The sequence below is a fragment of the Carcharhinus amblyrhynchos genome, chromosome 14 (assembly GCF_965287045.1).
Source record: "Carcharhinus amblyrhynchos chromosome 14, sCarAmb.v2.hapA, whole genome shotgun sequence".
Classification (NCBI taxonomy): domain Eukaryota; kingdom Metazoa; phylum Chordata; class Chondrichthyes; order Carcharhiniformes; family Carcharhinidae; genus Carcharhinus; species Carcharhinus amblyrhynchos.
In genome coordinates, this window is record NC_137337.1 from 22621296 (window position 1) to 22765474 (window position 144179).

The following is a 144179-nucleotide window of genomic DNA, read 5'->3' on the forward strand; positions in this document are numbered from 1 at the left end:
AATTAATCAATTGGAAGAATTTAGATTTGTTAAAGGCAGATCATATTTGACAGACTTGCGTTTGTCAATGAAGGAGGAGGTTTGACTAAATTCATGCCATTATATGGATTTTCAGAAGACAGGCTTTTTTTTACTGAAATTGAAGTCCGGGCAATCAGTGAGAATATGGATTCAAAATTGACAAAGAACAACGCAGGAACAATTGTTTATCAAAGTGTAGATAAGTATAAAGAGGTGATCCCCAGGGATTAGTAGTTAGATTACTGCTCAGATAATGACTTGAATTTAAGTACTGTATGCAAAATTTCAAAACTTTCAGGCGCAACAGCTTGGAAGTGTAATAAACTGAAGATATAGCAGACTGGTGAAATGCACAAATGGCAGGTAAAATTTAATGCAGAAAAGTGGAAAGTAATGAATTTGGAAGAATAAAAACAGGTAGTAAGTATAAATGACATGTAATTTTACTTAACTGAAACCCTCTAACCCTTCTGGGGACCGTATCCCTCTATTCTAAAAGTCACTATCATATCTGCTTCCACTACCTCCCCTGGCAGCAGGGGCACTCACCACAGTCTATGTAAAAACCTGCCTCGTACATCTCCTTTAAATTTTGTCCCTCGCACCTTAACCTATGCCCCCTAGTAATTGACTCTTTCATCCTGGGAAAAAGCTTCTGACTATCTACTCTGTCCATGTCTCTCAATCTTGTAGACTTCTACCAGGTCGCCCTTAAACCTCCGTTGTTTCAGTATGAACAAACCAAGTTTCAATGCCCTCCATATCAAAGTAGAGAGAATTTGCCAGAATCTGTAGGCCAGAGCAAAGGGCTATCAGAAATCAGGGGCAATTTTGAGTTGGAGCCATTAATCAACAGTGCAGTGAGGTTCATGCTTAAGCTGGACTGTCCAGAATCACAAGCTCCTTAAGGAGTGTTGCAAGGTCGCTGGTCGAGTGTTGCATTCTGATAGGACTGCAAGAAATCTCATACCTTGGAGAATACCTCGGAACACTGAGGAGAATCAAAGTGAATTACTAAAAGCTCTGACATACCTGGGTTTTGTCCCAGGAGGTGAAATAGAAGTAGATTGGGGAGAGTCCTGTTGACATTTTCAGGCTTAAAGAGCAAATGTTTACAAAATTGGTTTTAAGTTAATAGTACCTGCTTTGTTTAACTCTTGTACAGTTTTTTTTTTAAACGTAATATCTTGTGTAGCTTTTGTTAATAACTGGGATTTCAAATTTCTTCTACAAGTTACTGGTCTCCCTCAAGATCATAAGTGGTCACAGACTATGTGCAAAATGGTTCTTTGTGTGTTCTACAACCAAAGATCCACCATGTGTATCAAGAAAGGGGCAAATGGAGGGGAACAAATAAAATTGGAAGTTGTTGGGGATACTGGCAGAAGGAACTTTCATTCCACCAACAACAAACAGCAAGTCACTGAATACTGATAAAACTCCGATTCCCTTCATAAACAGTAATACAATAACTCCCATCACCCTAATGTCCTATCTTTAATGATCATCACATTACTCTCTATTCACATTCAAATAACTGGCAAAAGCCCCCTGCACAAGGTATGGTCATGCTTCCCTGATAAGCAATGACTAGATTCAGGAACATCAACACTAATTCCTTTCAATGATTTGATATATTGACATTTACCAAGGCACAGCAATTTTTTTTCAAAAAGAAACAAAAATAGTGGAATCAAAAGCAAAATGCCACAGATGCTGAAAATCAGAAATAAAAACAAAAATGCTGGAAATACTCAGTAGGTTTGGAAATTAACTTAATGTCTCTCCATAGAAAATAATGGGTTGTGTAACTGTATGGTCAATAAGCATTTGGGTAGCTCAACCTTGAACACAATGAAGAAAGTGACAGTCATTTGAACACATTTATATTTGCCAATTTAAGACAGGAAATTCTGTGTCCAGGATAATTTCTCCACAGTATTCATCTTCAAAAGTGAATTTCAAACAAGTCACAGGAAAAAAATGAATAAAAATGACAATCTAATGAGTGAACCTGGTCCACATATAATGTTTATTTATGTAATAAAACAATACAGTTAGTGTTAGATCCAATCACAGACAGTAAAAGATGACTGAACATACGGTACAATTGCACAAGCAAATAAAAAAAAAGTGAGACCATTAGACTGTTTCAGTCAAGAATTGGTTTGGGCCTGGGAATGGAAAGGGGGGGGGGGGGAGGCAGTGGGGTGCAGAGAAGAAAAACAACATATAAATCCCAATTAAGATATCTGGTAGATAACTGACAAAGGGCTTCAGTTTCAAGACAGAGACTGGGTAACCAAACAAACTAGGAGCTTTTCTAATACAATGCTGTTTCAGTTACATTTACACCGGATATTACTACCTACACAATGCAGAATAAGCAGCAACATTTATACTTATAAGTATTGCTATGATATTATAGTATGAACTTGCACAACTACAAGTAGGATCTCCTGCGCTGGCAAACAAGTGACTAATTATCAATAAAATGTTACACTGCACGATAAAAGATATTGTCCATATTCAAGCTTCCAACATTCACCGCTTCCAACAATCAGCTACATGAGAGGAAGTTAATTCCTCATAGGTGACCAACACAAGTTGTTCTCGATTTAAAAGACAGAAATTAAAGTGATTATTTGTGTATGCATTCCATGCTTAACATGATTTTTACTAAATAACTAAAAAAATCAGTTGTAGCTTTTATCCTCTTAAAAACTAGATTTATAACTGCAAAACATATTGCATTAAAGGATTGCTGGTACTTCTTAAGAAAATATATTTTGTGCAATTGTGGCTACAATTAACAGCTGGCAAAGCAACAATGCTTGTCAGGCAAGAATCCTGAAATAAGTGAATCTTATAGACATCATTGACAATCTTTCCCATCTAGTTAAAGAATGGTCACGGCCTGACTAGCTAGAAAAAGGTGCTGTATTCCCTTTATTAAGATTTGCTCAACAGCTTCGATTAAAACCATTATAAATTCAAGAATTAGACACTCGTGTAAAATGTCGTCAATACTCTTTAAAATAGATCACTAAAACTCATTTACATATACGGTGTGTCACTGTCATACAACTGATCCTCCAAATACCACCCTAGGCTTTGTCCATGTGCCTAAAAGCGTCAAGTATCAGATATTTTAAATTGTGAGTTACAGACCTAGACCAACACTGCAAATAAAGAGCAGGTCACGGGTGGGGTCAGTGGAGGAGCACTGCTAACAGAAAAAAAACTGTAGTACTGTAGCCAGGCTTCTATAACAATGAAATTTAGAAAATATAAATAGACTGCTTTGGGTGATGGGGCTTCACCATTGTCCGTTATTTTGTTCAGCACCGTGAACTTAGTTGACTTGATCCAACGCTCTGAGAACTTCTTCACCCTGAAGCAAGGTCCTGTTGCCTTGGATTGGTGCATTCACTTCACAGTCATAATTGGTGAGCGTGGGCAAGCTACTGCCCTCTGCTGAGTGAGTAAGAAGCCTTGTCACTAAATCTGAAAGTGAAATAAAATTAGACAACTGTGAGAACACCAGAGATAAGTAACAGTGATTCAAAAATATTTTTAAAATGCAATTTTAATTTAGCTGTTTTCACAACTTTTCAGAGCACAGATGCTTTATTCAGCTTAACATATATTCAGAGTTTTTAAAACATCCCTTAAAAAAAATTGTAAATAATCCTGACATTTAAGTCCTTTTTAATGTTGTAAAGAAATCACACTGCTCAAACAGAATGTAGTGATCAGATCCAACAATTTAATTTTGTTGGCTTATACAAGATCTTTTGATTCAATCTGCAATTGGCCACGCCTCATTTAGGAGCTTATTCCAGCCACAGCCTATAGGTAATTCCTTAGTGTTATTTGTAGCTCAGTCTCCATAATGAAGAAAGGTGGATACACAGCTTTTTTTTCAAATTAAGGATTAGAAACTGGTTTACCTAATGTATTGATGACCACTGTAACATGCCCTACAAATCTTTAGAATGAACATCTTTGGAAAAGAGACATAGTTCCCGAGCATACAGCCGGCATCACAATAGATTAAATTTTACATTAGATTTGGGAGAGAGAAGGAAGAAGAGTCACAAATAATGGTATTAAATTTCAGTAATGCAAGCTTTGAAGACGGACAACATCTCACAACTACGGGGAACTTGAAATAGCATTTAGAAAGCAGTCAGTTGGTAGCCTTTGAAGTCTATTCAACAAGGACAGGTGGGATGGAGGAAAGAAGGGTGGGGGAGGGGGAAAAGGTATTTCAAAACAAAAGCACCATAAACTTGCCTGTAGGTAACAACACAAGTGTCTTCTGTTCACTGCTGTTGGCATCAAATTCTCTTGCACGTTTCCAAGTTTGTGATGTACTCACTGGAGGATCACTATCACTTTGGAACAATAACCCCTGTGTAAAAGAAGAAATGATCAAATGTGAATCTCATTCTCACTGGAAACTGATAAACAATAAAATGCATATTTTTGATGCTGTGCAAGCTGCAGCAATTTACATCTTTTCAGTGGCTAAAGCCCATTTAGTAAAACACATGATCCTAATTTGTCACTGAAATTTAAAACAAAATTACTTCAAGAAAATGAGTCTTCATTGGTATTTTATTAAAGCAAATGAGACAGGAAACATTTATGTTACGCTGATGGTTAAATACGTTCAATCTTGATTTCACTCAGGATCAAAAAAATCCAACAAGAGAACTTGGTGCTTAATGATATTCCACACTCCACCAAACACCGGTGCTGGAAGTGTTCAATTAAATTCCCAAGAGCAAAAATTCATTGGAGGGGGAGGCGGGGATGGAGGAGAGAAAGAAGAGCAGGGGAACGTATTACAGATGATTAAGAGAACAGTTTTAGTGGGAACAAGGAGGAAACTTACAATCCTTACTGATTATAAAATACTACACAAGGTACTTAATTTCTATTTTTAGCAGCTCCATCATGCAGCTATTAGACAAGTCTAATTGTCTTTTTAATTGCAATGTTTATTTTTGCTGAAATCATAACTGATTTACATGTACAAAATATTTATTCTCGCTACCATACTGTAGTTGCTGTCATGCACTTTTAAAAATATAGAATGTGAAACATTAAATACAACGTATTCCTTTGGTTACTTCTGTCTTAGCTCAGAGGTTGTCTAGTGCTTCACAGCTCCTTGAAAGTTTTCTACGAACTTGAGATGTTGGTGCCAATCTTCCATATGGATTTCTGATTACCCCATCCACAATATATCCAACAGTTTTGTACATGAAAACCCTTTGGTTAGTGATTCTAAGTGGTATCTACTTTACAAAGTGTTCTTCACAACCTCCTTTCTAGAAATGTTAATTTTATGCTAATCGTTGAGCTGACATCCGTTTGTTAGAGTAAAACTATGTCTTTTCAGTTTAGGGAGTTTGTAATAGTGTGCAGACAAAATTTGCCACAAGGGGGCATTTAAGTTGTAGCCACAAGAATACAACTCAAACTGAATTAATGGATACCCAGCCATTATATTTCAGCTTTCAGTAATTCACGATGCGTATTTAAGCTCAATATTTCAGTGCACATCAAAAATACCTACTGCACACTCTCAGCATTTGAAGGGAAAGTCCTTGCTTTGAGCTGCCCCATTTTGAGTCATGTTGATTTAATTTTGCATTTTTAATGGAGGCAAGATTGGTGTTCAGTGCTGTGGATTTGCATCAAAATTGTTGCATGTTGGGTATCCCACAGGGTCACATGACCTAACTGTTGCCATTTTGGAACAGCTGCTCCCCAATCTTCCTGATCACTACCTCTCTGTTTTGCGGCAGACCTTGCCAAATTGAAGCAGCTCTCACTCTGCAGATTCACGCCTGCTCCTCATCTCCTGAGTCCTTGTTGGTAGCAAGGGTTCAGGAGGGAAAGTGGCAAGTGGAAAGCATTGGCAGCAAGCAGTGGATTGGGGAGTGGGAGAGATGGCAAACAGAGCTAGCATATTTTTCTTTAAAATGTAATTTGTTTACAAAATGTAGTAATTGAGCAATATATAATATTTCAACCTGTAAGGTACAATGTTTTAATTTCTCTCTGTTGTAAGAGGTCCTACAGACGGGGTGGCACGGTGGTGCTGTGGTTAGCATTGCTACCTCAAATCCAGAGACCCGGGTTCAATTCTGGCCTTGGATGACTGTGTGGATTTCCTCCAGATGCTCTGATTTCCTCCCACACTTCAAAGATGTGCAGGTTAGATGGATTAGCCATGGGAAATGTGTGTGGAGTTGCGAGGATTTGGCGGGGAGAGGACTTGGGTAAGGTGGTCTGTCAAAGAGTTGGACAGACTCAATGGGCTGAATGGTCTCTGCTGCACTGTAGGGATTCAAGATCCTGACCATAGCATTTGTATTGGTTGTAATGGGAAAATCTGGATTGCTTAACCTCTTTCAGGAATGCAGCCACTATGTCAAAGGAGGAATTACTGAATTGTACTCTCCGTTCCCCAGCAAACCTTTCTACACATCTGGTGGTATCAATTCAAAACACTGTCTTGCCTACATTGTGTGGTTATGGAATCATGTTGCATTTTCACAATTGGCATTATTTATTATATCCCAAGAGCTACTTACTACACATACTGTGCTGAGACAAATATCAAACTTTAGATAGAATATCAAGGCAAAACAGAAAACAAACACCTACAATTCCAACTGCTTCAAACAGCGAGGCTGCATTTTCCAGCTTGCGCTTCCTTGGCGAGTTGTGCAAAAGCAGCAACGTCGGGCTCAGGTCTTCATTTGGAGCTGCTTTTGTTGCAGGTCTTCAAGAAATCAAAACATGGTTATACTGCAACTGTATTATCACAAAGCTCTGCAACACTTACACTTTGCTAAATTATGCACTAGAGAAAACTACTTGTTTTGACTATACAGTGCTAGCATCTCGTACAGCCGGGCAAATGTAAGGCATAGCACGAATGCCTAGTCTTATTATCAAAGCAGCCACCTTTCCTATTCTCCATTCAAGTAGTTCTATTCAAAAGCCCAGTCCCACTGAATTGCCCAAGCTTACTCAATGTCCTCACAGAAAATATGCATCCTGTTAAATCCTGCTAGGTGGTGAAAACACTGGAGTACCAGGGTAACTAACAAAAGGCTTAAAATGAATTCAGGTAGAGGAGACTGGGAGAGTAATGTATCTTAAACTTACAAATAAAAAATGTATAGAATAGGGCACATTAGAAAGCATAAGTAATTAATTAAAAGACACTGGAAGAGAGAAAAATGCAAGCAAAGTATTTAAAATTGCCCTTAATATTAAGAGGAAAGAGAACAAAAGTTAGCGTTGGAAATGGTGGGGATGGGGAAGAGTGAATGTTGGGGCAGTCACATTTTAAAGAACACAAGAAATATGAGCAGAAGTAGGCCATCTAGCCCCTCGAGCCTGCCCCGCCATTCAACAAGATCATGGCTGATCTGAAGTGGATCAGTTCCAATTTCCTGCTTTCTCCCCATAACCCTTAATTCCTTTGTCTATCAGAAACCTATCTACCCGTGACTTAAATATATTCAGCGAGGTAGCCTTCACCACTTCAATGGGCAGAGAATTCCACAGACTCACCACCCTTTGAGTGAAGAAGTTCCTCTTCAACTCCGATCTAAACCCTCTTATTTTGAGGCTGTGCCCTCTAGTTCTGCTATCCTTTCTAAGCGGGAAGAATCTCTCTACCTCTACCCTATCTAGCCCATTATCATATATGTCTCTATAAGATCCCCCCTCAGCCTTCTAAGCTCCAATGAGTACAGGCCCAGTCTATTCAATCTTTCCTCACAGACTAACCCCCTCATCTCCGGTATCAGCCTAGTGAACCTTCTCTGCACTCCAAGGCCAATATATCCTTCCGCAAACGCGACGACCAAAACTGCACACAGTACTCCAGCTGCAGCCCCACCAGTGCCCTGTACAGTTGCAGCAAGACCTCCCTGCTTTTATATGCTATCCCCCTCGTGATAAATGCCAACAAAACAAAAAACAGTAATGGAGAGTTCTTGTTCCAGAGTTAAAACCAAAATATAGGATAAACATTTATAATTAGATGTCTAAAGAAATCAAACCATAAAAGGGACAGGCTGCACAGTTTATTAATTTCCCACAAAATTTTTGAAGAAAGCAGCAGGATTGAACAAATTGGAATTTACTCAGTCTTATTCTATATGTTCGTTTGCTAGCTACAAAATAAGCTCAACAATTCAGACCTACCCACAACTATTGTTACAATCATTCATGTCTATGCTAATGTACAATTAGTTATTGGTTGGCACAAGCACATTTATAAATGGAAATGGTGGGCTGCTTGAGGAGTTACGAGCACCATGACAATATTTAAGGCAGACCTAAAACTTATAACATTACCTTTCACTGTAAGTAAGCAACGACTCCACTGGAGACATGGTACTTTGTGGATGTGAAGTATCAGTCTGCTGAGTTATTAATTCTTTTCCTCCGGTTCGAACAGGTGAAGCTGTTTTGCTGCTTTTCTCATTTTGTGGTGAGCCTGGAGTACTAACTATTTGATTTGTGTGCAGGGAAGACAATGATTTTGTTGCAACTGGAGGCTCAATATTTTCCACTGTTTTTTTTAACGTTGGCATGTATTTGTCTGGAGTGTTATTATCAGATGTTCCAGTGTCTGAGAAGACACCAACCATGGTGTTCAGGCTCGGTGTTTTGGTAGACGTGGTTTGAGAATCAGCAAGTGGTGAAGTCTGGTCCAGTGATCGAAGCTGAAAGTCATCATCCATTGGGATATAAGGGGCCAACATCTCTAAATCCAAGTCATTAATGTCCTAGTGAAATTAATCATTACATTATCATCAAGTAGTCAGAACATAATTAAGTTTTAGATAGAATTAAGTAGATTTGATCAAAAGAATTGCACTTGCAAACTGAATTCAATTATTCTCACATCAATGGATGCTTATTTACAGTAGAGGCTTACATATGCCAGATCTCTGCCTAAATTATCTCTATAAAATATAATCTGCTTCAACACTCAGTGAATGGTTAACTGAATGTAACATGGATATTCTATCTTAGTCATATAATTCATATAAGTGTACTGTTACGTACTGAGACATGGGTGAGGTAGGAGCATGTCTAAGCCCCAAAAATCGGTTGGGTTCGAATTAAAAGGCTGAAACAGGAACCCAACATGGACCTGGCCACTTCCAGTTTTAAGAGACTGGAGGAACAGTGGACAACCAATCTGCTCCAAGGCAGGATGGTCACTCAAATATTTTATGAAGGTTGCATGTCCTCATTTTAACAATGTTTGTTTCTACTTTTATTCTATACTGGCTAGGTTTTGCAACAGATAAAGAGAGATCAAGGACTGGGTCCACAAAACAATTGCTTTTAAAGAATGCTCGTGCGTTGGGAGAAGCACAAGTATTTCCTTCAGGTCCAACAAGCTGTCCCCTTACCATACCACAATTTACATTTCCCATCCCTCTTACCAAACCGCTATCGCTATCTTACTATGCTTCTCTGCCTGCTTTGAATTGGGTTCTTGTGTCAAAACTTGGGGAACTAAATTCAAACTGCAAGTAGTTAAAACACATACTTTAGGTTTCCTATCCACAAGTCCTCTCTTTGTCTCCTCCCATTCACTAACCACAAATATACAGCTCCATAAATAACAGTAGTGCAGGATTTTTTGTTCTGACTGTCTTTACTTTGCAGTTTAGTTTCTAATACAGTGCTATAGTATACTACTATAAAGTAGAAACATAGAAAATAGGAGCCGGAGCAGGCCACAAATCCCTGCGAGCCTGCTCCACTATTCATTATGATGATGGCCGATCATCCAACTCAGTAACTTGTGTCTGCTTTCCCCTCATATTCTGTGATCCTTTTAGCCTCAAGAGCTATATCCAACTACTTTTTGAAGACATACAATGTTTTGGGATAACTGCTTTCTGTGACAGAAAATTCCACAGGCTCACTATCTGAAGAAATTTCTCTTCATTTCGATCCTAAATGGTTTGCCCTACTTCCTTAAACTGTGACTTCTCATTCTGGACTTCCTGTCATCAGGAAATCCTTCCTACATCTACCCTGTTTAATCCTGTTAGAACTTTATCCGTGTCTACGACGTCTCCCCTAATTTTTTTTGAAATGCCAGCTCCAGCGAATATAATTCTGCATGACTCAATTTCTCCTCATACATCAGTCCCATCATCCCATAAATCAGTCTGGTAAATATTCACTGCACTGCCTCTATAGCAAAAACATCCCTCCTTAGATGAGACCGAAACTGCATGGCTTTACCATGGTCCTGCATAATTGCAGCAAGACGTCCCTGCACTGTGCTTGACTCCTCTCACTATGAAGATCAACATACCATTTGCCTTCTTTACTGCTTGCTGCACCTGCATGCTTACTTTCAGCGACTGGTGTACAAGGACACCCAGGTCTCATTACTGATTTCCCTCTCTCAATCTATAACATTCAGATAACAATCTCTCTTCCTGCTTTTAGTACCCAAGTGGATTACCCCTCATTTATCCACATTACACTGCATCTGCCATGCATTTGCCCACTCATTCAACTTGTCCAAATCACACTTGGACATCTCTGCATCTTCCTGACAATATACATTGTGAATAGCTGGGGCTCTAGCACTGACCCTGTGGCACCTCACTAGTCACTGCCTGATACTTGGAAAAAAGCCCATTTATTCCTACTCCTTGTTTCCTGTCTGCCAAATAGCTTTCTATCAACCCATTGCCCCCAATCACAAGGACTTCCATTTTACATGCACCTTACGTGGCACCTTGTCAAAAACCTTCTGAAAACTCAAATGAACTATATCCACTGCCTTCCCCCTCATCAACTCTATTAGTTTCCAATAGATTTCCCTTTCATAAATCAATGCTGACTCTGTCCGATCCTGCCACTGTTTTCCAAGTACTCTATTAAATCTTTTATAATGAACCGCATTACTGACATCAGGCTGACCTGTCTATAATTCCGTTTTCTTTCTATCACCCATTTTAAATAGTGGGTCACATTAGCTATCCTTCAATCCGTAGGAAATGTTGCAGAGTCTAAAACATCTTGGAAGATGACCAACAATGCATCCACTTTAGTTGAATTGCTTTTTATTAATAATACATAAAACTTATTCTGAGGAGTTATGTCATACCTGAACAGAGAATGGGTGTTTGGCCTCCGGATCAATTGCAAACAGCTTTTCCACTATATCCAGTTTGAACTCATTGGAAATGTCTGTATCCACATTAAAGCAGTAATCTGAAGGGCTGCTTGGCTGTGAACATAAATAGTGTGATGCACTTCAATTGTTTCAGTAAAACAAAAACAAAACAAAAAAAATCAGGAAGTATAGAGCCTCAACTTGGACATCTTCTGTTAGAGGAAAGGAATCTAATGTTTGGGCTTTCTGCTGTTTCTCTAATGCTGCCATCAAACACTTCATAATAGGCAAGTTAACAGCAGCACTGGAATGTGTTTCAATGCACACATGAAGGTATGGTCATATGAAGGACAGTAAACTTTTACATTTGATACACAATTCAAGTAATAAATAAGCACATTGGTTATATTTAATGACTTCTTTACAAGCACTTGGTAAAAAACTTACTTGTGGTGAATTCTGACTGGTGCAGGGACAGGAAGAGCTGCTCGGCTGCTCATTCATTTGTGGAATGGTAAATGAAAATTCCAGCGACTCTTGGTTTGTTTCAAGCTTGATGATGGATTCTAAATTCAAGGCTGGATCTGTGCTATTGCACAGTGGCTTTTTTGAGTCAGTGGGAGGCAAGGGTGACAGTGCCATGTCTACCGTCTTCTGGTTCGTGGAGGAGGGCAACATGACATCATTGTAGAGAGGCACCTCTTTAAACGGCTGCATTTCTGAGTTTAAAAACAAAAAGTTTTTTTTACAAGTTTATCAACTTTGCCTCAATATATAAAGATTTATTCACCCCAAACTGCTAAGTTTACAAACCTGACCAAACCAAATCCTGTCTAATAAACTTGCATCATTCAAAATGCTTTTACAATTATGTTTAAGTGTGGAGTTTGCACATTCTCCCCATGTTTGCTTGGGTTTACTCTGGGTGCTCCAGTTTCCTCCCACAGTCTAAAGATGTGCGGGTTAGGTTGATTGCCCTCACTAAATTGCCCGTTGGCGTCAGGGCACTAGCAGGGTAAATATGTGGGGTGATGGGGGTAGGCCTGGATAGAATTGTTGATGGTGCAGGCTTGATGGGCCGAATTGCCTTCTTCTGCACTATAGGGTTTCTATGATAATTATGAGAAGGCAAATTGGAACACTCAACTCCCAATGTTCAACAGTAGAAGTTTGAATATTAACCCCTTTCTCTATTTCCTGGTTAATATTAACTATCACCTACTAAAACCAATAATCAGGTCATTATCACATTGATGTCTGTAGGACTTGCTTGACTATCAATTTTCCTAATTCACAACCGTGGCTTCATTGAAAGAATCGTCTGTAAAATACCTTGGCACCTTGTGAAAGGTGCAATACAAGTACAAATTCTTTCTTCCCTTCAATTTCATCTTTAATATTTAATTGAAAGATATTTATGTTTTAAAGTGAAAAATTTAATCAATCTCCATTCATTTTGCACATGTGTATTATTTATCAAGTTCTAGTCGAGCAGGTATGTTCCACTAACTTGGAATTTTGAACTCAAATACTTTGGGAACACCTTGTAATTTATGTGATGAAGCTGTTGAGAAGTTCAAGTGCACACACTAATCTGAGATTTCCAGGCAGCCTACAATAGAATTTACTGAGGATGGGAGCAGATTCAGAGACAATGAAGGAGGATGCAGAAAGAAAAGAAAATCCAATGCAAACTGGCAAGATAGATACAACTGAATACACAAAAGAACCAAGTATTAAAATGTACAAAACAAAACATGACTAAAATCTCTCCCACCCCATCCCCACAATACTACATAGCGCTCTGCGTGACAGCTTGGACAATAACTATTAACAGGACATTTCTCCACATCAATCAATTCCAATCCTCTTCCAGAATTTTCCAAACGTGCATTTTAAGCAATGTTTATCAACAAAGCTGAATTTTCCTTCTTCGAATCATGGAAATCCATTGATGTCAGCTAACTCACCAGAGACTTAGAAAAAAGTCCAGGATTCCAGTCATTTCTAGCAGAAACATTGGGCAGGACTTTCAGGCTGCATTTGCACCAAGACCAGAAAATCCAGTCCAAGGTCAACGGACCTTTGCATGGTCCCTGTTCCATTTACTACAATTCCCATGGTGGGTGGGATGGCAAAACTCTGTCCATTATCTTCCAGAATATCTCATACAATGGTTTACCCCTCAATGGACACACGCTCAAATGTTCCATCCTTAACCCTGTCATCAATCAGCATCAGACGAAGTTCCATACATATTCCTTTTCTCTGTTATTTACTACACTGAACATGACAACTGTCTTCAAGCTGCCTGTTTGGACATCAAGTCTTGAATGGGCTGGAATATTGCTCAGTTTAATGATGCCAATCCTGTACATCTTTCACTCAATGTTATACTTCTGCTAAGTTCCATCTTCTTCCCACCTGCTCATTGAGGCTGAATTCAACAGTAAGCAGCATTATGATATGCCCTCACCTTTAATGTTGCTCAGATTCTCACCTGCAATTTCCACCCTCAATGTCACTGACCGAGATCCACTTATACAAGCTCTTAGTCCAATTCACTCCAACATTACTACTACATTCTACTTGCCTTCAACTGTCCTTAATGACAGTTCAATTGTCCTTAATAACTGACTTGCCCTCGGAGTGTTTGATGGAACAGAATGAACACATCCACAGAGACAGTCAGAGTCCCATTCAGTGCTTACCACTGCTGCCTCACAGTGCCAGGAACCCTGGTTCGATTCCCGGCTTGGGTCACTATCTGTGTGGGATTTGCACGTTATTCCTGCGTCTGCGTAGATTTCCTCTGGGTGCTCTGGTTTCCTCCCACAGTCTGAAAAACATGCTGGTTAGGTGCTCTGGACATGCTAAATTCCCCCTCATGTTTACCTGAACAGGCGCTGGGATGTGGTGACTAGGAGATTTTCATAATAACTTCATTGGAGTGGTAATGTGAGCCTACTTGTGACACCAATAAGTAAACACTAATGGTCCCCATCACATTTCTGTTCTTCAACACATTTAAATTAAATCTTTTCTTCTGATGGGCTTTTTTCCACCATGCTCCTGGCATTTGCATTAGCCCTTCAGCGTTCAACTCCAATCTGCCAATTAGTTTCTTTCTCCATCACACCATTTCCATGAGATATCAATGCAACAACCTTTAGTCCATCACACACCAGCACTCTGAAATTTTTTTTTCCTTATATACTTGCAGCTCCTTACATCTTTCTCTACCTTCAGAAACCTACAAAAATCCTACTTCAAATCATTCTTCTTAATTCCTCTAATTGTTAATGCTCAGTTCGTGATCCCTCCTGCCCAAGATATTTTGCTACATTTGAAGGTGCTATGCTAGTGCAAGCTGTCAACAAGTGCTTGAAACCTTTCTCTTCTTGGGTCAGCAGAGATAGAGGGGTAAAGCATCATCCCTGGGTATTATGATGCTTTTGAATTTCTCTAGTCCCTGAGGGCATGCCAGTTACAAAACCCTATGTTCCCTGTGTAATTTATAATAGACACAAAAATACACACAAATATGACACACAGCAAGAGGTTCCAACCTGAGGGGCTGAAGTCCAGTGAGACAACTGTATCGCCAGCAGCTGGTGCAAGCTGAGTCAAAGCTTCTGGCTCCTCTTTCAGTTTGTCAAAAAGATTGTCCGCCTTTTTGTTTGTGGACGAAACAGGGCTCTTACTAGGTTCCTCAGGCTTCTCATCAGATACAGGTGCACGCTCCGTTTGATCCAGTGAAAGAACCACTTCTTTCTCAACAAGACCACTAGGGGAAGGAAAAAACCAATACAACTCATGCTATAATAGACAAATGAGCTATGTGGCTCCTTGCTCCTTCCAAGCATCCACCCCCTTGAGATATGCAACTTTGCACATCTGTACAGCATTTGAACTGTACAGGTCAGCATTCTGAAACTACAAGTTTTATGCAAGTCACTTTAGCTGAATGCTCATGGCATTTGAAAGAAGGTAAATGAGTTGACGGCACAAATCATTGCGAACAGGTATGATTTGGTGGCCATTACAGAGACATGGTTGCAGGATGGTCACGACTGTGAGTTAAATATCCAGGGTTATCAGACTGTTTGGAGGGACCAACAGGAAGGTGATGTAGCTGTGATATTTAAGGATGACATCAGGGCAATAGTGAGATAATATAGATTCTATGGAAAAAAAAAGTTGAATCCATTTGGGTGGAAATTAGAAATAGTAAGGAGAAAAAGTCACTGATAGGCGTAATTTATAGGCCACCAAATAATGACATCACGGTGGGGCGAAAAATAAACAAAGGAATAACGGTTGCATGTAAAAATGGTACAGAAATTATTATGGGGGATTTTAATTACGTATCAATGCTCAAAACAGGTCAGTCAAGGCAGCCTTGAGGAGGAGTTCATTGAATGTATCCTCGAAAGCTTTCTGGAACAGTATGTAATGGAACCTACGAGGGAGCAAGCTATCCTAGATCTGGTCCTGTGTAAAGAGACAGGAATAATGAATGATCTTGCAGTTAGGGATTCTCTCGGAAGAAGCGATCACAATATGATTGACTTTAAAATACAGATGGAGAGCGAGAAGGTAAAATCCAGTACCAATACTGTGTCTTGTGCTTAAACAAAAGGATGAGGGAGGCATTGGCTAAGGTGTACTGGGAGCAAAAACTTCATGGTGAGACAATTGAGGAACAGTGGAGGACTTTTAAAATGAACTTTCATAGTGCTCAGCAAAAGTACATACCAGTGACAAGGAAGGACTGTAAAAAAAAAGAGATAATCAGTCATGGATATCTAAGGAAATAAATGAGGGTATCAAATTGAAAGAAAATGCATACAAAGTGACAAAGATTAGTGGAAATCTAGAGGATTGGGAAATCTTTAAAGGTCAATAGAAACCCACTAAAAAAACTATAAAGAAAAGTAAGATGGATTATGAAAGTAAACTAGCTCAGATTTTAAAGCAGATAGCAAAAGTTTCTACAAATATATAAAATGAAAAAGAGTAGCTAAAGTAAACATTGGTCCTTTAGAAAATGAGAAGGGGGATGTAATAATTGGAAATGAGAAAATGGCGGAGACATTGAACAGGTATTTTGTATCAGTCTTCACAATGGGAGTCACATATAACATGCCAAAAATTGATGATAGGAAGGCTATGGCAGGCGAGGACCTATAAACTATTATCACGAAAGAGGTTGTGATGGGCAGGTTAATGGGGCTAAAGGTAGACAAGTCTCCTGGTCCTGATGGAATCCGAGGGTACTAAAAGGGATGGGGGGGGGGGGGGGGGGCAGAAATAGCAAATGCACTAGTGGTATCTTACCAAAGTTCACTGGACTCTGGAAAACAGCAAATGTGACATCACTGTTTAAAAAAGGAGGTAACTAAAGGCCAGTTAGCTTAACTTCTGTAGTCAGGAAAATGCTTGAATCTATCAAGGAAGAAATAGCGAGACATCTGGACACAAATTGTCCTACTGGTAAGATGCAGTATAGGTTCATGAAGGGAAGGTCATGTTTGACTAATTTGGTGTAATTCTTTGAGAACATTACATGTGCAATGGACAAGGGGAACCTGTGGATGTGATGTATCTGATTTCCAAAAGGCATTTGACAAGGTGCCACACCAAAGACTGCTACAGAAGATAAGGATGCACGATGTTATGGGTAATGTATTAGCATGGATAGAGGATTGGTTAATTAATAGAAAGCAAAGAGTGGGGGTAAATAGATGTTTTTCTGGTTAGTGTTATTGAGGTTTACAGCATAGAAACAGGCCCTTCGGCCCCACTTGTCCATGTCGCCCCTTTTTTTAAAACCCCTAAGCTAGTCTCAATTGCCCGCATCCCTCTATACCCATCATATCCATATAACTATCTAAATGATTTTTAAAAGACAAAATTGTATCCGCCTCTACTAGTATCTCTGGCAGCTTGTTGACACTCACTACACTGAAAAAATTGCCCCTCTGGACACTTTTGTATCTCTCCCCTCTTACCTTAAACCTATGCCCTCTAGTTTTAGACTCCCCTACCTTCGAGTAAAGATATTGATTATCTAGCTAATTTGTGCCCCTCATTATTTTCTAGACCTCTAAGGTCACCCCTCAGTCTCTATGCTCCAGACAAAAAGGTCCCAGCCTATCCAGCCCCTCCTTATAACTCAATCCATCAAGTCCTGGTAGCATCCTGGTAAATCTTTTCTGCACTCTTTCTAGTTTAATAATACCCTTTCAATAATAGGGTAACCAGAATTGCACACATTATTCCAAGTGCGGCCTTACCAATGTCTTGTGCAACTTCAATAAGATGTTCTAACTCCTGTATTCAATGTTCTGACTGATGAAACCAAGCAAACCGAATGCCCTCCTCACCACTCTGTCCACCTGTGACTCCACTTTCAAGAAGCTATGAACATGTACCCCTAGAACTTTTTGTTCTGTAACTCTCCCCAACGCCCTACCATTAACTAAGTCCTGCCCTCGTTAAATCTACCAAAATGCATCACCTCGCATTTGTCTAAATTAAACTCCATCTGCCATTCGTCAGTCCACTGGTCCAACTGATCAAGGTCCTGTTGCAATTGGAGATGGTTGGCGATCAATGACTAGTGGTGTGCAAAGATTTACATAGATGATTTGGAGTTGGGGGCCAAGTGTAGTGTGTCAAAATTCGCAGATGACACTAAGATGAGTGGCAGAGCAAACTGTGCAGAGGATGCTGAGAGTCTGCAAAGAGATATAGATAGTCTAAGTGAGTAGGTGCGGGTCTGGCAAATGGAGTACAATGTTGGTAAACGTGAGGTCATCCATTCTGGTTGGAATAACAGCAAAATGGACTATTATTTAAATGGTAAAAAAATTGCAGCATGCTGCTGTGTAGAGGACCTGGGTGTCCTTGTGCAACAATCACAAGGAGTTGCTTTGCAGGTGCAGCAAGTAATTAAGAAGACAAATGGAATTTTGTCCTTCATTGCTAGAGGGATGGAGTTTAAAAACAGCGAAGTTATGTTGCAGCTGTATAAGGTGCTGGTGAAGCTACACTTGGGAGTACTGTGTACAGTTTTGGTTTCCTTACTTGAGAAAGGATATAATGGTATTGGAGAGGGTGCAGAGGAGATTCATTAGGTTGATTCTGGAGCTGAGAGCGTTGGCTTATGAGAACAGACACAGTAGACTGGGGCTATACTCATCGGAATTCAGAAGAATGAGGGAAGATCTTATAGAAACGTATAAGATTGTAAAAGGAATAGATAAGATAGAAGCAGGGAAGTTGTTTCCACTGGCGGGTGAAACTAGAACTAGGGGGAATGGCCTCAAAATAAGGGGAAGCAGATTTAGGACCGAGTTGAGGAGGAACTTCTTCATACAAAGGGTTGTGAATCTTTGGAATTCCCTGCCCAGTGAAGCAGTTGAGAGTACCTCATTGAATGTTTTTAAGGCAAGGATAGATAAATTTTTGAACAGTAAAGGAATTAAGGGTTATGGTGAATGAGTGAGTAAGTGGAGATGAGTCCATGAAAAGGTCAGCCATGATCTTATTGAATGGCGGAGCAGGCTTGAGGGGCCTACTCCTAGTTCTTATGTTCAAACAACTTAGAAAAAATCTTCCTGCTCCTTTATGTCCCCTGCTTTCAAGATTGCATCATGCATTTCTGGTGAAAATATTAAATTAGGTCAAACTTCTTCACAATACCAGAATCACTGCTTACTCTGCAAGAGGAGCTACGCTTTCTGGATTCTCTTCCCATTTTGCTATTAACAGGTAATTAACAGGGAATGTATGCCAAAAGAGAACAGTTCAGTCAAATTTATTCCAAACAATTTTTGCAGCGCTACACTTGTTTCTTAAATAATTGGATAATGGCGCGTCCTACTGCTGTTTTCATGGAGAAATACATTAATGAAGCAATGGATACATTCTTTCACTCACTGTAGCTAATTAAAATGAAAATTACAAATTAGAAGCTGATTTGCACAATGCGCTTTCTAGGTAACCATTTACAGGTCCTTACCTTAAAACATAGTTCACACAGACGATACACTGAGGTTGGGAGTTTTTGCTGTTGTAGATCACAGTAGCCTGAGTCTCCACCCAAACATAGCCACCTTCCTTGCCCAGCATCCTATACTGGCCTGTGGTGGCCTGGCCTTTAGTAAATACTAAAGGAAACAAAATTAAAAAAATGTCACATAGCACAGGAAGTTTTTTTTTCAGCATTTCTCAATATTAAGTTTGTGCTAGTAACATGGCTAAAGGTGCAGTACTCATTAACAAGGTCCGGAGGTGGGGGCGGGGGACGCGGAAGAGCAGGGATGTACTTGAATACTAAGCATGGAATGCTATTGGAAGTTTTAAGTGGCTAACATCACACTCAGCTGGGATGAGCACAATTCACCACAATCGCAGCTCAGTGAAATTTGAGTCCAACACAATTCAGGAGAGGCGAGATAAGTAGTAAGAAAGTTAATTGAAAAATGACTTACAGTCATGATGAGTTTTAGTCAGATGGTCTGAATCCATTGCATGATAAAATTCATAGACAGAACGACCCAGCAATTCTTCTGGCTGGTAACCCATTAATTCAGTTATTCTGCATAGCAAATTAAGAGAGATATACACACATGAAAAAGTATCTGTGTAGATGTTCAGTATAAAACTGTCATGCTGCAAAAAACAAATGCCATGTCTCTTTTAATCCCACATTAAACTAGATATACTGATTAGAACTTTATTTGGAAGATTATATTCAATAATCATATTCAAGACACTCTTTTGGGAGAGCATATACAAACACATTTTTAGTCAGCATGCAAATTTCAGAATTTATATATTTTTTATAAGAATGAGGAACATGTTACAAATTATAAAAGGGGTTTGATTTAGCAGGGACCAGTTATTTTCATCACTTAGCATCAGCTTGGAGGGGGTGGCGGGGAGATTGGGGGGGAGTCAGTGAGGGATTTCCACAATTTTTTCTAAATTGTCCTGGTTTCATTTATATACTTAAAGAGAAGATCTTATGGTGGCGCTGATGGTTTATAGGGCTGTACCAAAGGTCTTTTTTGAATTTTTTTTAAACAGTATTTTTGAAAGTAATATGAGGTTAACAGGTGGTTTAATAGAATCACATTGCATAACACAAAAGCAAAATACTGCAGATGTTGACAATCTAAAGTAAAAACAAAAATTCCTGAAACACTCAGCAGGTCAGGCAGTGTCCGTGGTGGGAAATAAGATTTAACTTTTCAGGTTGAAATGGCTTTTCATCAGAACTAAAGATACATCTTGAAATCCTGAAATGTTAACTCTTATTTCTCTCCAGAGGTTGCCTGACTTGTTGAGTATTTCCGGCATTTTTTGTTTTTATTTCACATTGTGCAACTTTACTCATGAGTTACAGAAGGGCTTTACTACTGTTACTTAGACCAACTAAAAATGGGTAATAATCCCATGGCATGGTTTCAGAGAACAGCAGTGCAGTTATCCCAGGTGCCCTGATCAATATTAATCTCTCAATCAACATCACAAAAAAGATTATCTGATTATTATTCCTCTGCTGTTTGAGAGAGTTTGCTGTGTGCAATTTGGCTGCATGTTTCTTACAATAACTTTCACTTCAAAAAAATACTTAATTGCTTGCAAAGAAATTTGGGGCATCCTGATTCTGTGAAAGGTGTTGCATAAATGCACATGTTTCTTTACTTGTCTTTAGGATATGAATAGATTTATCAATAACAACTCAAAAAACAAAATCAAAGTAGACGCTAATGTGATGAAAAGATCTTTTATTCCATGATGATATGCAATATGCATGAAGCTAATTAGTCCAATGCATAACTAATTCAGGGTCAAGAAAGATTAATGTACCAAGTGTAGATTTTAAAGCTTTCAATATTTACATGAGCTTTAGAGGTTGTATTATCATACCCCAGTTATTTTGTCTAACGTAATTAAACAGGCAAGCTAAATACCCTCTGACGAACTCTAAAATACAGATCATGTTAATGACAAGCGAACAATCCAATTGCTCCATTAATATTTCATTTATGTGGACAGTTATTATTATAGTACAGACATACAACTGGTTCTGTCTAATTATATTTAAGATAAGAACATTGATTTGATTTATTATTGTCACATGTATTAAGATGGTGAAAAGTATTGTTTCTTGCACGCTATACAAAGCATACAGTTCATAGAGAAGGAAACAAGAGAGTGCAGAATGTAGTATTACAGTCATAGCTAGGCTGTAGAGAAAGAGCAACTTAATGCAAGGTAAGTCAATTCAAAAGTCTGACAGCAGCAGGGAAGAAGCTGTTCTTGACTCAGTTGGTACGTGACCTCAGACTTTTGTATCTTTTTCCTGAAGGAAGAGGGTGGAAGAGAGAATGTCCAGGGTGTAAGGGGTCCTTAGTTATGCAGACTGCTTTGCTGAGGCAGTGGGAAGTGTCGACAGAGTCAATGGATGTTATACTACAGGTTCAAACAAAATGGTAAAACATGGACAAGATATTGCATTTTCTTCATTTCTGTATGGCAAACCACAGATCCAGAATACTGGGTTTAATAGAACTCATCTTTAGGGAAACAGGATATAAATCGTTTAATTTTCCCCATTAAAATTACTTTATTTGATATATTCATTCAACTTCTAAAATAATTATTTGCATTGAGAAATTATTTTTCTTGCTATTTCTATAATCTACAGGAATAAGGTTATCTGAAGAGAATTTGAGATGATTCAAACATGTTAACGCCTTGATAAATTCAACCTGAATGATTTATCATTTCAAACAGATTAAAAAAAAGAGTATTTATCCCGATGTTACATAACTCACCTCTCATCACAATAGGAGAACTTCATGTCCAGGCTGTGACGACTGAGAAATGTCTTGCTATCCAGTGGTACCTCTATGTTGGATGGATGTGGAATGGGCTCACAGATCAAAACCAGGCAGGTCATTGGTGGCTCCTTGTAACCACAATGGGTCTGCTCATTATTGGATTTGTATACTCGAATATGTCCTGTGCAATGAAGGACCTATAGAAGATCATCAAAGTCAGCATTTGGTAGGTCCCAGGATCTTAAGCGCTGCATCTACTTTAAGCAATTCAGCAGTATTCATAGATCAGATTTGTGAAGCAGATTTTAATTCAATCTTGATCTGAATGCTACTTGATGGAACAGAATTACTACTAAGATACTAGTATTAAATACCAAGATGGCATAGAACAGTTTGGATTAGGTTATGATGTTCTCAAACCATTTTAGGGAGGCAGCAACTAAACTCTTCAGCTGTGACAAAATGCAAACTTACCCCTACATCTGTCAGAGAAAAACTGCATTTCCTCCACCAGCTCATCAAGGAGAAGTAAGAGGGTAGGAAAATCTCCAGAAAATACCTTTGACACTTTCCAATTTCAAAATCAAGAATTGGATTGTACTTTTAAAATAATTTCATTTTGACAGCTGATCAGCTCCTATCCTACCCTCACTTGGGCTCTGTTCAATAAGAACCACTAAATAATAATAAGTGGCAATTTTGACTAATTCTCACTCACTGATCCCCCAGCGACATTGTAAACGATGGAACAGCTCTACCACCTGAGACTGCGTAACTCAATTCAGATTAGAGTTTAAACCTGGAACATTTGCATTCTACTTTGACTAACAGCAGCACAATGTTCTATAGAATTAGAGTTGTTAATCTACTATTTTAACTTGTAAACAATAGCTGGACCTACAACTAGCCAGTGCAAAATTAAGTTTATACTCATTTTGTATATAAATGCAAATAGTTAAAGATGCTCAAGTACAAATCAAGTTAAATCATATAGCATTAATTTCTGTAAATGAACTTTAAACAATAAACAGTTTACATCTTTTAAAAAAATAGGAAATGAAGGAGGTTACTCAGCCTCACACCCCATTTGCCATTCAATTAGATTATGGCTGATTAACACATACCTACTAACGCCATAAATCTACTCATTTTGTGGTGTTCCTGGCCAAATTAACATCTTGTTTACACATGAGATAAAAATCCAGAGGAGGGTATGCGTTTATACGGTCCTATTAACATTGAAAAAGATTGGAACCATTCTGAAATGCCTTGGTAAGTGAACACATTAGGAAGAACAACCATAACTTTGGTCAAGAGTTGGGTTTTAAAGGAAGAGGGAGATTAAGAGGTCAAAGGAGTTGGGGAACCATTTCCAGTGATCACATATCAGACTCCTCTTTTTCCAGTCTGTAAAAACCCAACTTTCACCAGACTGTTCTCTTTACTCACATGTTTGATATTGGAGATTGAACTTGTGCTTCTGATTGATACAGCCTCCAATACTTAGATATAGAACATAGAACATAGAACACTACAGCACAAACAGGCCCTTCGGCCCACGAGTTGCGTCGATCACATCAACACCTATCTATAACGCCCAATCCCATAAAACCCCATATACTCATCCAGAAGTCTTTTAAAAGACCCCAGCGAGTTCGCCTCCACCACCACTGACGGCAGCCGATATCTTGTTAGGCTACCAGAATTGGACTGAGAAGCAGTTTGTTCATTATATCTACATGGATATGTAGAAGTATATTTCAAAATCCAATTTGTTAACTGCTTCTCTGTGCTCTGGATGAATACATTTAGCAGCCAGTCTAATAAGATTTCAGGATTAATCCTGGAGATATTGCAACAGTCTTCCCAAATGTACACGTATTAGCACCTTTTTTCCATGGGTAACACTTCACAATTGCCTGCATCGAATTTCATTTGTGATTTTTCTCCCCACTTATATATCTCATCCAAATCATTATCATTTCAGTGTTACTTTTCCAACGCCACAGATTTCCTCCTTCAATCTTTTTCAACCCCACAGATTTCCTCCTTCAATCAATCTTTTCCAACCCCACAGAGTTCCTCTTTCAATCAGTTTCTTATACGATCATAGCAGTGATCTTTAATCCCAACAGCTTTGAGTTTAATTATAGCTTTCCACCTAGAAATTGTCAGAAGTCTTTTGGATGTCATGATCTGCCATGTTGGGGAGCTTACCACAGCCTACATGGAATATCCTCAAAGAAGTCATGGTCTTAAAACGATCCAAGGTATTCTCATTCAGCAAAGGTAACTTGAAGGACAAGGACTGCAGATGCACGGGAACACAAAATAAAAGCAAAATACTGCACAAGCTGCAAATCTTGAAAAACAAAAAATACTGGATAAACTCAGCAGGTCTGGCAACGTCTGTGGAAAGAGAAAGACAGCTAACAATGGGTCCATACGACTCTTCCTCAGATCTAAAAGGGAACGCATTCTAACTTGGGACTATATCACAGTTCCTTCAGTGTCAGTGGGAAAAATCATGGAACTCCCCTTCAAACAGCACTGTGGGAGTGCCTACACCTCATGGACAACAGAAATTCAAGAAGGCAGTTCACCATCACCTTAAGGACAATTAGGGATGATTAGCAAATATTGACTGTGCTACCAACACTCAGACTCCATGAACAATTTTTTTAAAAAAAAATCTGTATTTTTAAAAATTGCTCTGGAAATGAATGACTATTCAATTATCAAATTTCTTGCCTTCCATGTTGCAGACTTGATATTGACAGTGCGGCCCCGACTCGTTAATGTACACTTCATCCGTAGGAAGAAGTTGCGTTCAGTAATCTGATCCTTCCCCTTCTTCAGAGTTCCTAAATTTCAAACACCACAAACAGAGTTATCACATTGTCCAAGTAAAAACACAACAGCATTATTTTGATTAAGAACAGGAACCTCTCGGATCGAAGTAAGTAGAATTTTCTTGCTCTACTTTTCCTTTGAACTAAGTCACTCAAAAAAAAACTTGTTATAAGTTCTCAATGTTAAATGAACAAGAGCAAAGTTGAGATATATTGCAAAAAGTTGTTCACAGGTTAGCAAGTCCATAAAAAACAAATCAAGCACTGGGTTTTACTTCTAGAGGGGTAGAAATATGAAGCAGGGAGGTTATGCTAAAGCTCAACTAAACCTTGGGTAGATCACATGCAGTTCTGATCACCATTTTGTTAACGGGGTAATGGAGGAAGTGCTGAAACAGGCCATTCAACCTAACTAGTCCATGGTGGTTTTTCAGCTCTACTCGAGTCTGTGATCTTTCCTGATCAGAACCTATCATCATAACCTTCTCCCTCATATGTTCGCTTAGTTTCCTCTTAACTGCACGTGTACCATTCACTTCAATTAGTTCTACACATTTTAGATTAAGATGTTTCTTCTGAATTCCTGGTAAGTATCTTACACTGATGGACTTTACCCACAGTAACAAATATTACCTCAGTATTCATGCCATCAAAATCTTTCATAATTTTACTGAATTTCATCAGTTCAGCCCTAAATCTGATAAAACATACCCATATTTCTGGTGTCATTCTTATTAATCTTCTCTGCACCCTCTCTTGCACCTATACATTGTTTTTCCAATGTAGTGACCAGAAATGCACAGAGTATTCTTTAGTGCCGAAAAGTGAGGCAAGCTATTAGGTTAGCCGATCATTGCAAAATTCATGTCTAGAATGCGGAATATCTTCATGAACAGGATGTTAGGCAGGGTGCAATGATGAAACTGAAAACATGTATAATTAATTGGAAATGCTGATACAGGTATCCATTATTTACATACAAGCAAATAACATTTACACAAATATCCAAAGGCTACAAACAAGCACAGTTATTCCTAATTCAAGTTAACCAGTCAATCAGTTAGATATAGTCTCATCTTCAGCACTGCCTACATTATGAAACTGTGCTGCTTGTGCACAAGTCAACTATATATCAAATTATAGCATCAAGAAACTTGATATGTCATTTACTATGTCATAAAACATGAATTTGGATTACTTAACTTGGGTTGCAATGTTAACCTTTGCTTTGACCTGACATGGCCCTATCATCATAAATTTGTGTGGCTACAGTTCTTACAACAATTGAAGTTCTCACTTTTAGAGAATGTGAGGCTAGATTTGTTGTGTAACAAAAGATGCAATCACCACCTCCTTCTATATGTAATGAGCTCCAGTAATCTCACTGATGTCACTATTAAGCTGTTAACTTTAACTTCACATGGCGGGGGCATCTGTTTGTTGGTCTCTCAATGCTTTTTGTTTTGCCTGTCCACCTTACCAGCAGTCGAGAAAAATTGTTAAAACAAATTTTGTCTTATAAGCTATGCTGATCAAGAATGCAAAGGACAGCTTTTTAGAAATTAGGTACTCAGCTACTTTGCAAGTTTAAACTGAAATCCCAATAAAGTGCATAAAAGGTTGAGAAAGAAAAAACTCCTAACCAGTGAATGCACGTGGAAATACAAAACAAAACCGATCCATAAATCCACATACAATAAGTTTAAAAAACACTATTTGCGTAATTAAAGAACATTCATAGTAATGATGCAACTTGCTGTTCTGAGGCCGAGGTTCGAGTGTTAGGGCACATGGCATTGCTTTCCTGAATGGAAAGCAGATTGACCATTGGGCTTTGGGTGAATTTCCCAGAACTAGTAGGATGTCAAAACCCCTGGAGGTCTACCTACCTTTAGTCTAGAATGAAAGCCATCTCTTCTGCCAGATTTTGCATTCTTCCCTCCCGCTCTGCTAACCTTTATTCAGATCTGAGAATTTTGCATTAAAGCAGTTTATCCAGAGACGTGAAAAACTGCACTTTCCAGCAGTTGGTCAGAAAGCAACATTAATTGAATGTACAGTCAAGAAAATGTTTATTTCCTAATGGCAGGGTATGAATGGTGCAAAACAGCAGTGAAAGCCTTTATAAGAAAATGTCCAAAAATAGAGTGCATTCACTCATTTACAGCCAAAATGCGCAATGCTGTATAATATTGATATATAGCAGATCTTGCCTCTCTATCTAGGTGTGAAGCTATGGTAGAGCAATGAGACAGTGAACCTATGGTAGAGCAATGAGACAACACATCAAATTCTCCGAAACAAAAAAGTACTAACTTTTAAATTGTAGTACTCTGAAAGATAACGTGGCACAAATTGCTGGATGCCAAAGGCATGGATTACTGCAATGAAATGACTGGGTTATCAACTATAGGTATTCAGGACAGGTATTAATAATGTCAAAATGTTTCCTTACCTTGTCTGTGCGAGAGCATTTCCCGCATCTCTTCATGATCACAGGGGTGGGTGAAATCAAAAACGCTGTGACCAATCAGTTCAAACTGTTAACAGAAAAGGGAAAAAAGGCCATGGATTGTCATTGGTACTCAAGCTAGAAAAGCAACAGGTCAAAACAAGCCTTTTTTAAGTTTATTTATTAATGTCACAAGTAGGCTAACATTAACTCTGCAATGAAATTACTGTGAAAATCCTCTAGTTGCCACACTCCGGCGTCTGTTCAGGTACACTGAAGGAGAATTTAGCATGGCCAATGCACCTTTCAGACTGTGGGAAGAAACCGCAGCACCCAAAGGAAACCCACGCAGACATGAGGAAAACGTACAGACTCCACACTGACAGTGAGTGACGCAGCTGGGAACTGAACCTGGGTCCTGCTGCTTTGAGGGAGCATTGCTAACCACTGCGATATTGTGCTGCCCTGCATTTTCTTCTGTGGTTCTCAAAACTTTTGTTTCAAGAATTAGAATGGATGTGCAAAATGTTAAACACGATCTCCACACAACCGATATAAATACTTTTAAATGTGCCAAATTTTCAAGCCTTTCCATTTCCTCATCCTTCTTTCAAACAGGTCTTATATCACACTGGCATTTTTCTGTGTAGAATAGACAAATATCATCCATACCTGGGTGAGTCCCACACACTTGTTGACATTCTCAGACATGTAGATCATGTCTCCATCCTGTGTTAACACCATGACAAATCCTTCCAATGCCTTCAAATAAAAGCTGTTGAGATGTTTCTCCACGTCAGCTTCAATCTCAGCATCTCCTACACAAGTCAGATAAATTCCTTTTTAATCAATCACTTAATTTATTTCAAGTTTGAAAAAAACTGACTGCAATTTGCCAGAAAAAGCTCCCAGTTGTATAACATCTTGTAGCTCAGACTTCAAACACCTACACAGAAACAATTTTAAGTGCTGTGACTTATTAAGAAATCACTTTGTACACAACAAAATGTCGGCATTTAAAATCAATCCTATTTTAGGCAACTTTAAATATCATCAGCCAAAACACCAAGGGAACATAAAAAGAATCCCACAGTTCACGGGATTCAACGTCCACTTGAACAAACACTCAAAAAGTATCATCTGAAAACAGCGCTCATCAGTATTTCATATAACGTTCAGGTGTGAACAATGAGAAAGTTACAACACTTAAACCCATAATCTCCTGATGAAAAGATGCAAGTATTTCCAGAGGAAATTTGGCATATAATGATCAAAGAAGAAAGAAAAGTACAGCACAGAAATAGGCGTGTGTCGATCATGATACCCTAACTAAACTAAAAAAAAACTTCTGCCCTTACTCTATTCCGTCCCTATTCATGTACCCATCCAGATGCCTCTTGAATGTTGTTAATGTGCCTGCTTCCACCACCACCTCTGGCATCATGCTCCAGGCACCTACCACACTCTGCAAGAAAAACTTACCCCGACATTTCCCTTAAACTTTCTTTCCCTCGCCTTGAACCTGTGCCCTTTTGTAACTGACACTTCCACCCTGAGAAAAAGCCGCTGACTATCCACCCTGTTTGCGCCTCTTATAATTTTGGAGACCTCTATCAGTTCTCTCCTTAGCCTCCGTCTTTCTAGTGAAAACAATCCTAGTTTATTCAACCTTGCCTCATAGTTAATACTCTCAAGACTAGCCAACATCCTGGTGAACCTTCTTTGCACTCTCTCCAAAGCTTTCATGTCCTTCTGGTGGTGAGGTGACCAGAACTGCACTCAGTACTCCAAACGTGGAATTCAGACTTTAAATTACTGACGTCAAAAACAGGACTTCTAGTTCTTGAAGAGACCACTTCATAACAAATTGTATTCATGATGTATTTTAAATCCAGCATCCTCAGTACCATTCAGGTCAGACACTTTGGGTTGTGGGCAGTTTGTGTCAGGCTGGGTTGGTTGGGTTCATGGGTCATCAAGTCAGAGTCATTGAGATATACAGCAAGAAAACAGGCCATTCAGCCTAATACGTCCATGCCAAACTGAATTAATCCTATCTGCCTCTGTTTGGCCCGTATCCCTCTAAACCTTTCCCATCCATGTACCTATTCAAACATCTTTTAAATGTTGTAATTTTGCCCACTTCTACCAGTTCCTCTGGCAGCTCATTCCATATACACACCCACCCTCTGTGAAAAAGTTGCCCCTCAGGTCCCTTCTAAATCTTTCCCCCCACGCCTTAAATCTTTGTCTTCTAGCTCTGGACGTCTTTACCCTGGGTCAAAGACCACTATTCACCACTTTTATGCCTCTCATGATTTTATTGCAGTGCGGCCAGTGAGCAAAGCAGGGAACCTCAATAACTAGTCTGGAGTCTCACTGCGCCAATGCTGTGTCTAACTGAGTTGTCCAGTAAGTTTTCTTTAAAATTGTACTTAGAATTATAAAAGCACAAATTGGCTGCTGCATTTTTATATAACAATCAAAAGTTATTTCATTTGTTGTAAGACGCTTTGAGATATTCAGTACTTGTGAAAATCATTACATAAACACAAGTTTTTTTGAAGGACTCAAAATTAAGACAGGTTTCAAAAGGATCTTAACGCAAGAGCATAGCAATATAGGCTACTTGTCCTCTTGAGCCTACTCAATCATTCATTAGGGTTGTGGCTGAATTTTTATTCCTCCTCTATTTCCATATCCCTTGATTCTTTTAGCACCCAAAAACCTATCACTGTCTTGAATGAACTTAAAACTGAGATCCACTGTATTATGGATTCAAAAGATTCTCATTCCTATGTGAAGGCATTTCTTCTCCTTAGTCCTAAATGGCTAACTCCTTATTTTGAGACTGTGCCCTCTAACTCTAAACACACTAGTCAGGGGAAAACACACTACCAGAGAGCTCAGGAGCCAAGGAGGAAAGCTGGGCAGTCAGTCTATTGGAAAATCCACAACTTAATACTGCTTCAACATTGCACCTTCAACTGTCGAGGCCTCAATTTATTCACTTTGGACAAATTACCTACACACTTCTTGTGGGCTTGAAAGAGGGGAGTTTTAGCAATTGAGTAGCTAATTTGTTGCATTACCTCTACCGGAAATTCTGTGAGCGACAGGGAGATTCTTCAACAAGTTGCTGAACCAGAACTCAACTGCAAAAAGTCATTTATATCATTGCATAGGCAGCAAAATAAAGTTTGGACATGCAGATAGGATTAAGGGAGAGACATAAATACAGAAACTAGAAAAAGGCTTTTTTAATTGCATCATTTATTTCCTTAGAGGGAAAGAGATTCTACTCTTGTAATTTTCAGGGTCAGAGATGTTGTTCAGTAGCAATTATCATATTATGTGCTTAAACTCACTCCTAAATTGCACAAGAACTTTCATATCCATCTTTAGTCAAGAGTAGTGGGAAGTTACCTTAGGTTCATGCTGTTAGTAATTTCTGTGTAGACTCCATTGACAATTACTGCAACAGTGCAGCCTGTGGAGAAGCAGCATTTCACCAGCAGCAAATTTTGGTCTCTTCATTTAATTGGGCAAATGCGGATACCAGAAGTAGTTGTTATTGTATGGTAAAAAGGACGTCAAGTTTGGATTCTTCCTGCAGTTATCAGGAATGTAAAGTGTGGCGCTGGCAGGACAGTGAAAAATAGAAAGGAGGAGGCCAGGCTTATTGGGCAAAAAAAATGCTTTTCCATTCTTCAACAGTTAAGAGCAAGAACCTGGCTTTCCTTCTATTGCAAAGTTTAATTGAAAAATTTTGTTGCGTTGTATCTAACCATGTTGATGTGCAACATCAGAGTGGCATTGTGGTGCTACATCGTGATGCTTTTACTATTAATGCTTTATCTGGTTGATTTGTTGGAATGATCTTCCATTCAATGTCATCATGAATATTTATTGGGTTGTGTACCCAGTTGTACCCAAAATTTCAATGTTGTTGCTATTTATATTTCAGAGATTTGACAATGGATAACTGTGTATGTCCAAGACTGATGTGCGTTTAGCTTTGCCGTGATCATAAACGTGGCCTACAATCTACAGACTTGTTGGCTTCTATCTAGGTCTCTTAGTAAATTACTGAACAACTCTTTTGGCATATATGCTGTGCACAATGTCCAAACACAGTTCATGTCACATCATTTATTTGTGTTTGCTATTTCAAGAAACAAACATGACTCATAAAATTGGCACTTAGATAAATGTCTAAATACTGTTAGATCTCAAATAATGTATTCCAAAATTCACACCCACATAACATTATACTATAATTGCAACTTAAGGGAACGTAAATGAAAGTTTCAAGACGACAGCAATACTGAAGTCCAAAGTCATAATGAAACAGGGGCAGAAAAGTTCCAGATCACCATAACTAGTCAGATTTGACTTGTTTCGAGCAGAAACATGCATTTTTCTGACTCAAACTGGCATTCATTACTCTCCGCACCTCACCAGGTGTTGCCGCACCCTCAACTCCAAGATCCATGGAATTCTCTTCCTAAACCTAATCTTATTAATGCCCACCTTAAAAGCCTGCCATTAATTCAAGTTTTAGTCACCCAAATAAAAGCACCCTGGATGATTTTGTGCATCAGTGGTTTGGTAATAATTAATCAGGACAACTTGCATTTAAAGTATACAGAAAGAGAACATTCTTCTAAAATTGCTTTACTTATGATTAGGACTTAGCAATAAATATGCTCAAGAGTGAAAGCTCTCGTTAACTCAAATGATTTCCATTGATTGTATTTGAGGTGGTGTGTGGGGTGAGAATAACAGTACCTCAATTGCACATTCTCTGGATCTCCAGGTTATTCTCATCATGTGTGGACTCCCAAAGTTCCTGCCAGTTTCAGTGGAGTAATGACAGTGAATACTGATCATTTTTTCAGCTAAATCTGGACCATAACCTTGCAAACTGTGTGGAGCAATTCTCCATTAAAAATAAAATCAGGTCGAACCTGAAACTAATTGTCAGCACAGAAGTTGAGTTTCACCGAGATGAGACCCAAGGAAGCAAAAACAAAGGAATAAAATGACATTCAAATTTTTCTACACACTGAGCACAAGATCAATATGTGGTATATTGCAGGGAAAGCTGTATAAGTAACTTCTTAAAAATAGAGCTGGGTGCAAAGAATGAACATTGTGCGTATACATCTGATTTTAAAACCACCTGCATTAATGAAAATGAACAGTTTACACCATGAATGACTCACCAGCATCGAGTAGTTTTCTCATTCGCAGGTAACTGATAGTCAGCCTCATGATAGAGGCTTTATCCAGATGAGAAGTGATACTGTGAGGAAGAGGCAGTTCATGAGCCAGCTCATAGAAGACCTCTGACTCTTTGCTCCTTCGACATCTGGCAGCATCACGAGACTTCTCCTTTCTTCGCTCTGAACTACCACTGCTGGGATTAAAAGAAGAATGATCAGAGACCTAGTCAGTTAACAAGTGTGTGACAAACAGCTTAGCATTTTACATGAATTCCATTCTGAATGTATGGTAAGTACTGCCTATTGTTACAAAACAGAACAAAACAGTCCCCTAATTCAATCAAGGAGAGAGCAGGAAATATGCAAAAATTCAATTTGAGCAGAGAACCAGTTATTACACTGAGTAAGCAAACTTCATTGAGGAAAACAAAGTTTAAAGTAGTCATGTGGTAATACAGAACTTGAACATCCACCTTTTGGAGTATATATTTAAAAATAAGATTGTGAAAGATAGAATGAATGGAAGGTGGGGAGAAAACAACAACTTGAATAACTAGAGATTATTTAGTGGTATACAGTACAAAAGCTACTCCTGACAACTAGCATTGTGTTGTATTGGTATCTATAGCAAGATCTCAGTCACTGAGCTTAAAGATTGCTCCAGGAGTTTGGATTCCTAATTGTTCACTGAACTACTAGAATGCATTTTATCCCATTTTGTACAGCACACTTTTAAGCACTCCCTCTTACTGGGTGCTTTTTTTTGTGGTTTTTGGTTCTCCAGTGGCAGTGTACAAAACCGTCAATTGGTAAAGATATACAGTTAATCCTACCACAGCCTATCAACATCTTTATTTAGCCTATTGGTGGCTCAATTCTCAGCCAGCCTCTTTAAAGTCTGCTGCAAGGACACAGCCTACTGATTTAAATTGTATGAATGTGAAAGACTTGCATCAGAGCTGGTAAATCTCAGTCCTGAAGATGGGCTCAACCCATCATCAGTTTGCCAAAATATATCTCTCTCCTATAAAACACGTACATCCCAAAGCTCATTCAAGAGAGAGCATGCTTTAATGATCTCTGATAATTTTCGTGATTAGCTGATTTCTCCCATCCGAAGTTCAGGATAAATTAAATCAATTAAGTAACAATAGATCAAGCCGATGGCTTTCCAGCCTACACACCAATTGAGTGCGTTAATTACAATATTTTTAATGTTTGCTGTTGCATTTGACCAATTTAGTTAAAAAAATGTTTGTTTCATTTAAAAACGACTGCAGGTGATAAAAGGGTACATGATGTCAAAGACAATCTTAATAAAGATCTGAAGTTCAATTTCCAGCATTCCCAAAACTAATGGACAAAAACATGCCAAAATTCATGACAAGTCTGGCACTATTCTGGAACATTTTACTTCCTTAATATTCACCTCCACCACTAGGTGACACTATAACAAAGCCAATACTGACACTAACAGAAGTCATGATGTGGACATGCCGGCATTGGACTGGGGTAAATTTTTATTACTCTTAGGCTTTGAAGAACTTTTACACCAGACTAACAGAAGTGGCCGGGAACAACAACAAACTGCTTTCAGACATGTTTTCAACAGTTGATGCAAGACTCAAATGATATGAAAAAAATACTGGCATAGTGGTTAGCACTGCTGCCTCACAGTACCAGAGACCTGGGTTCAATTCCCGGCTTAGGTCAGTGTGTGGAGTTTGCACATTCTGCCCACGTCAGCATGGGTTTCCGCTGCGCGCTCTGGTTTCCTCGCACAGTCCAAAGTTGTGCAGGTTAGGTGCATTGGCAGTGTTAAATTCTCCCTGTGTACCCGAACAGGTGCCAGAATATGGTGACCACAGGATTTTCACAGTAACTTCATTATTATGTGAATGTAAACCTACTTATGACCAAGAAATAAACTTTTACTTTTTCAAATACTGCAATGATGTTCTGTTTTTGAATGTCAATGTTTTATGAAGCACAACAATGCCAACTATGCAAGTAACACAGAGGCAGGATATCAATGCTACACCAAAACTCATTATTTGAACAGCTTGGATTCCTTCTGAAGGATCTGACTAGCATTTCAATTGGAAAAAATGGTTGGATTGAACTGTGCCAAATACTGTAATAATTTTGCAGCCTTAAACAGAAAAGGAATCAAAGAAAAGGTGGAACAATCTGCAAAACAAAAGTCAAAGGAGTAAGAATAAAAAACTTCTAATGCAAGTCACAGACCTGAAATGTTAACATTTATCTCTCTCTACTCAGCTGCTGCCCAGACCAGAGTGCTTCCAGCATTTTGTCTTCACTTCAGACTAAAAACTTCCTTGGCTCAAAATGTGTTCATTTAGGAAATAACCCATAGAATGACAAAGACCAGTAACTTTCAGTGGGAAAACAATATCAGTAAGTTTTATTACACAATAATCTAGAACAGCTGCACATTCTTACAAATGTAGGAGCAGGAATAGGCCAGTTAGCTCTTCAAGTTGATTCCTACATTAAATTATACCATGGATGAATTTAACTAACTAACCATGTCTCCTATATTCTCATCCAAATCATTTATATCATAAATGACAAATAACAGTGAACCCAGCACTGATCCCCGAGGCACACCACTGGTCACAGCCCTCCAGTTTGAAACACAATTCTCTACAACCACCCTCTGGCTTCTGTCAAGAAGCCAATTTTGTCTATCTCCATAAAATTGCTGTTGGCCTTCTCCTTTAATATCTTTGACTAACAGTGAGGTGGAGATGCTGGCGTTGGACTGGGGTGGGCACAGCAGGAAGTCTCACAACACCAGGTTAAAGTTCAACAGGTTTATTTGGAATCACATGCTGCTCCTTCATCAAGTGAGTGGAGATTAGTTTACAAACACGGCATATATAGGCAAAGACACAATTGCAAGATAATTATAGACTGGAATGTGAAGAAAGGTTGGAATGCAAGTCTTTTTTGGGCTCCAACCCCCCACTCTTTAAAGAGCAGAAATAGTTTCTCCCAAGCTACCATATTTATTCCCCTTATATTTGCAAACTTTGATCAAGTCACACTTTATATACCAGGGAATGCAAAGCTTACTTGTTTCTCTCATTTTAGTTTTATTATTGTAGCTCAGGTATCATTCCAGTAAATCTATACCGCACGCCTTTCCAAAGCCATTATCATTCCCATGGAGCGGTGCGAGAACTGCTCATAATTCTAAAGGTGTGGTGTAACAATGCCTTGCTTTTGGGTACTGAAAGCAGTTCATCACCATGTTGTTCATTACATTATAAAGCATGGACAATGGAATAATATTGAAGTCAATATGCATTGGGTGTGGGGGAGGGTGGTGGATAGAGGGGGGAGGGAGGATGGGCTGGAAATCTGCACACTACCTGGAATGGTAACTACGCAAAGGAAGATGATTGTAGTTGCCAGAGACCAAGCATCACAGCCCCAGGATATCACTGTAGGAGTTGCTCAGATTAGTACCCTCAGCCCAACCATTTTTGGCTACTCAAATTACCTTTCTTTCATCGTAAAGTTAGAAGTGGGGACATATTCAATATTATTCACAACTTCCCAGTAAATGAAGCAGTCTGTGCCAGCATGCAGCAAGTCTTAAGTGGCATATACCATTCACTCCACAAATTTAATTATTGTCCATTAATTCAACAGCATTACCATTTCTGAATACCCCACCAACATCCTGGGGATTACCATTGGCTGTCTGAAATTTCTGGTCAGTTAAATAATGTGACTACAAGAGCAGGTTGGAGGGTTGAAACATTGTTGAAACATTCACCAAACCTTTTCCTATCCTCCATTGCCTGACAATGATTTCCCCCCTCCAAAAGCTCATATAGCTCTTTTTCAAAAGCCATAATTGAAACAGCTTTAGTACCCATTCAGACAGTGCATTCCAAACTATAAGCACTCGATGCATCAAAGTTTTTCCTCATGTTGCCTTTGGTTCTTTTGCCATTCACTTTTTATTTGTATCCTGTAGTATTTTAACCTTTCACCAATGGGAACAGTTTCTCTTCATCTATATATAAAACTGTCATAACTGAATGCCTCTAATAAATCCTCTCTTGAGTCTCTCTCCTTGAAGAACAACCACAACCTCTCCAATTTATCCTGGAGTCAGCTGTGTGACCTGGCTCACTTGTCTGGATAAAAGTAGCTCCAACAAATGAGCATCTCCACAACACAATGTTAGTTCAACATTATTACTGTAAAAACTTCCATCTCACTGAACAGGTCTCAGTCCAACCCAGATCCAACAACTTGCTCTGAAAACGCTGTTCACATTTTGGCAGCTGTGACAATCCACAACATTCTAAAACAATCAACAATATTCTAAATAAAATAACCCACAACATTCAATCTGCCTCATCTCCCAGTGGTAACAAATCCTTTAAAAATTCAGGATCCAGATCCTGGTGTGAGAGAGAGAGAGAGAGAGAGAGAGGGCAGGGAGGGGGGGGGGGGGAGGATGGGCTGGAAATCTCCCCACTAGTTGGAATGGTAATTACTACAAAGGAAGATGATTACAGCTGCTGGAGGCCAAACATCACAGCCCCAGGATATCACATAAGCAATCACTTAACCAAAAGCCAATATACGAGTACAAGTTTTATTGAAATCTGTCTATTTGTAAATAACATACCTCAAAAACTAATAGGGAATGAAAGCATTACCTGAATGGCAGATTAAAGACTTAAAAAGTTTAATATCACCCAGGGCAAAGCAGCTGGTTTGACTGGCACCCCATCAACCACCTGAAAAATTCACTCCCTCCACACAGGCAACCGTTCCCCTGCAAGCCAAACACCATTCTGACTTGAAACATATAGCCATTCTTCCACTGTCACCGGGCAAGATCCTGGAGCTCCCTGCCTATCAACACTGCAGATGAATCGACCAGAGACGACATGAGGAAACATTCATTTTTACACAATCAACTGCCGTGGTAGCCAAATCAAAAGTAACAAAGAATAGTTATTAAAATTTCTTCGGCTATGAAAACAAAAGGGGTTATGATAAATTATATAGCCATACCAAAGAGCCAACAGAGGGAGAATAGGGACAATGGGTTGAATGGTCACCTTTTGTGCTGTTACTCCACAATTTTTAAAATTTGTTTATGGGACGTGAGCATCACTGACAAGGTCAGCATTTATTGCCAGTTTCCAATTATAATCAAGGACTGAATTGTCTTCCTTGAGCTGTTGCAATATATGTAATGTAGGCATAGCCTGAGTGCTGTTGGGGGAGGCTTTAATGTATTAGCCCAATTATTTTTGCCCACTATTACTGCCTCAAAATGTTTCCCCATCATTTAACCAGCCTGTAGTTGTTGCATTTATTCCTGTCCCTTTCTTGCAACAAGCAAGAATTAAGTTTCCGTAGAAGCTGAATATCAGACAAAGGGTTAAAAACCCCATGGAGACCAGGATATTTGTGTCTGTAAAAAGATGATATGGGTTGTGGTTGTTATATGTGAATCAGGCTTTAATACAAATATTGAGACAAGAAAACATGTTTAAGACATGAAACTGTACAAGGCATGCATGATTTACCATAGAAACAGAGCACAGGATGAGGCTGATGATGTGGCAAACTTCTACTGAGCAACATGGATACTAGAGATGAATGAAGAGGAATGCAAGATAATGGACATCTATACACAAAGTGCGTAATTTTGGAAATCAATGACTGATGAAATAACATGATAGTGTAAGAGTAATAGTGCAGTTATGACAAATAGGAGAAACAATGAACTGTAGAATTTATACATCCTTTCTTCCCCCAGACCACCCATTTCTTTGGCTCTTGTGTTGGTAAATGCCAAGAGATAATTCAGATTTCAGGCAAATGATAAATCCAGTATTTTAAATCACAGCTGATGCTGTGCCTGTAGCCAAGAATACAATACAGAAATTTGCAGTATTCACTTTCGCAGAAAGTCACTTTCAACAACAATGGTATTAATTATTGAACTGCCATCATTCGTGTTCCTGTGGGAAGGACCCAGCTCCCCAAATCCTGCTGACACTGCAACAAACTGATCTTTGCCCTTTGCCATGCTTCCAATTAGATGAAGCATGCAGCAAAATCAATGACCATTATTTAAGATACCAAGCAAAGGACATCATGAGTATTTGTAGTACAGATATACCATTTCAGGACTTCCTCAGGGTTCTGAGGCACATTAGTGAAGCAGGTGGAGTTAGAAAATAAACTACCAGCAACACAAAGGAATCCAAAATAACTCAAGGCAATGGAGTGCAAATAACAAAATGATTAACAGAGAAAATGGGACTTATTAAACACATATTTCTAGTACCTAATAGTTTTTGCCAATCATCTTACGTTGAGGTCATCTGGCTCTTGGCCACTCTGCAAATACAGTTTCTCTCTTGCTGTTGCATCCAAACTCCTCATTATTTTGAACTGTGCTAACAAATCTACCTTCAAACTTCTCAAGGGAATAGCCCCAGCTTCTCCAATCTATCCAACTGAAGTCCTGTATTCCTGGAACCATTTTTGAACCCTTTTTTAATTGTGTTCTTTTGAAACAAGAGGTGATATCATTTGAAATTCTCCAACTCTGATAGCACCCTAGCATGAATCTAAGCGAGTGCTCCCACAATATCCATCCTTACTTCCCTCAACATCCTCAGATGCATTTAAATCGGATCTTAGTGACTTGAAAACAGACAGCCTTTTTACAACCTATCAATTTTGAATCACATCCAGTATCTCTAACTCTTCTTTCACTATGATTTTGGCAGTATCTTTTCACTGGTAAAGACAGATACAAAGTGTTCATTAATACCTCAGCCATGCCATGTACCTCCATTTGTAAATTTCCTTTGGTCTCTAACTGGCCCCACAGCTTCTATTACTACTGTTTTATTGTCATATGCACGTAGAAGACAGACTCCTTTTTGTGAAAACTGCTACACTTTCCTAGACTTGCTAATGTTCTCTGTCACCTCCCCTCTGAACTTTCTATATTTAAATCAAACTGCTGCACATGAATATGCCGGGTGACCTGTACAGTAAAACACTGCTTAACAAAGATTACTTTGTATTAAGGGATCAAATGGATCAAAATGCTGTAAAGCTTAGACCTGACGCGAGTGGAAAGGAAATCTGGTTAATGCACAGAATATGGTAACTGCCACTGGGATAAATCAACTTCATTGTGAAGAGAAATCACAGAGGCAATCAGGATTATCATACATACTGCTTAAGACATTTTAACAAGATTTTATATTGAACTGAATAGATAGCACTTGGATACTGATGAGAAATGGTTTGCAAAGAAAAAGACGCTTCAAATTGGACATAAAGTCCAAAAATTTAATTTCAGCATCAGACATAAGCTCTCTACTCCACGTTGATTTAAGTCAATGCATAGGAGATATTGGGGGAAAAAGCTAACAAGAGAGGAAGAAAATAGTGGAGGTGATGATTACAGCATAATGACTTGTAAGTCTGAGTTAAATAATTAGAACCTCTTCCAAAAGACCAGATGAAATAGTATCAAATTGCTTATTTAATGTTGACCACCACCCAAAGTCAGGCCACATATTGATATTAATGAAATTTAGTGAAACGAAAAGAAAAAATTACCAAAAAGATATCAAGGATGTACCAGTTCAACGTACTGATGACAAGACAGAAACACAGAAGTTTATCTGGAAAGCATAGGGTACTTCAAAAGCCCTGTGCAAACAGTTGGTAGCACTCAAGCCGTAATGTCAGAAAGGTTATGGATTCACGGTCTAACACACAATCTAAGTTGGCATTTCACCGAATGAAGACATTTACACACACAATGAACCAAAATGGCAAACGGACAGTCGCAACCGTGCATAACAATGCAATTTGTGGGGCCTTGTGTGCAAAATGCTTGCCAATTTCATCTAGTACACTGGAACATGGAAGTGCCTTTTAACTAAGATTTTTTTTGGAGCAAGCAAGGAGGCAAATTAAGGGCTTGCCTTGTTCTGTCTGTGCACTGACTTGGGATGTGAAAGGGTCCTACTTTATTTTGGTAAGTTTTGACCGCATGCAGGATGTCAGACTCAAGATCCGTAAGGTTGCAAAGGAGGTGCTCTACAATTTATGTACCGTAGTGCATTTAATTTGTCACTAAACATTTCGCCGAACACCGACAACTAACATGGGTAACATTCTGTCACTAGATCAACAATCTGTTCACCTCCCAACCCCATGCTTCCACTCTTACAAAAGACCACTACCATGGGCATCCTTGCATTCCAAGAGCTTTCCCTTAATGTTTACACCCTGTCACCTTTTCCCCTCACCTTAAAACCCATCTTTTCATGACAAACATTTTGTTTAGCCTTCCCAATACCTTGTCCTTTGACTCAGTAACTATTTTCCATTTAGCCTCTATAAATCACAATGTGATTCTTTTCTCTCTACATTAAAAGCATTATTTGAATGGAAGTTCTACTTCTCAAGAAAATTTGAAGAGATTACTATTGGAACCTAATTAAGTCAAAGATACCAAAGCACAGGTCCCTCAATGATGTGACTGCGTTAAAGAGACCACCCTCCAAGCCAGTGACATTCAACACCAGTGAATACATAAGACTGTTGAAAAGTGGAACATGGCCACCCCAACCTGCTGATACCAGATTGAATGTGCTTTTAAAAAACTACATTTCAAAGATATAATCTCACGAAAAATTTAATCTCCACTATTTGCAAAGAACGTTACATATTTATTGCTTTAGCCCAAGCTTGCTAATGCTCAAATGTTATAACACAGACTTTGACAACAATGGGTGTGCATAGAAAAATCACGTTCTGCCAAATTAAGAAAACACATTGCATGCACACAGGAATGAGGGAGAACAGAAACAGCTGAAGCAAAGGTAATCAAGCACTTGGGACAATTCACATCAATATCCCATACAATGCACCCAAAATAGCCTGGCCTGTCATCTCAACTGATGAGCTAAGCTAAATGAAGGCGTCAACTTTGTCTGGTGTAGATATGATACGGGACATCGGCCTGATAAATGCATGAAGTCTGGAACAGGCAGTCGATGACTAGGTAATGTGGTTTTGTTGGTATCAGTTGAAGAGCTTAAAAATGTACTTTCCTTGCCCCAAAGGACTGTGAAAAAAAGGCCTAGCTCAAGTAATGGAAAATAAATATGTGTGCTTAAAGAGCTTTTGATTAATTGGGGAAAAAAAAACAAGTGGTTGTGCAAGCCCCACATTTATAAAAAGCACACATTCCCCAAGAGCTAAACAAGATTGGACACTTTTTACAGTGATGGAAGGATGTCAGCGAAAATGCTTTTCAAATTCAGTAAATTAAAAATAAGACAGCCCAACAGAGAGGAAGATACTCGAACATAATAATTTTCCAATGTACTACTGTATAATAATTCCTCATGTACTAACCTCAAACCAACATTCTCTTTCCATTACCACAAGTCAAGGCAATGCTCAGATCACAAGTTACACAACCACGTCAGTTTCACCTCAACTAACTTTTGAATGAACTCTTATTCAATCTAAATATTGAGCAATTAAAAAAAGGAACAAATGAGACACACTGAAATACAGAATAATGCTTCTCAAAATCTCTTCTGAAATATCCATCAATGATGTCAATTGACTTTATACAAATGGTAACTGAAGGCATGACTGGAAACATTATACAAACCAGCTTTACATTACAACACTGCCAAGGTCAGGGCCAAAGTAATAATTATCTACAGCATAAAGGTTCAGGAAAAAATGGAAAACCACATCTAAAAATGGCTGGTTGCCCGGAAGGAGCATTGCTGCTGGTTTCCTCTATTCTTCCCGAGCCTTCGTGCAAATGTAACCGCTTCTTTGAAGATTCCACAACATCAGAAGCATCTACACATTACAAAAAATACTTCTGTGAAGGTGTTGAGAGTCACTAACGCTTCAATAGTACTGATGCTAAAATCTAGAAGTGCCTACAAAATACAACGCTTACTAAGTACCGAGCTGTACCTAAGCAGCAGAACATAATACTACTCAGCCTCAATATTTTCAGTAGGCTCACTTCAATGCAAAGTATACACATAAATATGCAACTATAATTAACAAATTTCCCCATCACTGAATTCTCTCTTGTAAAGGTCCAGACTCACTAAATTAATATAAGTAACACCCCTAAACATCTCACCCCAATTTTCATTTTTTTCAACAAGAAAAGCAACTGCACAACATAGAACATTACAGCGCAGAACAGGCCCTTCGGCCCACGATGTTGGGCCGACCAGTTACAAAACAATGACCCACTAACCTAAACCAATCCCTTTTCGTCCATAAACCTATCCACGGATCTCTTAAACGCCCCCAAACTAGGCGCATTTACAACTGCAGCAGGCAGGGCATTCCAATCCCTCACCACCCTCTGGGTAAAGAACCTACCCCTGACATCCGTCCTATAACTACCACCCCTTAATTTAAAGCCATGCCCCCTCGTGCTAGATTTCTCCATCAGAGGAAAAAGGCTATTACTATCCACCCTATCTAAACCTCTAATCATCTTATATGTTTCAATAAGATCCCCTCTTAGCCGCCTTCTTTCCAGCGAAAACAACCCCAAATCCCTCAGCCTCTCCTCATAGGACCTCCCCTCCATACCAGGCAACATCCTGGTAAACCTCCTCTGCACCCTCTCCAAAGCCTCCACATCCTTCCTGTAATGTGGGGACCAGAACTGCACACAGTACTCCAAGTGCGGCCGCACCAGAGTTGTGTACAGTTGCAACATGACGCTGCGACTCCTAAATTCAATCCCCCTACCAATAAACGCCAAGACACCGTATGCCTTCTTAACAACCTTATCTACTTGACTCCCAACTTTCAGGGATCTATGTACACATACACCTAGATCCCTCTGCTCATCCACACTATTCAAAGTCCTCCCGTTAGCCCTATACTCGACACATCTGTTATTCCTACCAAAGTGAATTACCTCACACTTCTCCGCAACAGAAAAGGGTTGTTACAAAAAGCATACGACTGAAACGATAAAAGCAAAATACTGCGGACGTTGGAATCTGAAACAAGAACAGAAAAGCTCAGCCCTTCAACCTAGCCACCAAACACATTTTAAACAGTTAATCAACTTCTGCAAAACACAAACTTCAATGAACCTGAAAGCCTTAATTTAAATCCAATTCCGTTTGGGCACCTTAGAATCGCCACGCTGCAGAAAGGTGTCCAGCCCATCAAGTCAGCATCGACAGAACATCCCAGACAGGCCAGAAGGAGAAGGCCTATCTCCACGCATTTACCATGATTAATCCACCTAACCTATACATCTTTGGACTATGGGAGGAAAACAGAGCACCCAGAGGAAACTCACACAGACACAGGGAAAACAAGCAAACTCCATGCAGACACAGTCATTGAAGGCTGGAATCAAACCCAAGTCCCTGGTGCAGGGAAGCAGCAGTGCTAACCACTGTGCTGCCTATATGGGTTCACTTTATTTGGTCTACGTAAGCTTCTGCGACACTACATTTCATCATGAGCTAGTCAATGCTGAATGCTTTTTCCTCATTATGTCACTACCTTATTGCAACACTGATCATCAGTAAGCAAACATTACAAATAAATTAAAAAATTCAAGACTTCAGTGAGAGCGTAATATACATCAGTATCTGCAATTCACAAGCAAAAAACAAGAGTCACTGCACAGAATAATGCTGTGACTGAAGTAGCTTCTTTAACACAGATCACACGAAGCTGGCAGCAAAACTTGAAGTAAATATTATCAATGTTCTAAAGGCCATTGTTAGGGAGGATTCAGCAGGAATTCCAAGTCCCGATAGCAATCTTTTAACCCTCGTAAGAAAGCACAAAGATCCAGGGCATGAATACACCACAAAGATAAAGGTAAATATGTCAACACTTACTTTTGAGTTCTATAAGGGCAGATAGAGATAAAATCGATGAGAAATAGGAGGGGCCTAGGAGAGATGATTTGACTTATTGTCACATGTATTAGCATACAGTGAAAAATATTGCTTCTTGCGCACTACACAAAGCATACCATTCATAGAGAAGGAAATGAGAGAATGCAGAATGGAGTGTTAGTTATAGCAAAGGTATAGAGAAAGATCAACTTAATGCAGGGTGAGCCCATTCAAAGGTCTGTTGGCAGCTGGGAAGAAGATGCTCATGTGTCGGCTGCTATGTGACCTCAGACTTTTGTATCCTTTCCCCAACGGAAGGTGGTGGAAGAGAGAACGTCCAGGGTACATGGGGTTCTTAATTTTGCTAGCCGCTTTGCCGAGGCAGCAGGAAGTGTAGACAGAGTTAATGGATGGGAGGCTGGTCTGCATGATGGATTGGGCTACATTCACGACCTTTTGTAGTTTCTTGTGGTCTTGGGAAGAGCAGGGGTCATTCCAAGCTGTGATACAACCAGAAAGAATGCTTTCTATGGTGCATCTGTAAGAATTGGTGAGAGTCATAGCTAACATGCCAAATTTTCTTAGTCTTCTGAGAAAGTAAAGGCGTCGGTGGGCTTTTTTAACTATAGTGTTGCCATCGGGGAGACCAAATCAGGTTATTGGTGATTTGGAAAAAACATGAAGCTCCTAACCCTTTCTACTTCATCCTTATTGATGTAGACAGGGGTAAGTTTCCCTCCAAGAAGTCGACGACAACCTTCTTCGTTTTGTTGACATTGAGGGAGAGATTACTTTTGCCACACCTGTTCACCAGATTCTCTACCTCATTCCTGTACTCTGTCCAGTCAGATCTTGAGAGACATCAGAGATAATGGCGTGGGAAGAGAAGTCACTGCAGATGATTCTCAACTACGACTGAATAGATAAGAATGAAACGGGATGAATGAAGTCCAGCCCAGCTGAATATTGGTGGACAGATACTGCAGCAAGTTGGTGCCGTCAACCCTGTCACAGACAGGTCGAGAAGGGAAAGTTCATCACTGTCTGCCACACATGTTGCCATTTATGACTTTAACAGACTGAATTCCTGCGTGCTTGAATTCTAAGTTCTGGACAAGATGGATTTGGGAAGCATCAACAGGCTCAAGGACAGGAATTGGAAATTGGGGATGGGGTTGTAATTAGTAATGACACAGGGGTCGAACGTTGCTTTTATTTGAAGGCGGCGGTGATGGCAGAGAAGATGGAGACAGTATACAAGGAGAGGAAATTGACAACAATATCATCTAAGATGAGAACCAAGAAGGAAGCCATTTAGTGGGAATAGGCCAGTGAAGAGAGAGTGCATAGTAAATTGAGGTGAAAGTCACCGAGGAAGAGATATCACTCTTTTAGGGGCATGGAACAAAATGCCCCCCAGCAGAATTTCAGCCAAGTTGACACAACCACCCAAAATAAACTTGTGACAAAGGCTTTGTTTACAAATGAACCAATATCCTGGAGAGAGATGTGAACAGAAATGATAGCTGAATGACCAGGAGAGTGTATGAAGTCACCTTGGGAGGGCTGAGTTAAATGAAAGGAGACTTTCAATTATTAGCAGCAGGTATTGGACAGAAAGATCAACAAGACAGTAGGATGGGCAGTTCAGGTTACTGATAAGGAGTGTAAGTGCGTCACGAGCTTTTCACAAGATGCTGAGAAATACCGAAGGGAAGTTGTGGGCTACTTTAAAGAAACAGTGAAGCCAGGGGTCGTGACAGAATGCCTCAGGAGTTGGAGGGAGCTAAAGAGAGAAATAAGGGAGACAAAAAAGTGAAAATAGAAGGGATGAGCTCAGATTCAGAGCAGCAGCCAAACACATGGCTGGAACAGACACACTCAAGCTGTATGGATCTGGTTACATATCAATATGATACTGGCAGCAAATAAGAAGAGGGGAGGCAACAGGATGGAGTCCAGGGTTAAAGCTATTATAACTGAGATGGAACAAGGTTGACACAGAAAGGTTGAGTGAATATGGGAAACCAATGAGCTATTGTCCAAGTTCAGCACCAGGTGTGTCAGGCAAGCACAGTCCAGAAGTTTTTCAAATTGTAGAATTTTGAAGGAATTATTTCCTCATACAATACAGATTCAAGTAATTTGCAGAAATTATTGCAGGACAATAAAATGCTGACATATTTGGAGGTCACCACAACATTCAGAAGCAGCAGAAAAAATGCTCAAGTCCAGTTAAGTGAAATCCTGGTCAAGAAGTTGAGTGTGTTTGAAAAAACTCAACTGAACCAAGAAGCCAGTCGCACACTCAATTGAAAACAGTAGAAGGAAGAGCAATAAGCTAATCAAAAACCACTTTTAAACTAAACAATTGAACCACAAATTGTATCAATGCAGAAACAGCCTTGACATTCAGAATATTCAAAATTACCACACCTAGCTTTCAAAACAAATGTAATCAAACAAGGAAAACAGCCATGCCAGGCCCTCAAAGGTTTGGAAAATAGTCTGTAAATAATCATTCCAGCAGGGTAGATGGACTGCTAAAGAACAAATTTCAGCTGGAAAAGTACATACCAAACTAGCACTTGTAACTCTCCTAGTCACATTATGATTGCAGAATCTGTTAAAAGGTGCCTGCGAAGCACTAGCCTTTAGAACGTCCAATGTTTTAAGAATAATAAAAGCTCATTTAACTTGTACCCCAAACATTGATGCTGATAAACCAATCCGGTTTAGACTGGATCAGTACAACAATCTTCAAGGCTACTGATTCATGGATTCCACAGGAACAACAACAGAATGCAAATGTCAACCAAAAACACAAGGATACCATTTAGTTAAAACAGAACATGGTCAGTACCAGAAGATGACGGTGGTGTAGCGGTAATGTCACCAGACTAGTAATTCACAAGCATAAAAACTTTCTCGGGGTACATGGCTTCGAGATCCCACCATGACAGCTGGTAGAATTTAAATTCAGAATAAATAAAAATTGAAAGCTAGTATCAGTTATGTTAACCATGAAACTTTCAATCGTTGTAAGAATCCGACTGGTCTGTACACGACTCCAGATCCATGGCAATTTGGTTGACCCTCAACTGCTCTCTGAAATGGCCTAGCATGCCACTCCGTTCAAGGGTGATGATTGTTAGGCAGCAAGTGCTGGCCTTTCCACGTATATGAAAGAATTAAAAAACTGTTCAAAAACTTCTGCCTTCCGGATCTGCCTATGCTTGGTGAAGAAGTTACCGAAGAGAATCCATCAGATAATAAGTGTGTTCCATATGTGAAAGGCAAGAAATGGACTTTGGTCACCACGCTTCTGATCCTAGTAGCTGTAAAAATATCAATAGCACAGCCTTTACTCTGTTATATAATTTGAAACTATGCAAGCATGTTAAACGTTCCAATTATATTTGTATCAAAGATATATCCATAAATCTCATTTGGCATTGCTTACATTGCGCTAAGAAGGAAAATTAAGTGATCCAAGAATAGACAACAGGTTATAGAGAAAGTGCTTGCTCAGAATGTTCTCAGAAAACTAATATTCTTTTGAGTTGCAAGAAAGCAAAGTTTTCTTTTTCTTTCATTAGAGAGAGTCAAATATACATCGATGCCAAAAAGATAATGATTATTATTCAGTAATAGTTACCTAGATTTGCTTCTCACTGTTAACAGATAACAGTGCTTTGGATGAGCACTTGAAATGTCATAAGATTTGGAGATATGAAACAAATGCTGGATAATGGGATTTGCATGTCTTTAGTGGCAGGTATGGTTTCTGCAGACTGGAAGGGCCAAACAGCTTTTTCTGCACTGTATGACTGACTCTAAAAATCATTTTTGTCTCTATAAACTATAAAGATTCCATGCACAATGTCCTTCATTCCTCATTCTTTATGCTGAATTAGTCAATGTCAACTGGGGCACTTGAATGGGTCTTAGGATATGGCAGGCAATTTTTTTTTGTTTTAAAGGGGGTACCAGGAGCTATCACCTACAGAGCTGTACCCTAGCAAGAGTCAGCTGACCCCTCAGCCTGTATTCTGCTGATTTTATATTTTCCCCATTGGATAAGTCAGTTCAACTGGCAAACAGTCTCCCTAGGCTTGAAAAAGAACACTCCCCTAGGTGAGGTAGCTTTGGGCTGGCAGCAGAGAAAATCTCATTTAACAAAGCCAACAACTTCATGAAAAAATGCAAAAAAAACCCCCAAAATCTTCACACTACAACTATGTACAGCATCTATATGGTGGTTCACTTCTCCAAGCCCCAGTGCATAAACAGTTCTGAGAAACACCCCACATCAGGCACGTAAGACAGGGAACATACTCTAAAAAAGGCTATTGCACCTCCTTGAAAAAGGGATGTTGCTGATAATCTTGTGAAGTATCTTATCAAATGCCTTTCTGAAGTCCACATAAAACAGTCAAATATATCAATACCACCCCAAATAGAATATAACTAGATTAGTCAGACAAGTTGTCTATAGTTTCCTGATATCGCCAGCCCTCCCTTTTTAAACAATGAGGTAATATTCATATTTGATTGTAATGGCCCAATTCCAGATTCTAGAGCGTGCTCAGAAAATTAATACACATTTGACTTAATCAACTTTATTTAATATTCTGGGGTCTAATATTACCAGATTAAAGAAACTTTTCTAGTTCAAGCCTCATTCTTTATGTTACTATTTACATAAAATCCAATAAGTTCTTTTAAGAACATAAGAAATAGGGGCAGGAGTAGGCCATCTAGCCCGTCGAGCCTGCCCTGCCATTCAATAAGATCATGGCTGATCTGAAGTGGATCAGTTCCACTTTCCTGCTTTCTCCCCATAACCCTTAATTTCCCTGTCTATCAAAAACCTATCCACCCGTGACTTAAATATATTTAGCGAGGTAGCCTCCACCACTTCAACGGGTAGAGAATTCCACAGATTTACCACCCTTTGAGTGAAGAAGTTCCTCCACAACTCTGACCTAAACTGCCCCCCCACTTATCTTGAGGCTGTGTCCTCTTGTCCTGCTATCCTTTATAAGCGGGAAGAATCTGTCTACCTCTACCCTATCCATCCCCTTCATTATCTTATACGTCTCTATAAGATCCCCCCTCATCCTTCTAAACTCCAACGAGTACAGACCCAGTCTATTTAGTCTCTCTTCATAGTCCAACCCCCTCATCTCCGGTATAAGCCTAGTGAACCTCCTCTGCACTCCCTCCAAGGCCAATATATCCTTCCGCAAGTGCGGTGACTAAAACCGAACACAGTACTCCAGCTGCGGCCTCACCAGTACCCTGTACAGTTGCAGCAAGACCTCCCTACTTTTATATTCTATCCCCCTCGCTATAAAGGCCAACATTCCATTTGCCTTCTTGATCACCTACAAGACTGGGTTTTTGCGACTCGTGCACAAGGATCCCCAGGTCCCTCTGCACCACAGCATGCTGCAGCTTTTTGCCTTTTAAATAATAATCCCTCCTACTATTATTTCTGCCAAAGTGGATAACCTCACACTTGCTAACATTATACTCCATCTACCAGGTCCTCACCCACTCGCTCAGCCTATCCAGATCTCTCTGCAGACTTTCCACACCCTCCACGCAATTTGCTTTACCACTCATCTTCGTGTCATCGGCAAATTTCGTCACCCTACACTCAGCCCCCTCCTCTAGATCATCTATATAAATGGTAAATAGAGGCCCCAGCACCGATCCCTGCGGCACTCCACTAGTCACCGACTGCCAACCAGAACAGCACCCATTGATACCAACTCTCTGCTTCCCATTAGACAGCCAATCCTCTATCCACGCTAACATCGTGCCCCCAAACCTTTTGCAGCAACTTTTTGTGAGGCACCTTATCAAACGCCTTCTGGAAATCTAAAAACACCACATCCCCTCTGTCTGCGGTTCCCCTCTGTCTACCACACTAGTCACATCCTCATAACTTTAGATTCTCTTGTAACACTGGTATTTTGGTATTTCCTCCTGTGAACTAATTTAACAAATTCATTTCCTTATTGTCTACAATAATCTCACCTGCGCCTGTTCCTCCAGAGGATAACATTTTCTTTCTTCCATGGGATATGGGAGTTATGAGCAGAGCCAGCATTTCTTTCCCATTCCTAACTGCCCTTGAATAAGCAGTGACAAGCCACCTTTCTGAACCAGTTGCAAATATCTGATTTCACAACTCAAGTGCTTCTGAGGTACATAAACGCTCATAAGCGCAAGTATTCTTTTGAAAAACAGAGAGGAGGAGGAGGAGACGGACTAACCCTGAAATATTACAATTCAAATTGACCTGGGGTAATCACAGTTCAAAGGGGAAGTTTCATGTTGCTGGGATAATAGTAAACAGTATTCACACTAGGACTACAATGCCTACTTTGGATATTTCTGGAGGAGCCACTCTGACTCAAAATATCTTGGGAAATGCTCCTAAGTTATAGCGTTTCAACTGACTCATGAATTCCACAGATCATAGAAGCCTGTAAAGGTCAAAGGGGGAATTCTCCCTTCTTGCCTGAAATCGTAGTGGGCAGGGGGCAGACCACGTAAAGTTCAGTTGATCTTGGGCAGGATTCTCTGGTATTGGGGCGAGTGCGGCCGAAGAATCTCACCTTGGGTTTCTTGATGGCCCGTTATCTCAAATAGAGATGTAAATTTGTCAAATGGGTCACAGAATCAATAGGCTCTTACGAGCAGAAGATAATTAATTTACATTTCTATTTGAAGCATCCCAAATTAAGTCACACTGCTATGGAGATAGGCTGTGCAGGTTGTGTGTGTGTTTCCTCACAGTAAACTAGCAGTTCAGTTAGGAGTCAGGTGGAGATCAAGAGAGACAGGGGACGTAAGTCTGCAGGCTGAACCATTGAAAAGGGCTCTGAGAAACAAAAGGGGTCTTTCAGCTTTGAAAGTCACTAAATAAGAATATAAATGAGGTGCAGGCTTGAGTTGTGGTGTTCATGATCACGAGATTAAAGAGTCAGAGGGTCACCTTGATAAACACAAGTGGGGGGATCCCAAAGAACTCATACCTTGGAAAATTGCTGGAACACAGCAGAGATTAAAGCGAATTCCACAAAGCTGTGGCATACTCAATCTTGTCCCAGAAGGAGAAGTGAATGATCCCTCAAGAACTCAATGTGCAAGAGAACTCTTAAACAAATTAGGAAGGAAAAAGGGGATAGAGTTTACATTTTTGACAATTAGTAGTACTTTCTTTTCTCTCTCTCTGTATATATACAGAGTTTGCTTTTGAGTAAAACTTGAAATTTTGTGCAGTTCTTTCACCTGATCACTACTTTAAAACTTCCCTTGAAACATTAATAGTTCCACAGAGAACATAAATGATGAGTCCATCTGGAGCAATTGGATCAAACATCTTATATTCTTAGAGAAGTATTCTTAAATGTAATGCTGGTACAGGACTTTGTGCATATACACCCCCATTTTGCTACAGCCCAAGATGGGACCAATAACTGGATATTTCCTTGCTTCCCTCCAGCACCCAACCACCAATACCCTTTTAAACACGTCCTCACCCTAGAACCACGTAGGCAACAAACCACTTTGGACACTAGATCCTGCCCTCAAAGGATACATGTCTTCCCAGTTATTGGTAAATTCCCTACAACTACATTAGACGTTCCCCTACTCCGCTGCCCACACTTAGCCTCTGGTTCCAAGTTGCTATGGTCAGCATTCTGGCTGTTCTTCCCTGTCTTCATCTTTATCCTCTCAGCTACCAACTGCATGCGTCTGTTGATTAAGATCAGCTTCTGCAAGCTGCTGCTCTCTATTTCAACTGGATTCTCCTTACTCTGTACAAAAATGATCACAAGAATCCCATTCTAATCCAGCACGACACTGAGGTGTGAACAAGGTCCACAGCAGACTGTTCAGATAATACTCCTTTTCACTATATGTCAGCATGTTTCCAATTAGCAAACTAGTTCAATACAAGCTACAGAGTGATAGTGGAGCGGCATGGTGGCACAAAACTGCTGCCACAGTGTCAGGAACCCGGGTTCAATTCTTGCCTTGGATACTGTCTGTGCAGAGTCATCTCCCAGTGTCTGCAAGGGTTTCCTCTGGGTGCTCCAGTTTCCTCCCAAAGTCGAAAAGATGTGCTGGTTAGGTGCAATGGCCATACTAAATTCTCCCTCAGTACCCGAAGACATGCCAGAGTGTGGCAACTACAGGACTTTCACAGTAACTTCACTGCAGTAAGCTCACTTGCGACAATAATACATAAATTATAAACTGACAGATCTGCTGCAGTCAGATTCACAGAACAATCTCACCATCATCTACCTTACACATACTACCCATACACACAAACAGCATTGCCATATTCTCTGATCTATATGATTCACATCAATTAATTAGTCTGAGTTGATAAGAACCATTTTTACAAGGTAAGTAGCCATTAGCACTGTGGCTTGTGGCTATTCAGGTGACAAGGAGAGTTAAAACTGGATGCTGAAACAAATATTTGCATTTATACAGGATCTTCATTATAGATTTATAAATGTATAATCCAAGAAATGGATGCTGAATCAAAGAAAGTAATATTCAGTTGGGGCAAAGACATGGAACAGAGTATTAAGAGAGGTACAGTGGCACTGAGATTTATGGAGAGCATTCCTGGATAGTCACAAGAATACAAGATATAGGAGGAGACCATAGGGCGTGTTGAACCTGCGCCATCATTTAATATAATCATGACTGATCGTTTGCTGTAAATCCACTCTCTCAACAGGTCTCCGCATCCCTTGGTTCCCCGAGATACCAAATTTTTGTCACTAAGCACTAAATATAGTCAATGATAAGTCAACTTTCTTGTTGTTCTTGCTCACAAACCCTCCTGGAGGCAAGAAAATTATTCACTCAAAATTGATACACAAAGGTTAAGTGCCTGGGCTTTCAGGGAACTGGATTCGAAGTAGTCTACCTGTACTACAATAAGGCTTACTGTCTCTGGGTCAGGGAGGGAGGAATGGTGTCAAGATGCCGACTTCTGATCACCATTCAGTGACTTCAGTGCAAAACTTAGGCATGGATATCAGATTAGAATAAAATCACATGTGAATAGCTTGCAGGCACGCACAAATGTAACAGTAGTCAATTTCTCTGAACAAGAGGCTGAAACTAAAACATAGATTGATCTCCATTCCAACAGCCTGAATTATCTATACTGGATATAACATTCAATCATGTGCACGGACATACGCAGATGCACTCCAGTGATATCAACCACGTAGATTCATGTCCGTCGCATAGCACCAGAGTGAGCATTAGCCGATTTATTTCAGGTGAATAAATAGATTTCTAATTATACATAAAACAACGCTAAATTACTTGAAAAAATAAAACCTCTTTTTAAAAAGATAACTTTACTTGGAATATTAATTCTAAAAGAAAAAGACAATTCAAATATAATCTCAATCAGAATATCACATGTTGGGACTACCATTTGTGGTCACTGAATCACACAGTAAGAAGACAACCTGATGATTCTAATATGAAGCGAAGAGAAAACTGCAGTTGATCTTATAATCTCCCGTTGGTATGTTTGAGTTCAAGGTCTTTTGCTATCTGTTTCAAGTTTGTTGCAAACTGCAATATTAATAGAATTCCTTCAAATTTCTGATTTAAGTCACATGCACCAAGACTAGTTTTCACCAGAAACTTCCTAAGACATGAAAATAAAGCAATCCAGCATGGAAATATCATGTCGCTAGTTGATAATTCACCCATCCAAAAAACGAACAATCTGCGTACACGTGAAACATTTGGTGGAAAATGTGGACACCAGCAAGAATCACTGACATTTCCTTTGCCTTATGAATTTGCCAGTTAACAGGGTCTTACCAAAGCTATAAGACCCAAGAAAGGAGGCCAAAAAGGCTCTCCCAATTTTAACACATACCCAGTTACAATTAAACACCAAAAATAGCAGACAAATCTGCAAGGCACTTCATAGTGTGCAGAACATACAAGATTGAAGGTGAACATTGCGATGTATACTTAGTGTTCACCTTCATAGTCAAGGTCCATGGCTGGCATCAGTGAAGCTTAAACTCCTGGGTCTCTCCAGCCTGTGGTAGGTCAAGTAGCTAAGGTCTCAGGTACATGCACAAATTACTAATATACAGTAATCTAGTGCTCCGATTATCCATAAGTTGTTACCTGTCAAAGATTCTCCTCTATTATGATGGATAATTTACATAACACTAGCCTTTATCTTTAGCATTTATTGCCCATCCAAAAGTCAAACTTTGCATTACAACATTCCAATGATGTAACCTAGGGCATTTCATTATGTTAAAGAAGCTGTACAAGTACATGTTGACATGATCCTTAATTGCCTTCGAGGTGATGGTGGGCAAAACTTAAACTACCGCAGGTGGTGCAGTTAAGTTACTTACATAGTACCGTTAGGTAGTCTGGGAACTTAACCAGTGACGCTGAAGGATAGCATTCCCATGCATCTGCCACTGTTGTCTTTCTAGTCATGGAGGCTGAAAGCTGTTTTCAAAGTCTTGGAGAATTGCTACTATGCAACTTGCAGATAGTATACACTGCAGACGAAGAATGGTGCTGTTGGAGGGAGTGATTATTTAATAAGGGGGCACCAATCACGGGTGCTACTGAGCCTTGGATGATGTTGAACCATTTGAATGTTCTTGAAGCTGCATTCATCCACACAAATCGGAGGCATTCCCTCATACTAACTTGTGCCTTGCTGATAATGGAAAGGCTTCAGAGAGTCAAGGGATGAGTTACTTGCCACAGAATTCCCAGCCCCTGACTTGCTTTTATGGCCACAATATGTGTATTGTTGGTCCGGTTAGGTTTCTGGTCAAGTCAAGGGCATCTAAATCTTTGATTTCTTTGGTTTTTCGTCTTCAATTTAATGTGCACCACAGTTTAGTATTCATGAATAAAATTTGAATCATTGTTCTTATTGGTTTGTAATTTATTAAAAACCGGATTTAAGGCTTATACACTTACGAATAAATCTTTCTAAAGTCAAGTTCACAAAATTAAAATGGCACAGACTGGCAAATAATAAGTGGACACACACATGCAGTGATTTAGCAGTTACGCCGAAGTGCTCAACAGAAATCACTTCCGAAAATATATAAGAACATTAACCGATTGACAATTTCCCTTCCACCTCACTTAGTTGAATATGCAACCACCTTAGAATGCCAAATATTGAACTTCCAGCTTAATCACCCAGCAATAAAAGCGTTTATTTTGATGTTTAAAAATATCCAGATCGGCCCTGGAATGAATATAGAAACTACAGCAAAAAAAATCTCTCCTTCCACTCCAAAAAAGGACTAGGACTTTAGTCACCATTCCATCAGAGCTAACAAAGAATATAATAATCTATAACTATAAAAACGATAAAAATCTCAAAGGGAAATTGTTACAATTAACTCAGGATATTCAATACAACTTCCCAACACAAGTCAAAGTGGCTTTTCATCAAAGCTGTTAAGATTTGTTCGAGCCTCTCAAATTAACGTGGCACACATTTCGATGCATATTGTCCCACAAGAGGGGGAAATCAGAGAGAGTAATCTCAACTCAAAATGATGGAAAATATCCGAGGATCACTCTAGATGATTTATACTGGTTGCAAACACAAAATAAACTAAATGGAAATTATAAGAAAATTTAAGTAAAGCAGCCCAACGCCCCTTTAATCTCTCCCGGGTGGAGATATCCCTTCATCCCGATCCACCGCCCGGTGTCAACTGAAGGCAAATCCCCAATACAAAGAAAAGGCGAGCGACTGGATCCTGGGGAGTCCCTTAAACAAAGCGGACCAAGGTCACCCCGAGAGGCCAGCCAGAGAGCCGGCCCTCCCGCCAGCAGGCAGCAGCCTCTCCCCGGGACCGTGAGCCCAGGCCGAGCTCCAGCTCCACAAAATGGCGACGCGGAGGCCGGGGGAGCCGGAGCGATTCCCAGCCCCCTCCCCCTTCTCTCGCCCCCAGAATAATACCCCTCCCTCTCCATGGGCTGGGGCACCGAGAGAAACCCCCACCCCCTCACCCACTCCCCCTCTATAATCCCAAACAAAGCCCGGCCTGCGGGCCGCACTCACCACTTCTTCTCGCTGCCCTGCTCCTGCATCTCGGCTTTATTGTCTCCTCGCCCCCGGGGGCTTTCCTCTCCGCTTCGCTTTCAAAGCTCAGGGTAAATAACGGAGTTTCCCCTCCTCCCCCACGAATCCCGCACCAGACAGCGATCGCTCTCCTCCCGCCGGACTCTCTCTTTCTCTCTTGTCAAGCCAGCGGCCGCTGTCACTGCCGATCGCTCAAACTCCCACCACAACACAGAATGGCGCCGCCAACTTCCACCGCCGCCAGCACCAACTTTCTATCGACAGCACCTCCCCCGCCGCGTCACCGGCACGCACGGCCAGCGCCATTGCGTCATCCGCACGCATGATAACGTCGCCGGCGGATGACCCCGCCTCCTTAGTCCGTCCCTCCTTCAGCTTCCTCGTGCCCGGAGCTGTGTGTGTGCCACGCTGACTGAATTGTTGCCAGACGTGTGACCAAGACCCTTTGGCAAGGCAAACAGTGTCATTACATGGGGAGATTTTTTTTCAAAATAAATCAATTTTTCCAATCAAAGGATCGCAGTTACAATTTTCCTTGATTGCATGATTTGCATTGATTCTCACGATTTGCATTATTTTGACCCAGGTAGTTTTTAAAATGTATTTATTAGGGTCACAAGTAGGCTTACATTAACACTGCAATGAAGTTACTGTGAAAATCCCCTAATCACCACACTCTGGTGCTTGTTTGAGTACAAAGAGGGAGAATTTAGCATAGCATCACATAGAATAGAAAGAACATAGAAACCCTACTGTGTAGAAAGAGGCCATTTGGCTCATCGAGTCTGCACCGACCACAACCCCACCCAAGTCCTACCCCCATATCCCTACATATTTACCTGCTAATCCCTCTAACCTATGCATCTCAGGACACTAAGGGCAATTTTTAGCATGGCCAATCAACCTAAGCCGCACATCTTTGGACTGTGGGAGGAAACTGGAGCACCCGGAGGAAACCCACACAGACACGAGGAGAATGTGCAGACTCTGTACAGACAGTGACCCAAGCCTGGATTCGAACTCGGGTGCCTGGCGTTGTTAGGTAGCAGTGCTAACCACTGAGCATTGACATTTGTTCTGTTATTAACACATTCTGCAATCTTTCCTCTTGCCACTATTAGCACTCTTCAGTACTTAATGGCACCATTAGCCATCCACTTTTATGCATATATTATGCTTCACCTTTGTCTTATGTCTACTGCACCTTTATCAATCTCTTTGCTCCAACTTACCCCTGTCCTTTTAATCTGCCCCACCTCCTATACCCGCCTCTCTAATTATATACTTCATTACATTTCTATCTATCTTTAGTTCTGTAGAAGAGTCATATGGATTCAAAATGTTGACTCTGTTTTTCTGTTTCCACAGATGCTGCCAGACCTGCTCTGTTTATCCAGCATTTTCTGTTATTATTGTCTCGTGCTTTGTCAGTTTGAAGAAAGATGGGTCACCATATATGCTTAAAACGGTAATGGTTTCCTAGTGGCCTGCAAGCCTGGATTACAATGTGATGACAAATGACACTACCTTAATTTCTTATTAAAAAAACAATAAATGCTAAACAAAAGCCTGGAAAAGTATGTGTACAATTTACTTTCTTGTGCCTTAGTGAGCCTCCATCACACCTTAAGTCATTAGTCAGAAAGGGAAAAAACAGCAGCTGACAGGTGGTCACGATGTCCAAAGTATTTGTTAGCTAATTTAAGTTATAAAGAGAGGTTGGATAGGCTTGGGTTGTTTTTGTTTGAGCAGAGAAGACTGGGGGGGTGGGGTGTGGTGGATGACCTGTTTGAGGTGTTCAAGTTTTTAAGGGGTGTGGACAGGGTTGGTAGGGTCAGTTAGGAGGGGACACAAGTTAGAAGTGAGGGCTGGGAGGTTTAGGGGGAATTGAGAAAAACCTTTTTACTCAGAGGGTGGTGACGATCTGGATTGCAGTGCCTGGGGGGTGATGGGGCGGGATACCTCACATCCTTTAAAAAGTACCTGGATGATACTTGGCATGCAATGACATTCAAAGCTAAGGGCCAGTTGTTGACAAATGGGATTGGTTGGGAGGTCAGGGCCTTTTACACGTTGGTGCAGACTTGATGAGCCGAAGGGCCTGTTCCGCACTACTGTTCTGGTATTCTGTAATGAATTATTTTTGACGTGCAACCATTGTTCTTCAGAGAGCTGCAATAGCCCAGAGTAATTCAGTGCTTCTTGTAGATGGAGAAAGTGGTGAAGTTACAAACTGCCCATTAAGTTTGTTTTATGAAACCATGCTACAAATAATCGAGTTAACATGACTTCCTTAAGGAAAAAAATAAATTACAGTTCTGTTCTCTTAACATTTGAGCAACTATGCACACAATAAAGAAATGTAAACTACATTTGCTGAAGTTAGTAATGGAATTTTGAATAATGTAAATGTGTTTGGAATCTTTCTGGTGCTGCAAACATTAAATCAACAAATATGCTTCATAAAGGAAACAAAATGTTACTATCTCATTGAATAAACATTGAGTTTAAATATGTATAGCAGCAGGTCAGTTTTTCCTGTTGGATATGATCTGGTGGCTATTACAGAGACGTGGCTGCAAGGTGACAGGGACTGGGAGCTGAATGTCCAGGGGTATCAAGTGTTTAGGAAGGATAGGCGGGAGGAAAAAGGGGGGCACGTAGCTCTGCTGATTAAGGATAGCATCAGGGTGGTAGCAAGGGATGATATAGGAACCAAAGAGCAGAAAGTGGAATCGTTGTGGGTGGAGATTAGGAACAGCAAAGGGAGGAAGACGCTGGTGGGTGTCGTCTATAGGCCCCCAAATAATGATCTGGAGGTGGGGCGGGCTGTTAATGTGCAAATAAGTGCGGCGTGCAGGAATGGAACGGCAATAATTATGGGGGATTTCAATCTACATATTGATTGGTCGACCCATGTTGGATGCGGTGGGCTCGAGGAGGAGTTCTTGGAATGCTGCCGGGATAGTTTCCTTGAACAGTGTGTGTTGGAGCCGACGAGGGAGCGAGCTATCTTGGATCTGGTGTTATGTAACGAAGCGGGTAGAATTAGGGACCTTGCGGTGAAGGATCCTCTTGGGGAGAGTGATCATTGTATGGTGGAGTTTCTGGTGCAGATGGAGGAGGAGAAAGTGGGTTCCCAGACACGTGTCCTTTGTTTGAACAGAGGGAAGTACGGAAGGATGAGAGAAGAATTGGCGAATGTTGACTGGGGGAGCGCGTTGGAAGGTAGGTCTGCTGAGGAGGATCTTTAAGGAGATCTTTCTTGGTGTTCAGCAGAAATTTATTCCGATGGTTAAAGAGGACCGTAGGAGGAGAGGTAATAAGCCGTGGATAACGAAGGAGGTGAAGGAAAGTGTTAAATTAAAAGTGGAGGCGTTTAGAGTAGCTAAGAGTAGTGGGCAAGAAGAGGATTGGGAGAGGTTTAAATGTCAACAAAGATTGACAAAGAAGTTGATAAAGAAGGATAGGATAAACTATGAAGCTGGGCTAGCGCTTAATATAAAAAAGGATAGCAAGAGTTTTTATAAATATATAAAAAGGAAGAGGCTGGCTAGGGTGAACGTTGGACCCTTAGAGGATGACTTAGTGGTAGGGGATGGGGAAATGGCTGAGGCCTTGAATAACTTTTTTGTTTCGGTCTTCACGGAGGAAGACGTGAATAATTTGCCGGGTGTTAGCGATGGAAAGATGGTAGGACAGGAGGGTCTCAATGACATTATTGTTACTAGAGAGGCGGTGCTCGACAGACTGGAGGGACTGATTGTGGACAAGTCCCCAGGACTGGATGGAATGCATCCAAGGGTTCTGCAAGAAATGGCGGAAGTGATAGTGGATGCCTTGGTGGTTATTTTCCAAACATCACTGGATTCCGGGGAAGTGCCGGAAGATTGGAAAATGGCTAATGTTACGCCGTTGTTTAAGAAGGGTGGCAGGCAAAAGGCAGAGAATTATAGGCCGGTTAGTTTAACATCTGTTGTAGGTAAAATGTTAGAATCCGTCATCAAGGAGGAAATAGCGAGGCATCTTGAGGGGAATTGCTTGATAGAGCAGATGCAGCACGGTTTTGTTAAGGGGAAGTCGTGTCTGACGAATTTATTGGAGTTCTATGAGGATGTGTCTAGGGCGGTGGATAGAGGAGAGCCGGTGGATGTGGTCTTTCTTGATTTTCAGAAGGCGTTTGACAAGGTACCTCACAAGAGGTTATTGCAGAAGGTAAGGGGGCATGGAGTTGGGGGTAGGGTGTTAGCGTGGATAGAGGATTGGCTGTCAAATAGGAGGCAGAGAGTGGGGGTCAATGGGTGCTATTCGGATTGGCGTTTGGTGACTAGTGGAGTGCCCCAGGGGTCGGTGCTGGGGCCTCAGCTATTTACCATTTACATAGATGATCTGGAGGAGGGAACCGAGTGTATGGTGTCGAAATTTGCTGATGACACCAAAATTGGTGGAACGGCAAATTGCACGGAGGGCGTGGAGAGTCTGCAGAAGGATCTAGGTAGGCTGGGCGAATGGGCCAGGAAATGGCAAATGGAATTTAATGTTGGCAAGTGCGAGGTGGTCCACTTTGGTAGGAATAATGGTAGGAAGGGCTATTACTTACGTGGAGAAAAACTGCAGCAGGCGACGGTGCAGAGGGACCTCAGGGCCCTTGTGCATGAGTCGCAAAAACCCAGCCTGCAGGTGCAGCAGGTGGTCAGGAGGGCTAATGGGATGCTGGCCTTCATAGCGAGGGGGATTGAAAATAAAAGTAGGGAGGTCTTGCTGCAGCTGTATAGGGCACTGGTGAGGCCGCAGCTGGAGTACTGTGTGCAGTTTTGGTCGCCGCACTTACGCAAGGATATTTTGGCCTTGGAGGGAGTGCAGAGGAGGTTTACTAGGCTGATGCCGGAGTTGAAGGGGTTGAGCTATGAGGAGAGGCTGAATAAACTAGGCTTGTACTCGTTAGAGTTTAGAAGAATGAGGGGAGATCTCATTGAGACATATAAGATGATGAATGGGATGGATAGGATAGAGGTGGAGAGACTCTTCCCGCTCAGAAAGGACAGTAGGACTAGGGGGCACAGCCTCAAGATAAAGGGGGGGCGGTTTAGAACGGAGTTGAGGAGGAACTTCTTCACTCAAAGGGTGGTGAATCTCTGGAATTCTCTGCCCGTTGAAGTGGTGGAGGCTGCCTCGCTAAATATTTTTAAGACGCGGGTTGATGGGTTTTTGATAAGCGAGGGGATTAAGGGTTATGGGGAGAAGGCGGGAACGTGGAACTGAGCCACGACAGATCAGCCATGATCTTATTGAATGGCGGGGCAGGTTCGAAGGGCTAGCTGGCCTTCTCCTGCTCCTATTTCTTATGTTCTTATGTTTCTGATGCCATTAGATTTCCAGATTCATCAAATAAAGGCATCCTTTTGAAGGTGGCTGATCTTAGCTGAGTCAAATTGGCATTAGTGAGATGTTAATGGCCTCAAATTATGATTTGTGAGCTTTATGTCTCATTAATGCAGATGTTTTGATCACTGCCATTTTTATAGCAGCCTACCATTGGATGACTGAGATACCTGCCTGTGGCAGGAGTTAGGCCTATTTTGATATGGGAATCAAGGTTGTAATTAGAATCCCTGATTGGAACTTTGGGAGATAGCCACATATGACAAAAATATTGGCTGGAATTTTACTGTCTCACCTGCCCTGGGAATCGAAACAGGCGAGGGATGGACAATGGAAAGGCCTGTTGACCTCAGGCAGAATTTTACAGTTTCAGGACAAGTGAGGCTGTAAAATTCCACCCAGTAAATTTCCTCCCGTGTTCCTTCTGGCCCCACAAAAATAATCTGGATCTTTTCCCCAGTAGGCTCTCTCATTCAAAAACAAAAATGCTGGAAAGTCTCAGCAGGTCCGACAGCATCTGTGGAGAAAGAACCAACATTGCGAGTCTGGATGACTCAAGACTCAAAACATGGGCTCTATTTTCCCTCCACAGATGCTGTCAGACCTGCTGAGATTTTTCTGGCATTTTCTGTTTTTGTTTCAGATTTCAGCATCTGCAGTATTTTGCTCTTAGGCTCCCTCGCTTTCCCACCAAGGCCGAGAACCCCTCTCCTAAGACTTACCTTGCTGCCAGCAGCATAACTCCTGGAGCACCTAAGATCGCAGTCTAAATTAGGTCAGGCTCATTTGGATGCCTGTTTGAGACAGGCTATCCATTGGATCTACTTCAATGGGGGCAAGGTTTCTATACACCTCTTGTATTAACTCAATGAGGCTCCGGCCTCCAAACATGAACAGGTGACTACTGCCATTCCATTGTCGAAATTTAAAGAAATAGACCCCAAGAAATTGAGTTTATTTATTAACTTTGTATCACAGATGACAGTATCTGAATAGCATGTGGGTTCCTTCCCATCAAATAACAAATTAATGTTTAATAATACATATTTGAAAGGCATTCCAAAACCACATTGGATAGATCAACAATGTATTAACAATTACTCATTTTACATGATTATCATTCATCAGTATATGTACCAATATTTTACATTTTAATTTTGCATTGCAAATTTAGAAATACTCAAATCCTTCCAGGAAAATATATCTTTAAAGTTTAAATTTAAACTTTTTAATGATTATTAATAAGCATAACGATAATATTCAATACGTCATAGAACGTTACTGGGCGAGTTTCAAGAAGTTCAAACAATAATACACTCAATGCAGAATGTTCAGTAGAAGCAACCTTATCGAGGATATAATAAAATCTTGTGCAGAAAAAGTTGTGCAAATCATGGCAGTGTGCTCAAGAGGAAACCCATGCAACTATGATGTTTCCTTTAAAATTATTAAGTTTTATTAAGCTTATTTATTAATGTGCCAAGTAGGCTTACATTAACCAAAAGAGAAAATGCTGGAAAATGTCAGCAAGCCTAGCAGCATCTGTAAGGAGAGAAAAGAACTGACGTTTCGAGTCCAGATGAACCTTTGCCAAAGCTAACAGTCACAGGAAGTGGGAGATATTTATACTATAGGGTGAGGGAATGAAAGATGAGTCATGGCCACAGAAACAAGGGGACAGGCTGCTAATGGCAGTCCAGAGAGAATAGAAGGTGTGAATAGCCAAATGGCACAGAATCTGAACTCAGAGGGCAAGCTGTGACAGGTGAAGATGTTGCTGGAAGGTAGGGAGGAGATGGGTGAGAGAGAGAGGAAAAAAAGGGGGAAAAGGGGAAGCAAAGGGGGAGAAAAGGTACGGAAAGGGGGATAAGGGGGGGGGGGGGAGATGAGGTGAAAAGAAGAATAAAAAAAGACAAAAAAGAAATAAAAGTTAGAGAACAGTTAATAATTAAATAAAATGAGAACAAAAGGGTCGAGGTAGGGTAGAGTAAATCATCTGAAGTTGTTGAATTCAATGTTCAGACCAGAAGGTTGTAATGTGCCTCGTTGAAAGATAAGATGAGAGCTGAAAGATGCTGTCCCTCCAGTTTGCGTTGAGCTTCACTGGAACGTTGCAGCAGGCCAAGGACAGACATGTGGGCATTGGAGCAGGATTGTGCGTTAAAATGCCAAGCAATGGGAAGGTCAGGGTCTTGATTGCGCACAGACCAGAGGTGCTCAGCAAAGTGATCGCCCCGTCTCCATTTGGTCTCTCTAATATAGAGGAGACCAGATTGGGAGTAGCGAATGCAATCGACAAGCTGAAAGAGGTGCAAGTGAAACACTGCTTAACCTGGAATGAGTGTTTTGGACCTTGGATGGTAAGCATGGAAGAGGTAAAGGGGCAAGTGTTACACCTTCTGTGATTGCAAAGGAAGGTGCCATGAGTGAGGGGAGAGGTGTTGGGTATAATGGAGGAGTGGACTAGTTTATCCCGGAAGGAATGGTCTTTGTGGAATGCTGACAGTGGGAATGAAGAGAAAATACGTTTGGTGGTGGCATCACACTGGAGTTACATTAACACTGCAATGAACCCCTAGTTGCCTTATTCAGGCACCTGTTCGTGTACACCGAGGGAGAATTTAGCATGGCCAATGCATCTAACCACCATGTCATTTGGACTGTGGAAGGAAACCGGAGCACCTGGGGAAAACCCATGCAGACATGGGGAGAATGTGCAGACTCCACAGAGACAGTGACCCAAGCTGAGAATTGAACCGGGCTCCCTGATGCTGTGAGGCAGTACTGTTAACTACTGTGCTATTTTAACTGGATGTTAAAGGCTCAGTCCATGGATTTTACGGCCTTGCTCGACCCAAAACTGAAAGATCCCACCCGAGGTCAACAGACATTTCCAGTGTCTGCCCCTCATCCACTTCGATTCCATGATGGGTGAGGTGGCAGAATTCCAGTGGATAAAGACTGTCAGACAAAAATTTTGTGACTGCCAATCAGGAAAATCTGAAACAAGCGTTACTCTTTTCCAACTGCACCTTGTGGTGAGGAAGCACAGGTTTTTGGCAGTCACAATGACTTGATTTGATTTATTATCGTCACATGTATTAGCATACAGTGAAAAGTGGTGTTTCCTGCACACTGTATAAAAAAGGATATCGTTCATAGAGAAGGAAATGAGAAAATGCAGAAAGTAGTGTTACAGTCATAGCTACGGTGTAAAGAAAGATCAACTTAGTGCAAAGTAGATCCATACAAAAGTCTGACGGCAGCAGGTGAGAAGCTGTTCTTGAGTCAGTTGGTACTTGACCTCAGACTTTTGTATCTTTATCTCAACGGAAGAAGGTAGAAGAGGGAATGTCTGGAATGTGTGGGGTCCTTAATTATGCTGGTTGCTTTTCTGGGCCAGCGGGAAGTGCGGACAGAGTCAATAGATGGGAAGTTGATTTGTGTGATGGATTGGATTACATTCATGACCTTTTGTAGTTCCTTGCAGTCTTGGGCAGAGCAGGAGCCATACAAGCTGTGACACAACCAGAAAAAATGTTTTCTATGGTGCATCTGTAAAAGTTGGTGGGAATCGTCGCTGACATGCCAAATTTTCTTAGTCTTCCGAGAAAGTAGAGACATTGGTGGGCTTTCTTAACTGTAGCGTCAGCATATGGGGATGAGGACAGGTTGTTGGTGATCTGGACACCGAAAAATTTGAAGCTCTCCACTCTTTCTACTTCATCCCCGTTGACGTAGACAGGGGCATGTTTTGTTTACACTTCCTGAATTCGATGACAATCTCCTTCATTTTGTTGACATTGAGGGAGAGGTTATTGTCGCCACACCAGTTCACCAGAATCTCTATCTCATTTCTGTACTCTGTCTCATCATCGTTTGAGATGCAACCCATTAGATGCACCTATCAGCAAACTTGAAAATCAAGTTGGAGGGGAATTTGGTCTCACAATCATAGATTTATAAGGAGTATAGTCAGTGGTGACTTAGCATGCTCATTCCCCCTCTATTGTGGCTGATGTAAAAGACTATAATTTTATATTCAGGTTGTTAAGCCAGATAATTGTCTCAGAGGTAACAGAAACTATTTGTGAATGGAGCATGTGTTCCATGGAACCAATTGTAGTTTATTTGGGATTCATTTTCTGCTGTTTATCAATTTTTTAAGCTGAATGGAAGCGAAATAGTTAACAGGAACTGTCAAGCTTTAATTGGGATTTGGGAACCAAAATAGTTAACAGGAACTGTCAAGCTTTAGTAGGGATTCAGCTAGCTTTCCGTATTTTGGCAAAAATTGATGTCAATTCTTTAGTTTTTAAGAAAATGGATAAATAAAAATATTGGACATCAAAAAAAAACATATGTTCCATGGTTGTTCTGGGGGGTGATCTGTATCATGAACTTTTCAATTTATGTTTCAAGCATCCACGTCTGTTATAGTTACCTGAAAGACCTCCCCCCCAACATCTGTCATAGTTTGGTTGTGATTTAGGTTTGCCCATTAACTTTGCAGAAAATCAAAGTGAGGGGCATTCTGCGTTGAGCCTTTCATAGATCATTGAAGGTTAAGCAGTTTCTAAACCAAGTTGACCCCTGTCTTTGTCTTGGCAATTACCTTATTCAGGTGTCTGTGGAAGGTTAATGTGCAGTTCAGCTTCACTCCATAGGTCGGAATGCTGCCATATTACACAGTATTGCTTCAGAAAGCCACGTCCAGGGTTCACTTAGCATTCCTAGACAAATACAGCACCTGTTGTTTTGTGGGGGCTTGTCTGGAGTTTAAAGTTTATTTATTAGTCACAGATAGACTTACATTAATGCTGCAATTAAGTCACTGTGAAAATCCCCTAGTCACCACGTTCCGGCACCTGTTTGGGTACATGGAGGGAGAATTTAGCATAGTCATGGCACCTAACCAGCACATCTTTCAGACTGTGGGAGGAAACTAGAGCATCTAGAGGAAACCCATGCAGACACGGGGAGAGTGTGCAAACTCAACACAGAAAGTGACTCAAACCAGGAATTGAACCCCTGCCCCCAGCGCTGTGAGACAGCAGTGCTAATCACTGTGCCACTGAGTTTCCATTTTCACAAAAATTCCTCCATTGTGTTTAGATTTACATTCGGGCAGAAACAATGTCATATAAGGTGCTGGCTTGTGTTGCCGGGGTAAGGTCACCCACAAATGCAAATGAGTGCAATTTTTTTGATAGCATGTTGTGCATGCAAATATTGAAGGGTGTTGGCATAAGCACTGAACATCATGGCAATCTGTTGTTGAGGAACCAGGATGAGCTGATCCTGTCACCAAAATGGACTTGGTTGCTCATTGCTCAACACGGAACATAGTAGACAGCAGTTTAGCGAGCTTCAGTATTAGTCTTTTCATACAGACCACATAACACGTCTACAAAGATTATACCAGTCTTGAAAGTGCACATCTGAATGTTAGACGAATGCAGAGTTGGAGTCTGTTCCCAGTGGTTGAACAATTTGCCAGTGTTCACCATGAAGAATTATACATAAATAGTGAACACTTGGATGAAGACTGAGCAGGGAAATAGTACCAATATAATTATACCCAGCTTGGGGAAGAGGACGAGCAATGGGAACTGAGAAGAGAAGAGGAAACATTGACATGGAATCGAATAAAGGGTTTGTATGGTATGCATGCTAGGAACGGCCATCCCTAAAATTGATAAGACCCTGATGGACAATTAAGTTGCTTGCTAGCACTCATTAAAGAAGCTGTGCCTCATTTTGCTGGCTAATGCTATGATTACAAATCTCTTCTAAAAGTGAACAGTTGAATTTGATTAAACAATTCATTGTTGAGGATTTCTATTGCTGTTTAAGGCTCTGCTTAACGCCATGGTCTCTTACTGTTGGAGATTGTCTTTACTTGAAGAGGATATTTGAGACACATTGGGAAACTTTCTGCAACACTTTGCTGATACTTCACCAGCGCTCTGTCAATATTTTTCCTCTATTTTTTCTTAGGATATCTCCCAAAAAGGGAGTGAATGCTTCACTAGTCTACTTTATTGGACACCTTTTCAGAGTGGCCAGGAGTAAGGTAATGCTTGGCCATGGGAATTTTGCTAGGGGACACCATTTTGTCTGAATGAGGAATGGAAGGTGGAGGAGAGGCTTTCCAGGATAGCGCTAATGCTACAGGAAAGACAGATAGACAGGACATGTGTGCACCAGCTTCATTCTGTCTCCTGTATGCTGCATAATCTGCTGAACATAAGAGAGATGAGTCATTACCACCCAGCAAGGGTGAATGCAGCTCAGGAGATAGAAGAGAAGGTGAAGGAAGGTGGGAAGGATAAAGTTGAGGAAGAGGAGTGGAATCAAGGGAAGCACCAAATGATTCCAGTCACAACTCATCACAATCAAACACATCCTTAACCATGCGACTTTGCAGCATTTCATAACTGAGGGCCACCCATTCCTTACAATTACTTCCAAATGAAAATCATAATAAAAATGGCTACTGCTTCTATCACTACCCAATTACCTTTGTTACTCTTCATCTACGTGAAAACATGATATTATATTTAGCAACAACAACCATTTATATTTATATATAGCCTTTGATGTGCGGAATGTACCAAGACACTTCACAGAAGCTCTAGAAAACAAAATTAGACACTGAGACATGAGGTGAATTTTGGTAAACGGCCCAATACCTTGGTAGGTTTTAAAGAAAGTTCTAAAGGAAGAAAACGAGATAGAGATATACGGGGCGATTCTCCCATCGTGACCTGCAACTTTTCTGGCGGGTCGGGCTGGGAGATACGCGTCACACCGGCCTTGTTTCAGGATTTGCGCATGCGCTGGGAATGCCTGCACATCTCCCAGAGCCAGCAAACAGTTGGAGACCAGACCACACTGGAAACTAGCGGGAAGTCAGGTAAGTCATCTGAATTTTATTGATGTAGTTTTAACACGTTTTCAATGTCATTATCGGGAACTTGCAGTCCTGAATGAATGTCACACCCCGCCAGGAGTACTTCATTCCGACAAGATTTAGAGTAGCTCCCCAAGTTTGGGGAACTAGCGGGAGACACCACCAGAATGGAGGGGGGAGCAATCCGGGTCCCCCAGGAGGTCAGGCAGTGGGAGGATGGTGTCCCCCTGGTTTTGGGCGCCCTGGCAGTCCAATCTGTGGCCCCTGACACTGCCCACGGGGCACAAGAGCTCTGCCCACCAGGCATTGGGCAGTGCCGGGGTGGGGGGGGGGGGGGGGGGGATGCGGGGGTGGTGTGATCAGGCCTGGCCTGGGAATTGTTGTGGGGGCCACAATCAGGCTGTGGGGGGGGCAGCACTGTGGGGGGGTCACCGGCTGGCCAGTGATTGAGCTGGCCAGCAAACGGGGGGACTGACAGATCGGGACCACTGTGCATACGCAGAGTTCTGGAGCTGTCAGACTCCAGCGCGAATAGGCCCTGCCTCCCCACCAGGTTTTTAACGAGGTTCACGATTGGGACCTCTGCAGTACACAGAGTGGGAAGATTCGAGTGTGAAGTCGAACTGAGAAAACAGTCATGACCTAGAACCGTTTTCCCACCAATTCAGCGCTTTTGGAAGAATCGCCCCCCACAGGGAGGGAATTCCACAGCTTGCGGCTTAGGGAGCTGAAGACTTTGCCACCAATGGTGGAACAATTAAAATCAGGGATGCTCAAAAGGACAGAATTGGATCAGAGCATTTATCTCTGAGGGTTGTGGATCAGAGGGAGATTCAGAAATATGGAGGGGTGAGGCCATTTGCAAACGTGCATGAGAATTTTAAAATTGAGATTTTGATTGACTGGGAGGCAATGGAAGTGAGCGAGTACAGGGTGAAGGTAAACAGGCCTTGATGCGAGTTATGCCAATGGCAGCAGAGGTTTGGATGACCTCAAATTTATAAAGAATGTAGAATGAGAGATATGTAGAATGTGGGAAACCAACCAGCAATGTGTTGCATTAATTCTGGAAATTAAGTTGAAATATATATATAGGTGCAGGGCAATCACTGGATAATTACTTGAGCACATATAAAGAGACGCCAATCCCAGGAACGTGAATTTAATTTGATACGTTTCCTTTGAAAGTTTAGTTTTTTATTACAGTCCCCCTTTAAAGGGTGTTTGATTAATTAATATTTACTTTATGGATATCAAAAGAGCCAATAAAGAGACATCCTCTTAAAGAGGTGTTTCATTAGCTAATTAGTTTATTTGATATTTCAAAGAGTACAAACACTTACTGATGCCTGCGTTGGGTTATAGAATTCAGAGCCATATACTTATAATGCTTCACTTTATAAATAAACCTGAGTAAATATTGACTTCTGGTCCTTTACAAACTGGCTGTCAGGTTTAGCATGTTGGAATAGTCAGTCTGAAGCTGGCAAAGGCATAGAGGGGGGATTCAGCAGCAGCTCAGCTAAGGCGGGGGGCAGAGTTGGACAATGTTACAATAGTTGACATAGGTGCTCTTAGCAATGGCCTGAATATATGATGTTCATCACAGGGTCAAATATGTCACCAAGATTGCATTGCAAACAATCTGATTTAACCTCAGACAGTTGACAGGGAAAGGGATGAAATTAATACAAAAGTGCTTACTCTCAGTGACTATCCTATTAGTGCTCTTTTCTAATATCGGGCTGGATTTTACAAATCTTCAAGCCAGGGAGCATGTAAAATCCAACCAGTGTTCTGCCCATCATTAACTCCTGGTCCCACCACAATATTACCATGGGCAGGATGGTGTTTGACAGCCCGCCTGCCAGCAGACCAATTGAAACCCTTAAGTGGCTTTATCTCACTGTTTCTGGGATTTAGTTGGCAGTGGGAGTGACCCATGCCAAGTGCCAGTTTCCCTGGATGGTGAGGGTGTGTTTCTAAACTGTCCCCCTTGTTTCTGAAACCCTGCCTTCACCACAGCCCCTCCCTCCCCCACTGCCACTGTTCTCACTGCAGCCTGCTGAATGCCCCAGTGATACACCAAAATACTTCCCAACTCCTGATCCAGCTCTGAAAACTTTCTCAGCCCCCAAATGCAGTCGGATTGTGGCCACAGCTCCCAGTGGCACTAGTAGTGCTGAAGGACAATTGGCATCTGATGGGCCAACAGCTCTCGGGGATGGCATTCCCAGAAAGGCCAACACCCCATAAAATCAAGGCGTAAGTGTCTACAAACTCAAGTGAATGAGTCCAAAAACTCAGATTCCTAAATTAATACAGCATAGAGGGAGGTCATTTGATCCATTATGTTCCTGTCAGCACTTTGAAAGACCAATCCAATTAATCCCACTCCTCTGTTCATTCCTCACCATGCTACACATTCCACCTTTTCAAGTATTTCTCCAAATCACTCCTGAAAGTTGCTGTTGAATCTACTTCAGCCACCTCGTCAGGCAAAGTTTGGCAGATTGTCATAGAGGCTTACAGCATGGAAACAGGTCCTTCAGCCCAACCTGTCTATGCCGCCCTTTTTTTAAACCCCAAAGTTAGTCCCAATTGCCCCTATAGAAGTCCCTCTATACCCATCTTACCCATGCAACTGTCTAAATGCTTTTTAAAAGGCAAAATTGTACCCATCTCTACTATTACCTCTGGCAGCTTGTTCCAGGCACTCCCCACTCTGTGTGAAAAAAATTGCCCCTCTGGACACTTTTGTATCTCTCCCGTCTCACATTAAACCTATGCCCTCTACTTTTAGACTCCCCTACCTTTGGGAAAGGATATTGACTATCTAGCTGATCTGTGCCCCTCATTATTTCATAGACCTCTATAAGATCACCCCTCAGCCTACTACACTTGGGAGAAAAAAATACCCAGTCTATCCAACCTCTCCTTATAACTCAAACCATCAAGTCCCAGTAGCATCCTGGTAAATCTTTTCTGCATTTTTTCTAGTTTAATAATATCCTTACTATAATAGGGTGACAATTGTCAATGTGCTACGCTGGAAGATTAAGATATGGGTTGACAGCTATGTTCAAGTAATAGGTTTCTGACCTCGACTGTACCATCACAATGAGGAGTTCAATGGGGAGACAGATATTTCTCCACACGGAGAATAAGTATGCAAATTAGAGGAAAAGACATCTTAAACTGCTCTTGGACACCTCCTAGAGGTTAATTATGAGGAGAGGTTTAGGATAATTTGCTAGTCTTGTGATGAGCTAGTCTGGATGCTTATATTAGGGTTGAGAATTGTAACCCCTTGAGAGGACTTTATTATATATTTTCTGCATTGCATGATTTAATGATTGCTTCATTTTGTACAATTCGGTTATGACTCAAGTGTATCCAGGAAGTCATTTGCATTGATCAAATGGATGTCGCAATCTTTTGAATGCCAACTGCAATCTATTGCATCGTAAAAGGAAAGAGCCAAAAAAAAGCACCTTTTAACTTAGAATAGGAATGCAGATTGCAAAATCACATAGCGAAGAAGTATTTTTCATTACGTTTAATTAAAAAAAAACACATTAGCAGCATGTATGGAAGCATGTGCAGGTGGCACAATGGTTAGCACTGCTGCCCCTCAGCGCCAGGGACACAGGTTCAATTCCAGCCGTGGTCAGTGTGAAGTTTGCATATTCTTCATGCGTCTGTGTGGATTTCCTCTGGGTGAAGTGGTTTCCTCCCACAATCCAAAGATGTGTGGGTTAGATTGATTGGCCATGATAATAAATTGCACTCAGGGGGATTAGGAAGGTAAAGATGTAGGACAAATCCTGGGTGGGGTTGTTTTCAGCGCAGTTCAATGGGCCAAATGGCCTCCTCCTGCGCTGTAGATTCTATGACTTTCTGACCCCATTTTCTTCCTAAAACTGAACTAGCTTTAAAGATGAGTGTAATTAAGTGATGATGTGGAGGTGCTGGCGTTGGACTGGGGTAAACACAGTAAGAAGTCTCACAACACCAGGTTAAAGTCCAACAGGTTTATTTGATAGTAAACGCCACAAGCTTTCGGAACGCTGTTCCTGCGTCAGGTGAGTGGACAGTTCAGGCAGATTAGCTGTAAAGACTTGCATTCTAATCAGTATTCTGTAAACTCTATGTGCCTTTATATGCCCTGTTTCTGAACAGAACTCTCCACTCACCTGACGAAGGAACCGTGTTCCAAAAGCTTGTGACATTTACTATTAAATAAACCTGTTGGACTTTAACCTGGTGTTGTGAGACTTCTTACTACAATTAAGTGATACAGATCAGTAATATCCAAGTTTTTATTTTAGTCAGAAGGGTGGTCAGAACATCATTACAACTGGCCCCAGTGTTCTTGGATGGTGTTAAACTATATTTGGCTGGGCTGGGGGAATTTGTAAAAAAAAGAGTTCCTTTTCCTTTATCAACATGCAAATTTTCCAGCTGGAACATGCATGTGTTGATCAGGTGACTGCCCGACAAAACTTGGCCAACACTTACAGTCGATGCTTACTCATGAACAATGCTTGTTTGCGCATGATACTACAGGTCATCCAGCGGTCATGCAAGACAGGCCTCAGCTAGAAGTCACTTTGCAAAACCTTCCCACAGTAGCAATGGGATTCTGCATATTAAAGATGACTTCATGAGCACATTGTCAGTCTACTTTGGCCCATAACAAGCAGAAAATTGTAAATAGTTCACAAAAGTTGTAGTGGCAGAAATCACATTTCCAGGAAAGTGGTGGTGGGGCTTGTGGGAGGAGATTTGCAAAAAGAAAGGAAATACCTTTAAAACTACAATAATAATGCATTCCCATTCTAAATTAAAAGCTTTTTTTTCGGCTTTTCGTTTTACGATACTATAGATTGCGATAGAGTTCAAAAAATGGTGTCATCCATTCGATCAACGCAAATGAGTTCCTGGATATACTTGAGTCATAACTGTTTTGTACAAAATGAAGCAATCATTAAACCGTACCATGCAGAAAATATATAATAAAGTCCTCTCAAGGGGTACAACCCTCATTCCTAATATAAACATCCGGACCAGCTCATCACAAGACAAGCAAATTATCCTCTAATGGTACAGTCGAGGTCAGAAACCTATTACTTGAACATAGCTGTGTAATTGCAAGGTGCAGAATCACTTCTGAACCTTGACAGGATTGTCAAAGAAGCACAATATTACATCTCCTTCGGGGGTCAAGGGAATTAGCAGGGTAAATATATGGGATGACAGGGAAAGGGTGGGATTGTTGCTGGTGCAGGCTTGATAGGCCAAATGGCTTCTTTCGGCACTGTAGGGATTCTATGATTCTATGACGATTCAGGGAGGATAAGCTGAATATGAGTCTTTCTCCCTGCCCCATCATTTCTGGTCTTGTCAAATCATTCACTCTTGCTGCAACAGGATTACAGAAGAGCTGCCAGCCATTTGATGCCGCGCCCGCGTGTGCATTACTCATGACTAGACCAAGATTGCAAGTGCCAGCACACTATTAAACTACGAACAACAATACAACCATGTTTAGTTTTACCTTCCCTTGAAATCCACAGACGTGCCCCTTCTCAATTGGGTAGAGAGCTGTGATTGATCATTGGGTAGGCATCATAAACAGGAGCTCTGATAAGAGGGTTGGCATCAACCCAGCTCACCTGATGTGAATGGTACAAAAAGCAGATTATAACTTCATTCTGGACCACATCATTTTAGACAAGGAGAAGAGGGGCCTAATTTCAATAGCAATGTTGCATCCCATTGAAGTTGTGCCATTTCATCTGGGAGCCAAGACAAAGATCTCGAGATTTCAAATCCATTGCTGAAAGCAGGCTACAGTGAAGATCTTAGTCACCAGAGGCCCAAAGGCATAGTGGCACAGTGGTTAGCACTGCTGCCTCACTGTGACAGGGACCTGGGTTCGATTCCAGGTTTGAGGTAATTCTTTTGGGAGGGCAAAAAAAGCAAGGGAATATTCAATAAACTAAAGGACATGTGGATAAGGTGGCAAAGGGGGTGGCACAGTGATTATTACTGCTGCCTCACAGCTCCAGGGACCTGGGTTCGATTCCTAGCTTGGGTGACTGTCTGTATGGAGTCTGCACATTCTCTCTGTGCATGCGTGGGTTTTCTCTGGATGCTCTGGTTTCCTCCCACAGTCCAAAGATGTGCAGGTTAGGTCAATTGGCTATGGTAAATGGGCAGGGTTACCAGGAAGGGTAGAAGGGGGAGCTGGGTCAGATGCTCCTACGGAGAGTCAGTGCAGACTCGAAGGGCTGAATGGCCTCCTTTTGAACTATAAGGATCCTCCAGTTTTATGATTCTATAATTCCACGTGGAAGAATTGTAAGTTGAAAAATGAAAGTACTCTCCTGTTCTGTATATTTATTATATCTCTGCCTGCACGCCGATTGTGGATATATTTCCACTTTGACCCACAGCTCACCGTCATCCAACATACGTAGAACTTAACCCAGTCAGTGTTGGAGGTTGTACTTGAGGCCCTGGAGTTGTATCAGGCCTTATGCTCCAATGACAGTTATATTCCCGGTCCCTGAACTCCCAAAAACCTCCCCATTAAAATGATGCTTAATTGTCCTATTGTAAGGCGCAAGAATTCATTGAGACATAAAACATTTACCAAAGCCTAACAATAGTAGCAGAAACTCTGCTTAAGAATTTTCCACTAGACACAAGCTCTACCCTATACTTTTAAAAGTTTATATTTAGGTCCATTCGGAATACTTTTTCACACAAATCTGGAACTCTCCCCCCCAAACTGCTGTGGAAGTTGGATCAATATAAATATCAGAACTGAGATTGATAGGCATTAGTATTGAGATATATGAAGAATTGAGAGCTTGAGATTCAAATGAGCTTGATAGCCACCCAATGGCGGAACAACATCTCAGGGTTGAATAGCCTACAAATTTCCTATCCTTCTTTGACTGAATTCTTTAATTTCTGTTATTATGGAGTGGATGTTTTGTTGAGGGGTGGAGTACCCACCTCCCTGATGTAAAGGTTGGTGCTCACCCACCCATGCTAAGCCAATTTGCCCTGCGGCCACCTAACAACCCTTGGGCCTAAAATCTGCTCAAGAACAGCCTTCTGCCCCGTTCCAAGAGGAAGTCCTGCCTTAGGGAGCTGCCATTCAAATGGCTGGCAGTTCTCTTGCCCTAGATATATCACCAGAAGCTGTAGCACTGCTCCAGTCACTGAGGAAGGCATTGTGCAATGGAGCCTGGACTGTGCATTGAGTCCAAGTTCGCGCCAAGGCTAGGCAGGGCAGGATCTGGCTTGGGGGAAGTGGGGGGAAGGGGAATTTGGGGCCAGCGGGGGACAATCACAGGGGTAAAGGGAAGATCAGTCTTTGCGAAGGTCCCTGATGGGTAAAGGGGGCTTAACAAGGAGGCAGCTCCCACACCTGATGCCATATGATGCCTCTCTCTGCCTGAGTAAATGCTTGTAGGGCAGGGATGGCAGCCTGACCCAAGTGGCCTTCCAGCCGAAGTAATGTGAGTAGGATTCTGGAATTTGCTTCCTGCTACTTTCCCATTGACCAGTTGGATTTTCTTGCAACTTAATGCAAGATAATTCTTTTGATAGTTACCATTCTCTGTCATAATATGTAGAAGATCTGAAAGGCTAGGCAAGCTTTTTACGTCTAAGTTTTAAAACTTAAATGGCTTGAAAATTAGAACGCCAATCACAGAATCCTATAGTGCAGAAGGAGACTATTCAGCTCATTGAGTCTGCACTGACCACAATCCCACCCAGGCCCTATCCCCATAACCCCATGCATTTTCCCTAGCTAGTCCCCCTGACATTAAGGGGCAATTTAGCATGGCCTATCCACCTAACCCACACATCCTTGGACTGTGGGAGGAAACCGGAACACCCTGAGGAAACCCACGCACACACAGGGAGAATGTGCAAACTCCACACAGACAGTGTCCCAAGCTAGGAATCGTATCCAGGTCTCTGGCACTATGAAGCAGCAGCGCTAACCACTGTGCTACCGTGCCACCCCGATGTAAATGGGATGAATAGAGCTGCAAAAAAAGGGCCATTTTATTCTTGATCACATTTATGTGCTAAACTGATCCATTGGATGTAATCCAGCTTGCATCATCTCCCTAAGTCATTTGACTCAGAACATCCTTGTTTTAATGATGGGCATGATGCAATAAAGAAATTTTCAGGGCAAGTAGAACAGAAAGTAATTATTCAAAGTGAAAGGGGAGATGAATGGTGTAAGAGGTGCAGTATCCTGCCTCTCATTTGCCTAATTGGTTCATGTCAAAAGCTTGCTCAATTCAGATCCCTTCACGTAAGATATTGTGCAACAATATTTTTTTGTTTCTGGAAGAGGCACAGAGTGAGGCTAAAACACTTCATGAGAACTTTGTAATGGTCTTTACCAAAGGCAGGGAATGCAAATGAAATAGCACTGGAAGCGGATATGATCGAATTGAATGGATGGGATGAAAACTGATAGGTGGAATGTACTGGAAAGTTTGGCTATGGGTAGAGTAAATAAGCCATTTGGTCCAGATGACTTTGTTAAGGAAAGTGGGAGTGGAGATAGTGGTGCGGTGTATCATGATCTTCCAAACTTCCCTGGGGATGTAAGAGGTATTGTGAGACTTCTTAATGTGGGAGGTGCCAGAGGATTGGAGAGTGGAAAACGTGATGGAGCTGTTCAAGAAAGGGTGAACAGACTTTCCTAATCCCTTCAGGCTGGTTAGTTACAGTAGTGGGGAAGGTTTTAGAAAGACCAATGAAGGAAAAAAAAATCCATGGAACCTGGAGAGATTTGAGTTAGTTAAGGAGAGCCAGAATGGATTTGCAAAAAGCAGATTGTGTTTGAATAACATAACTGAATTTTTGGAGGAAGTAAGGTTAATGAATGCAAATGGGTGTTATCTATATTAATTTTAAGAAAGAGCTTAACAAGCACCACATAAAGACTGGCTAAAGATTTGAGCTCATGGAATAGGAGGGTTACTGTCAACTTGGACACAACAGCACTTAAAGACAGAAAACCAGGAAATTGTGGTAAATGGATGTTTTTCAGACTGGATGGTGATAGACAGTAGTGTTCACCAAGGGCCACTGCTAGTATCATTGCCTTTTGAAATATATATATGACTTGGATATTGAAGCACAGTAGAATTTTAATATTTACAAATGATACCAACTTCAAGGTGCAGCAAGCAGTGGGAATGATACCACTTGACTGCAACAGGTCATAGATAGACTAGCAGAATGGGCAGACAAGTGGGATATGGAATCTATTACAAAGAAGTGTGAAGTATTGCATTTGACGGAAGTGAAAGTGAGAGGCAATATTGGCACAGTTCTTAAGAGTGTGCAGGGACAGTGGCAGCTGAGGGCTCATGTGTACAGATTTTTGAAGGTGCAAGAAATATTGAGAGACTAGTTCACAAAGCATGTGGGACCTTGGGTTTCATACACAGAGCTATTGAGCACAAAAATAGGAAAGTAATGGTGAATCTTTATAAAGCTCTAGCTTGACCTCAGTTAGAGTATTGTGTTCAATTCTGGGCACTTCCAGAAGGCCTTTAATAAGATCCTGCAAAAGAGTCCGTTAACTGTGGTAGAAGCCCATGGAACTGAGGGCAAATTACTGACATGGCTCAGAAATTGATTGAGTGGCAGACGACAGAAAGTAGGGATAACGGATAGGTACCCAAATTGATGGATTGTGAATAGTGGTGTCCCATAAGGATCTGTGTTAGAACCTCAGTTATTCACATTATTTATTCGCAACTTCGATAATGGCATAGAAAGTCACATACCTAAGTTTGCCGATGACACAAAGGCGGCATTGTAGATGATCATGTAAAATTACAAGGGGATATTGATAGACTAGCTGAATGGGCAAAACTGTGGCTCATGGATTTCAATCTAAGCTAGTGTGAGGCTATTCATTTTGAACTGAGAAAGGATAGATCAGAACACTTTCTAGATGGTGCGAAGTTAAATACAGTCGATGTCCATAGAGACTTGGGAATTCAGGTGCGCAGATCTTTATAATGCCACAAACAAAATAATCAGGAAGGCTAATTGAATACTGGCTTTTATATCCTGAGAACTGGAATATAAGGACAAAGAAGTTATGCTGCAGTTATAAAAAACCCTGGTTAGACCCCGCTTGGAGCAGATCCGGGCTCCACAACTTAGGAAGGATATATTAGTCTTGGAAGGATTGCAGCATAGGTTTAGAAGGATGGTATCTTGCCTTCAGGTGTTCAATTATGAGGCGAGATTATACAAATTAGACCTGTTCTCTCTAGAATTTAGAAGGTTAAGGAATGACCTGATCAAAGTCTTCAAGATACTAACAGGAAAAGACAGGGTAGATGAACTATTTCCACTGGTTGGAGAATCTAGAACTAAAGGGCGTAAAAATTAGGGCAGGACAGTTCAGGAGAGATGTTAGGAAGCACTTCTACACACAAAGAATGGCAGAGGTGTGGAACTCTCTTCCACAAATGGCAGTTGAGTCTAGATCAGTTGCTATCTTTAAACCTGAGATAGATAAATATTTGTCAAATAAAGATATTAAGAGACAAGGCCAAAGGCAGGTTATTGGAGTTAACGGTGGCACAGTGGTTAGCGTTGCTGCCCCACAGAGCCAGTGATCCGGGTTCAATTCCTGCCTTGGGTCACTGTCTGTGTGGAGTTTGCACATTCTCCCTGTGTCTGGGTGGGTTTCCTCCGGGTGCTCCAGTTTCCTTCCACAGTCCAAAGATGTGTGGGGTTAGGGGCATTGGCCATGTTAAATTGCCCCTGAGTGTTAGAGGGATTAGCAGGGTAAATATGTGGGGTTATGGGGATAGGGACTGGGTGGGATTGTTGTTGGGGCAGGCTTAATAGGCTGAAGGGCCTCCTTTTGCACTGTAGGGATTCGCTGATTCTACTCAATGATTATAGGTTACAGATCAGCCATGATTTCACTGATTGACAAAATAGACTTGATGGGCTGAATGGCGTACTCCTGTTTCTATGTTCCTATACAGCAACAATCTGTATAGAAGCATAGATTGTTCCTATACACATTAGTTGAGAATTCATAGCTGACATTCACATGGTCCATTATAACTTCAGCACTGATGTAAACTCCACACTCACACCTCATAGATTGCAAGCAGTTAAATAACCATGACAGCCACATCACAAACAAATTGCACAACACTCACTGACACACTTCCTTCTTTTATTTAGGGAACATTGATGCACGGCTGGAGGCAGCAGGATGTAATTGGAGAGAGACACACACACTCACATTTCCCAATCCTAATGAAGAAGAGGATGAGAATGTTCCTGATGGTGGGGGAGCCCAGAAGTGGAGTCATAGTTTGAGGATAACCTTTTAGAACTGAGATGAGGAATAATTTCTTCATCCAGACGGTGACGAATGTGTGGAATTCACAGCCACAGAAAATAGTCAAGGCCAAAACATTGTGTGATTTCAAGAAAGAATTGGATATAGCTCTTGGAGCTAAAGGGATCAAGGGATATGGGGGGAAGGGAGGATCAGGATATTGATTTTGAAGATCAAGCCATGATCAAAATAAATGGTGGAACAGACTTGAAGGGCCGAATGGCCAACTCCTGCACCTAGTTCCTGTGCTGGCCATCATTGGGATAGGCATTGTTGATTACATGGCCAGCACCATCAATGATGACAGGTCCTCATAACTAATCCTCCTTCTTACATCCCATTTATCCTACCTCGCTCACTCTTCTGTTTTACAAGCTGCAGGTAGTTTAAATATGCTCTTATTCTTTCCTTCCCCATCACACCACAGTTTTATTTCCGTTCCTTTGCCCTGCTGAACAGCATATAGGGTACCACCGGTGCTCGACAGACTGGAGGGGCTGATTGTGGACAAGTCCCCAGGACCGGATGGAATGCATCCGAGGGTTCTGAAAGAAATGGCGGAGGTTATAGTGGATGCCTTGGTGGTTATTTTCCAGACGTCGCTGGATTCCAGGGAAGTGCCGGAAGATTGGAAAACGGCTAATGTTACGCCGTTGTTTAAGAAGGGTGCCAGGCAAAAGGCGGGGAATTATAGGCCGGTTAGTTTAACGTCTGTGGTAGGTAAAATGTTGGAATCCGTCATTAAGGAGGAAATTGCGAGGCATCTTGAAGGGAATTGCTTGATAGGGCAGACGCAACACGGTTTCATTAAAGGGAAGTCGTGTCTGACAAATTTACTGGAGTTCTATGAGGATGTGTCTAGGGCAGTGGATAGAGGAGAGCCGGTGGATGTGGTCTTTCTGGATTTTCAGAAGGCGTTTGACAAGGTACCTCACAAGAGGTTATTGCAGAAGGTCAGGGGACATGGAGTTGGGGGTAGGGTGTTAGCGTGGATAGAGGATTGGTTGTCAAATAGGAGGCAGAGAGTGGGGGTCAATGGGTGCTATTCGGATTGGCGGTTGGTGACTAGTGGGGTGCCCCAGGGGTCGGTGCTGGGGCCTCAGCTATTTACCATTTATATAGATGATCTGGAGGAGGGAACCGAGTGCAGGGTGTCGAAATTTGCTGATGACACCAAGATTGGGGGAAAGGCAAATTGTGCGGAGGGTGTGGAGAGTCTGCAGAAGGATCTAGATAGGCTGGGCGAATGGGCCAGGAAATGGCAAATGGAATTTAATGTTGGCAAGTGTGAGGTGGTCCACTTTGGTAGGAAGAATGGTAGGAAGGACTATTACTTACGTGGCGAAAAACTGCAGCAGGCGACGGTGCAGAGGGACCTCGGGGTCCTTGTGCATGAGTCGCAAAAACCCAGCTTGCAGGTGCAGCAGGTGGTCAGGAAGGCGAATGGGATGCTGGCCTTCATAGCGAGGGGGATTGAATATAAAAGTAGGGAGGTCTTGCTGCAGCTGTATAGGGCATTGGTGAGGCCGCAGCTGGAGTACTGTGTGCAGTTTTGGGCGCCGCACCTGCGCAAGGATATTTTGGCCCTGGAGGGAGTGCAGAGGAGGTTTACTAGGCTGATACCGGAGTTGAGGGGATTGAGCTATGAGGAGAGGCTGAATAAACTAGGCTTGTACTCGTTAGAGTTTAGAAGAATGAGGGGAGATCTCATTGAGACGTATAAGATGATGAATGGGATGGATAGGATAGAGGTGGAGAGACTCTTCCCGCTCAAAAAAGACACTAGGACTAGGGGGCACAGCCTCAAGATAAAGGGGAGGCGGTTTAGAACGGAGTTGAGGAGGAACTTCTTCACTCAAAGGGTGGTGAATCTCTGGAATTCTCTGCCCGTTGAAGTGGTGGAGGCTGCCTCGCTAAATATTTTTAAGAAGCAGGTTGATGGGTTCTTGATAAGAGAGGGGATTAAGGGTTATGGGGAGAGGGCGGGAAAGTGGAACTGAGCCACGACAGATCAGCCATGATCTTATTGAATGGCGGGGCAGGCTCGAAGGGCTAGATGGCCTACTCCTGCTCCTATTTCTTATGTTCTTATGTTCTTATCTTGCGTCACCACACAGATGTCCTGCTTCTCTCTGGCAGGAAAACATGATGAGCACAATTCTCCCAAAAAATCTCAAAGCATGGCCTTCAGTGGAAAATGTGGTTTCCTTAATGCAAACCAGCCTCCCATCTATTGACACAATCTACACTTCCTATTGCCTTGGCAAAGCATTCAGCATAATTAAGGACCCTGCGTACCCCAGGCATTATCTCTTCCACCTTCTTTATTTTTATTCTAATTCAATCCAATCAAGTCCAATTCAGAGTCACAACAAGTTGAGACATTCCCGATCCAAGCTGACAAGACAGAGCTCTCACCTCCTGTCTTGGGCTTGATCTACATGATCCAAGCTGATTGGAGTAGGCATAACTCCTCCTCCAAGGCTTGATCTCATTTGCATCTTAGCCAAAAGGCCGAGATGCCGCTTTAAAAAATTGCTTCAAATGAAGCTGAAATGTAACCTAATGATTTCACCAAGTGCAGCATGTCGATACTACACTTGATCTTAGCCAAAAGGCCTTCAGGAAAAAGTTACAAAAGTCTGAGGTCTCATACCAACTGACTCAAGAACAGTTTCTTCTCTGTGGCTGTCAGGCTTTTGAATGGACTTACCTTGTATTAAGTTGATCTTTCTCTACATCCTAGCTATGACTGTAACACTGCATTCTACACTCTCTTGCTTCCTTCTCTATGAACAGTATGTTTTGACTGGACAGCGCGGAAGAAACAATACTTTTCACTGTATGTTAATTCATGTGACAATAATAAATCAAATCAAATCACAGAGATTCCCATCAGGATGGTCAGCATGCTCCTTTTCGCAATGCCCCTACACTCAGACACTTTTTTGCTGGTTGGGGTGATCTGTGCTGTGAATGAAGTGTGTGGGACAGAGAGCACGCCCCACCCTTCACTACAGACGGACACCATCCTCACAGCATGTGGGCATCAGTGTGATCTGACTCCTCCCCTACCCCCTCCCATCCTCGCCAGCATCGGGGAATCAGTTTTCCCATTCCCCCCCTCCCCAAAGTGGGTTACCAAAAGCTCTGCCCCCTTCAGGCCCCCAGATCGGTCTCCCTTCAGGGCTCCATTCCTTGGCAGTGCCCCCTGGCCTGATTATCACGTCTATCCAGAGAATTCAACAGCTGTTGCAAGAAGGTCCTCACGGTGGCACAATGGTTAGTGCTGCTGCTTCACAATGGCAGAGACCAGGGTTCAATTCCCGGCTTGGGTCACTGTCCATGCGGAGTCTGCACGTTCTCCCCGTGGGGGTTTCCTCTGGGTGTTCCAGTTTCTCCCAACAGTCTGAAAGAGCTGCTGGTTAGATGGATTGGCCATACTAAATTCTCCCCCAGTGTACCCAAACAGGCACCAGAGTGCGGTGACCAGGGGATTTTCACAGTAACTTCATTGCAGTGTTAATGTAAGCCTACTTGTGACACTAATAACTAAACTTTACTCTTTATTAAGGAACACTTGGAGCGGAATCTTCCCATCCTGCCTGTCACAGGAATTGTAGCAGGCAGGACAAGGAACATGTAAAGGTCCATTGACCTCGGGTGGGACTTTCCATTATTTGGACGATGGAAAATCCTGGTCTTGGAATTTAATGTCTGAGTTGTGCCAGCTGCTTGTATTTGTTAAAACCAACCTCCAGTAAAGACATGTTGTTCAGGCACAAGAGTTAGAAAAAAAACCCTATAAAAATGTGAACTCAGACTGAACACCTGCACTTTCTAGGAAGCACTTGTGGTCAGTTAGAATACCTGCTGAAAAGAGAAAGCACTTCAGAGTTAATGGACCATGATGAAACTAATCTGTCTTTTGAAAGAGACAGGAGCTGTCATTTAGAACGCTTGTAAAAGTTAATGGCCAGTGAAATGGAATGTAAACAATGCAGTTCAAAGAATCTAAGCATCTCAGCAAGTGCTGAGGCTTATAAAAGGTAATAGAGTATGAAGTGGAGTGTGATCAAAGCACTTCAAAGTTTTTAAAACCAACGGAGAGAATATTAGCCCCTAAAACAACACAGCTCTTTGAAATTGACATGCTGAGAGATAGTTCAATGCTTTTAAAAGAAAGAGAGAGAAGACTAGCTGCCTGATGCCCATTTGAGGGGAGACACCCAACCTGAACTCTTCTAGCCCCAGCCTGGGCCCCCTCCAATCTCCAGCTCCTTTGAACCCCCCATTCAACATCCTGGCAAAGGTTTCTTTGCCCATGGGCCCCCTATTGGTAAGTGTAGAGATGATAGTCACCTCCTTGCTTCCACTCAGTCCATGGTGCATGGTTCGCTGAGGATATCCTTACTGAAGCATAGTTCAGATAGGAGATTATTCCCCGAACACCTGGGATGGATATGGTTTCCCTGCTGAGAGGTCTCCTCTACTCCTCCTCCCTCTTCATGCAGCTTGTCCTGCTCTAAGTGCCCTCTGCTCATTCGCCAAATCACGCTTTATTGAAAGGGGAATACCCACTACCACATTAATGTGTGGGAAACACCAGTGTGTATAGATAGCCTGAAGTCAGAAAAAAGGACCTTCACAGCCTGCCACTCTATGGACTTCAGCACCTTTAAATACACTTACAACATAAAACATTTGTAGAATCAAAACAACCATCAGAATAAATCAACCAACAACTAACCTGTAAGTAATTGATTTTCCCTGTTATTAGTGCAGTGTGGGAGGCCCTTTCCTGTTACTGAGCATGTGTTTGTCTGTATCATGTCAAAAAAGAAAATTAGCTGCTGTATTATGCTCGAAAATGGCAACTTTGGTGCCAAATCAGTGTCATGATCTGCCTACTTTTCTGGCAGCCATTCACTGAATGCTGTAATATCGTCACCGTGGCTGCCTTGATTTGCCACAAGTATAAGTACACTTGCCGCAGTTGCCATCTTTGTGCACCGAAGACAATTATACCCAAAACAAACAGAAGTAAATATCGCAATTTCTTGCACATTGTTTGGCAAAGAAACAGTAGGCATTGTTAAGGTAATAAAAGATTGAGTTGGCAATTATTATGGTTGGAATGTCTCAGGAACAGTCTTCACTATTGCCGACTGCAGACATGTGTTGGAAAGTTCTCTTCTCACTCACTGTCCAGACCATAGGAAGCAAACAAAATCTTCATGACCAAACATTCCCTTTCTCCTGGTGACTTCCAGAAGGTGGTCAATAAGGTAAAGAAGCATGGTATGCTTCTTTTTCGGTGAACTCTTTTTCGGTGAATGCCTCAGAAAATGTATAAAAAAAGGTAAAGTTGCTACAGTCTGGTGCAGTTGGAGGAGGAGAAAGTGGGTTCCCGGACACACGTCCTTTGTTTGAACAGAGGGGAGTATGGTAGGATGAGAGAAGAATTGGCGAATGTTGACTGGGGGAGCGCGTTGGAAGGTAGGTCTGCTGAGGAGCAGTGGAGGATCTTTAAGGAGATCTTTCTTGGTGCTCAGCAGAAATTTATTCCGATGGTTAAAAAGGACCGTAGGAGGAGAGGTAATAAGCCGTGGATAACGAAGGAGGTGAAGGAAAGTGTTAAATTAAAAGCGGAGGTGTTTAGAGTAGCTAAGAGTAGTGGGCGAGAAGAGGATTGGGAGAGGTTTAAATGTCAACAAAGATTGACAAAGAAGTTGATAAAGAAGGGTAGGATAAACTATGAAGCTGGGCTAGTGCTTAATATAAAAAAGGATAGCAAGAGTTTCTATAAATATATAAAAAGGAAGAGGCTGGCTAGGGTGAACGTTGGACCCTTAGAGGATGAGAGGTGGGACTTAGTGGTAGGGGATGGGGAAATGGCTGAGGCCTTGAATAACTTTTTTGTTTCGGTCTTCACGGAGGAAGACGTGAATAATTTGCCGGGTGTTAGCGATGGAAAGGTGGTAGGACTGGAGGGTCTCAATGACACTATTGTTACTAGAGAGGCGGTGCTCGACAGACTGGAGGGACTGATTGTGGACAAGTCCCCAGGACCGGATGGAATGCATCCGAGGGTTCTGAAAGAAATGGCGGAGGTGATAGTGGATGCCTTGATGGTTATTTTCCAGACGTCGCTGGATTCCGGGGAAGTGCCGGAATATTGGAAAGTGGCTAATGTTAGGCCGTTGTTTAAGAAGGGTGGCAGGCAAAAGACAGGGAATTATAGGCCGGTTAGTTTAACGTCTGTTGTGGGTAAAATGTTAGAATCCGTCATCAAGGAGGAAATAGCGAGGCATCTTGAGGGGAATTGCTTGATAGAGCAGACGCAGCACGGTTTCGTTAAGGGGAAGTCGTGTCTGACGAATTTATTGGAGTTCTATGAGGATGTGTCTAGGGCGGTGGATAGAGGAGAGCCGGTGGATGTGGTCTTTCTTGATTTTCAGAAGGCGTTTGACAAGGTACCTCACAAGAGGTTATTGCAGAAGGTAAGGGGGCATGGAGTTGGGGGTAGGGTGTTAGCGTGGATAGAGGATTGGTTGTCAAATAGGAGGCAGAGAGTGGGGGGTCAATGGGTGCTATTCGGATTGGCGGTTGGTGGCTAGTGGAGTGCCCCAGGGGTTGGTGCTGGGGCCTCAGCTATTTACCATTTACATAGATGATCTGGAGGAGGGAACCGAGTGTATGGTGTCGAAATTTGCTGATGACACCAAGATTGGTGGAACGGCAAATTGCGTGGAGGGTGTGGAGAGTCTGCAGAAGAATCTAGATAGGCTGGGCGAATGGGCCAGGAAATGGCAAATGGAATTTAATGTTGGCAAGTGCGAGGTGGTCCACTTTGGTCGGAATAATGGTAGGAAGGATTATTACTTACGTGGAGAAAAACTGCAGCAGGCGACGGTGCAGAGGGACCTCGGGGTCCTTGTGCGTGAGTCGCAAAAACCCAGCCTGCAGGTGCGGCAGGTGGTCAGGAAGGCGAATGGGATGCTGGCCTTCATAGCGAGGGGGATTGAATACAAAAGTAGGGAGGTCTTGCTGCTGCTGTATGGGGCTTTGGTGAGGCCGCAGCTGGAGTATTGTGTGCAGTTTTGGTCTCCGTACTTACGCAAGGATATTTTGGCCTTGAAGGGAGTGCAGAGGAGGTTTACTAGGCTGATACCGGAGTTGAGGGGGTTGAGCTATGAGGAGAGGCTGAATAAACTAGGCTTGTACTCATTAGAGTTTAGAAGAATGAGGGGAGATCTCATTGAGACGTATAAGATGATGAATGGGATGGATAGGATAGAGGTGGAGAGACTCTTCCCGCTCAAAAAAGACAGTAGGACTAGGGGGCACAGCCTCAAGATAAAGGGGAGGCGGTTTAGAACGGAGTTGAGGAGGAACTTCTTCACTCAAAGGGTGGTGAATCTCTGGAATTCTCTGCCCATTGAAGTGGTGGAGGCTGCCTCGCTAAATATTTTTAAGACGCGGGTTGATGGGTTTTTGATAAGAGAGGGGATTAAGGGTTATGGGGAGAGGGCGGGAAAGTGGAACTGAGACACGACAGATCAGCCATGATCTTATTGAATGGCAGGGCAGGTTCGAGGGGCTAGATGGCCTACTCCTGCTCCTATTTCTTATGTTCTTATGTACAGTCCCAGATGACCATAGGGTGCTCTCTCCTTTGAGAGGGAAAGTGGTGATTTAACCTGAGGATCACTGCACCTTAGTGCAGAAGGCAGCATCTTCAGAAAATGTATCAAATAAATCTTGCTGAAGCATTAATGATGTCTTGACAATTTATACCAGAAAATATCCTGATGTGTTTGAGGTGCTCTTCACAGCTTCAACAACAAATGAGCATGAAATGTTTTAAAATAGAGTTTATTTATTAGTCACAAGTAGGGTTACATTAACACTGCAATGAAGTAACTGTGAAAATCCCCTAATCGCCACACCCTGGCTCCCGTTTGGGTCAACGCACATAATCAGCACATCTTTCAGGCTGTGGGAGGAAACCGGAGCACCCAGAGGAAACCCACGCAGACATAGGGAGAATGTGCAAACTCCACAGAGACAGTGACCCAAACCGGGAATTGAACCCGGGTCCCTGGCGCTGTGAGGCAGCAGTGCTAACCACTGTGCTGCCCATTGAGAGAAATGGAAGGACCTAAAAAAAAAACACTGTTTCTCTCTCTACAAACACTGTCTGATCTGTTGAGTGTTTCCAACAGTTTCTGTTATTTCAGGTTTCCAATTTCACAGTATTTTGCTTTGGATGCAGTGGTGCTTATCCCTTGAAGTTGTGTTTGAAATCTGAATCAATGCCAGCTTTATTCCAGAACGGCTGGTTGCTGTTTGGAGAGAGTGTTGGTATGTGCGCCAAACATCAAAGTGTTCTGCAGCCTCAATAATGAATGTTAAAAGGTGTCTACTCCTGAATGATTAGCTGGGTGGCCGAACTTAACTCTGGCTTCTGTGAAATTGTACGAATGAAGTAATGGCATGATGGGAAAATTGGTCAACTATTTGGCACAAAATAAGGAAAGCTGACTCCACGTAAGCTAAGACATGAATAAGACCGGAGAAGGTGAAGACCTGATAAGGCTGACTCTGCATGACCTAGGGCTGTATGAGTAAGACAAGATAAGGTCAGTGATGAAGGAGTCACTGACCTTCTTCTGTTCTATCAAAGGACAAGATAAAGGTATGAATGATGAGGCAAAGAGTTCTAAGAGGTCAGCAGGTTGTACCACCATTTATGACATTGCTTATGATGTTACTAATGATCAAATTCCTGAATAAGCTCCAGTCACGCAAACTGATAATGATTACGTATAAGTACTGAACTGATTCTTTATGTAAGCGCGTACTTGAGAAGGAATTAGCAAGTTGTAACGACTGCTCTGTAAACTCAAGTTACTGCCAATACTGCATGCAGTCTTTAGTAAGCAAAGACTAGTTATTTTGTTGGAAGTACTTTTGCCCGAGTCTTACTGTCACAGTCAAGAAGCAGGAAAGTTTCCACTTCAACAGCTTCAAGTCCTTTATCATGATGGCATCTAGCACTAAACATTGTCCAAGTCAATGCTTCGCCCAACAGCCTCACCTTGGCTACCTCGGGAGAGTGTTAGAGCTTGAGCATTGTTACTGAAATTCATCCTCTAAATAGGTAACATGTGATCAACTTCCCACTCCAATATATTTTGTTTTCAAAGTTATTTTGTTTCTGTGGGAATCAGGTGTGGCCGCAGTTTGCTTGTGTTGCCCCTACAAACTTGCCACTCACCTCACTGACAGCAATTCCTCAGGTTTTTGCATCCTTTAAAATGGAGATTTGGTCTGATCTGCCTTCTGACTCAGAAAGGAGCCCCCTGCAGAGAATCTACAGAATTTATGTGTAGATTAAGAAGCAGCAACCAATCAAACTGAAGAACCCTCACTGAGCCATGCAGGTTTTAAATAAGGAAGTATCAAGCAGGAACTAGAAATTAGATTAAAATCAGATGTAGAAAACAAAATAAAGATTGGAAATGAAACAAGAGAGTGAAAAAGTTCTAAAAATTAAAAGTCTCCAATACTAACTAACTTTGAAACAAATGAAATTTCCACATTTAAAATCTTTTTTAAAGATTGAAGAAACAATCTTTCCAATACTGGAAAGATCATTTAGCAATAATTATAAATTGTTGAAAGCTCACATACTTCTGAATGTACCAACCTTAAGTCTTGTTGGCATGTTTAATGGAGAACTTAATGCAATTACTCAACTTTATGCCACTGCATTTATTTCGGTGCCATTTTTACAAGCAAGGACTGGTATCTGCAGTATGTGGTGGTTATCTCTGACGCAACTTCCTGATTTCCACATTCAACCACACATTTGAGGGTGCCAAAAGTTAGCATCCTATTTACTCCAATATAACGATGAGGGGCGCAGGCCTCACCATTATTACCTTTGCAGAATCTGTACTATGGTTTAGGACATAGGTGCAAACTAAAGCATGGATGGGAAACAGGTTGACAATTCCTGACATTTCAAATAGTAGAAGTCTAGGGCTTATTTTTTATGGTAACGCCGTGGTGGACAACCACATGCGGCCCATCAGATTTTTGAGTGAGGTTCACAAGGCATCTTGTTGACTGCGGTCCACAAACCATCTTGTTGACTGTTGCCCGTGCACGCATTCCGTTGTCACATTCTGTTGCCACGTTCCGTTGGTTTCCATCTTGCGTAGCTCTTTTCCTACTGATGTGACTGAAGCGATACGCACATAAAACAAGGACAAGTGAAGTGAGATGCATGCTAATGGCGTACAACATTGACACTGAGAGCCGTGCGCTCCCTCTGTGTCCAATCAAAGCCTAATTTTTTTTTTGCTTTTACCCTTTGAAGTTGATGACAGTTCTATTAATATATGAATGATTAAGCATTTTCTATAACTTGTTATGAAATATTGGGTGTGTATTTTGCAGGCCCACTGAGATGAAGGAAGGCCATTCACACGGCCCACTCACTAGCGTAGGTTGCCCGTCACTGGTTTAAACCATTAATGGAAAAAATAACATCAAATCTGTCAATTATATAATAGCAAAGCATTGTATAGTTCAGATCCCGGCTTGGGTTACTATCTATGCGGAGTCTGCACATTCTCCCTGGCTGCTCTGGTTTCTTCCCACAGTCTGAAAGACGTGCTGTTTAGGTGCATTGGCCATGCTAAATTCTCCCTCAGTGTACCCAAGCAGGTGCAGAATGTGGCGACTGTGGGATTTTCACAGTAACTTCATTGCAGTGTTTATGTAAGCCTACTTGTGACACTAATTAATAAACTTCTAAAGCAGATAACTTAATCAAAGCAGAAAGTGCCTCTTTTTTGGAAATTAAAGTCTTCCTGACTCAGTGCAATTGTTCAGATAGACCTATTGAAAAAAAAAATCTTGCACATCACTAACTTAGTCCAAGAAGGTGAGTAATTGTTGTTTTCAGTTTCAGATGCATATATTTAAGAATGTGGGAATGCATATGTTAACTTTGAAACAAAATGCCCTGCTCTGTACCACTATTAACCATTTGATAGGGGTTTGAAAATGGGGAAAAAATATTATTTTCACCACATTGGAAATTTTCAGAGTCTGAGCATTTGCTTCCTGTTGTTGCAGTGACAGGTCTATGTTTCAAAGGATGTCAATATTCAAACATATTAGAGCATATTTTAATTTAACCAACACTGACACACCAGTCACTTTTTGAACTGTCTGCTTGTGATGGAAGACATTTCAGTTGCGCTCCGACCAACACTTCTCAAAAGTGTACCACTGTAGACCACCTAAGAACTTATAAATCAGACCATATTTAGTTGGGACCAGAGCATCTGATTGCATGAGAGTAACATGACAAGAAGTGACTGACTAATGGATATACGTTTCCACTTGGGAAACTCATTTTTCTGGTTTAAGATGTTAATACCGGCTTGGTGATGCAAAGTATAAAATTTGCCACAACATATTAATTCCTCCATCAGGTGCTGAACATATTGACCTGCATTAAGTGAAATTCTTCCCTTCATGTACCCAAAATCCTGTCCAATTCTTTAAACAAGAAAGATTTTGATAACACCATGGAATTAAGCACCATATGATTACACCATAGAATTCCCACAGTGCAGAAGAAGACCATTTGGCCCATCGAGTCTGTACCGATTCTCTGAAAGAGCATCTTACCCAGGCCCACCAACACCCACCCACCCTATTCCCATGAACTTGTGTATTTACCACAGCTAATCCACTTAACCTACACATCTTTGGACACAAAGGGGCAATTTAGCATGGCCAATCCACCTAATCTACAGATCTTTGGACACAAAGGGGCAACTTAGCATGGCCAATCCACCAAACCTGAATAGAAAATAACAGTATTGAAAGTACAAGGTATTGCGAGACTATTGTGGGTTCATACAAAAGCAAAACACTGCAGGTGATGGAAATCTGAAACAAAAACAGAAAATGCTGGCAATGTACAGTAGTTCAGGCAGCATCTGTGGAGACAGAAACAGGGTTAACATTTCAGACAGATGACCTGAAAGATGAAGGCGTGTGTTCTGATCAAAGGTTATCTGTTTCTCTCTCCACAGATGTTGCCTGACCTGCCGAGTATTTTCAGCATCTTACGTTTTTATTCACTATGCCGAGTATTTTCAGCATCTTATGTTTTTATTCACTATTGTGGGCTGCTTGGTTCTACACACTGCAAAGCTCAACATTGGCCAGATGATGACAGTACCATGTAATGTCATAGAAAATGGTGCAGAATTTCAATCCTGTACTCTGTGTTTCAGAATTTCTGGCAGCCTTTTCTTCACTTGAAATGGAAGTGAGATCAGAAGTGGTTAGAAAAGGAACTGCAGTGAAAGAACTTGAATCTCAAGGTGCATTGTAAGTACATTTAAATATCTCATTTGGTTTTGCTACGTATGGCAACAATAGAATATGAATATTAATTCCAAAGACATCTGAAAAGGTAACCAATGTCCTCCTTTTCTAGTTTTTTAAATTCTTTCATGGGATGTGTGTGTCACTCGCAAAACTAGATTTTGTTGCCCATCCCTAAGTGCCCTTCATCTGAATGGCTTGTTAGGCCTTTTCGAAGGGCAATTGAGAGCCGACCGCATCACTGTGGGTCTGGAGGCACACGTAGGCTAGACTGGGTAAGGGTGGCAGATTTCCTTCCCATGAAAAGTGAAGAGCAAGTTGAATGTTAAGATGATATTTTAAGTGGCTGAAGTTAAAGTTTATGTAATAGTCACAAGTAGGCTTACATTCACACCGTAATGAGGTTACTGTGAAAACCCCCTAGTAGCAACACTCCAGCACCCGTTTGGGTACACTGAGGGAGAATTTAGCACGGCCAATGCACCTAACCTGCACACAAAACTACTTAAAATTAGTCCGTATTTATATCATTCATTTTACTCCTGTCCTCTCCTCACTGACATACAGTTCCATAAATTTCTATCAACCAATAGTACTTTGGCCAAGTAGCCATGCTTCTTATATGAATCTAGGCACAGCATGTTAGCTAGAATAGAATAATAGAATCCTTACAGTGCAGAGGGAGGCCATTTGGCCAATAAAGCCTGAACCGACAAAAACCCAGGCCCAATATATGCCCGTAACCCCACATATTTACCCTCCTACTCCCCCTGGCATTAAGGGGCAATTTACCATAGCCAATCCACCTATCCTGTACTTCTTTGGAGTGTGAGACAAAACTGGAGCACCCAAAGGAACCCATGCAGACATGGGAAGAATGTACAAACTCCACACAGACAGGGCTGGAATTGAAGCGGGGTCCCTGCTGCAGGGAGGCAGCAGTGCTTACCACTGTGTCACTATGCTGCCCACTATTTAATTGTGAGAACAACACAGTTAAGGCATATCTTGTTCTCCAACACAGACCAGCATTTTCCAGGGGAGGGTCATCATATAGCGATCAGGTTTTAAAAGCCTGCATGATTTTCTCTTCTCTAATCCAAGATTCTCCAGCAGAATCTTCTGTTCCCACTGGAGTCAATGGAATTTTGAACAGCATTTTATGGCCCAGCTTTGCTGTGAAATTCCACCCATGGATTTATATAGAACTTTTCACAACCTCAGGAAGTCCGAAAGTTCTTCACAGGCAAGAAAGTGTTTCTCAGTGTTGCTGTGTAGGACAAGTGCCGCAGCCAGTTTGCATAAAAGAATGTCCCACAAATGTCAGCAATGGCAACGACTCTGTGATTTGTTTTATTGGTGGTGGATGAGGTATGAATTTGGTCAGAAAAATGCATCTACTGTATTTCAGGGAGTGTCATGTGGGACATTCTACATCTATGTAAGAGGGCAGACAAGGTCTCAGTTGAAGATCGCTCCTCCCTCAGCACTGCATTGAATGTCATCTTAGATTAACAGTTCAAGTCATGGCTTGAAGTATTCTGACGTAAAGGCAAGAGAGTTACAGCTGAGCTGAGGCTGCTATGCTGTCTGGTGACACTAAGTACTGATTGTGCTGATTTTACAGTCATTGCAGCTGCCTGGACTCCTATTATTTAACACAGGCCGGGAAATAAACCAGGGGTGTTCTGGTCTGAATGTCAGTTATTTAATATTGTTCTAATTACACAACTTCTATACATGTGAGAGGCAGAAACTTTCTGTGATAATTCTTTTTCACCAGAAAAACAATAATTATTACATTTTCTATCCTAAACACATATCATTAACTAACTCCAAGTCCTTTCCCACTGTGTTCATGGAGCTAGATTGGTTCCCAGTGTATGGTTTAAGTTTAAAACTCTCTCCCTATCTTTTAAATTCCTTCATGGTCCAGCCTTTCCTTATCTCTGTAACCTCATCCAGCTCTGCAATCCTTTGAGTTGTCTGTATTTTTCCAATTCTGGCCCCTTGCGCAGCCCCCGTTTCTTCCACTGCATCATTTGTGGCCGTACTCTCAGCTGCCTCGGCCTATAGCTTTGGAATTCACTCCTAAATCTCACTGGCTCTCTACATCTCTTTACATTCCTTAAACCAACCCTTTAGATTGAGTTTATGTTCACCCCATCACTCTCATTAACATTTTAACCCATTCATAGACTCATAGAATCCCTATATCGCAGTTGGAGACTATTCGGCCCATTGAGTCAGCAAAGAATCTTACCCCATGTATTTACCTTGTCAATCCCCCTAACCTTTGGGCACTAAGAGGCAATTTAGCATGGGCAATCCACCTAACCCCCGTATCTTTGGACTGTGAGAGGAAATCAGACCATCCAGAGGAAACCTAAGCAGACACAGAGAGAGTGTACAAACTCCACACAGACAGTCACCCGAGTCCCTTAAGGATTTAATAACAGAGCATTTAAAAAGCATTGACAGGATCAGACAGAATCAGCATGGATTTGTGAAGGGGAAATCATGCTTGACAAATCTGTTGGAATTCTTTGAAGATATAACTAGTAGAGTTGACAAGGGGGAACCAGTCGATGTTGTACATTTGGACTTTCAAAAAGCGTTTGACAAAGTCCCGCATAAAAGATTATCGTGCAAGATTAAAGCGTATGGGATTGGAGGAAGTGTATTGAGATGGGTAGAAAACTGGTTGGCAGAGAGAAAACAAAGTGTAGGAATTAATGGATGATTTTCAAAGTGGCAGACAGTAACTAGTGGGGTGCCACAAAGATCAGTGCTGGAATCCCAGCTATTCACAATATATATTAATGACTTGGATGAGGGAACAATATGTAACACCTCAAATTTTGCAGATGATACCAAGTTGGGTAGGAGGGTGAATTATGACAAGGATGCAGAAACCCTTCAGAATGATCTGGACAGGTTGGGTGAATGGGCTAATCAATAATTTGGGTAAGTGTAAGATTATTCACTTTGGAAGCAAAAATAAAAAGGCAGATTACTACCTGAATGGCTGTAAATTGCGAGAGGGGAGTGTGCAATGAGACCTGGGTGTCCTTGTGCACCAGTCGCGAAGGTAAGCATGCAGGTACAGCAGGCGGTAAAAAAGGCAAATGGCATGTTCGCCTTCAATGTGAGAGGTTTTGAGTACAGGAGCAGGGATGTGTTGTTGCAACTATACAGGGCCTTGGTGAGGCCACACCTTGAGTATTGTGTGCAGTATTGGTCTCCTTTTCTGGGACAAGATGGTCTTCCTCTCGAGGGAGTCTTATGTATGAGAAAAGATTGGTTAGGTTAGGAGATCAGCTGAATGAAGGGGGATCTCATAAAGACTTACAAAATTCTAACAGGTCTAGACAAGATGGATGCAGGGAGAATGTTCCCGATGGTGGGAGAGTCCAGAAACAGGGATCACAGTTTGAGGATTCAGGGTAGACCATTTAGAATGGAGGTGAGGAGACATTTCTCCACCCAAAGAGTGGTCAGCCTGTGAAATTCAGTATCTCAGAAAGTAGTTAATGCCAAAACATTGAATGTATCCAAGAGGTGCCTGCATGGAGCACTAGGGGCAAATGGGATCAAAGGTTATGGGGAAAAAGCAAGATTCGGCTGTTGAGTTAGATAATCAGCCATGATCGTAATGAATGGCAGAGCAGACTTGAAGACCAAATGGTCTCCTCCTGTGTTTGTCAGACACGATGGGCTGAATGGCCTCCTTCTGTACTATGAATCCCTTCCTATATTTCCTTTGCACAGCAAAGGAGAACAATTTAACCCAGACATTTACCTCAGGGCCCCCTCAAACCGTAAATAGCCAATGGCCTCACTTTACTGGAGAGAGATGTCTATGATCCTTTTTGGACTCTGACTAACTGCTTATTTGCTCCCTTACATTTGCCCATCCACCTGCCCAAGCTGGGACAGACTCTTGTGGGTCGGTTCCTTATGGTCTTGTAAATATTCCAATGCCAAGTTTGACTAAAATAAGAGAAACGTGGTGGCCTTGGTATCCTGTTATTTTGTCTCAGCTCTGTCTAATTCTGGATCTCTGCGATATTGTGAAGTTCTTTATCATTTAGTTCTCAGAGCGCTGACTTCCTGTTTTCATACTTGGCTGGATTTCTGGTGAAGTTTACTCTTTGACCACTTGGTTCCTTTTAAAACTACCAGGCTAGTAAAACATTTGGTCGATGAAAACCCAAGCCACAAATCATGTCTCCTCGTGCCTTTTCCTACTGTGTATTATATGCAGGATTGAAAATATTGTTCAGTATCAAATTAAGTGTATCAATGAAATGAAAGAAACGTACAGTGGGGCATAAGGTGGTATTTTTCAGCATTCCGGCTGGTGGGATCTTCCACTACAACTGATGGTGTCCACCCCTCCTCCTCCTCCACAGGTTCCCGAGCATTGCAAATTCCCGGAAACCCAGTTGACAGCAGCAGGACCAGAAGATCCCGCCACTGGCCACTGCCAGTCCATTCCCACAACCACAAAACTTCATGAGGGTGATGCAGAAAATGCCACCCTGGATTTTCACCACAATGGAGAAATTCCTGGAAATGGCTGAAAACTCGAAGTCCTGCCTTTTGAACCTGGCATTTCCCGTCTTTACGGGGCAGGACTGTAGTTAGGCCGGTGTGGAGACACCTGACTATTTAAATCACTATCCAGTTGTCAAACAACGGTACAGATGTCAAGGAATTGGTGAAAAGTTATGCAGCTGTCAAGGAACGGTCCAACGGTCAAGGAACTGGTAAAAAGTTGCCTAGATGTCAAGGAATTGTCCAGCTGTCCAGGAACACAGACGAAACATGCACAGATATAGGGAGACCTTGCAAACTCCACACAGGCTGTAACCCAAGACTGGAATCAAATCCGGGTCACTGGCGCTGTGAGGAAGCAGGGTTAATTGTTGCCACAGTGTTGTTTTGGAACCTGCTTGATTTTCGGTTATGGTACTGTTAGTGAGCTATTATACTTACTTCAGAGATCAACTTTGAACAATACAACTGCACCTTATATAAGACTATCTATTTCCATTTCTGTAATATTGGCTGACTCTGTCCCTGTGCCAGCTCATTCACTGTGTAAATGACCACTCATTTGATTATTTCCAGCCTCAAATCTTCAAACACCTTATGGTCTCTCAGCTCATACCCTCTGAAATTTGGTATCACCCAAAATCCTGTTGCCTTTATCTTAATTCACACCAATTTCTGTCACCCATCTCCCCTGTGTTCACTAACCTACATTGGTTCCCAGCTAAGAGATGCCGTGATTTTAAAATTCCCTTCCTTGTTTTCAAATCTCCAGGGTCTTCGCTCCTCCCTATTGCTGGCGTCTCCTCCAGCCCCAAAATCCTCCTTGATATCTTCCTCAAATTCTGGCTTTCCTGGGCCAGAATTCCTTCATCACATCTCTGTCACTCTGTCTCTCCACCACACCCTCCTTGAACACACTCCTTAAAACCTAAATCTTTGACCAAGTTTTTGATCATCTGTCCTAATATCTAGCCTTGGTGTCCTATCTTCTTCTGCTCCTGTGAAGTGCTGTCAGAAGTTGTATTAATTAAGAGAGTTTTATAAATGCAAATTATTGTTGAAGGATCCCTTTCTTTCTGCTAAAAAAATGAATAGGTGCTGTTTGTGGAATCTTGCTATGCACAGTAAGTGCCTCTTTGGCCTACATAGCAACAGTGGCCACATTTTAAGATATAATTTGAAATACTTTGGGAACAATGTCACAAGGCTCCAAGTAAATACACGTTTTTCTTTGCTTTTTGTCCAAACACGTCAACTGCAATCAGTTGAATTCAGAACATATCTGTAAACTAATCCTCCTGCATGGTGTAATTCAGATTATCACGATGTGGAGATGCCGGCCTTGGACTGGGGTAAACACAGTAAGAAGGCTCACAACACCAGGTTAAAGTCCAAAAGGTTTATTTGGTAGCAAACACCACTAGCTTTCGGAGCGTTGCTCCTTCGTCAGGTGAGTGGGAGTTCTGTTCACGAACATGGCACATAAAGACACACTCAATTTACAGAATGATGGTTGGAATGCGAGTCTTTATAGCTAATCCAGTCTTAAAGGTACAGACAATGTGAGTGGAGAGAGGGTTAAGCACAAGTCAAAGAGATGTGTATTGTCTCCAGACAGGACAGTTAGTGAGATTTTGCAAGTCCAGGCAAGTCATGGGGGTTACAGATAGTGTGAGATGAACCCAAGATCCTGGTTGAGGCCTTCCTCATGTGTGCGGAACTTGGCTATCAGTTCAGACTATCACCAGATAAGTCTGCACAGCCACGACAAGGAAAACCCAATGCTGTTTTTAATGCATTTTGGCCCCACAATCAGCATGATTTGAACAACAGATCGGCCTCTGCGCCTCTACTTTTGCCCTGGCTGCAAGCCTGCTACTGTCCTTCAATTTCTCCACCTTCAGAGGAACCAGTAAATATCTAAAATTACACAGTTACAATCATGACATAAGCGGAAAACTGCAGGGACAATCTTTCACTCTGACAATGAAACACAATAGAATCTTATCACTGTTCATGCCAGTGGGATTTTCCCATCCTGCTGCAGTGAATGGAGATTTGGTTGGCTGGCAGCCAAATTCTCTGACCTCACTGCAGCTGGGCAATAACATCGTGCCCCACATCTTCACACATCACTCAGAACTCCAGATAATTTAAACAATAAAAATCATTCCAAAGCAGAAAAAGCATAAACAGAAATGCGAATGCTGCTCCAGAGCAGGTTCATTAACTTTTAACAAAGGGATAAATAAATAAAGGTTGATAAATCAAGGTAAATGGGTATAGGGAGATGTGCCTCTCAGTCCCTGCGGTCACACAATGTGTGATTGTTTCGGTTGGCCAGAGGGGGGTTTTCCAGAACTTTTTCCTGAAATTAGTTGAAGGCTCTTTTTTATTAACTCTCCCAGGGGATTCCCAGCCAGGTAAGGAGGCTGTTGGAAGTAGTAAAGGACACACCCAATGAACTAATCAGTCACCTCCTGTCCTTTGTTTCATATATAATAATAACCTCCCTTCAGCAGGGGAGGCCATGGCCAAGTGGTATTATCACTAGGCTAATAATCCAGGAACTCAGCTAATGTTCTGGGGACCTGGATTCGAATCCCGCCATGGCAGATTTTGAAACCAAAAAAAAATCTGGAATTAAGAATCCACTGATAACCATGAAACTATTGTCGGAAAAAAAACATCTGGTTCACTAATGTCCTGTAGGGAAGGAAATCTGCCATCTTTACCTGGTTTGGCCAACACATGACTCCAGAGCCATAGCAATGTAATTGATTCTCAACTGCCCTGGAGACGGGTGATAAATGTTGGTATCGTCCATGTCCTTTGCATGAATAAAAAATAGATATTTTGCACCACTGAAACAGTCCATTGAGCTGACGTTTTCTTGGTAGGAACCACATGGTCTACTTCAGCTCTCCTATTTCCTAACCATGTAATCCATCAAGTTTCTCGTGAATCTCTAATATTTCAGTCACTTTTTTGATACCATAACCTCCAATAATCATTTTCCACCTCTCATCTTGTTCTACAATTTTAAAATCACGCCTCTGTGAAAACTGAGCCAAAGTTATATTTAGTATTAATGTCATTCACTTACTCTTCGCTACAAGATTCTTTTCACACGTAGGGATCCTACCCATTATTTAACCATCCGGTTTTATTAATCTGTCCATATAAATCCTTGTTCCTGTCAGTTTTGTTGTTAATTTTCTTTCCGTCAATTGACCTCTCTGGTGTCAGTACTGGTTCTTGGGGAGCACTTTCACATCTGAGATGGAAGTTTCTGAGTTTAAGCCTAATAACAGAGACCTGAGTCCACAATGCAGTCCGACATATCAGTGCACTGAGGGGTGTCCTGCACTGTCATCTGCTTTAACAGGTGGACTTGAATAGATCCAATGGCACTATTCGATGAAGAGAAGCTTTCCCGATTTCCTGGTAAACAATGTCGGTGGTGGGGGGGGTGGTGGGGGGTGAGTTAAATTAACCTCAGAAGCTGGTACTGCAAAATGAGTGATAGTGCATTGGTTGTCCATTATCTGCAAAGCCTGATATTAAGTTCCATTGCAGTCAATAGAACGTTGCATAATGATTTATTGATACAATATTGCTGACTTTTGCACTGCCACCTGAGGCAGATTTCTGCCCCATACTCTTCAACCAATGCCTAAAGCCAATAATCTGGTCATTCAGTTAATTCTTTGTGAAACATTGCTGTAGTCAAATTGGTTTCCAGGTTTTCTTCCATTGGTGACCGCGGTTGGAATTCTCCAACCTCGCCTGCAGCTGGGATCCTCCAGTCCTGCTGCTGTGAATGAAGATTTGGCTGCGTGCCAAGCTCTCTGTTCCCGCTGGCAGTGGTAATGGGGTGTATATGACTGGAGAATTCCGGTCTGTGTTTCAAATTGGCTTGAAAGTGTTTTAGGATGTTTGTAATAAAAGGCATAATGTAAAAGTGAGTTTTTTGTTTCCAATCTTCCATGTTACAGCCATCCTGTATTTTTGGTATTTATCTTGTTCTTTTTATATCATTGTAAATACTAAGGCTGGAATCTTCCGGCTGTTCACGCCAGCAGGATTTTCTGGTCTCACTGCAGTGAATGGAGATTTGGCTGGGTGCCAAATTCTCTGTCCTCAATGCAGTGGCAGTGGGGCATGAATGGCCCACATTTAGAATCACATTCTAAATATTTCGTTTATTACCTTAAAATTCAACCTAACTTTCCTGTTCATCCATGGCACCCCAGATGTAGTATAAATTCTTATATTTAATAATCACATACAGTTAACCTACTTTATTAAAACCTATTGAATGTCATCCAACATCTCATAAGCCAGAAAGAAAAAGGAGTAAAATGGGGAAATAAGAATACTGGTCCACAGGATTTTTTTCTTTCTGGGGACATTAGCCTTCAACACACTTCCATTTTCCTTAACTAGAACACACTTAATATGTACCCATTCAATTTACTGTTTAAATATTTTCCAAAACTCTGGTTTGCCAATCTGTGTTCCGTTTAATCTGAAACCTTAGTCCTTTGTAGAAGTTTACAGCACGGAACAGGCCCTTCAGCCCAATTTGTCCATGCTGCCCTTTTCTTTACCACTAAACTAATCCCAGTTGCCCATGTTTCGCCCATATCCCTCAATACCCAATTTACCCATTTAATGTCTAAATGCTTTTTAAAAGACACAATTGTAGCCGCCTCTATGTCTACCCCTGGCGGCTTGTTCCAGGCACTCACCACCCTCTGTGTGAAAGAGTTGCCTCCCTGGACACTTTTGTATTTCTCCCCTCTCGCCTTAAACCTATGCCTTCTAGTTTTAAACTCCCCTACCTTTGGAAAAAGATGTTGACTATCTAGCTGATCTATGCCCCTCATTATTTTATAGACGTCTCACCCCTAAACCTCCTATGCTCCATGAAAAAAAGTCCCAGTCTATCCAGCCTCTCCTTATAACTGAAACCATCAAGTCCTGGTAGCATCCTAGTAAATCTTTTCTGCACTCTTTCTAGTTTAAATTCTTGCTATATTTTGCCTTTCTCCCTCAAACTCCCCTTTCCTCAACTTTTCTAGTTTGGTTATATTGTGGTCACTGTTTTGCCAAAATTATTTTACACAAATTAAGTACGTAATCCAATTGTGGTCAAGCCACACTTTCTTCCTTTAGCAACATAATTTACTGAGAAGACAGTCATGGACACGTCCCAAGTAAGCTCTTTCTTTACTAAGGTCAGCATGTACCCAGTCAGTTTTTGAATAATCCTGTTTTGTCCAGAAGTACCTTTCCAATTTGTCCATAAATTTCATCACCAACTTCCACCCCACTGTTTGCTGTGCTACAATAGATTCAGTCATGAGATCTTGCTTTGTTTTTTCTCACTTTGAAAGGTTTCTATTTGGGACATTCCTCTATGTAAATCTAGTGGTGTGATATTAAATCAGGTCAGAATTGTTACCCATCCATTGCCTATCCAATTTCCTTAGTCCGTGCTAAAGGAATATTTAATTGACAATCTTGATAACACTGCAGTTATTGCTTAGTTACTGTTAGTTATTACTTCATGATATTCAATCATCATTCAACTTCTCATTGCTTAGTTTTGATTTCTCAGATGCTGTGTTTTGGTTTATAGGCATTTCAAGGAAGCTGATGGATCTTTTTATTTATTTTCTGTCTTTTCCAGATGTCTTGCATGTGGCCTTACAGCCAAATGATTGCCCCAAGACTGGAGACAAAGTTGGAGTGTGTGAAAGAGGATCCAGTTGTCATGGTCCCTGTAATAACTTATGAAATAAGTGGAACTAGAAACTCTATAGAGGGAATCTGAAGAGCTAGGGTCCAAATCAATGAACAAAACCTCAAAGATAATAATCTCAGGATTGCTAGCCGGAGCAGCGTGGTGGCACAGTGGTTAGCGCTGCTGCCTCACAGCGATAGGGTCCTGGGTTCAATTCTGGCCTTGGGTGACTTTCCGTGTGAAGTTTGCACATTCTCCCCATGTCTGCATGGGTTTGCTCCGGTTTCCTCCCACACTCCAAAGATTTGCGGATTGGCCATATGAAATTGCTCCATATTGTCCTAGGATGTGTGGGTTAGGGGCACTAGTGGGGTAAATATGTGGGGCGATGGGGATAGGACCTGGGTAGGATGCTCTTTCGAAAAGTTTGTGCAGGTTCAATGGATCAAATGGTCTCCTTCTGCACTGTAGGGATTCTGTGAACTAATAAGCACAAAATCATTCAAATCAAAGCACTAAATGTTTGATTCATAGAGCCAGATTTTCCCTCCCTACTTGGATAGTTTCCCTGGTTTAGTGCAACTGCCAGGGAAGAAAGTGCCCTAAATGGTGTGATTTTCTCTCTGGAGAGAGGTGGGGAAATGGATAAGGAATGGAATTAGGCCTGTTGCCCTCAACATGGATTGGAGTTAGCCATTGGGGCTGCCAGGTGCTTACGTAGGCCGATTAAATGGCCTGCCTTTGTTGTCTGGGGCTATCCATTTCATTTTCATTTTGTAACAATGCCAGGCTGTGTAAAGTTGTCAAGCAGTAATAATGCTGCAATGATAACACTTAAAGTTATGTCAACAAACAGCTATGGAAACTGCCACATCCATTTTTATTACTCGCTCAGGGACGGGCAGCAGTTCTTTTCAAATCTTAAGGAGTACAGTATTTAATTACTTCAATAGCTTGATAGTTCCACATACCTTATTTTACCTTCATGGGCTTAACATTGAAGCTGTGGAACATCCATGGGGTTGAGGCTAGTTCTAGAGGGAAACTCTGTTCTGCTTGTCCTGTGCAATGAGTTTCATTGATCTGCTAATTTGTAAATCGCACCCGCCCCCTTTCTCCTAGCACCAAAATTGGGAACTGCTGCCAATGTGCGCGAGACTTCCAGACTCCCATCCAACCTTTTTAAAGTCTCCTTTTAAAGACTTTGTGAAAATGTGGCCCAAAAGAGTGGCGTGGGAAACAAAGGTTTTAATTTATCCGGCACTGGAAAAAGAGGGAATAGAGGAAAAGGGACAGAATGTGAAGCACGCATTGTAACACTACATTCTACACTCTCTCCTTTCCTTCTCTATCATGCTTTGTTCTGTATAGCGTGCAAGAAACAGTGCTTTTCAGTAATACATGTGACAATAATAAATCAAATCAAATCAAATTGAATCCAATGTGATGTACAAACTAGCTGGGCCATTTAACCTCAGAGCGCAGGAGAAGAAAATCCAACCATATCTTCAGATACAACCTCAACCCATAGTGTCTGTTCCACAGCTTCACCATAAATACTGGTGAAGAGCAAGTAAGGTATTGGAACTCTCAAGCTGTTAACTTATTTGCACTGTTTAAAGTTTTAAAAAGTTGCTGTTTGTGTCTGAGAGTTTAAAAGATGGATATAATAGTTTTTATAGATGTGCTAATGGACTGGCTCCACTTAAACAGCACAGTGGCAATGGTTAGCATTGTTGCCTCATAGCGCCAGGGACCTGGGTTCAATTCCCACCTTGGGTGACTGCCTGTGCGGAGTCTGCAAGTTCTCCCCGTGTCCCCGTGGGTTTCCTCCAGGTGTTCCTGTTTCCTCCCACAGTCCAAAGGTTAGGTTGATTGGCCATGCTAAATTTCCCATGAGTAATTATGTAGGGTTACAGGGAAAGTCGCTGGGTGGGATTGTTGTTAGCGCAGGCCCAATGGGCCAAATGGCCTCACACTGCATTTAGGAATTCTATGACAAACTGGGTTGGCACTAGTGTCTTAGTGAATAACTGCAGCTGTAGATAAGACTTTAAACAAAAAGGGCACGGGAAGATGCAGGTGAGAGGAGGTTTATAAATCGATAGAGAAAACTTAAGGCTATAAAGTACGTGTCACGATTTGGGTAAAAGTAAGCAGGAAGTGATCGGAAGGGACGGGGTGTTTCACGGTGATAGTGCATCAGTGAGTAAGGTCAAATCAGGGGAAAACTGAAAATCTGGGACGTAGTCTATGGTTTTGGCCTTTGTTGGATTATATTTGCCATAGATTTGTTATATTTGCGCAACAAAAATTCACTCAAGTGTTTCCTGGAACATGAGTTCTTTCAATGAAGAGAGCTTGAATAGAATAGACCTATAGGGTGGGATTTTCCATGTGCCCTCATGATGTGCTTCACAGCAGCAGAGGCAGCCCACCATTGGCTGGTGCCAGGGTCTTCTGACTCCACCACCATCAACAGGGTTTCCCATTCTTTGCATCTCTTGCTGCCGGGAAACCCGTGGCGGTGGGGATCACTGTTGGTGGGTCCGGAAGATCCTGCTGGCGAGAAAGGAAAATTCTGGCCATATTCTCTGGAGTTTTGAAGAAAAAGAGGTGATCTCATTGCAACGTTTCAGACTATGAAAGGCTTTGATGGGGTAGGTGGCCCTGCATAGTCTCAGGGTAAGAGGATGGCCAATTATGACTGAGATGGACAGGAATTTCTTCACTCAAAGCATTGTGAATCTTCAGAGTTCTCCAACCCAGCAGACTGGGGATCCTCTGTGGTTGAGTGTTTTCAAGGTTGAGAACGAAAGATGTTTGGGTTTTAAGGGAATTATGAGATACAGGTATCTGTAAGGCATTGAATACAAATATCAGCCATGATCCAACAAGTTCTAGGAACTGTCCATGACCTACTCATGCAGCTAATTTTTATGCTCATGTGAGATATTTCACATATCTGTATTTGCCAATTTAAGCTGCAAAGACAAAATAGCCGACAGCGAGATACTATAAAAATAGTTTTAATTCAAGAGCTGACTGCAACACATTCATGTTTATGTCACTTGTAAGCTGAAAAATCAATCTGATGACTGGAGTGTCTGAATGTGAGATTCCAGCCATGGTGATGCTTCTGTGTATCATCGCAGCAATTGTCTCAAACAGTCCTGCTAATTATTAAGATCTCTTATTTCAAAAGCAGGCATAGAAACTCCAGTGCACTTAAGGCCACAGAACTGTGCCAGAAATTGACTTTTAGTAGATGGCTGGTCTGAAGTGTAAGCTGGTCCTAAATTGGGTCTTGAAAATCATTTCCTTAAAACCAGTGACTAATTGCAACTTACCAACTATAAGCCTTTGTAAAATTGGATGGCGTGAATGTCAAACTAGCCAGCAGGTAGATTCTGGCAGGGTGAAGTGAATAAAGAACAAAGAAGAAAGAACAACACAGCACGGGAAACAGGCCCTTTGGCCCTACAAGCCCCCACCGCCCATTTTAACATTTAGTGAGTGCCTCATTAACATCCTTCTTCTAACTACGACTTTTGTCTACGCCTCTTGGACTCCACAATAAAGGGGTGCAAATTTAGAGAATTTTATGTGCGCCAGATTAAGGGAGGTCTAATTTAGGGACAATTTGTTAACAATAATCAACCTAAAAGCACGTTTTTGAGGTGTGGGAGGAAACCGGAGCACCCAGAGAAAACCCACGCAAGCATGGGGAGAATGTGCAAACTCCCACAGACACTGACCCAAGTTGGAGATCTGACCCGGGTCCCTGTAACTGCACAGCAAACAGTGATAGTCACTGAGCCGTCGTGTTGCCCGTCAGTTGGTCCAGTTTAAGCGTACACTAACGACGTGAAGCACTAGGCAACTCTCGAAGCAATATCCAAGAGCAGCCCTCGTGCGACCCACCGCGTGTATAGCCCTTGTTGGCCAACAAGGCAGAGCGAATCACCTGTGGATGTAAAAAAAGAGACATCAATAACATACACCGCCTATACAGACAATCACGGAAGATCACCAGAAGCTCAAACGTAAGAGACAGGTGAGCCATAAAATATGTTGTACAGCCATAGGAATCTATTGACTCCCAGGAACGTCCTGAGGCTCTTGATCCTTAACTAGAACATTCTTTTGTGACTCTCCACCTCTAGTCTGCTCATGTGCCTATCTAGGTAAACCTTAAACAACTCTAGCATGCCTGCCTCCACCACCTTACTTGGCAGTGCATTCCAGGCCCCCAAAACCCTCTGTGTGAAAAACGTCCCTCTAACATTTGAATTATACCTCGCCCCTCTAACCCTAAGCCCGTGGCCCCTTGTGATTTTCGTATCCAACCTGGGAAAAAGCTTCCCATTGTTCACTCTATCTATACCCTTCATAATCTGATACACCTCGATTAGGTCTCCCTTCATTCTCCGTCTTTCCGGGGAGAACAGCCCCAGTTTGCCCAATCTCTCCTCATAGCTAAATGGGATGGGGTTAAAGATGGGATGGGGTTCACCGTACTGTCCTAGGACCAGGAGGAACTTAACATTTCCACTTTAAGATAAATGAAAAAAAAAGACTTATTGCAACTATCTGGGTGGCATTGTGGCACAGTGGTTACAGTGGTGCTGTGGGATATTGCTGCCTTACAGGGATCCAGGGTCAATTCTAGCCTTGGGTGTGGAGTTTGAATATTCTGCCCATGTTTACATGGGTTTCGTCTGGGTGCTCCGATTTCCTCCCACAGTCCAAAAATGTGCAGGTGAGGTGGATTGGCCGAGCTAAATTGTCCCTTAGTGTTAGGGAGACAAGAGGGTAAATACATTGGATTATGGGGATAGGGCCTGAGTTGCATTGTTGGAAGTGTAGGCTCAAAGGGCCAAATGGCCTCATTCTGCACTGTCTGGATTCTATGATTCTACAATCTCCCAGCAGGCTTCAGGACCACTGGTGAGTCTTCAGTCAATCCAAAGTCTGCTGAATATTGAAAGCGAGCTTTAGGATTAACATATTCAAGGAGCCTAACATCTGTTTCAGGTGGATGCCTTGGGCACTCAGAAGTTGCAGCATCGAGTTTGGCAGTTGGACAGCTGGCGTGGAATACCACTTTGTGTTAAAGTCAGTGGAATGGGAAAAGCGTATAATGAGTGGCAGATCTGCTCTGGCCTGAATCAATGTTAAACGTTCTGTCTGCGAATAATGAGGAAGGCTCAGCTTGTGGAAGAACACTCAAAATATTGCTGCAAAAAAAGAGAAATCCCGTCAAAGCTTTCCATCTTGCACTCACCAGGACAGAGGCAAGAGTGCCAAATTTCAGAGTCTGCACTGCATGAGGGGGCTAATTGGTTGACAGTTCAACTCTGATCGGTTGAAGTGTTGCCATGGAGAATGCAATAGAGAACTATAGTCCCTCATGTTTTTGTTCAATTGAAAAAGGAAATGTTTTTTTCCGCTTCCCAAGGACAGCTCTCTGTTTATGAATACATGTGGCTTCCAGCAGCCCTCAAAACGCTCCTGTCCAAAACAAGATCACATCTGTCTCCACGGTCTCCAGATGTTTTAGATTTACTTTGCTGTCGGCATTAATTACTGTTGTTAAAATCATGAGCTGCAATCATATCTTTTGTTGTTGGCCCTGCCGGTGGGAGTAAGGATACAATCTCAATTGAGTTGCTGCCAAGATCAATAACAGCAGCACAGAGGGGATATTTGTTCGTTCAAATTCTACAGAACCTACAGGGGGGAAATCAACATGCAGAACCTCCGCTCTCAGCTTCCAAAATGATGGCTTAATAAAAAACATCTGAAAGAGTCTGTTTTTCATCAATTAGATAATGATAATAATACCTGGGACTGAAACTTCCATGTTGTGAGAGGGAAGAAAGAGTCAAGACAGTTTCTGGGTTTTAATGTCAATCCTGGTTGTGTAGGGGTGGGAGGGAAGTAGTGACGCTTAGGGTTTTAACTTGGTTTCTCCTTAATTGATGTGGAAGAAAGTTTTCCGTTGAAGTAAGTGTGGTGGATGGGCCTTCAATATTGGATGGGTCAATTTAAAAACTTTCATCTTGGGAGGCTAAAGTAATTCCTCAGAGTCCGATGTCCCTCCACCAGATTCCCTTTACTTACAAATAAATTCCACTCCCAAGAGTGCTTCAGGTACATGGTTAGAATCCAGAGCGTCCATAGTCCTGGTTCTCCCATATTTATACACAGGTGAGGCTCCCTAACTGGGCAGGCAATTATGACCTCAGTCAAGGAGCTCATACTCTAAGAGGTCCAACTCATGGGCCTCATTGACGTCATTACAGAGGAACAGCTATTGGAGGGTAAATAACTGAGGGGGTGTTTCAACTTGAAACCTCTCTACAGGGCAGCCTTTGGCTTCACCCACACCAAGGCAGGCAGAGTAGGACTATCGACCTGCCTGGTGCATTGGCACCCTGATCTGCCAGAGGGCGATCACCTCTGGGCAGCTAACCATCCATGTCAGGATTGGCTGCGGAATCCAGAAACAACCTTGACTTCTGCTTCCCTCCCACAACATGGAAGTTCAGTCCCAGGTATTAGTAACTAATTGGGGAAAAACAGCTCAGGAGACAGGAGGCCAACTAGAAAATCGTGGTTAGCGTAACTTATTGGTAGTTAGCAAGGTTCTTGACAAGAACGGAGAATGCTGGGAAAACCTGGCAGGTCTGGCAGCAGCAGCAGGGAGAGAAAGCAAAGTTAAAGGTTTTGAGTCTGTTTGTCTCTCCTATGGACTTGAAACCTTGACTTGGGTTTATCTCCTTCCAGATGCTGCCTGACCTGCCGAGTTTCTCTGGCATTTTCTGTTTTCGTTTCAGATCCCAGCGTCTGCAGCATTTTGCTTTTATTTTAAGGCTCTCAACAAGCCTTATTGGCTGCTGTCCCTTATGGGGTGGGTGGCCCTGCTGGCCCCAAACTCGTGCTATAAATAAAGGTCCCGTTCCCGAACTTGACAGGACTCACAACCTCAGCTCTCGATTTCTGACAGGATTGTTCACAATTACTCGCAAAACAGAATATAAATAATGTGCCATTTTGCAGCAAGTCACCAAACTGTTGTGGAGTCCCCTGGTGCTTATAGTGATCGATCATAAGAACGGACACATTTATTTAAAGAGATGGATATCTAATTTCCCAAACGAATGTCAGCATTCCCAAGATGTGTGGGATAGGTTGATTGGCCATGATAAATTGCCCTTTAGTTTCTGGGGGACTGGGAGATTAAATATGTGGGTTTAGAGGGATAGGCCCTGGATGGGATTGTTGGTTGGTGCAGGCATGACGGGCTGAATTGTAGATTCTATGATCTATGAACCAGAGATGTAGTATTCCTGACCACGGTGATTAATATTCCAAATTTTGGGTGGGATTCTTTGAACGGTCCACCAAATTTTCTGTCTCGTCATGTTAAACCTAGCCTTCTGGACGTCACTGGTTCAGTCATGAACCCCTGACCACCTCCCACCCTTCCCTGGCCTGCCTCGATCTCCCCACTGACCCCTCCCACAGTACTGGTCTCCCAATCCAGCCCCCCATCCCCCCACCCCTCCCCCCCAACCGTCAGCAGTGCCAACCCCAGGCCCCCAACCCAGAAATCCTGATCCCCCCCGCCCCTCACCAGTCCCCGCCCAAACCCACAGCCCCCCCCACCCCCCACCAACCCGATGGCCAATACTGGATCCAACTTGCCGCATTCTGCTGTATCCCATATGTTTTTTTCTTTTCTGACCAGTCTGCCATGTGGGACCTTGTCAATGCCTTACTAAAATCCAAGTGAACAACATCCACTGCACTACCCTCATCAGTCTTGCTTGTTTCTCCCAGGGAAGCAACATTGAGTGTCTGGACTCATTTTAGGTGGCCAAACAGTATTTCCCCACTCAATCCTGTTTTCTTGACACTCAAATGGCCAATGTTCCAGAGGAGGGCAAATAAAATGCTTCAAAGATTCTCCAAGCGTCTGCTTAAAGTACAGCAGATTGACCTTAGTGACTGGGAGAGTCATCCTACCAATCGTTCAATATGGTGCCAATTTGTCCGTTAACACTTTGAGTCTCATTGTCCTAATGATGAGGCAGAATAGAAGCAGGGAAGGAAAGAAAAGGAAGCAAATCCTGCACTCTGGATCCCAGTACCTAATGTGATGTCCTCACTCATGTGCCCCAAAATAGGTCGGTCAAGAACTGGCCTGTTCAGTCACACAACAAGACCCATGACAGAACCCTGGCACCCCTGAGTCAATGCCATCCTCAAATCGAGGGCCAGTGATGGTGACAATGCCATGGAATGTAAGGCATTGATTCTTCAATACTCTCTTGACATTGCTTCATCACCTTCTGAAGGGGTTTTAAGCAGCATCTGGTGCATATTCTTCCCAGTGAAGCATCAGCCATGGGCTTGCCATATTGGGCAGTGCCACCTGGGATGGAGGAGAAAAGTCAAGGAGAAGGACTGAAACCAAAATGCTGCCATTCCCTGGAGTAACTCACTTACTACCTGGCACTGCAGTGAAAAATCCCCGGCCCTCCTTGAGAAAAAGAAGTATTGGCATTGCAGGTCTTCAAGTTTGCAAGTTACCATTTAAACAAAATTCACCTCAGTTAACCTCTCTCTCAGGACACAAACCTGCTAACAGTTTAGTGGCACTGGTGCCAGCGCACCCAATGCTTTCTCCACTAGGTCAGTGGGTAAACACACACACAGCAACCTAGAAAATTGGCAAGAACTAAATGGCAGCTGACTCCACCCCACTTCTAAAAAAAACCTGGCAGACATGAATACAGACATTATGATACATAACCTGCCTCGCACATGAACACAGTCTGAAACTGCTACGGGACTGCGCTTGCCATAGCTTAAGCCATAGGGCATCCAGCATTTTAGAACAAAGAACAAAGAACAAAGAAACAGGAACAGGCCTTTTGGCCCTCCATCCACTGTGCTGCCCAACTGAACTAAAACCCCCTACTCTTCCGGAGACCATATCCCTATATTCCTATCCTATTCATACATTTGTCAAAATGCCCCTTAAAAGTCACTAATGTATCTGCTTCCATTACTTCCCCGGCAGCAAATTCCAGGCACCAATCATCCTCTGTGTAAAAAAACTTGCCTTGTACATCCCCTTTAAATCTTGCCCCTCGCACCTCCAGCCTATGTCCCCTAGTAATTGACTCTTCCACCCTGGGAAAAAGCTTTTATTAGAGCAGAGAGCAGTCTACAGCAGTGTTGGGTTTGCAAGTTACTTTCAGGAAGTGCAAATGTTCGACACATAAGATATATTTTCTGAGGGAACCTGGAACCATCTCCAGAAGATATCAAGGTTGACTGGAATTCTCCCTTAGGAGCCAAAATTAAAGCACAATACTATAATTATGAAAATAAAAGCAACTCTTATGTACTTTGATGCAATTTGCTGGATTGTGTAAACCTGATGCCTGATACTTGATAATTTGTGATCTGAAATATTAAAAGCAAGCAGCCACGATAATCCCATGCAACAGTGCACAAAGCAATGTCGAAATATGTTTCTGTTCCTGACCCCGGCGGTAGTCAGGATGCAGAGAGAGGATTACAGGAATTGACAGCTTGCTGATTTAATTATTTGAAATAAGCATCTTTTATTTCTAAGTAGCTTCAGGAAGGAAAAGGCTGAGCCAATATCACTGAGACTGAAATGTAGAGTCCTGATGAGTAGTCACACCCGAACCTTAATCTGTTTCCGTCTCTTTTCTATGGAGATCAATTTGTCGTATCCTTCAAACATTTTCTACGAAGTTTGAAATCACTCTTGGCAATCCTAGCAGATCTATTCTTAAACACGCTCGAGTGACGTTCCTTTGCCTGCTATTTTAAGAGGAATGGTTCAGGAATTTAAAAATCAATGGTTTAAATGGCCTAAAACACTCGACTAAAATCGAGGAGAAATAAGCCATTTGAGTGCTCGCTCCGGCAGCAGGTATACAAGAATTGGAATGATACAGAGAAGATTAACGTGGTCCCTACACAAGAATGACATGCAAATTCGTGAAGCATTCCATATTTTTTGGGGCAGCACGGTGGCATCGCGGTGAGCACTGCTGCCTCACAGCTCCAGGGACCCGGGTTCAAATCCAGCCTCGGGTCACTGTCTGTGCGCAGTTTGCACATTCTCCCCATGCCTGCGTGGGTTTCCTCTGAGTACTCCGGTTTCCTCCCATAATCCAAAGATGTGCGGGTTAGGTTAATTGGCCATGCTAAATTGCCCCTTAATTTCAGAGGGATTAGCAGGGTAAATACATGGAGTTATGGGAATAGGGCCTGGGTGGTATTGTGGTCAGTGCAGTCTCGATAGGCCAAATGCCCTCCTTCTGCATTGTAGAGATTCTATGGGCCCGATTTTACCAATCGGAGCCTAAGGGCCGGATTGGGACATAATACGGATCCAAGCCCAGAATCCTCTGTGCAGCGCGCCCATATGCTTCTTGCCAGCTCCGATCCGATCCGCGCTGTGGGTGGGGCTTAATACTGCTGGAGTGAACGGAGCTCTGAAGTGAGCATCTTCTTTGTGCTGCCTAATTATCTATGGGAAAGTTAACTAAATTACAGTGTCTTAGTGAGCAATTACTGACTCGTATGGAGGGGGGAATATATATTTTAAAATATTTTCCCAAACTTTTTGACGGTCAGGTTTTTAATTCCTGTGATTATAACTTTGATATTATCTTCCGAAAGGAATTCCTCTAATTCTGTGCAATGTTTAGATGAAAACAAGATGAAAGAAAGGATCCAAGGCTGTTCCAGAGGCAGATTAGCTGTGCCCAATGTTGCCCACACAAATCACATTCAAAAGTAGGGGCACATCTGCCATGGAATGTGAGAGAAGAGTTGCCAGTACAAACTTCTTTTCACTATGGTTGATTTCCCAGATTTAGTAATCTCCTTGAATCTTATTTCCAACCAAGTTCCACCACGGGGACAATTCTTCCAAGTTCACCACATAACTCTGAACGTTTGAGCACCTGGCTCATGGCTACAGGGACATCAACAATCCAGTTACAGATCTACAAAGGTATTGTACAGATCACTGATTGCTCACTAGGACACTGTAGTTTAATTACCCTTCCCATAGATAATTAGGCAGCACAAAGAAGATGCTACATTATTTTCAGTTTACAAGATTCTCCCAAGTCCATCCTCCCCCCAATCCTCCCCCCCAACCAGAGATCCATCTGAGCCTGCCCCGTCCCCCCCCCTCTCTGGCAGACACCAGCGGAAGGCCAAGAAGGTGCTGCAAACTCTCAAAAGACTGCAGGTCGGAAGGATAATGGAGGGAGACCAGCGATCGAGGTAGGTTGGGGGTTGGCTCTGCTGAGGGGACCAGCCTCCCAGGGGGGGTCCGATCACTGGGGTGGGGTGTGCTGGGGGGAGGGGCCCGCCTCCCGGGGGCTGATCCGAGGGGTGGACCAACAGGGGGGGCCTGCCTCCCAGGGGGGTTTGATCGCAGCGGGGGGGGGAGGGGTCTGCCAGAGTGGTTAGCCGGGAGGTTTGCAAAGGATGATTGAGGACGATGGTCATCGGAGGTGCCCTTGCAGAATAGGAATCGGCTTTGGATTTTTATTTAGCAAGTCGCTTACAGTGCGGATCCAGAATGGACCTGAAGGAGGTAAAGTGGGATTTAGCGGTAGAGTAAGGTGCATGGTTCATTAAATTGATTTAAATACATGCTAATACATTTAAATTGTCGGGTTGCCCGATTCAGGCATGGACTGGATCTGTGCCTGAATCAGGTGTCGGTAAAGCTGCGATCTGCTCGGATTCGGGTGCAGATTGTGTTAAAGGCCCAACGCTCGAATTTACCATGAATTCACGCCCAAGTTTGTTAAGGATGTTTTTAATGTCCTTTCAAGGGATGGACCAGCGTTTGTTGCTCAATCCTATTCTCCTTTGAGAAGGTGGTGGTGAATGGTGTTCATGAACTCCTGCAGTCCATGGGGTGTGGGTATACCCATCCACAGTGCTGTTCAGAAGACGCAAGCTATTACCACTAACAGTTATTTCTTGGAATTGCAAAGCAATTGTACTTTTCACACTCGCGAAAATGTTTATTTTCTTTCAATGGAAATATAAATCAATGTATGTTCATCCAGCTTACAAGCTCGAGCTTTGGAGAAAGTGACAGCATAAGAGGGACTGACACATCATCACAGCCACCCAGTCTGAAAGTGACTTCATTTCAGGCCCCAGTGTTCCAATTTGGTTCCATGACAACCCTGCGCTTTTCCTAAAAAGAATGCATTCAAAAAGTGGGTTGCAAAATTCATCTCTGTATTGCCACTATGGAAAGGGAAGGTCATTAAACTGGCAAACATGGTGCTTCTGGATGTTTCCATTACAGTCCCTATGACATTGCCTGCCAGGATGTGCATTAATATCCATGCACTGGAAGCTTTGACAGTGGGTGGATCGTTGGGCGGCATGGTGACACAATGGCTAACACTATTGCCTCATAGCGTCAGGGATCTGGGTTCGATTCCTGTCTTGGATCACTGTCTATGTGAAGTGTGCATGTTCTCCCTGTGTCTGCATGTGCTTCCTCCTGATGCTCCAGATTCCTCTCACAGTCCAAAGATGTGCGGGTTAGGTTAATTAACCATGCTAAATTGCCTCTTAGTGTCAAGGGGACTAGCTAAGGTAAATGCATGGGGTTATGGGATAGGGCTTGGATGGGATTGTGGTTGGTGCAGACTCGATCAGCTGAATGGTCTCCTTCTGTACTGTATGATTCCACGATCTTGACGTCGAACAGCCTCTTAGGCTACACATTCTGTAATTTGGACCATGAGGTTCGAAGAATGCCAAATGTTAATCATCCTTCCTCTGAACTTAGATGAATTCACGCCCGAGTTTGTTAAGATGTTTTTAATGTCCTTTCAAGGGATGGGCCAGCGTTTGTTGCTCAATCCTATTCTCCTTTGAGAAGGTGATGGTGAATGGTGAACTTCAGGTTCAAGTGGGTGCCACGATGTACAAGGGGTAGCATGGTGGCACAGTGGTTAGCATTGCTGCCTCACAGCACCAGGGACCCAGGTTCAAATCCCAGCTTGTGGTCACTGTCTGTGTGAAGTTTGCACGTTCTCCCCATGTCTGCGTGGGTTTCCTCCAGGTGCTCCGGTTTCCTCCCACACTCCAAAGATGTGTGGGTTGAGTTGATTGGCCAGGCCAAATTGCCTCTAGTGTCAGGGGAACTAACAAGGCAAATGTGTGGGGTTACAAGATAGGGCCTGGATGGGATTGTGATTGGTGCAGACTCAGTGGGCTGAATGGCTTCCTTCTGCACAGTAGGATTTCATGGAAAGTGGGTGTCGCTGGTTGGGTCAGCATTTGTTGCTCATCCCTGAGGGCATTTAAGAGTCAACCTCATTGTTGCGAATCTGGAGTACATGTAAGCCAGACCTGGTAAGGATGGCAGATTAAAATGGGTTTTTATGACAATCGACAATGGTTTCATGGTCATCATTCGACTTTTCGTTCCAGATTGTTTTATTAAATTCAAATTTCCCCATCTGCCATGGTGGGATTTGAACCCTGATTCCCAGAGCATTACCCTGGGTCCCTGAATTGCTAGTCCAGTGATAATACCACTATGCCAGTACCTCCCCACAAGAACTCAATGGCCAAGGATGGTGCATTATGCATAATGCAGCCAAACGTTTACAAATATCAACCTGTAAAATCCTTCCAAAGTGCCAATGACAGGTGGGAAGAGCGGGGGAGACTCCTGGTCAGCTATCTTTGAAGCAGAGTGACACCGGCTCCCCACAACCGTTATTTAAAGGGTTAATTATTCAATTTATAGGTGAGATTGCTTCTGCAAAGTTTGTGGCAGCACCATGATGTGTTTTACAGAAGTTCTGGTGTCTTGCTGGTTGAAAAGATGAGACCTCTTTGGCCAGTCTTTTGGTCACCTGCCCTAATATCTCCTTCAGTAACACAGTGTTGTAGTTTATTGTTACAGGCTGAAAGGGAGAGGATTAGTGACCTGTACACAGACTGGCAGCAACAACCAAAAATGGGGCTGGAAGGGGACAGGGAGCTGGAGCTGCAGCTGCAGCGCGAAGAGGCTCTACACAGTGTGAGCAGCAGGAAGAGGGCTTGCCTCAGCAGAATCTCCGGGAGCGCTTCCTCCAACTCTGCCTGGAGCAACAGCTGAGGTCCCTGACATTCACCAAGGGGGTAATCGCTCAACTGTGCCCCTTCCTTCAACAGGACCTGCAGCCCCACAGCAGGGCAAGGACGGTGCTGCCATCAGCTGTCAAAGTAGTTTCGGTCTGATTTTGGACTGTACCAGCTCAGCGAGCATGGCAGCACCCTGGGCTGTCCTGCTGAGGGACAACACCAAGGGCACTGATCAAGTGGCAGAGATTGGAGCACAGATGGCATCGTCCTGAGAAAGAACAGCCGGTTTGTGTTTCACTCTCGCTCCCCCAGGTCTCCATCTCATCCATCCAAGTAAATCTGATGGAGGCGGTGTGTAAGCCTGTGGCCCACTTTGAGCAGTGGGATCTGCAGCCACATGACAACAGTCTGACCTTATTTGACACCGTATGAATCTCGTGACTTCAATCTCAGCTTCCACTGAGCCATTGGGTGGCTTTTGCCTGTGCTTTGGTGGGAACAGCGACAGTGGCCATCAGATGCTGCATCACGAGTAGGTGCCCCATCGAACTGGCCATCACTGGAAATGATAGTGTCCAAGCTCTGAATAAAGTCCTGTGCTAATTTGGAGCTCACTCCTTGTTAGTGACAGCTGGCTGTCTGTCAGATCTGCCAATACACAAAACATCCCATTGTCCATTCTCATCATTGTACTCCTCAGACTGCAACTTCATACTCCTCATCCAAGTCCCCTGCAGCAGAACATGGATGTGACCTTGTTCTTTGGGGGTGCTGCCATACAAATCGTCCTTTCCCTCCAGTCTGGCTTCAGCCCGGTTACGTTCAGTGACACACCATGTGCAAGTCCCAACTCCCTACCCAGTGAGGGCTGAACTGTGCCTATTACTGAGCTGATGTCTGGGAGTTTGTCAGATATTGTGACGATGCTTCTTCCTCAGCGACCTGTACAGACTCCTGCCCTTCCTCATGAGGCTGAACTTGCCAGTCAGAGGCTGGTCTTGAGTGTCCGAAAGCAATGGCGTTTTCACTCCATTCACGTACAATTAGTGTAGGGATCATGTTGGTGATGGAGCAGCTATGTGCCTGAGGCAGTTTCTGGGGTAGAAAGCAAGGGATTTGTGGTCACACAATGAAGCTTGTACTTTGTGCTGAATAGCAGGGTTAAGGTGAAATGGGATGTGAGGAGGGAGCAAAGGAAGAATACGTCATTATCCTGCAACTGGGCTTATTGGCCTCTGTGACAGCTAGTCCTAAGAGGCAGAGTATAGTCCACTTCTTGGATTTAGACTTCCAGCAGCACACCCAGGAAGCTGGGAGCCCTTTCTCTTCCCCATTGCTGCTGTTGGTTGTTTCTTCTCACAGCCACTTCTTGTAGAAATAATAATCAGCAGTGTCCTTACCATGAGGATGTGTTGCTTTTGAGGGTGGGTTAGCTGGAGCACATGATGGATGTGCACACTCCTGAATCCCTTGCTGAGCCCTCAGTCAGCCTGCAGTAAGGGGAGCACTCAGCTGAACGGTAACAGCATGGAAATGAGGAGACAACAAGAAATTTGTGTAATGTTTAATGCAACAGGAGCAGGCCTGGGTTCATCATGACTCACAATCCTGGATCCGCAAACAGGAACAAATACATTCCTAGCCCATGGTTTTTGGGAATTTGCTCGTGGATGAACTGAATGACTGAATTGGATATACTCAGTGGGCCAGACTTACTGCTATCACTCTGCAGATTGCAATCTGGTGTATTATTGATTAATGTGAATGGTATAGGAGTTCTGTCTAGTGATAGGGATTCCCATCAGTGGCACAGAAGCAAATTGAAAACCATTTTCCAAGCCATTCCTTTTACGAAATAAAACTCATCAATGTTTGGCTATTTTTGATTTTCAAACCTCAACATTGTAGGGATCTTGTGGTGCAGTGGGTAACGCCCCCCCCCCCACCCCCTCTCCACCCACCCCCACCTCTGAGCCAGGTTCAAATGGGTGCCATGATGCACAACGGGTAGCATGGTGGCACAGTGGTTAGCGCTGTTGCCTCACAGTATCAGGGACCCAGGTTCAAATCCCAGCTTGCGGTCACTGTTTGTGTGGAGTTTGCACGTTCTCCTCGTGTCTGCGTGGGTTTCCTCCGGGTGCTCCAGTTTCCTCCCACAGTCCAAAGATGTGTGGGTTGGGTTGATTGGCCAGGCCAAATTGCCTCTAGTGTCAGGGGAACTAACAAGGCAAATGTGTGGGGTTATAAGATAGGACCTGGGTGGGATTGTGATTGGTGCAGACTTCCTTCTGCACTGTAGGATTCCATGAATCCCACCCAGGATCCTTTTTATTAAATTTGTTCATGGAAAGTGGGTGTCGCCGGTTGGGTCAGCATTTGTTGCCCATCCCTGAGGGTATTTAAGAGTCAACCACATTGTTGTGAATCTGGAGTACATGTAAGCCAGACCTGGTAAGGATGGTAGATTTGGTAGGACAAATGGGTTTTTACGACAATCGACAATGGTTTCATGGTCATCATTCGACTTTTTGTTCCAGATTTGTTTTATTAAATTCAAATTTCCCCATCTGCCATGGTGGGATTTGAACCCTGATTCCCAGAGCATTACCCTGGGTCTCTGAGTTGCTAGTCCAGAGATAATACCACTACGTCAGTTCCTCCCCACAAGAACTCAATGGCCAAGGATGGTGCATTATGCATAATGCAGCCAAACGTTTACAAATATCAACCTGTAAAATCCTTCCAAAGTGCCAATGACAGGTGGGAAGAGCGGGGGAGACTCCTGGTCAGCTATCTTTGAAGCAGAGTGATGCCCACTAGCTGTAAGCCTGTGGTGACAGGCTAGTAACCTGTTCTGAGAAAAACCTCGCTATGGGAACTGATGCAATTTTATTTTGCACACCACTGGAACAGAAAAAAAACAAAACTTCACTATTGCAATGAAAGAGATACTGAGATGAAGCCAGTTAATGCATTCACAGCAGGAGCAACTCAATTATCTCAAAAAACTCACCCTGAAGAAAACAAACATCACAGAAGATTTATGTCAGGTACGTTCCAAAAAGGCCCTTTGAGGATTTAAAAGAAAACATATTCACAGTTTACGTACTGAATACAAATTCTTTAGGGATAAATACTCAAAAATAAATACAGCTGCAAATTCAATTCTCAGAAACCAATGACTCATCTGAAAACGTTTCCAGTTTGAGTTCCTGCGAATTGGATGAAATCTTACAATCAGCCTCAGGTGGTGTTTCCCAAACGTTATTGATCTGGGCAAGGCCCCTCGATTTGTCACCATAGAATCATATGGTGCAGAAGGAGACCATTCAGCCCATCGAGTCTGCACCAACCATAATCCCACTCAGGCCGTATCCCTATAACCCCAGGCACTTACCTTAGCTAGACCACCCTGACACTAAAGGGCAATTTACCATGGCTAATTAGCCCAACCCGTGCATCTTTGGATGATGGGAGGACCCAGAGGAAACCCACGCAGACAAGAGGAGAACGTACAGACTCCACACAGACAGTGACCCAAGCAGGGAATCAAACCGGGATCTCTGCCACAGTGAGTCAGCAGTGTTAACCATCGTACCACCGTGCTGCCCAGTTAGCTGGGATGCCCCCAAAGTTCTTACAAATCCGAGTGAGGAGGGGTGACTGTCTCTGTGTCTTTATTCAACCCACCCTCTGCTGGTAGCAACAAAGGTTTAGTCTAACAGAGTTTCCTTTCCTTTAGATACCTTTTCCAGACCCATTAGTTATGCTTAAAAAGGAACCAATTTAACCAGGCTTTCTTGAGTTAAGGCAGAGTATGTTTATTAACTACTCAAAATGCAAAGAGAAATGATCAAACACATGCACACAGGTTAGAAGTAAGAATTGAGTCCAATAGTAAGTAAATAGAAATAAAAAGCTATCCTGAATAGTTCTCGAGTTGCGATGAGTAGATGATGAAACATTGCAGCCGTTACACATTGTATAATTGACTTCTGCTGATGAATAGCTGATTCTTCAGTTCGGGTGTTCTGAAGTTTGGTAGAGAGATTTGAGTTCTTTTCCAGCCACAATCCTTTAGGTGGCTGATTGTCTTCAACAATCAGAGGCAGAGTTTTGAGATATTCTTGCAAAAGATGGTTACTTTTGCAGGGGTCCTGCTTTGGTTACTGTATCACACATCTTTAATGTGAAAGACTTCCAGCTGATTTTCTTCATGGCACAAACACTGGCTGACAGACACCAGCAGGCCGGTAGCAAGCAAGCTTGTAACGCTGTCCTATGTATATTTCAAGAGGTGGGTATGCCGGCGTTGGACTGGCGTAAACACAGTAAAAAGTCTGACAACACCAGGTTTTAGTCCAACCTATTTATTTGATAATATACTCGCAAGCTTTCGAGGGGTTACCCTCTTCGTCAGGTGAATGGAGAGTTCTGGCCTCAGACAGAGCATATAAAGCACAGACAGTTTAGAGATTACTTATCAGTAATCTCTAAACTGTCTGTGCTTTATATGCTCTGTCTGAGGCCAGAACTCTCCATTCACCTGACGAAGAGGGTAACCCCTCGAAAGCTTGCGAGTATATTATCAAATAAATAGGTTGGACTAAAACCTGGTGTTGTCAGACTTTTTACTGTATTTCAAGAGGACCAGACTACACTAGTCTCATCCAGGCAATTATACTCAGGTCTTCAAAATGGCGTAGCAGTAATCTCTCCCATATCTTCACTAGACATGGTAATAAGTCTTTGGATGCTTTTAGAAGTGTTTTGTCTGAAAACACAAGGAGAGGCCCCATTGTCACCCTACAGCCATTCCTGTTAGTATCTAGGTTAGATGTGGGAGATGCCGGCATTGGACTGGAGTAAGCACAGTAAATGCATTGTTGTGAGACTTCTTACAGTGTCTAGCTGCACATTCTTGATCATCCTCAGGGTTTGTGTCCATTTTAAAATATAAAACTTAGGTCTTCTTAAAGTCCAATATTGAGAGTCATTGAGGTTTACAGCATGGAAGCAGGCTCTTTGGCCCAACTTGTCCATGCTACCCCTTTTTTAACTCCTAAACTAAACCCAATTGCCTGCATTTGGTCCATCTTACCCATGTAACCATCAAAACGCTTCTTAAAAGACAAAATTGTACCCGTCTCTACAACTACATCTGGCAGTTTGTTCCATCCACTCATCACCCTCTGTGTGAACAAATTGCCCCACTGGATCCTTTTGTATCTCTCCCCTCTCACCTTAAACATATGCCCTCTAGTTTTAGATTCCGCTATCTTTGAGAAAAGATATTGACTATCTAGCTGATCTATGCCCTGCATTATTTTATAGATCTCTATAAGATCAGCCCTAAGCCTCCTACTGATGAGACTAGATGAAACTAGTATAGTTTGGTCCTCTTGAAATACACATAAGACGGCATTACAAGCTTGCTATCAGCCTGCTGGTGTCTGTCTGCCTGTCAGCCAGTGTATGTGCCATGAGGAAAGTCAGCTGGAAGTTTTCCACACTCAGTGTGTGTGATAAGAACATAAGAACATAAGAAATAGGAGCAGGAGTAGGCCATCCAGCCCTTCGAGCCTGCCCCGCCATTCAATAAGATCTTCTGGCACTTCCCCGGAATCCAGCGACGTTTGGAAAATAACCACCAAGGCATCCACTATCACCTCCACCATTTTTTTCAGAACCCTCGGATGCATTCCATCCGGTCCTGGGGACTTGTCCACAATCAGCCCCTCCAGTCTGTCGAGCACCGCCTTTCTAGTAACAGTAATGTCATTAAGACCCTCCAGTCCTACCACCTTTCCATCGCTAACACCCGGCAAATTATTCACGTCCTCCTCCGTGAAGACAGAAACAAAAAAGTTATTCAATACCTTAGCCATATCCCCATCCCCTACCACTAGGTCCCCTTTCTCATCCTCTAAAGGACCAACATTCACCCTAGCCAGCCTCTTCCTTTTTATATATTTATAAAAACTCTTGCTATCCTTTTTTATATTAAGCGCTAGCCCAGCTTCATAGTTTCTCCTACCCTTCCTTATCAACTTCTTTGTCAATCTTTGTTGACATTTAAACCTCTCCCAATCCTCTTCTCGCCCACTACTCTTAGCTACTCTAAATTCCTCCGCTATACATATTGGGTGATACATTACCCAAAGCAGGACTCCTGCAATAATAGCCATCTTTTGCAGGAATCTCTCAAAATTCTGCGTCTGACTTTTGAAGTCAATCAACCAGCTAAAGGATTGCAGTTGGAAAAAGAACTAAAATCACTTCATTCCAGAGGAAAAAAGTCTCAGTCTATCCAGCCTCTATAACTCAAACTTTCGAGTTCTGGTAGCATCCTAGTAAATCTTTTTTGCACGCTTTCTCGTTTAATAATATCCTTTCTATAATAGGGTGACCAGAACTGTACACAGTATCCCAAGTGTGACCTTAACAATGTCTTGTAGAACCTCAACAGGACATCCCAACTCCTGTATTCAATGTTCTGACCAATGAAACTAAACATGCTGAATGCCTTCTTCATCACTCTGTCCACCTGTGACTCCACTTTCAAGGAGATATTAACTCTTAGATCTCTTTGTTCTGTAACTCTCCCAAATGCCCTACCATTAACTGAGTATGTCCTGCCTTCGTTCGATCGACCAAAATGTATCACTTTGCATTTATCTAAATTAAACTCCATCTGCCATTCGTCAGCCCATAGCCCAATTGATCAAGATCCCATTGCAATCGTAGATAACCTTCTGCGCTGTCCATTATATCGCCAATCTTGATGTCATCTGCAAACTTACTAACCACGCCTACTAAATTCTCATCCAAATCATTAATATAAATGACAAATGGACCCAGCACTGATCCCTGAGGCATACCTCTGGTCGTAGGCCTCCAGTTTGAAAAACAACCCTCTACAACCACCCTCTGTCTTCTGTCATCAAGCCAATTTTGTATCCATTTAATACCTCACCCTGGATTCCATGAAATTTAAACTTATGCAACAACCTACTATGTGGTACCTTGTCAAAGGCCTTGCTAAAGTCCATGTAGACAACATCAACTGCACCACCCTCATCTACCTTCTTGGTTACCCCTTCAAAAAACTCAATGAAATTTGTGAGACGTGATTTTCCACTCACAAAGCCATGCCATTGCGTCTCTAAGTGCCTGTAGATCCTGTCTCTCAAAATACCTTCCAACAACTTACCCACTATAGATGTGAGGCTCGCTGGCCTGTAGTACCCAGGCATTTCCCTGCAGCCCTTTTTAGACATTTGCCACCCTCCAATCTTCAGGCACCTCACCTGTGACTATCGATGATTTAATTATCTCTGCTAGGGGATCCACAATTTCCTCCCTTGTCTCCCATAGTGTTCTGGGATACATTTCATCAGGCACTGGTGATTTATCTGCCTTGATGTGCTTTAAAACTTCCAGCACCTCCTTCTCTGTTATAAGTACACTCCTCAAGACATCACTATATTTTTCCCCAAATTCCCTCACATCCAAGTTTTTCTCAACAGTGAATACTAATAAGAAATATTCATTTAGGATCTCACCCATCTCTTGTGGATCCACACATAGCTGACCTTGTTGATCCTTAAGAGGCCCTAATCTTTCCCTAGTTCCTCTTTTGCCCTTTATGTATTTGTAGAAGTTCTTTGGATTCTCCTTTGCCTTATCTGCCAAAACAATCTTGTACCCGCTTTTTGCCCTCCTGGTTTCTCTCTTAACTCTACTCTTATACCCTCTATACTCTTCAAGGGATTCACTTGATCCCAGCTGCCAATGCATGCCATGTGCCTCCTTTTTCTTCTTGATCAGGGCCTCAGTATCCCGAGTCATCCAGGATTCCCCACTTCTTCCAGCCTTGCCCTTCACTCTAAAGGAATGTTCTTACCCTGAACTCTGGTTAACACACTTTTGAAAGCCTCCCACTTACCAGATGTCTCTTTGCCTCCCTACAGACTCCCCCAATTAACTGTTGAATGTTCCTGCTTGATCCCGTCAAAGTTGGCCTTGCCCCAATTTAGAATTTTAACTTTTGGTCCAGACCTATCATTCTCCATAGATATCTTAAAACTAATGGATTTATGGTCACTGGTCCCAAAGTGATCCCTCACTAACACTTCTGTCACCCCCCGTTCCTTATTTCCCAAGAGGAGGTCAAGTTTTGCCCCCTCTCTAGTCAGGCCATCCACATACTAATGAGAAATTCCTCCTGAATACACTTAACAAGTTTCTCTCCATCCAACCCTCTAAGACAATGGCTGTCCCAGTCAATGTTAGGAAAGTTAAAATCCCCTACTATTACTACCCTATTTTTCTTGGAGCTATCTGCAATCTCCTTACATTTCTGTGTTTAATTCCATGGCTTTTGCTCCATCACCATGATAAAAGCAATTTCAAATTGATTCCTTCCAGTAGCCTCCAGCCCAACCATCGAATCAAGCTCTGACAGATATGGACAAATGTTTACAGAGGCAAATGTTGATGTATTATTGTTATTTTGCAAAACTTATTGATTCACTTGTTGGATGTAAGCATTGCTTGCACAGACATCTCCCGTCCCTAATCACACTTGAGCAGGTGGTGATGAGCTGCCTTCCTTAATCATTGCAGTCCGTGTGATGTAGATGTGCTGCATTCCAGATCCTAACAAACTCACTGCGTAAAAATGTTTCTCCTCATGTCTCCATAGCTTCTTCTGTCAATTACACTGAATCTGCTCTCAATCCTTCTACCAGAGGAAACAGTTTCTCCCTGGGGTGGCACGGTAGCACGGTGGTTAGCATTGCTGCTTCACAGCTCCAGGGTCCTAGGGTTCGATTCCCGGCTTGGGTCACTGTCTGTGTGGAGTTTGCACATTCTCCTCGTGTCTACGTGGGTTTCCTCCGGGTACTCTGGTTTCCTCTCACAGTCCAAAGATGTGCGGGTTAGGTTGATTGGCCATGCTAAGAAATTGCCCCTTAGTGTCCCGGGATGTGTAGGTTAGCGGGATTAGTTAGTATAATATGTAGGGATATGGGAGTAGGGCCTGGGTGGGATTGTGTTTGGTGCAGACTCGATGGGCCGAAGGGTCTCTTTCTGCACTGTAGGGTTCTATGATTCTATCTGCTCTCCAGTCCGCAGCACCACCCCCAATTCCAAATACTTCTATCAAATCTCCTCTCAACCTTCACTCCTCCAAGGAAAAGTCCCAGCAATTTATCTACCTGATTGAAATTCCTCAGCCCTGGGACCATTGGTGGATCATGTCAAATAGCACTTCCCTGAAGATATTCACCACAGGCAGAGAGAGTACTAACTGCACTCAACCACCCCATACTTGCAAAATTCAGAACATAGCATCCAACATTGAATGTGGCTATACAACTGAACAACACTTACTGAACAATCCGAGTACATTAAGAATTACACTAACAACCAGTTTAAGATTATCAGTTCAGCTCACAGAGTAGCTCACTTATGCTTGATAGAAGCTGCATACATTCATATGCAGAGCTCTGTCCTTTGCAAACAGAAAGAACATGGCCAGTTCTGTGCATGCGCAGTGGCCAGCTTGATCGCTAGCCAGCTCGGGACCCCCGGGACCCCCGCAGTGCTGCCCCTCCAGTTCCCCCCACGGCCCAATCGCGGACTCCACCGTAAGTCCCAGGGCAGCCCTGACCCCTCCCCCTGACCCAGTGTGCCTCGATGCCCAAGCCTCGCCACCCCCCCCCGGCCCTGCCCACAGTAGGCCCATCCCCTTGGCACAGCCTGATGGCCTGCTGGGCAATGCCAAGGTGCCCCTGGGCATGGGCACTTTGCCCCCGGGGCAATGCCAGGAGCACAGTCTGGCACTGCCAGAGTGCCCATGCCCAGAGCGCACCATCGCCCCCCCCCCCCCCCCCCCCCCCCACCCCACCCCAACCCCCACTGCCCAATATCCTGGGGGCTCCAATTGCCTCTCTTTCAGTCTGGCAAGGTCTGCCGCTAGTTCTCCAACACGGGGAACTAGTCTGAACCCCGCTAGAATAAAGTACTCCTGGCGGGATGGGAGATTCAATCTCCCTCTTAATAACAATAATTAACAAATATAATTATTTAAAACAAATTAAAAACAGATTTAAATGACTTCCCACCACTTTCCAGCGTGGTCTGATTGGCGACTGTTCACCAGCTCTGGGAGACGCACGTGCATTCCCAGTGCATACACAAATTCCCGTTCAACGCCACAGATACGCGTCTCCCATCACAACCTGCCAGAAAAGTTGCAGACCGCAATGGGGGAATCGCAGCCTTAGCGTTCCTGCATCTGTCCTGATAAGTGCAAAAGGAAAAGTTTTGATAGTCTGCCTCTTTTTTCAGCAATTCTCAAGTTGGGAAGTCCTCTTTCTGTTAACAAAGAGGTTAATAACCAGGAAAACAGGTTTGAAGTAATTGGTGGAAGGATTAGAGGGGAGTTGAGAGGTATTTGTTTTGCCCAGTAGGTGGTAATGTCTAGAACTCACTGCCTGAAAGGGTGGTAGAGGCCTGAAACACTCATCGTCTTTAAAACCCTTTGTAGTTGTACTTCAGATGCCATCGTCCACAGGGCTGTGGACGAGGAGCTGGAAGGTGGGATTAGACTGTTCTTTTTTGCTGGCGTGGATATGATGGGCTGAATGGTCAACTGTGCCGTAAACCTTCCTATGCTATGGGCGGAATTTTCCTGCTTTTTTTACAGTTTATTTTACTGAAGTTTTTTTATTAGTCACAAGTGAGGCTTACATTAACACAGCAATGAAGTTACTGCGAAATTCCCCAAGTTGCCGCACTCCGGCACCTGTTTGGGTACCCTGAAGAGAATTTAGCACGGCCAATGTGTGTGACCAGCACGTCTTTTGGACTGTTCAAGGAAACTGGATCACCTGGAGGAAATCCACGCAAACACGGGGAGAAGGTGCAAACTCCACACACACACACACACACACAGTAACCCAAGCCTGGGATTGAACACAGGTCCCTGGCACTGTGAGGCAGCAGTGCTAGCCACTGTGCCATCATGGGGCATGCACAGTTGGAAAATACTGCCCCACATATGTTAAGAAGAGGAGTAAAAAGCTGAATGTTTAATCCTTATGCATAATAATACTTGTAAACTTGACTGCATTGTAACCTATATTATGGACGAGGGATAGCTTCTTTGTGAAACATTGCAGGAACTGTATTGCTGTTGTTACATAACCCACGCATTGTTGTTTACAGGAAGAATACAAATGTGTTGTATCAATGTAACACACTGAATCAAGGCAGTATATGAAAATGATTTCCTGACTGTTGCTGACCTTCAGTTAAATAGATCTAGATAGTGTGCATTGTTTACGCCCGGTTCGAACATTTCAATTTGAAGTGGAGGGGGTGGAGGGTGACTGTGTGGGCCGGCACTGTATTTTGCTGATGGGGCAAGGGCACAGATGGCTTAAGCAGCTTAACATTCATCCTGTTCACTAAATCAATCTATTTCTGGGGCAAGCCACTTGATTTAGAAGCATCTGCAGATTAGAGACTGGCGGATTTATAGAGTATCTAATATTTGTACGACCTGGCCTCGGTTCCTGTGACATATCTCAAAACCTGAACATGTATTAGATAATCTTTCTTCACAGGAAGGATGGTCTCAGCTCCCTGTGACGCTGCAGCCCCAGGAGGAATTATAACTACAGTCCCCTGACTGGCAGCAAGTGTCCTACTCAGCCTTTCAAAATCACACAATGCCTTCAGCATTCAGTACCAGTTACCATTCAACTTTTCTAACTCCTCCAACCACCCACTGGGAATTAATTCTTTGGCTGTGCTCGTCCCAAAACCAGAAAACGCCACCCAAGTCAATGGACCTTTGCAGGGTCCCCGCCCACCGCCTGCTACCGTTCCTCTGGTGGGCAGGATGGTACGTCTACTAACCTGGCAACAGCAGCCAGATAGTCAAAGCAATTCATCTGCAAGTTAGGTAGTGATGCTTTTAAATATCTCTGGTGTGGCAGAGTGTGGGGTTGGGGGAAGGGGAAACTGGTGACGTTGGTTCCCTCCGTGTAGCCGAGTGCCACATTGGCTACCCACGTTTAAGAGAGGGGGTTTACTAGCGCAGGCAATGTCCAAAAAGGTAGGTCGGTGTGATGATTGGTCCCTTTTTTGGGTCACATGACTTGGGAAACCAATCAGGGACCAGAATGGGGGTTCACCCTGGGTAAGCAAGGACTGTTGGCCCAGAACCATCTCGGGAGCTGCCTTCAGCTGTAAGCCTCTGTATAGCGTTTATCTGTAAATAAACATCTTGCTGTTTATCCCTTAAATGGTGCACAAGAATTATTCTATCCAAGTTACACACTTACTGACATCACGATCTGTATACTTCTGACCCTCTGGAAAACTAATGGCCTCAACAACACAGCAATCGAAAATAGTCAAGAGCCATTTTTTAACCTTAACTGGCTTTGCCAGTGCTGAAACAACCGGTGTTATCTATTTTGCAGCCTATATTTGTTTTGGCACTATTCAAGGGTAGATTCGGATTTGGTTGTGATGTTCGTTGCTAACCTGGCTGGCCTCTGTTTGAGTGCTGCCCATGAGAACTGAAATGATGGCTGCAATTTAATGGATCTGGTCGGGGCGAGAATGATCAGATGGGAGTACTCGCCTCAGATTCCCAGCATCAGGAAAACTGCCCCTAGTTAAGTTGGGTGTGGGAAGGGCCTGATGAGCGAATCCCGCTCACTGGCAGTGGTATGTTTGTTAGTCTCATTAATGAGTCACCAGAACAATTGTCCCTGAGCCTATTTGAATTTAATGGAGGCTTTGGGAATCAGTGGGGCTTACAAGGCTTTCCTATGATTGCCCAGCAAATCCTGTCCAATTTGCTTGTGGGAGGGTTGGGGGAGGAAGGGGAGGAGTGGGGGGAGCGGGAAGGGGGCAGGAGGGAGGCCCTCTTTATTAGGAACCCAGTGCCCAACCCAACATCAGAAATGGTGGGAGCACTGAAAGATACAGCTCACGCCTTTAAGCCCCCTCCATTTTGTGACCCCCGCCCACCATCATCCTGCCCCATTTCCAGGGATCTGGCAGCAGCCCTTGGGCTGGGCTTTGGAAAATTACCCACGGGATCTACTGTTCCCATTGACACTGCTGGCGATGGAGAGCTGCTGACCTCGGACTGGCCAGCAACTCTGAGGGGCAGGATTTCCCACTGGGGTCCTGATTCTGAGGAGGTTCTAACGCTGGCCCACTAAGTGCCTCAGGGCACTTAAATCACAGCTGGCCTCCCTCGAGAAAGCAATGTGGGGCTCTCACCAGTTCATCAACCTGTGGGGGTTGGTTGGAGGGGGAACGGGGAGGGCATTGCGAGGAATAAATCCAAGACAACGTAGTTACTTGGAACCAATTAGAGTTCAGGGTAAATTATTTGCATATTTCAGGGCCCAATGAAATATAATTCTTTCTCTTTCCTGAAAAAAAAAGTGACATTCCAGCATTTCAGTTACAAAGTGAAGTTCAACAGCCTTCAATAACTCTGAATTTTACTTTGGGTCAGTGTCCTGATTTGCCTTCCTAGCAGTTTAAGCTTAACGCCAAGGATTGAGTCATTGGCACTTAGGGAAGAACTAACAGTCAGATTCAGGCTAGATTTGAGCCACTGGAAATATTCTCGCTGTGAGCTTGGAAGAAAAGTAGATGTTACCCATTTTGCATTTCCATTTCCATTCTGTCATTGAAACTGAACCGACACCCATCTGCATCCATAACTAACACAATCCAAGACTAGCCAAAGTAGCAAAATTCCAGTAAGTTTGAAAAATCCTTTCACTTTTGGATGGTTTTTCTCACAGTCTCACTACGTGGCCAGCTCTCGTGACATTACATCAGCACATAAACATTGCCAGTCTACAGAAGGGCCATTAATTCAGGGCTCATCTTTCACCAATGTGTCAGATTTACAGGAACAGAGTCAACTCAAAACGTTCGAACACAAGTAGTGATTTGTAAGGTGGGAAAGGTTGAAACTTTGTTGACATCAGAAACGCTAAATTTGGTTTCTAAATATTTTTATTTGTTATGAATTTTTAACTCTTCATTGCTAGTTTTTACTGTGCAGACTTAAAGGAAGATCTTCCTGTTCCTCTGCTTGGGGCTAATGATCTGATTTGATTTATTACTGTCCACACGTGTTGGTATATAGTGAAAAGTATTGTTTCTTGTGCACTACAAAGACAAAATATACCATTCATAGAGTACTTAGGGTAGAAGGAAAGGAGAGAGTGCAGAATGCAGTGTTACAATCAAAGCTAGGGTATAGAGAAAGATCCACTTAATGCCATTCAAAAGACTGGCAGCAGGGAAAAGCTGTTTTGGAGCTGGTTGGATACGTGATCTCAGACTTTTGCATCTTTTCCCTATGGAAGAAGGTGGGAGAGAGCATGTTGGGGTGCTTAGGGTCCTTGATTATATTGGCTGCTTTTCTGAGGCAATGGGACACGTAGACAGAGTCAATGGATGGGAGGCTGGTTTGTGTGATGAGGCACTTGAACATGTGAACATGGAGCACAAGTAGGCCATTCAACTCCTCCACTTAATAAGATCATGGCTGATCTGATAGTAATCTCAAATCTGCATCTCGCCTACCCCCTATAATCTATCATCCCCCCGCCCTCCCCCCCCCTCCTCCCCCTCCCCCCACCCCGGCCCCCTACATTGCTTAAACCTCTGGCTTAAAAATATATAAAGACTCTGCTTCCACCATCTTTTCAGGCAGAGAGGTCCAAAGACTCATGCCTTTTGAGAGAAGAGTTCAGCCCATCATCATTTTAAATGGGCAACACCTTATTGTTAAACAGTGAGCTCTCCCATAGGAGGAAACACCCCATTCATCAAGGAACCTGAGGATCTTACATGTTTCAAACAAGTCACCTCTTCCTCTCCTGGGCTCTGATTACTCTCTCCCTTGTTACTCTTTTGCCCTTTACATATTTGTAGAAGCTCTTTGGATTTTCCTTTGCCTTATCTGCCAAAACAATCTCATAGCCCCTTTTTGCTCTCCTGATTTCTCTCTTAACTCTACTCCTACACCCCCTATACTCTTCAAGGAATCCTCCTGGTCCCCGTTGCCTATGCATGTCATGTGCCTCCTTCTTCTTCTTGACCAGGGCCTCAATATCCCGAGTCAGCCAGGGTTCCCTACTTCTACTCGCCTTGCCCTTCACTCTAAGAGGAATGTGCTTACCCTGAACACTGGTTAACACACTTTTGAAAGTCCCTCACTTACCAGATGTCCTTTTACCTTTCCACAGACTCCCCCAATTAACTGTTAAAAGTTCCTGCCGGATACCATCAAAATTGGCCTTGCCCCAGTTTAGAATTTTAACTTTTGGGCCAGACGTATCATTCTCCATAGCTGTCTTAAAACTAATGGAATTATGGTCACTGGTCCCAAAATGATCCCTCCCTAACACTTCTGCCATCTGCCGTTCCTTATTTCCCAACAGGAGTCAAGTTTTGCCCCCTCTCTAGTCAGGCCATCCACATACTGAATGAGAAATTCCTCCTGAATGCACTCATTAAATTTTTCTCCATCCAACCCTCTAAGACTATGGCTGCCCCAGTCAATGTTAGGAAAGTTAAAATCCCCTACTATTACCTCCCCCCCCGCTATTTTTCTTGGAGCTATCTGCAATCTCCTTACATATTTGCTCCTCAATTTCCTGCCGACTATTTGGGGGCCTATAATACAACCCTATCAAAGTGATTTCCCCCTTCTTATTTCTCAGTTCAATGCATATAGAACAAGTGGGCGAACTCTTGGATATATCCCCTCTTTGGGGGCAAAAAGGGGCGATGAGATTGTTTTAGCAGATAAGGCAAAGGAGAATCCAAAGAGCTTCTACAAATACATAAAGGGCAAAAGAATAACTAGGGAGAGAGTATTCAGAGCCCAGGAGAGGGAGAGATGATTTGTTTGAAACATGTAAGATCCTACAGTTTCTTGAATGGGTGGATGGGGAGAGGGTGTTTCCTCCTATGGGAGGATCTAGGATGAGATCTCACTGGTTAACAATAGGGGGTTGCCCATTTAAAATGATGAGCTGTTTTCCTTAATCAAAAGTGAAACTCCTCCTCTCTTACTTCCTCTTCTATCTTTCCTGTAATGGTTTCAGTCTTTCCAATATTTAAAATCTGCTTCTTAATTTGCATTCTAATGAATTGGTGCCAGAAGACTAATTTCCTTAACATGGGTTTGGATTGGGTAGTTAAGGGAACAGGCAAATATATCTGTGACCACAGGCTGAATCCAGGATGTTGCCTCCCTGGTGCCAAAGTCAACATCAGGACCTCATCAACACTTTTTATTTCTCTTCCCACCTGATACCCCGCCAGAAGTGCAGCACAGCTGGCGTTGTGGGGAAGCCCCAGCAGCAAAAGACCACTGTCGCTAAACCTCAACATAGGCAGTCACCAATTGATGGTGGAGGAGGAGGAAGGGAGCGAGGTGGTAATCAGGAGGAGAGAGGGATGTACAATCAGTGGTGGGGAGTTGGCAGGGGGAATGAGAGGCTGCAACCGGGAGAGAAAGAGGGAGGTATGATCATGAATGGGGGAGGGGTACAGAGACCAAGACTGGAACGGAGATGCCAGCATTTGGGCAAGGGCTGAGAGGCTTCTGTCATGAGAAGGAAGGAGGTCCCAATCAAATGGTGGGAGAGGCTGGCACTCAGGGGTGGCAGTGCTGGAAAAGGGGCTGTTGATGGTGGGGATAACAGCCAATCAAGGCTGTGGAAGGTGGAAGACTTGCTTGGTGAGTTGGGAGGGAGCATTCCTGCTTCTCCTTGCCCACAAGGACTGCTGAAAAATGTGTTTAGCTCCTGGAAGTGGCAGCTCCGGTTGCCCTTTCACTGTCAGTTTTCTCACTGGGTACAGCCCCTTTGAAAACATGCTGCCAGTTGCATAACAAAGGTCTGAATGTGCACCCACATTGCAATGCACCCAGACTGCAGAGGAACAGGCAACTGATTATATCCAGAGGCTACATCTGATGGTTGGCAGAAGCAGTAAAGGTTGCTGGATATCTGATCAATGTTAGCATTGCGGTCAGGCAATCAACCTGAGCATTTCCTTTCTCTCCTCTGCTCCTTAAGTCACTGAATCATACTGATGTCAATTAAATGTCTCACTTTCCCACAATGAGTCACTCAGGTGGCACAAAATCCATTGCTGCAAAAAAGGCCAATGGGTATGCAAGTGGAAGTTTGGGATTGTGTTCCCTATATGTAATTATTTAACCAACCCTTCCGCCACCTCTGAGCTTCTCCTGCTTTCCCTGAGGTGTTAATATCAAGACCACGATGAATTGTTACACGTATGGAACAGTGAAGAACTTATCTACCCGTGGGACTGAACATTAGAATGGTTCTGTGACTTCAAGGGTGGAGGAGAGATAAGGGTGCAGTTGTTATTTGCATAGCTTTCTTAACCACAATGCTGTTGAAAATTGACCAGAAATCCAGTAACCTGTGCTCTTACTGACAAATCTCAGATGTACCCATGAGATATTGTCAACTACGTCTTCCTCCAGACAGTGGGTGGAACAGAACATCAATGTAAGGTCAGGTCACAGAGTCGCAGAATCCTACAGGGCAGAAGGAAGGCATTTGGCCCATCGCGTCTGCACCAACCACAATCCCAGCACTATCCGGGTAACCCTATACATTTACCCTAGCTCGTCCTCATGGCACTAAGGAGCAATTTGGCATGGCCAATCAACCTAACCCGCACATCTTTGGACTGATGTCCAAAGGTTTGGGCTACGGTTATGTCCACGTTGGCAAAAACCATTTTCTTTATAATCAGCCTATTTTGCATTGTCTACTTTGCAAGATGTGTTTGTGTGAGAACTGAGACCCAAATCTGTACCAATGAGCTGGTCCAAAAGCAGATAAAGAATTGTACAGCTACAGCAGTAGCACAGTGGTTAGCACTGCTGCCTCACAGTGCCATGCACCAGGGTTCGATTCCTGCTTAGGTCTATGCAGAGTCTGCATGTTCTCATCATTTCTGGGTGCTCTGATTTCCTCCCACAAGTCTAAAAGACGTGCTGGTTAGGTGCATCAGCCATGCTAAATTCTCCCTCAGTATAACCCGAATAGATGCCGGAGCGTGGCGATTAGGGGATATTCACAGTAACTTCACTGCAGTGTTAATGTAAGCCTACTTGTAGTACTAATAAATAAACTTTAAACTGTGTAAGAACAATATGTTATCAGAGTTCTTTCAAGACAAGAAACCTTCTTACACTGAAGTAGTCTGCTCCTAATTAAAGATGAGTGATCAAACCTATCTCTATGTATGTAATCTTTGAAGCTCGGAGTCCTGCCATTTTATACCCCAAAAGTGAATAACCATTTGCTTTTTTATCTGATTCATTGGGCCAGAAAAGGCCCAGTTACTACATCAACGATAATGAAAACCTCAAAGTTGCAATGAATTCCTTGGGTCTGTTGGTGTCTCCAATTTACCCTTTCCTTTTTTTCCTATACAGAATGTCAAAATAAGGAGCCAGTCTAAGGTCCAAAGTGTTAATTAAACATGCTGAACTACGACATCGATTATTTTATAAACTTGCAAATGTTTAAGTCTGAATCTATTCATTAAAACTGTCTTGGCATCAGACTGGGGTGAGGAGCCTGTACAATTAAAGGTGCTAACTAATGAACAGTAAGATGGCAACATTCACATGCAGAAAATAATTCTTTGTGTTACACCATAAACTTGAAAGGTAGAAAATGTTACTTTGCAGTGAAATACCTGAGGCATAAAATATAAAGTGAGAGGTAAATGGGATAATATTTAGAAAACATCTTTCAACCAATTAGTCATTGGAGGATATGTCACCAATTCCTTTTTTAAGCATTCCTCATTAGTCTTGTGGTTAGCATCCTCGCCTCTCATGTGGGAGACCAGGGTTCAACTCCCCGACTGAGAGGGGCATGTTTTTATGAAAAAGTGGTTAGCACAGCCACCTCACAGTGCCAGGGACCTAACTTCAATTCCGGCCTTACGTAGCTGTTTGCGTGGAGTTTGCATGTTCTCCCCGTGTCTGCATGGGTTTCCTCCCACATTCCAAAGATGTTGAGGGTTAGGTTGACTGGCCATGCTAAATTGCCCCTTAGTGTCAGGGGGATTCACTGGGTAAATATGTGAGGTTACAGGGATAGGTCCTGGGTGGGAGTGTTGTTGGTGAGATTTGATGGGCCAAATGGCCTCCTTCTGCACTGTAGGGGTTCTATGATTCTATTCTGTATTCATTTTGAATTGGAAAATATGCTGGCCCATGCAAATCAAAATATAACCATATGTATTTTAGTTCTGAATAGACTGCTTGTACTGATGGTGCTCCTGTTGGGAGGACATGTGTAGATTTCGTTTTGGACTGGGTAGCATCCTATTGTTCTATTTCAGAGCAAGGACATGGGCAGTGACATCCACTTGGAGTAGTATATCTTTTCTACTGCAGCATCTTGACAAGACTTAAAACTATGACATGTTGAATAAAGAACTCAAAAGATTTATGGGTTGCAGCAAATTGCTCGGTCAGAGATGCCACCAGTTTGTTACATGCCTGCTTTTGTCCTATTGGCATTGAGGGTTCATACATCTTGAATAAGCTGTTCAGGACAGTCGGAAACAACATGGCCTAAACATTCAACTGTGCCTGAACTCAGCAGCCAGGAGACTCTTGTTGTTAATGACCATTCACATGGTTTCAGGGTTCACATAAAAGGGCTACAACAGCTATGATCTTATCAAATGATGGAGCATGGGAGAGCCAAGAAGTCTGTGTCTGCTCCTTACTAATATGTTCAGCCAGCATGACTCAATGTTCACTGGCTGCCTGGCTGTTTGAGGATGTGGCAAATCTCACAATATTTACATGGGGCGGGTTGAGCCATTTGGCTTGTCCTAATCTCTTTAACCAGAATAACCCAACACTCCCCCACTGACACTTCATATTGTTTCATAAATAATTCCAGGATTTTCCCTGCAACTCCTTGGCCCAGAATTTTATTCTAAGGGCTTCTTCTGATAAATTAGAAGGATTATTTCTCTAAATCTGTCTGCTTTATCTTCTCTCTGTTCTTCTCTATTATCTTCTCTAAAACACATCTTTAATAAGATCTCAGTCACTCCTCCTACTAACTGAGGAATCAGAATTTCTTCATGTTGAACTGTGCGCGGGAGAAGCACTGTATGTGGAAGGCTACAGGTTGCACTCTGGCAGAGTTTCTTTAATGTCCACTACTAAGATGACCTTTGTAGGACCACTACTGACTGGGCCAACCTGGGACTTGTCTGCCTCACTGGGCCTACATGGGGTATGACTTGAGGGAGCCATCACGAGGGAAAAATCTTATTGACTTTGCCCTCACCTATCTACCCATTACAGAGGCAAGTGTCCATGAGCATTGGTAGGAGTGACCACAGCACAGCCCTGTGGAATCAAACCCCTTTTGTCACACAGAGGACACCTTCCCTTGTGTTGAGTGTACTATCACTTCACTAAAAGGGATAAATTTAGAACATATCCAACAGCCTAAAACAGGTCATCTGTGAGTTACTGTGGCTTGACAACAGCAGCAGCAGCATTACAAAATCTGTTAAGTCACAGTCACTATCATGCTCAGCACGGACATGAAGATCTTAAAATATGTTTTAAAAAACTGAACACAAAAGTTGATAAGATGGCTGTGGCATACCATATGATTTTTGGTATTTTTGAACTGTAAATAGTAGTGTCTGCCTCCAATACCGGATTAAATATGAACAAAAACAAAGGGATTTTCAGACATCTCAGGTTTTATCAGGGACATCAAACTCGGTGGGTGTGAGATGAATATGAAATGATCCCATTGATATTTCATTATATTGTGATGGCCCCTCATCCAAACTCACAGATCTTGGCAAACTCTCAAAGTGTGAAAAGCCACAATTGAGGATCTTCATTGGTCTAATGCACCACATTATTTAGAAAAGGACTTTGGACTTGGAGTAGGTCATATGGGTGAGACAGCCATGTTTTTAACCAAAAACGATCAATTCTACAGTAACAGTGGGGCCATTTAATCAGCTGAAGTCAACTGAACAACCAAGGAAATAAACAGCTATACCTTCAAAGTAGGAAAAGGGCTTTCTCTGCAATCTGCTCTGACTTCATTTCACCTGTAAACCAGCTTCCTGGAAATTCAACTACAGGAAGCATCATAGCCTAGTGAAAATCCTTTGCTCACAAGAACTTCGCTTCAACTCAAAAACATAAACTCATCTAAGAAACAACAGATCTGCCAGAAAAGACAGATTGAGACAATTATGCATTGTTGTTTTTTTTCTTCATCTGCTTCTAATCTTTGTTTGAGGAATAGCTTGTGTGAGACACCATGTTTTTAAACCTCTGGGGCAAACGTGGGATAAAATTTATTTATTTTATAAACAACCTTTCTTATATTAAAAATCACAAAAGCTTGCTGCTGGAATTATTTGAATTTAGATAACCACTCCAAGGGTGAGCAAACACATGCACCTCACACATGATCACTTTGATCAGATCAGTAGTAACACACATAAATTCTATCCACGATACCAGCATATCCTTCATTTGACCATTATCATCGATTCCGGAGAGCATGCCAGGAGCAGCACCTGGCGCACCTAAAAATGAGGTGCCAACCTGGTGCAGCTATAACACAATTCTACATGCATGCTAAGCGGTGGGTGGGAGTACCATGCAACAGACAGAGTTAAATAGTCCCATGGCCAGCACATCAGTTCAAAGCTCTGCAATCCACATCCTGTTGTGAATGGTGGTAGACATGTAAACAAATAATTGGAGGAGGATGCCCATAAACATCCTGGCATTTCAGTATAACAGACAAGGCTGAGGCATTTGCAACCTGGTTTAGCCACAAATACCAACTGGATGATTCACCTCAGATTTTTCTTGATGTTCTCAACAGATGCCATTCTTTATCCAAATCAATACACTCCATGTGATGGTCTTGAATACTGAAAAGGCTCTGACAAAACTCCTGCTATGGTGCTATAGATCTGTGCTCCACAATGATCCGCACCCTTAGCCAAGCTGCTCGAGTAAAGATACAACACAGGCGTCTACCTGACCAGTCAGGAAAGTGATGAAACACCTTCTATCTGCTGGATAACTGAACCTCAAACATCACTCACTATGCTCAACATATTCCTGGTCAAAACAACCTATCCAGCACCTCAAACAATTGCACCCTCCACCATTAGTGCAAAATGGCAAAATTAGTGCATCACCTACTACAGCAACTTACTAAAGATCTTCCGACAACATATTCGAAAGCTGTGACCTCTACCACATCGAAGGACAAGGGCAGCAGATCAATGTGAACACCACCATCTTCAAGTTACCTCTGAGCCACTCACTACCTCTAATTTGGGATGATGTCGCCGTTTCTTCAATGTTGCTGGGTCAAAATCTGGAATGCCCTTTCTAACAGCACCGTAGGTGCACCTACTCCAGATGTTCAGAAAGACAGCTGATCACCATCTTGTCCATTACACTTGTCTGAAGCACTAATGGACATTTCTCTGGATTGAAGGGAAAATATCTCATCTTAAGGGGGTCAGTTTCTACACAGGTGGGTAAGAGGTAGGGCTGAGCTGAGAGATAATAGATATCTGCTTGTTTTTAGAGCTAGAAACTGAACAGAAGAAAACTAAAGCAAATGTGAGCGTTTAGCACTTAACCTGGGATAGTGTGGTGCATTTTTATTCTTTACAGTGTCATTTTAGAAGATGGTCAAAAAAGCTCCACTTGTTTCTCTCTCTATCTTGCAACTAGATAATGAGTAGTGTAGCTGAGTTCCAAAATGGAAGAGACATGGAAGAATTCAGCATCATTAAACACAGGAAGACTAAGACCCGTAGGCCAGATGTGTGTAACAGGAATGTAACAGTGACAGTAATTGAACGTCTGTACATGTGTATGTACTGAGGATCACTGTGCCACCGAGTTAGCTGGTCACAGGACAAAAACGGAACTCATGATGCCAGCAAGTGATATCAAACAACTTAGTACTGACAGAGAGAGATAAAGAGAATGAGGAAGAGAGAATAGGTATCAGAGGAAGAGGTGAAAGAGGAAGTGATCAGTGTGAGAGTGGGAACAATAAGACCAGTGAAACATTGAGGTGGCACGTCCTCAACTTCGTAATTTTTGGCCAGCTGGCAATATATTTTATGTCTGCAACATAATGGGCCCTTGGAGGTGGGCTGGGAGGATTGGGAAGTGGGTGGACATGGGCACAAGCACATTCTGAAAGAAAGGCATTAAACTGTTTTGCTAATGTGTTTTCCACCTTTCCCATTGGCAACTTGGGTCCAGTGCTTGGAAACCTGTAGGTCTGCAGTGAGATGCCAATTAACGTTGTTCAGTGATTGGCAACTTTCACCCCATACAGTAGTTTTGCCAAGTTATGAGAATCCACACTCTATCAGCCCAACAGCCAAGCAAAGGCAGTCTCACAGTGGGAGGTCAGAGCTGTACTATCATAGAGGTTTACAGCATGGAAACAGGCCCTTCGGCCCAACTTGTCCATGCTGCCCTTTCTTTTTCAAAAACCCCTAAGCTAATCTCAATTGCCCGCATTTGGCCCATACCCTCTATACCCATTGTACCCATGTAACTATCTAAATGCTTTTTAAAAGACAAAATTGTACCCACCTCTACAACTACCTCTGGCAGCTTGTTCCAGATAATCAGCACTCTCTGCATGAAAAAATTGCCCCTCTGGACACTTTTGTATCTCTCCTCTCTCACCTTAATCCTATGCCCTCTAGTTTTAGACTCTCCTACCTTTGGGAAAAGATATTAATTATCTAGCTGACCTGTGCCTCTCATTATTTTATAGACCTCTATAAGGTCACCCCTCAGCCTCCTATGCTCCACAGAAAAAAAGTCCCAGTCTATCCAGCCTCTCCTTATAACTCAATCCATTAAGTCCCGGTAGCATCCTAGTAATCTGCATTCTTTCTAGCTTAATAATATCCTTCCTATAATAGAATGACCAGAACTGCACACAGTATTCCAAGTGTGGCCTTACCAATATCTTGTACAACTTCAAGACATTCCAACTTCTGTATTCAATGTTCTGACTGATGGTGCAAGCATGTTTTCTTCATCACTCTGTCCATCTGTGGCTCCACTTTCGAGAAGCTATGAACATGTACCCCAGATCTTTTTATTCTGTAACTCTCCCCAAAACCCTACCATTAACTAAGTCCTACCCTGGTTCAATCTACCAAAATGCATCACCTCACATTTGCCTAATTTAAACTCCATCTGCCATTTGTCAGCCCACTGGCTCAACTGATCAAGATCCCATTGCAGTTTGGAGATCATTTCTTCACTGTCCACTATACCACCAATCTTAGTGTCATCTGCAGATTTACCAACCATGCGTCCTATATTCTCATCCAAATCATTAATATAAATTACAAATAACAGTGGACCCAGCACTGATCTCTGAGGTACACTACTGGTCACAGGCTTCCAGTTTAAAAAACAACCCTCTACAACCATTAAACTCAATCAAATTTGTGAGACATGATTTTCCACTCACAAAGCCATGCTGTCTGCCCCTAATCAGTCCTTGTGTCTCTAAATGCCTGTAGATCCTGTCTCTCAAAATGCCTTCCAAAAATTTACCCAAGACAGATGTGAGGCTCACTGGCCTGTAGTTACCAGGCTTTTCCTTGCAGCCCTTTTTAAACAAAGACACAACATTTGCCACTCTCCAATCTTCAGGCACCTCACCTGTAACTATTGATGATTCAAATATCGCGGCTAGGGGACCCGCAATTTCCTCCCTAGCCTCCCACAGTGTCCTGGGATACACTTCATCAAGTCCTGGGGATTTATCTACCTTGAAGTGCTTTAAGAATTCCAGCACCTCCTTTCCGTGTAACATGTACACTCCTCAAAACATCACTATTTATTTCCTCAAGTTTCCTAACATCCATGCTTGTCTCAACAGTAAATACTGATGAGAAATATTCATTTAGGATCTCACCCATCCCTTGTGGATTCAGACATAGATGGCTTGTTGATCCTTAAGAGGCCCTACTCTCTCCCTTGTTACTCTTTTGCCCTTTATGTATTTGTAGAAGCTCTTTGGATTCTCCTTTGCCTTATCTGCCATAACAATCTCACGTCCCCTTTTTTCCCTCCTGATTTCTCTCTTAACTCTACTCCTACACCTCCTATACTCTTCAAGGGATTCACTTGATCCCAGCTGCCTATGCATGTCATGTGCCTCTTTCTTCTTCTTGACCAGGATCTCAATATCCTGAGTCATCCAAAGTTCCCTACTTCTACCCGCCTTGCTCTTCACTCTAAGAGGAATGTGTTTACCCTGAACTCTGAAAAGTTAACACACTTTTGAAAACATACCACTTACCAGACGTCCCTTTGCCTTCCCACAGACTCCCCCAATTAACTGTTGAACGTTCCTGCCTGATGCTATCAAAATTGGCCTTGCCCCAACTTACAATTTTAACTTTTGGTCCAGGTCTATCATTCTCCATAGCTATCTTAAAACCAATAGAATTATGGTCACTGGTCCCAAAGTGATCCCTCACTAACACTTCTGTCACCTGCCCTTCCTTATTTCCCAGGAGGAGGTCAGGTTTTGCCCCCTCTCTAGTCAGGCCATCCACATACTGAATGAGAAATTCCTCCTGAATACACTCAACAAATTTCTCTCCGTCCAACCCTCTAATACTATAGCTATCCCAGTCAATGTTGGGAAAGTTAAAATCTCTGACTATTACTGCCCTATTTTTCTTGGAGCTTTCTGTAATCTCCTTACATATTTGGTCCTCAATTTCCTGCCAACTATTTGGGGGCCTATAGTACAGCCCCATCAAAGTGATTTTCCCCTTATTATTTCTCAGTTCTACCCGTATAGATTCAGTGGCCGAGCCCTCAGATATATCCCCTCTCAGTACGGCTGTGATGCTTTCCCCAATCAAAAGTGCAACTCCCCCTCCTCTCTTACCTCCGGTTCTTCTTTCCTAAAGTGCGCTGGAACACTGAGCTGCCAGCCCTGTCCCTCCCTTAGCCATGTTTCAGTACAAACAATGAGTTTCCACAGTTACTGACAGAAAATGGCAAGGCTGCTGTCTCCCCATGTCCCAGCCTTGCCTTTGAGGAAGGGTTTGTGGAGTCGTATTTCTCTGACTGTCACAAGGGCTAATGCACTGGCAGCTACTGCCCTGGTGGTGTTGGCACCTCAGTGACTTTCCTGCAGTTTGGCCCACAGCAATGGTCACACTGGTGACACAGTGATAACTCAGGACCTCACATCCAGTGGGCTTTGTTGTATTTATCTCCTGCCTCCAAACACCACCTCCCACCCCTAACTGGATGCCTCCTGTAAAGGCAGCTGGCACCCTGGGCCACTGAGAGGGATTGGGTCCCTAAAACCTTCCTGCTCCCTGAATATTTTCAACATCAGGAAATTTATCAAAATTGGTAAGGAATGGCAAGTTGTGAGCTATCCGGTTGCTAATTTTGAGCTTGAGTAACGCTGAGTGAAACAATAGCTGTTTCTCATGGTCTCTCATTTGTTCCAGTTTATTGACGCGTACCCTATTGAATATTTTGAACTGTGTGTTGACTGAAGAAAGATGTATGCTTGACACAGTTTGCAAGCTGCAAATATAGAGCAAGATCTTTGTTGA

General features: G+C 42.5%; 1 protein-coding gene and 1 non-coding gene across 2 annotated transcripts; one reads left to right on the top strand and one right to left on the bottom strand.

Moving 5' to 3' along the window:
- Positions 1-2034: 2034 nt before the first annotated feature.
- Positions 2035-57011, bottom strand: LOC145352486 (hypoxia-inducible factor 1-alpha-like). Its single transcript, XM_080202404.1, has 15 exons — positions 56721-57011; positions 32616-32809; positions 28060-28205; positions 27391-27475; positions 24835-24947; positions 22078-22280; positions 19723-19829; positions 19251-19398; positions 14791-15008; positions 11669-11940; positions 11213-11335; positions 8419-8852; positions 6709-6826; positions 4321-4438; positions 2035-3528 (listed from the first exon to the last, which is right to left on the bottom strand). Exons 1-15 carry the CDS (start codon positions 56747-56749, stop codon positions 3377-3379), a joined length of 2460 nt encoding a protein of 819 aa, XP_080058530.1. The 5' UTR covers positions 56750-57011; the 3' UTR covers positions 2035-3376.
- Positions 57012-113171: 56160 nt separating this feature from the next.
- Positions 113172-113278, top strand: LOC145352856 (U6 spliceosomal RNA). The gene has a single exon (XR_013888616.1). It is a non-coding gene; the product is annotated as a U6 spliceosomal RNA (small nuclear RNA).
- Positions 113279-144179: the final 30901 nt, after the last annotated feature.

Excerpts from the sequence above, each read along its gene's own strand:
- LOC145352486 (XM_080202404.1), bottom strand. The coding sequence starts at position 56,749 with ATGCAGGAGCAGGGCAGCGAGAAGAAGTG. Across the intron at positions 22,281-24,834 it reads TCAAGTCTGCAACATGGAAG|GTCCTTCATTGCACAGGACA; the intron begins GCAAGAAATTTG and ends GATCTTCTATAG. Across the intron at positions 6,827-8,418 it reads TTGCTTACTTACAGTGAAAG|ACCTGCAACAAAAGCAGCTC; the intron begins GTAATGTTATAA and ends GATTTCTTGAAG.